The sequence below is a fragment of the Manihot esculenta genome, chromosome 14 (assembly GCF_001659605.2).
Source record: "Manihot esculenta cultivar AM560-2 chromosome 14, M.esculenta_v8, whole genome shotgun sequence".
NCBI classification, from domain to species: Eukaryota; Viridiplantae; Streptophyta; class Magnoliopsida; order Malpighiales; family Euphorbiaceae; genus Manihot; species Manihot esculenta.
In genome coordinates this window covers 10794029-10938207 of record NC_035174.2, presented here as the reverse complement: position 1 = coordinate 10938207, position 144179 = coordinate 10794029, and the positions used below count along the sequence as shown (strand labels likewise).

The window sequence follows — 144179 nt, the reverse complement described above, 5'->3', positions numbered from 1 at the left end:
TTAAATTAATTATTTATAATTTCTCATATTCATAATATAAAATGAATTATTATGAGATTTATATGTCTTAATACAATTAGAATTTCTTTTGTTATTTATATTTATTAAAAAAATCAGGTAATATAAAATTTTTAGTCAATTTTTTTGCTTAATTAATTGATTTAAATAGAAAACTTTTTTTAAAACATAATAACTAGAAATTGGCTAGAAAAATAGAAAAAAATAGTATTTTAAATCTGATTATTATGGTTAATAAAGAGATGAACAATCGAAAAAAAGAGAGGATGGTGACAGGTTGGGTGGTTGGGTTGACACTTAAATTAGCTGGCAATCACTAATTTAGCCCATCTTTTCACTAAGTAAAGCTTCTTTATAAATTGATTTGATTTGATTTAACACTATAATAATCCCTTCAATTTTTCCTATTATTTTATTTTCTTAATTATTTTTTATATTGAAAAAGAACTAATGTGGGATGCATGGAATCTTTCTGTTGCCTAAGACAGGTAATTTTTGTGACCACAGGGGATGTTCCTAACGATAAATGTTTAAATATAAGCAATTAGTTCACTAATTTTAGAAAAAAAATTCTCAATCTTTTATTTAAACAATTCATTAATTTTTTAATCTATTTTATGATTGTTTTGAATTTTATGAAAAAAGGCCATATATATTTAGAATTTCATTAATTTTTAACAAAGTAGTCTGTTTTTTATTTGTTGCAAGTATAATTATTTTAATAGTATTTGATTTAAGTTGAAAAAATTAATTAAATTAAATTAATTTAAAATTTTAGTTTATTTTTTTAAGTTTAATTTAATTTTTTATTTCAAAAAATTTTAATTAATTTAATTTTAATAAGAAAATATATAAAATTAAATCGAATTGATTAATGAGTTATAATATATTATTTTTAAAAATATAAAGAGATTAAATTATAATTAAAATTAAAATATTATAATTAAATTTTATAACATTAAAATTAAAATGTAAAAAATAAAAAAATATATTAAAAATTAATTAATTAAATCGAATTAAATTAAATTAATTTAAATAAATTTTTATTTAAATTAATTTGATTTTTATAAAAATTAATATTTTAATTTTTAATTAATTTATTTTATTTTATTTTAAATTAAATTAACTAAATTGTCAGTTTTAATTATTTTATAAAAAATATGTATTTATCAAAAGTGTGATTTATAATTAATTTCAATATATAAATATTAAAAAGAGCCCAATTACTTATAATTCCAAGGGCAAAGTTTGGAATGGAATGGAATGGAATGGAACCATGATAAGAGGGTGGGTCAGAAAAGTGTTGTGCACGTGTAAGAAGTTGGCGACAGTTGCATGGAAATGCATGCACTCAATTTTGTCAGTATATCGCTGACACTTTTCTCTTACACATGCCCGACACAATTGAAAAGAGGTTTTGTCCATTTGATTTAACCCACGACTTTGTCTTTTCTCCTTTCCCAATTTCTGGCCTTCATACTTTGCTCTCTTTTTTATTTATTTATTTATTTATTTATTTATGTTATCTCTATTTTTTTTTCTTTTTTAAATTATTACTTAATTTTATAGTATAAAAAAAACTTACCGTTTTATCTCAATTTTAAAAATATATTAATTTTTTTTAATAATTTAAAAATTTATTAATTACTAAAAATAATAATTTAATTAATTCAATTTAAAATTAAATAATTAATTTTAATAGCAATTAAATTAAATTAAATTGATTTTAATTCGTTTTAATTTGATTGGTTGAGTTTTTAATAATTTTTTATTTTTTATATTTTATTTTTTATATTTTAAAATTTAATTAAAATTATATTATAAAAAATAATACATTATCGATTTTGTTTATTTTTTTAATTTTTTATTAAAATTAAATTAAAATAATTAAAAAATTAAAAATTAAAAATTAAATTAAAATTAAGAAAAATAAATTAAAATTTTAAATCAAATCGAACAAAAAAATTAACTAATAAATTTTTATATAAAATAATTTTTTTTCTTTTTTAAAACAATAATTTTTTTCTTTAAAAATTGTTTTCATAATTACGCTAAATTGTTTTAATATTATTTTTTAAGATTATTGGGCCCAAAATAAATTAAATTTACTTTATTATGAAATAAATAAAATTTTATAGAAATAGTAAAATTTTATAGAAATCGTAAAATTTTTTATTTTAAATTTATATAAAATGATTATTCTTTTTGTAAAGTGATGATTTCACGGAAATATATATCAAATTAATGAAAATTAATATTTAAATATATACAATATTTTATATAAATTAATGTAATAAATATTATATTAAATTAATAACAACATTATTAATTAAAAATAACATTTTACTCCATTATGAAAAATATGAAGTTATAATATTGTGAAATTAAATTGTTTTAATAAAAATATAAAATTGTTCAAAAACTATTTATGATATTAGATTTTTTCACATTATTATTAGAATTTAATTTTTCCCATAAAACACATGAATTGAAATATAACCTGCAAAATTATTAAAATTACTATTAATATATTTTAAGTTATAAGAATATTAAAATATTTTCATAGAATTTTTTATATTTTCTAAAATTTGAAAGATCTAGAAAATTAATAAAAGAAAAATATTTGTATGGTAAAAACAATTAAGTTACTTTAAAGAAAATTATTTTTTTTAAAAAAAGAAAATTAATTTTTTTAAATTGAAGTTATTTTTTATATTTTGAGAATTTTATTAAAATTACTATATATAAATTTATTAATTGTTTTATTTTAAAATTAAAATTAAATAATAGAGAATAATTTATTTTATTAGAAAATATTTTTTAAATATAAATTATTTTATGTAAATAAGCAGAGTTTAAATACTAATAATTTTTTAAAAAACAATCAGTGAAAGATTTTTTAAAAATCTAATTTTAGTTAAAATTAGATTTTTTTTAAAATTTACATTTATTACTGGTTTGTGTTTTTATTAAATCAATTGAATTAAATGATTAATTGAACGATTTATCATAAATTTAAAGTGTTAGTAGAAGCGCAATGTAATTTTTTATAATAAAACTCATGGTTTGAAATAATATAAATAGAAATTCTACTTCACCAACAATCCTCTTTTCAGTATTTATTAGGATTGAGCGCTTATTACAATACTAAAAATTTAAGTTATGAGTAAAGATGCGAGGTTAAATACATTGAAACTATTGCATAAATAAATTTAATTCAAATTTTTTTATTAATTAAATTCTTATATTTTTATTAAAAATTAAATAAATTCTGACCTAATATAACATTATTTTTTAATGATAAAATATTATTTTTACTGGACAAATATTTTCATAATAAATTTTTATTTTTATAATTTTAAAAATTCATAGAAATGGCTAATTTTAAAGAAATTTTGTGAGGGTTTTTTATCGATAGTTCCCTCTAAATTTTGTTTGTTTACTTTATATTTTTTAAGTAAGTTTTAGTCGATAATATTATCATTCTTGATATGTGTATATTTTTTTTCATATTTCTTGCGAATTTTTTTCTATTTAATGGAATCTTTCGAAACGCTAACAATCCACGATGAGGAGAAGGAGACGGTGCTGCTTGTTGATAGCTCAACAATTGCTCCTTAAGTTGCATTGAATGAATTCTCTTTGTTTGGTTGTTTTCTTATAAGTAGGCAAATTAATTTTGGCGCAATGAGGAATTTGATAGCCCAATTGTGGAGACCTAGATGACAAGATTCTTTTCCAATTCTTTCATGAGCTCGATGTGCAACAGGTGATCGACGGTGGTCCTTAGAACTTTAATAACAGTCTTCTTATGCCTTAGAATTTTAATAACAGTCTTCTTATGCTTCATTCGTTTATCGTCAGGAGATGATCCACTTCAGATTCCGCTGCATACAATGGATTTTTGAGTCTAGTTACACAATATACCTACAGGTTTTGCTAGTCCTGTGGTTGCCAAACAGTTGAGAGATTTTCTTGGTTCTTTCCTTTCTAATGATGAAACTGTTATTGCTGGAAGGTGGAGACCTTACATGCGAATTAGAGTGGCTATGAAGCCTCTTAAGCGTTCAAAAAAAAAATCCTAACTCAATCTGGTTCAATGTTTATTGTTCAATTTCGCTATGAGTGGCTACCAGTCTTCTATTTTCTTTATGGGCATCTTAGAAATTAGGATAAATTTTGTCTTAGCAGATTTGATCTTTCTGTGCAGAATGTTGACCGAGGTTGGGGGTGTGGTTGCGTGCAAACACCCGACAATCAACCGGCAACTAGAATCCGTATCTGCGAGATAAAGATGTATCGATAATGCATGGTATTATTGCCTTTGCTCTTACAAGTGGCTCACCAAATGCTTATCTTCATCGGCCTGTCTTGGGTAGTTGTGTGGGAGGCCATGTGTACACAAAAATGGATATTGAGGATATACATCGGGTAGAAACTGAAGGCCTTATACTCCCTGGGGATTCTACACATAAAAGGCCACGTACTACTCAAGTAGGCAATGATGGATGAACAGGACTCCTCAACCAAGCTATTTCATCTTATTTATAGTTTTATAGCAAATTCTAATATAGCGGCGGGTCTGCAAGGGTAGGCCTACTGAGAGCTATAATATGCCTAAGTTAGAACTATCGAAATCTGGGCAATTCTCGAACAGTTCATGCTTTGAAGGATATTGTAATTGCCAAAAAACTAAATATTATTGTAACGACCCGAAAATCAGACCGCTACCGGCGTTAGGATCCAGATCGGCTTAAGGCCGCCGGGACCCGTAGCAAGCCAAACATTCATCCTGTGAACCTGTTTAATCCCATGCATGATCAACAACATACATAAAAATTTTGAACTTTTCTTTCCATTCAATCACCAAACTCAACCTGTGCATGCACTATTCATAAACATAAACATTAACCCCACCTTGGAGTCCTCATCAATGCTCCAAGGGGGTGACATAACATAAATTAAGTTTGGTTTACAATAGTCATCATTAAATAATAAGATCATGTACTAGAAAGGGATTAACAACATACTATGGTCAAGCACAAATCTAAACTTTCATAGGCATTATTACATTACATTTCTATATCATACTTTTACATTACATCATATCCATGTCCACATCTAGCTATTACATAAAACAAAACTCTACTCCTGCTGACCTCCTGGTCTACCCTGTACCTGCAATCCTGGGGGTTAAGGGAGAGGGGTGAGCTACTAGAGCCCAGAGAGCAGAATAATAAAATATTGTATTTAAAACATATGATATCATGGAATGCGTCACAGCACAAACAAATCACATCAAGGATGAACTTGTCGCCAATGGCCCTCATCATAATCCAATCATGCCAGGGGCGTAGTGCAGGCCACACCTGGTCTTTCCCTTAAACATAACATATCATACATATCCAATAATGCCGGGGGCGTAGTGCAGGCCACACCCGGACTTTCCCTTACATAGTGTCAGGGACGTAGTGCAGGCCACACCTGGACTTCCATATCATATCATATCTCATCATACTGAGAACCAATGTGTCATCCAACATCCATCCACATTAACATTAAGATATGCAATGCAACATATTCGTGAATTCTAATGCAAACAACCTAAAATATCACATGGCATTCGTGATGCATGAATCATGTTGAAACTTGTATCAATTTAAAATATAAAGTTTATTCTACTCACCTCTGGCTAGCTCTGACAAGACTCCGAAGCAGCTGACTCACTGCTGAGGTCCTCGGTTCCTCGGGTCCGAACCTACACAGGTGGACTCAAATGAGGGACCAAACATCTATGATCATGACTCCAAAATACTCCCCAAAAACCCCCAAAAACACCTTAAAACATCCATAGAAAACATGCAAAGGAAGGCTAAACAGGGTACTTTCGGCGGCAGGTTCGGCGGCCGAAAGCCCCTCCAGAGCCGAAAGTCATGCAGGTTCGGCGGCCGAAAGTGCCCTCCAGAGACGAAAGTCCATTTTCGGGGGCAGGTTCGGCAGCCGAAAGGCTTGCCTCACAGACAGGTTCGGCGGCTGAAAGTCCCTTCGGCTGCCGAACCTGGTTTCTCCCAAAGGGCAGAAACTCGGATCAACAAGCTCCCAAAGCCTCCCAAACTTCCAATCATGCATCCAACTCAACCAAAACATGCATACACACATACATCAACACTTAGGGCTCTCAAACTATCCTAAACCCCAACTACAACACATCAAACATGCATATCCAACACACATTGTCCATATAGTCACATAAAACCTAACAAAGCTCAACTAACCTAAACATGCATTTTTACTCCATGAATCAACTTAAAACTTGTTTAAAACATACTATAAGTTCAAGATCGGCTCTTACCTCTTGAAGATCGAGAGAGAGACGACCTAAACTTGGAGAACTAAGGAAAAGAGCTCCTGAGTCTTCCAAGCCTCAAAACTTGCTTTAATGCTCAAAAGTCTTCAAAACAAAGTGAAAACTCATGGAAATCATGAAAGATTTGTAGGAAGAGACTCAAAATCGGCGAGGGACGGCGGAGAACTCACCTTGGCCGAAAATGGAGAGAAAAGCTCGCCCATTCGGACAAGGGGACCCTTTTATAGGTGGCTGGCCAGGCCACTTTCGGGGGCCTAACGTGCCTCCGCATGCATGCCATGTTCGGCGGCCGAACCTGGACTTCCCTCACTTATGCCTTCGGGGGCCTAAAGCACTCCCGAAGTGCATGCATGTTCGGCGGCCGAACCTGAGTCTTCCTCTCAAGACTATTTTCATTCAAAACTTAATTTCTTTCTTGTTTAAACCCATGAAATACATTAAAACATTTTATAAAAACATGATTTTACCCTTCTAGAGGTTTCCGACATCCGAGATTCTACCGGACGGTAGGAATTCCAATGCCGGAGTCTAGCCGGGTATTACAATTATTTTTGTCTGCGAAACTCTCGTTCATTATATTAAAATGATCAAAGAAATAAAACATTTACTTGCATATGATAGTTGTTTTTGTGGGGACCATTTGGGTCGTGACGTTAGCCTTACTATTCTTTGGAAAAATGTTGCTCAATTTGACATTATGTTTTTTTCTCCTAACTTTATTGATGTACATTTGATGGTTGGCTCTTCGACTTAGTGATTTATAGGTTTATGGGTGCCCGGAGCATAACAGACAATATGAGTCTTGGGGCATGCTTAAAAGTTTAGCTGGTATGTCGTCTCCTCCCTGGGTTTGTATGGGGGATTTTAATGGCATGTTGAGTGTCTAGGACAAGCAAGGAGTGCGTTCGCATCTAGAGCATTTGTTGAATGGATTTTGTGAGACAATAACTAAATGTCAACTAATTGATTTGCCACTAAAAGGTTATTAGTTTACATCGGAGCGAGGGGGAAGGAAAGATAGATGGGTTAAAGAACGGCTTGATCGAGCTTTTGTGTCGCAATCCTGGTTGGACTTATTCCCTGATTGTATGTGAGTATTCCCACTCCGGTGTCGAGCTGAAGGGAACTCGACGAGGTCCAACTGTGCAGAGATTTAGACTTGAAAATTTCTAGCTTTCCTATCCTGACATTTTTTATGTTGTTAGACATTTGTGGGATGGTTCTAGGGATCGACCTCTGTTAGCTAGAATTAGACTCTGCGGCTCGGATTTATAATATTGGAGTAAGTCTCTCATAATCAATTTTAAAAAGGAAATTGAAAAGATTTGCAGGGATTTAGCTTTGTTGCAAGATAAATATGAAGAGGAGACTTATTGGAAACAACATGCCAAGTTGTTCTGGCTTAAGGAAGGAGATTCTAACTCTTGATTTTATCATGCTCAGGCTTCTGCACGGAAATGGTCAAATTTTATAGTTGCTCTTCAAAATTCAGATGGAGAATTGGTAAGTGATACAGATCGGTTGGGCTTCATGTGTATTGATTATTTCACAGATTTATTTTCTTTGTCCAGTGGTTCTTATGATCCAGTTATTAATCTGATTCAAGCCAGAATTTCCCCCTCAGATAATGAAAAGTTGTTGGCACCTATTAGTGCAGATTAGGTTCGACGAGAAGTATTTCAAATGCATTCGGACAAAGCTCCAGGACCTGATGGAATGAATATGACTTTTTGTCAAAAATTTTGGGGTACCATTGGAAAGTCAATAGTGGCTAATTTCAATAGTGATTCCAAAACAGCGTCTTCCCTACCAATCTTAATGATACTACCATTATTCTCATTCCCAAGAATGATAAGTCTTTAACTTTCCGAAATCTTTGACCTATATCTCTTTGTAATGTGATTTATAAAATCATGGCAAAGGTTATTGCTAATCGGCTTAAACCCTTGCTAAATTCTATTATTTCACCTACTCAATTAGCTTTTTTTTTCTGGGTTGTCTCATCACTGATAATGTCATTATGGCTTTCGAGATTATTCATCATCTAAAATGAAAAACTTATAGTAAAAAAGATGAAGTTGATATGAAAATTAATATCAGTGAAACTTATGATCGTGTGGATTGGACCTTTTTGCATCTTCTTTTGTTAAAAATGAGCTTCGCTGATAAATTTACAGATATCATCATGATGTGTTTACTACTGTTCAATACTCTATTTCTTTGAATGGAGCAATTTTTGGTCCCATTATGCTTAGTAGTGGCCTAAGCAGGGTGATCCGCTTTCACTTTATTTATTTATCTTATGTGCTGAAGGACTTTCGGCTCTTTTTTGACAGGCTGAGTGGAGAGGTGATGTGCATGGAGCAAAATTTTATAGGCAAGCTCCGAGTGTTTCTCACTTACTCCTTGTCGATGGTAGTTTTTTCTTTTCAAAGCTGATCTTACGGAGAGTAGGGCTATCAAAAGTATTTTGCATGTTTATGAGAATGCATTCGATCAAGCCATTAATTTCCATAAACCTGGAATCTTCTTTATGTAACAGCCCGGAAACCGAACTGCTACCGGCACTAGGATCCAGATCGACTTAAGGTCGCCGGGACCCGTAGTAAGCCTGCTATCCTGTCTGTATACCTGTGCAATCCCATACATGATCATACATTTGCTGTAAAAACATAAAACTTTTCTTCATTTCAAGGCTTAACCTGTGCATGCAATCTTTCTATTCTCTCCTAATCCCTACTAGAGCTCCTCATGGCCCTAGGCGGATCAAACTCATCATGTTAAGCTTGGTTTTGCTCATAAACATACAACAATAAAGAAACATACATAAACTGATCATGTGACTCCACAATGGGATTACAAGGCTTATAAATCAAGCACCATGCTATACACTATACATAGACACTATCTCTATACATTTACATGTCCATGTCCACACTAGCTAGTACACCACTCTGTAATCTTCCTGTACCCTGCTGAGTTCTCTCTGACCTCTGAACCTGCACAACTGGAGTTAGGGGAGAGGGATGAGCTATGATAGCCCAGTGAGTAGAATAGTAACATAACATAACAGGTGATAACACATGCTCTCATGGAATGCAACACATAAACACATCACCTCGGCCGGACGGATCAAAACTCCCTCTATCTCATCTGGGGTACTGAAGTACCATGTGCCTGGTCCCCGTAGGGCTGTTCCAGGTCTTCCTCTGAGGGCTAATGAATCCTCACGAAGTCCGTGCCGTCTCACATAAGCAATGTACAAGGAGCAATGCCAAGTACAAGGATAAATGCAATGCATCATCTTTATGTACACTAGTGCACTCACCCTATAGCATAGTCATGATGCATGAAGCATGAGAAAATAGCCGTTATCATATTAAAACATTAAGTTAAATTCCACTCACCTCTGGTTATCTTTGCACTGACACGGCAGGTTCTGACACTGGACTCACTGCTGATTTCCCTGATTCCTCTGGTCCGTACCTACACAGGTGGACTCAAATGAGGGACCAAACTCACTCAAGAACATCTCTAAGAAACTCCCCAAAAACCCCTCTAAACAAACCTCAAACCTCACAAAAACCATGCAAAAGAAAGCTGGACAGGGCACTTTCGGCGGCAGGTTCGGCGGCCGAAACCCCACTCCAGAGACGAATCTCATGCATGTTCGGCGGCACCTTCGGCGGCCGAAGGTCTCGTCCAGAGACGAAACTCACACACTTTCGGCGGCCGAACTCCCTCTTTCGGCGGCCGAAAGGCTCTTTCTAAACCGAAAGCCTAGCTTTCGGGGGCAACCTTTGGCAGCCGAAACTGCCTCCACAAGGGGTTCGGCGGCCGAACCTTCCTTCGGCGGCCGAACCTGGTTTTGCCCGAAGGACAGAACCCTGCTCTGTTTCATGCAAACTTTGCCCAAAAACCTACAAACATGCAGAGCAACTACTCCCAATTAGCATATATGCACAAAGGGGTCTAAAACTACCCTAAAACCCCAAACAAACATAGCACATAACACTTAAACATGCCGGAACACCACAAAGCACCAAAACCTCACCTAAACCTAAACATGCATACTACCCATACAAACTACATAAACTCTTTCAAAAGCATCAAAGAAGCTCAGGATCTTCACTTACCTCTTAACGAACTTGAGGATGAAGGATCCTATCGTGGAGATATGAAGAAAAGCTCTTCCAAAGCTCCAAGTTTCAAACCTTGGTTCTTTTGAAAATCATGGAAAATATGAAAGTCAACGTGGAGAGGCTGAAACTCACCTCTGGCTGCAAGTGGAGGAGAAATACCCTCCTTCCACCGACCCTTGGCCCTTTTATAGGTGGCTGGCCAGACCACCTTCGGCAGCCGAACGTGAAGCCGCAACCATGCAATGTTCGGCGGCCGAAAGTGACCTTCGGCGGCCGAACCTTTACATTTCTCCCTTGTTGCTTTTCTTTCAACACTCAATGCTTTTCACACTTCAAAACATGAAAACAATTGCAAATACCTTGGAAAACATATGCATTACCCTTCTCGAGGGTTCCGACACCCAAGATTCCACCGGACTACAGGAATTCCGATGCCGGACTCGAGCCGGGTATTACATTCTCCCCCCCTTAAGAACATTCGTCCCCGAATGTCCCTAACACAACATAAACACATAGAAAAGGGGAAAAACTAACCTTAAAACAGATATGGGTATTGCTGGAGCATGGACTCCCGAGTTTCCCAAGTGCACTCTTCTAGGTTGTGGTGGTTCCACAGAACGTTCACCATTGGTATCTCCTTGTTTCTCAGCTTTCTGATCTGGGTGTCAAGGATCCGCACTGGCTGCTCTACATAGGTGAGATCACTTAAGATTTCCACCTCAGGTTCACTAAGAACTTTCTCTGGATCTGACACAAATTTTCTCAACATAGAAACATGGAATACCGGGTGAATTCTTTCCATAGAAGCCGGTAAATCTAGCTTATATGATACAGGCCCGATCTTCTGCAAGATCTCAAAGGGACCAATGTACCGTGGGGCTAGCTTACCCTTCCTTCCAAAGCGAACCACTCCCTTCATCGGAGACACCTTAAGCAATACCATATCCCCCTCCTGGAACTCTATCTGCTTCCTACGGATGTCTGCATAGCTTTTCTGTCTGCTTACAGCTGTTCTGATCCTCTCTCTGATGATAGGCACTAACTTGCTGGTTATCTCAACTAACTCTGGCCCTGCAAGCGTTTTCTCTCCTACTTCTTCCCAGCAAACAGGTGTTCGGCACTTCCTCCCATACAAAGCTTCATAAGGAGCCATCCCTATGCTAGCATGATGGCTGTTGTTGTAGGCAAACTCCACCAGAGGTAGATGCTGCCTCCAAGAACCGCCAAAGTCTAACACACACATTCTCAACATATCTTCAATGGTCTGGATGGTCCTCTCTGACTGACCGTCTGTCTGTGGATGGAAAGCAGTGCTGAAATTCAACCTTGTGCCCATTTCGTTCTGTAGACTCTGCCAAAACCTGGAGGTGAACTGAGGTCCTCGATCTGATACTATTGACACTGGAACTCCATGCAATCTTACTATCTCGTCGACATACACCTGCGCTAACTTGTCTACAGAGTAGTGACTCCTGACGGGAATGAAGTGAGCAGATTTAGTGAGTCTATCCACAATCACCCATATGGAGTCTAGTCTGTTCGACGTCGCCGGTAACCCCACTACAAAATCCATAGCTATGTTCTCCCATTTCCATTCTGGAATCGGCAGTGGGTTCAGCATTCCAGCCGGCTTCTGGTGCTCTAGCTTCACCCTTTGACATGTCTCGCAGGCTGACACAAACTGTGCCACTTCTCTCTTCATTGCTGGCCACCAATACACCCTTCTCAAATCTTGATACATCTTGGTGGCTCCCGGGTGAATACTATACCGCGTATTATGAGCTTCCCTCATAATGTCGGCCTTCAAACTGCTATCATCTGGTACACATAACCTCTTACCGTGCCGAAGAATCCCCTCTCTGTCAAATCTAAACTCTGCACTGTTGCCCGACTGAACAGTCCTGGCAATCTTTACTAACTCGGGGTCTTCGTGCTGTTTCAGAGCCACTTGCTCTAGAAACACTGGTGTCACTCTCATCTGTGCGATCAACGCCCCTGTACCAGATAACTGCAACTGTAACCCTTCTTCCACGAGCTTGTAGAAATCCTTCACCACCGGTCTTCTCTCTACTGCAATGTGGGATAAACTGCCAAGTGACTTTCGGCTTAAGGCATCAGCTACAACATTAGCCTTGCCCGGATGATACTGGATCTTACAATCGTAATCACTGAGCAATTCGACCCACCGCCTCTGCCTCAAGTTTAACTCTCTCTGACTTAAGATGTGCTGCAGGCTCTTATGATCCGTATAGATCTCACATTTTACCCCATAGAGGTAATGCCTCCACATCTTAAGTGCAAAGATAACAGCTGCCATCTCAAGATCGTGTGTCGGGTAATTCAGCTCGTGCTTCTTCAGCTGTCTAGAAGCATAAGCTATTACTCTGTCCCTCTGCATCAACACACAACCTAATCCCACTCGGGATGCATCACAGAACACTGTGAAATCTTCATCACTGATCGGCAGCGCTAATACTGGTGCTGAAGTTAACCGTCTCTTCAACTCTGCAAAACTCTCATCACAGTCCGCTGACCACACAAATTTCTGATTCTTTCTGGTCAGTCTGGTCATAGGAGCAGCTATCTTCGAGAAGTCCTGAACGAACCTCCGATAGTAGCCTGCCAAACCCAGAAAACTCTTGATCTCTGTCACTGTAATGGGTGTAGGCCAGTTGGCTACTGCCTCTACCTTTTTGGGATCTACTGATATACCGTCCTCTGATACAACATGTCCCAAAAAGGAAATGCTCCTTAGCCAGAACTCGCACTTGGAGAACTTGGCATACAAGCCATGCTCTCTCAAGGTTTGCAGCACTATCCGCAGATGCTGGGCATGGTCCTCTGCATTCCTGGAGTACACCAAGATATCATCAATAAAGACGATCACAAAACGATCCAAGTACTCCCTGAAAACCCTGTTCATGAGATCCATGAAAGCTGCAGGGGCGTTAGTCAACCCGAACGGCATCACAAGGAACTCATAATGCCCATATCTGGTTCTGAACGCAGTCTTGGATATATCTCCTTCCCTGATCTTCAACTGATGGTATCCAGATCTCAGATCTATTTTTGAAAAACAACCTGCTCCTGCCAGCTGGTCGAAGAGATCATCGATCCTGGGTAAAGGATACTTATTTTTGATAGTGACTTTGTTCAACTGTCTATAGTCGACACAAAGTCTCAGAGGTCCATCCTTCTTTCTAACAAATAATACTGGAGCACCCCAGGGTGAGGTACTCGGGCGGATGAAACCCTTAGCTACCAAATCCTGTAACTGCTCTTTCAACTCTCGCAACTCTGCTGGTGCCATCCTGTAGGGAGGAATAGAGATCGGTCTGGCATTGGGCATCAACTCAATCTCGAACTCTATTTCCCTATCCGGTGGTAGTCCTGGAAGCTCTTCAGGAAACAAATCTGGGAAGTCTCTAACAACTGGTACTGAGGATGGTTCCCTAACCTGACTGTCTAGCTCTCTCACATAAGCTAGGAACCCCTGACACCCCTTCCTTAACATCCTACGAGCCTGGAGGGCTGATATCAAACCCCTAGGTGTCCCTCTCCTGTCTCCTCTGAAGACACACTCTGACCCATCCTGGTCTCTGACACTGACTACCTTGTCTCTACAGTTCAGGGTAGCATCATACGTAGATAACCAGTCCATCCCTAGAATGACATCAAAATCTGTCAACTCTAGAACCACCAGGTCAGCTGGAAGGTATCTACCCTCTATGCACACTGGACTGAACCGACAAACTGACTCTGCCAAAGATGGATCACATTTGGGTCCACTGACCCAAAGAGGACACTCTAACTCAGACACTATCAGACCCAACCTCTCTGCAGCTCTAGAAGAAATGAAAGAGTGAGAAGCACCGGGGTCCATTAAAGCATACACCACAGAACACCCAATGATGAGATTACCTGACACCACCGTGTTCGACGTGTCTGCCTCCTGCTGAGTCAGGGTGAAAATCCGTGCTGGGGCTGACGGACCTGCACCTCGGGAACCCATCCCTGATGAAGAGGCTGCCCCTCTTCCTCTTCCTCTACCACTGCTTGGTGGTATGGCTGAAGCTACTGGCTGTACTACACTGCCCGTACTCATCTGCTGGGATGGTGCAACCAAAGTTGCCTGAGGACATTCTCGTGCATAATGTCCCTCCTGCCCACATCTATAGCAGGCGGTGGATCCCAACTGACAAGCTCCTCGATGCTGTTTGCCACACCTCTTACACACTGGAAAATCTGCGCCAGAACTGGAGCCACTACTCATTCCCAGACCCGACTTAAGCCTGTTCCAGAACTTGCCTCTCTTTCCTCTGAATTTCTCCCATCTCTTCTTACTTGCACTTGCTGTACTCTGTGAGGAGGAACCTGGTTTAACACCAGAAGACTGTGCCTTGACTACACCTTGACTTATGGCACTAGCCTCCATCTTTCTCGCAGCATCCACAATAGAGTGGAAACTTTCCTTCTCCGCATGAAGAATCAAAGAGAAATACCTGGGATGAAGCCTTATGGCATATCTCTTTGCCTTCTTCTGATCTGTATCATATGCCTGACCGACATATGGCAACAATTCCAGGAACTTATCTGTATATGCATCAACGCTCATCTCCTCCGTCTGTCGCAACTGCTCAAACTCCACAACCTTTAGTTCCCTGGAACTGTCAGGAAAAGCCCATCCAGCAAATTCGTTGGCGAACTCTTCCCATGTCATACTCTCAAGTCTCGGGTCCACATAGTTCTTAAACCATTCTCTCGCTTTCTTACACTTTAACGTGAACCCTGCCATCTCAATGGCTCTACCATCATCTGCTCCCAACTCACTTGTTATCATTCTAACTGCACTGAGATACTCAAAGGGATCATCTCCTGTATTGAATTTAGGAGCATCCAACTTTAAGTACTCGGTCATCTTCACCTTACTTCCCCCTGAAGACCTGGGTTGCTGTGCTTCCACAACAGTGGCTACTGGTTCCGGAGGTGGTGGTGGAGGAACTGGTTCCCTCACTTCCGGCTGTACTGGACTTGGATGAACAGGTGGGGGTGGATACATGTGATATGGTGGATAAAAGGAAGGATAGGGCATATATGGCATGTAGGGTGGATATGGAGCAAAGCTGGAGTACTCCGACGTACCTCCCATCGGATACTCTGGGCCCTGTGGAAAGGGTGGATAGCCAAACCCCGAGGCCTGCATGCCTCCCTGGGATTCCCCCATACCTTCTTCTGACCTTCCTACACCCATGCTTACATCTCTACTCTGACCCTCTTCCATCACACCTCTTTCTTCTACTGACCTTCCCCCTCTGTTTACTCCTCTCCTGCTCTCGTCAGAAGACCTTCTAGGGTCTCGTGACGTTCCTTCCCTGCTTGACCTGTGAGATCTTGCCCTTGGCAAGGCAGGTGGACGAGCAGCTGTACCCTCACTTACAGGTGGGACTCCAGTCAATCTCGCGGATCGACGAGTTCCTCGCATCTTCACTCTCTGGAAACAACAAATCACATAACACATCAGCAACACAGCAAAAACAGGCACATGCATAACTCAGGGCATGACACATCAGCATATAACAACAGGACTGACATCCTATCCTAGTGGACATGTTTTTTCCTATGGTGCTTGACCTATGAAACCTCTCTATGAGCCCAACTCTCTCTCATAGGTCCGACCATGTGAACCTAGGGCTCTGATACCAATCTGTAACAGCCCGGAAACCGAACTGCTACCGGCACTAGGATCCAGATCGACTTAAGGTCGCCGGGACCCGTAGTAAGCCTGCTATCCTGTCTGTATACCTGTGCAATCCCATACATGATCATACATTTGCTGTAAAAACATAAAACTTTTCTTCATTTCAAGGCTTAACCTGTGCATGCAATCTTTCTATTCTCTCCTAATCCCTACTAGAGCTCCTCATGGCCCTAGGCGGATCAAACTCATCATGTTAAGCTTGGTTTTGCTCATAAACATACAACAATAAAGAAACATACATAAACTGATCATGTGACTCCACAATGGGATTACAAGGCTTATAAATCAAGCACCATGCTATACACTATACATAGACACTATCTCTATACATTTACATGTCCATGTCCACACTAGCTAGTACACCACTCTGTAATCTTCCTGTACCCTGCTGAGTTCTCTCTGACCTCTGAACCTGCACAACTGGAGTTAGGGGAGAGGGATGAGCTATGATAGCCCAGTGAGTAGAATAGTAACATAACATAACAGGTGATAACACATGCTCTCATGGAATGCAACACATAAACACATCACCTCGGCCGGACGGATCAAAACTCCCTCTATCTCATCTGGGGTACTGAAGTACCATGTGCCTGGTCCCCGTAGGGCTGTTCCAGGTCTTCCTCTGAGGGCTAATGAATCCTCACGAAGTCCGTGCCGTCTCACATAAGCAATGTACAAGGAGCAATGCCAAGTACAAGGATAAATGCAATGCATCATCTTTATGTACACTAGTGCACTCACCCTATAGCATAGTCATGATGCATGAAGCATGAGAAAATAGCCGTTATCATATTAAAATATTAAGTTAAATTCCACTCACCTCTGGTTATCTTTGCACTGACACGGCAGGTTCTGACACTGGACTCACTGCTGATTTCCCTGATTCCTCTGGTCCGTACCTACACAGGTGGACTCAAATGAGGGACCAAACTCACTCAAGAACATCTCTAAGAAACTCCCCAAAAACCCCTCTAAACAAACCTCAAACCTCACAAAAACCATGCAAAAGAAAGCTGGACAGGGCACTTTCGGCGGCAGGTTCGGCGGCCGAAACCCCACTCCAGAGACGAATCTCATGCATGTTCGGCGGCACCTTCGGCGGCCGAAGGTCTCGTCCAGAGACGAAACTCACACACTTTCGGCGGCCGAACTCCCTCTTTCGGCGGCTGAAAGGCTCTTTCTAAACCGAAAGCCTAGCTTTCGGGGGCAACCTTTGGCAGCCGAAACTGCCTCCACAAGGGGTTCGGCGGCCGAACCTTCCTTCGGCGGCCGAACCTGGTTTTGCCCGAAGGACAGAACCCTGCTCTGTTTCATGCAAACTTTGCCCAAAAACCTACAAACATGCAGAGCAACTACTCCCAATTAGCATATATGCACAAAGGGGTCTAAAACTACCCTAAAACCCCAAACAAACATAGCACATAACACTTAAACATGCCGGAACACCACAAAGCACCAAAACCTCACCTAAACCTAAACATGCATACTACCCATACAAACTACATAAACTCTTTCAAAAGCATCAAAGAAGCTCAGGATCTTCACTTACCTCTTAACGAACTTGAGGATGAAGGATCCTATCGTGGAGATATGAAGAAAAGCTCTTCCAAAGCTCCAAGTTTCAAACCTTGGTTCTTTTGCTCAAAACCTTCATAAGTCACCAAAACTCTTAAAACTCTTGAAAAATTTGATGAAAATCATGGAAAATATGAAAATCAACGTGGAGAGGCTGAAACTCACCTCTGGCTGCAAGTGGAGGAGAAATACCCTCCTTCCACCGACCCTTGGCCCTTTTATAGGTGGCTGGCCAGACCACCTTCGGCAGCCGAACGTGAAGCCGCAACCATGCAATGTTCGGCGGCCGAAAGTGACCTTCGGCGGCCGAACCTTTACATTTCTCCCTTGTTGCTTTTCTTTCAACACTCAATGCTTTTCACACTTCAAAACATGAAAACAATTGCAAATACCTTGGAAAACATATGCATTACCCTTCTCGAGGGTTCCGACACCCAAGATTCCACCGGACTACAGGAATTCCGATGCCGGACTCGAGCCGGGTATTACACTTTATCCCTAATGTCACTAGCAAAGTCAAAGTTGTGGTTCAAGATGAGTTAGGGGTCACCTTCCTTTCGATCATAGTAGATACCTAGGGCTTCCATCTCTTATTCGACAGAATAAAAAGAAAGTTTTTTTCTTTTCTCAAGGAAAGGCTTTGGGGACGATTAAATAATTGGCAAGGTAGATTTCTCTCTAATGCATGTAAAGAAATTCTTTTAAAATCAATAGCACAGACTATTCCTTCATACTACATAAGTGTGTTTGCCATCCCTATTTCAATGTGTGACGAGCTTCAAATAACGATGAATTCCTTTTGGTAGGAGACAAAGGGGGCTAGTAAAAGGCGCATACATTGGTTATCATGGGAATCTATGGGTCTTGGCAAAGAATACGGAGTGATGAGTTTTTGAAACCTTCACCACTTTAATCTTGCATTACTTGGCCGGTAGGGTTGGAGACTTATCTCCGATCCACATACTTTTCTTAGTATAATTTTCAAAAAGGGGGAATTTTCTGAATGCAGAAGAAAGGACTATATAATCCTAGTTTTGTTTGGAAAAGCTTATTGCAGGCCCATTATTTGCTTAGTAAAGGGTTAAGATGGAGAGTAGGGAACGGTCAGGACATAAGAGTTTGGAAAGACCCATGGTTAATTAACGATAGACACTTCTATTTAAAAACTCCATGTATTAAAGGCGTAAAGGATCTCACGGTGTCTGGTTTGATTATGGAGGATGGGAGGAAATGAAATTTTGACCTTATAAAAGAACTTTTTGTCCCTAGTGATGTGGACCAAATTGGTAAGATTCTGTAAGTGTCTTTACTCATCATGATAGATTAATTTGACACTTTACAAGTTCTGAAAAATATAGTGTTAAGTCTGGTTATCATGTTGTTGTACATTCTAATAACTCAATATCTTGCCATGGCATACTTGGGGATTGGAGTAAGTTCTGAAAGTTAGACATACCTCCAAAATTTAAAAATTTCATGTGGAGACTCCTTAGAGATATCCTACTCACAAAGCTCAATTGCAACAAAAATTTGTCGATATCTCTACCTCTTGACTTTACTATTTAGAAAATACGAGTTCAGCACATATTTTCCTTTATTGCCTTCATGCACATAAATGTTGGGATATTTTGGAGGTACCAATTAGTCCGAGTAGGTATGATAATGTGAAGGCTTATTTACACTATCTTTAGAAATATGTTAATCAGAACCTTATGGAAAAAATTTGTGATGTTTTTTGGAGTATTTGATCTCGACGGAATTGGTTACTATGGCATAATAAGACATCTAGTGCATATAAAGTTGTATTATCGGGCCTTCGAATTTTAAGTGATTGGAAGAATGTGCACTCTCAGGAAGCAGTAGCGCATGCTGATAGGGGTACCATCAATAAAAACTGGGACCCTCATATGCAAAACAAACTAAAATGTAATGTTGATGCTAGTATTAATAATCATAGTGGTTATTCAACTTATTTTGCAGTTATTAGGGATACTAGAGATTTTTTTTCTTTGGGTCTATTCTTCCCATTAAACTTGCAAAAACTATAGCTCTTAGAAAGTCTCTTTTTTGGATCCATAACAATCATCTCACAAATGTGTATGTGGAATCTATTGTGGATGCTATTCTTTTGACTCGTGAGGATTGGTTAAAATTTGGATAAATTATAAATGATTGTAAATTTTTATTAACTCAAGAGTCTTTTCGATCTTTATCTTAGATTAGACAACAAGCTAATCTAGTTGCTCACTGCTCACTGTCTTAACAGGATAGTTATGTTACAAACTAGTCCCACTACTTGGCATATGTCTCCTAGTATTTTATATAATGTTTTAGACTCTTATGTTTCTTCAAGATTTTTACCTAATACTTAGGTTTTAGGATGGGTATTTTGAGGAAGCATGACATCTCGATTTAGTATGGATCTGATTTGGTTAAACTTTTTTCTAGATATAATTTGATTAATAAAAGAATGTTAGTTTAAAATAAAATTCATAGAAATAGTAAAAAATTTTAAATAATAAACTTTCACTTATATTTTTTAAATTTTTATTTAGCATTTTAATAATAATTGAAAAATAATTTTAAACTAAAAATAAAATTTGATTTTTTTTAATGTAATTAAAGGCTAGATTTGGTTTTTTAAGCTTTAAGGTCACATTGAATGAGATTAACTAAAAGAGTCGCCTACATGTACATGTGTGAAAGTAACTCATAAATTTATAATTTTTTATAGAATAAATTATATTTTAATCCTTAAATTTTAACATAATCAATAAATCAGTTCCTGTACTTTTAAAAACGAATATTTAAAGCACTCTGAGGCTTAAGATATTAAAATGAAATGAAATGGAGAAAGAAAAGGAGACAGAAATAGATTAAAAAAAAATTAATAGTAGGATTATAAGATTTGAGAAAATGAAATGGAGAAAGAAAAGGAGAGTTCAATTAAGGGTGTTTATAAAATTTAAATTATTTCTCTTCTTTTTAACATATTTTAGAACGGAAAGATTTCTAATTTAAATAGAATAAAAATATAAAAGTTTAAATATTTCGTTCTTGATGACCGTTGGATCTCGGACACCCAATCTATGGTCGAAACCTATTAAAACCCACTGTATGAATTGACCCACCAATACACTGTTGCGATTAAGGCAGGTTTAGCTGACCAAAGGCTCAGAGTCGCTAAAAAGGAGCCTAGCTCGTTTGACGTAATAGAGAGTAGGAGAGTAGGCTCAGTTATGTCGCGACCCTATTAGTACGAGTGCCGGAAGGGAATTAAATGGCCGCTTGACGATGATGGACAGATATACCCATACGTACGATTCTGCGTGACAGAAATATGTGGTACTATAGTAGAGCAGTTATGCATCAGAAAATAAAAAAAAAAGAAATAAGAGGGAGAAACGCGACCCATTCAGATTAAACTTTTCCATACACACGAAAACCCTATTTCTCTCTAAATCGCAGATCATCATTTTTAAAAATAAAGAAATTGATTCGTTAATTATGCTAAAATCTAAAGACTAAAATGTAATTTATTTTTTTTTATATTTAAAATTCCTAAATATAAAATTTAAATTAAAACACACACTTAAATTTTTAAAATTTAAATTTCTAAGTAATCCTTTTGGTAATTATTTTTCCTTGCAACTATTTTTTATTATCATTAAATAATCAAGAAATTCCAAATCATAGACTTAGAAAATTGGAAATCCATTGAGGCAATAACACACACATATATAATATAACCTCCAATTTTATAATTTTGTAAAAAAATAATTATAGTATTTAATTGTTCCTTTATGACCATATGTTGATTGTCTACAACACGTGTATGAAACATGATCATTTAATTGGATCATTAATTTTGAAAATTATACATTTTATTAACTTTTATATGTTTTTTAAGATTTTTAGATATATTCGATTCAATAACATATAAAAGTAATTTTTATATAACTTTTTTTATAAAAAAAAATATTTATATATATTTTAGGTTGATAATCAACGAGATCAAAATAAAATTTTCTCTGAAATCTAAAGGAGTCGGCAGAAAGAAATCAATAAGCAAGATTTGCACCTGATTGAGAAGGGTTGGTGGGGTATGTTGATAGTGCTACTTGCTTAAAACATCCAGCCCAAAATAATCCATATTATACAGCCAAACCTAACCTGTTGCACAACCCGACCAACCCAAAAACAACTAAAACATCAGCAGCCCAATAGCATGACTGTATATATGTTCCAGCAACAGCATTGTTCATGCATTTTAGCGCACCATCGCCTCTGCGTTCTAGCACTACTCACCATATTAGCAAATTCAACATAATTATTTATAGAAAAAAGAGTAATTACAAAAAATAAGTATGTGATTTAGTGTTTTTTCCAAATAGAGTCTTCTCATTTAATTTGGGATAAAAAAATAATATAATTTCACTCCGTCAGTAAAGTAAAACTTTTTTATTAAAATTTTTTATCTAACCTCATTAATAAATGGTCATGTGACACTTAAAAATTAATTAAAAATAATTTTCAATTGAAATAAATTACATTTTAATTTTTAAAATTTTATAAAAAGTATAATTTAATTAAAATATTTATAAATTTAAATATAAAATTTTATTTTATAATAAAATAGTCCTTTAGTTATATACATTCTATATTTTTATAATTTTATCCCTAAATATTATAATTATTTATAAATAAGTATTTATAATTTTTTTCAAATTAATTTCACATGTTTATTAAATTTATATATTATATTTGAAATAAATTAATAAAAATAAAATTAAATCAAGAAATAATATACATCTAAATTCTTTTCATTCTTAATAATTATTTTTATTAATTAGCAAAAAAAAGTGTTAGATTTTTTATTTTATTATTTTTTTATATAAAAAATAATTTTTTTATTTCTTTTCTTTCTCCTAATTTACCTAGACAGGGTGTTATTGTATAAAATACAATCTATACAATTTTTTTTTCCATTTATTCTTTTCCAAGACATAAAAAAAAAAAATCTATTTTCCTTTCCACCCCTCCATTATTTTTCACTAAACAAACTAACTATAAGGGGAGAAAATAAATGAGAAAAAAATAAAACTAATCTTTTCTTTATTTTTGTTGGGTTCCTGTGTTATATAAGCGTTGTTTAGTTTTACTTGAGTTAATTTTTCATTTTATTAACGAAAAGAGATTAATATAAGAAATATTTTTTTATTTATGTTTAATTTTGTTACCCTTTCTTTGAATTATTTATTTTGTTATAAAAAATTAAAATGAATTCTTATAAACTATGTATGATTTTAATTTATTTTAAAATAAAATTTTATAAATTAAAAAATTGAAATTTTTTATTTTAAATAAAAGAGTTAATAGAAAAAAAAATCAATCTGATTAAATGTTTATGAAATTCTGAAATCTATATACAGTTATATTATTATTATTAGAGTTATACATTATTATTATATGTACTGATGAAATGCCTGTTTGATTAAATGAGTATCTCATGAAAAAAAAAAAAAAAAAAAACTTGTGACAACTCGTTGGCCCATGTTTTTTTGCCTACCTCTTCATGTGCTTCCCACATTTTTTCCATTTCCCCCCTTTGTCCCAAGGCCATTGCCCCATGCAACAATGCCTACTTTGTCCATCTATACACTCAATTAATGTATTTTATTTTCCAATATTTTTACTTAAAAATCAAATAAGTTTCATTCAATTTTTTATTAATTAAATTTTTTATATTTTTACTAATTACTAAATAAATCTTAACTTAATATAATATTTTTTTATAATAAAATATATATTTTTAAATTTAAAATATAAAAAATTTAACATTTTAATTAGCATACAAATTTTATTATAAATTATTTTATTATTAAATAATAATATTTTATTATTAAAAAGTAATATTAAATTATATTAGAATTTAACAAAAGTACGAGAGCTTAATTAGTAAAAGAAAAATTGAATTACATTTATTTGACTCTGAAAGAAAAGTATATGTACTTAGATTATTTTCATTTTCTTTTCTTTTCACACAAGCATTCTCTTTATGCCCTCCGAATTGTCTAAGCATGGACAATTTCAAAATATTTGGACACATCTCATTGGGCTAAGAGAACAACATCCAATGTGGGCCCCTACCCAAAACAAAGAAGTCCATTTATTTTCAGTGGGCTACCTACTAAAAAGAAATGCTCTTCGCACGTGCTAGGATGACGCATTAAAGGAAAGGGCACGTTTGTGTGAAGTGCGTGGGCTTTGTGGTCCAATTTTTTTTCAAAAAAATTAAAAACGATAAAAAGAATGGACCTGAGAGTCCAAAAATCACATGCCTTCTGAGATCTCGTTGCTTTGAAAAATTTATCCGTCCGCAAAAACCACCCCGGTCCCTTTTCCCTTAACCAAACAAGTCCTATCAACTTTCCCTTGTTAGGTCCAATTAGCTTCTCGGGTTGGTTCGAAATCGAAGCCCAAATCTCTCCTCTCCCTCGTCGGTCCTCCTTTCCTGCAAAACCTAGATCTTCCTCAGGTCATCGGAACTCGGTCTCCGAGCTTCTTATTCGCGCGGAGATCGCGTCTTCGCTGCAGGTAAAAACCCTAGTATTGACTATTTCTTTTATTCTCTATTGATTTGATTATTTCGTTTTATTTTTTCGAAGTTTAATCTGTTCTAAGCTTTTCTACATAATTTTGGTTTTTTTGCAACTTTTTTTTGGTTGATTAAGGATTTATAGGTCTGTTGTAGAGGTTTTGGCTTGGGGGGAATGATTACTGGGATAAATTACATGTCAAGTTTTATTCCTGCATTTGCCCTAATGAATTACTTTTGATCTGGGCTTGCTTTGCTCTTTTTATCCCTCCTCAATTTCTCTTCGTAATTTCATGTTTAGTTCACCAGTATGCTGATTTTGATCTTTGGGTGTTGTCATCGATCTGGGCTTTTTGTTTATAATTTTTTTTTATTTTTTACTTTTTTTTTTGTTGAATTATGAAGCCCAAGTTGTAATAGGATAAAACCATAGATCTGCTCTCCTCGTTGACCCGTTTCAGCCCTTCTATTGGAGTGGAATACCCATTTTAACCCTGACCCGTTTGTGGTGTGGGTCCTTAAAACAACCGTTTGTTTGATAAATACCTATAGGGCCCATACTTAGATCGGTTAAGCGGTGCACATATGAAGTCTGAACGAGTTGAGTTTGGGTCGGTGGTACTGGGCCAACCGGTCTTATACCTGCAAACTTGCAGGTGCCTCAAAACTCCTGGATTTGCGCTCATTTGCTGATGGTGTCTAGCTTGTTAGGCTTGCCTAGAAACCAAGGTTTGTTAGGTAGAGGGCTTGTCGTAAATGTGAGAAGCTCTTACTGCCTGACTCATCCGGGCTTCTGTACGGTAAATTTTGGACTTAAGTCAGTTTGTTTAGCTTGTGCAACATTTATTGCATTGGTTTAAATTCGTGGGTGGTTTTTAGATGCCCATGCAAATTGTGTAATTATGTATTAGTTTGTGAACTTGTGTCAAGGATAAAGCTTCATGATGTGTATCTTAAAGTATTACGCTGCATAATACACATGCATTTTTTTTTCTTTTCAAATGAAAATGAACATGATTATGCGTGTCAATTGTCATTCAATCTTATGAGAAGCCAGTGTAGTGCAGGTTTGAGATGAAGTTGGGAATATATTAGAAAATAAGATTGGATTTTTTAAAAAGAAAAACTTTCACACCCTGTTATTGCTAAAGTTTCACTTAGCTTCCTAAATCTTAATTCATAATCATAATGGATTTTGTAAACTAATACAAAGTAAATGTAAATTTTGCGTTATATAATTTGTTTTTAGTACCATGGGGAAATGTCTTGAAGCATGGCGCTCAGATGGTCATGAAATGAATCTGATTGGTTATAGGCTTTGGCTGGACCTAAAACAAGAGTGGGGTACATAGGTCACGGTTATGCTAGAATACTATTCTCAGCTTGGCTGCTAGCTGCTAGTCTAATTGTTCACAAATAACTGAAGTGGTGGTGATAATTAGCAGAGAGAAGAGAGAGAGAGAGAGAGAGAGATGTATGATGGTGCAAATAAAATCAGGTGATGATGCAAGTATTGGTATCCGTTTTTAATCATAGTTTTTCTTTTTATTCACAATTTGTTTTGTTTTCTAATTGCTGCAAGTGCCAAATTTGTCCTCACCAGTTCTCTTTCACTATGCTTTTCACTTTGCTGCTTGGGATCTAATGTCGCATCAATTTGTTTTCTTGTTGTATGATATATTCAAAAGGTTAAAGTTAAATTAGTTAGTTAAAAGACCTAAAAGTCTAGTCTTTAGGAGTTGAAGGGTGTAAATATCCAAGATTTGTTTCAGATACAGTTTAAAACTATAAATAGAATATGATCCTCTTTCATTTCTTTAGTTTCTTTCATATTCTATTTTTTCGTTCCTTCCTATGTTATGTGACTTTATGTAGCTGTGTGACTTTATATACTTATGTGATTTTATATAGCTATGTGACTTTATATGCCCCATTTAAGTAAGGAATGTGTGTTGTAGAAAGTTCATGATATATTATATGTTTAGTTCATCCTATTAGTTAGCTTGGCTCTTCCAAAATCAATATCTTCAAAATTTGAGAATTCAGTGAATTCCTAATTGTATTATTATTATTATGATTATTTCATTGAAGGATGGTTCCTTATATTTTAAACTTTAAGCCAATGTGAGTATCCTTTAGCATCAAAGCTATTTAGCTTATCCATTACATTCAATTTACCTTTTTATGCTTTGGTATAACGATGTTCTGATATTGCTGTGAATTTTTTTTTTTTTGACTGGATGATGTAGATATTCACTTGTTGAGCCGAGATGGCAACACCTGAAGATAACAATGCTCTGGTTACTCCAGAGGCACAACCTAACAAGCGGAGAAAAAAGAAGTCCATAGTCTGGGAACACTTCACTATAGAAACTGTAAGTGCTGGATGTAGAAGAGCATACTGTAAGCAATGCAAGCAAAGTTTTGCATATAGCACGGGTTCGAAAGTAGCTGGTACCAGTCATCTCAAGCGTCACATTGCCAAAGGAACCTGCCCAGCACTGCTGCGCAATCAAGGGAATCAATTGATGCCATATACCCCTGGCAGTGGAAATGGCACTGCATCTGATGCACCGAAACGTCGCTACAGGTCTCCTAGCTCGCCCTACATTTCATTTGATGCAGACCGTTGCCGTCATGAAATTGCTAAGATGATCATCATGCATGACTACCCACTTCACATGGTTGAACATAGTGGGTTTGTAACTTTTGTTCAAAATCTTCAGCCCCGGTTTGGCATGGTGAGCTTCAATACTGTCCAAGGGGATTGTGTTGCAACATACCTGAGGGAAAAGCAGAATTTAATGAAGTTTATTGAGGGAATGCCTGGACGTGTTTGTCTTACATTGGACATGTGGACTTCAAGTCAAAGTTTAGGGTATGTTTTTGTAACTGGACACTTCATTGATAGCGATTGGAAACCACATAGGCGGATTCTCAATGTTGTGATGGAACCAAATCCTGATTCAGATACTGCTCTCAGCCATGCTGTTGCTTGTTGCCTTTCTGATTGGAGTCTGGAGGGCAAACTATTTTCTGTTACATACAATCATCCAGTGGGTGAACCTGGCCTTGAAAATCTTAGATCACTACTTTGCATAAAAAATCCCCTTATTCTCAATGGTCAATTGTTGATTGGGAACTGCATCGCACATACTATAAGCAGCATTGCAAAGGATGTATTGTGGGCTGGGCGGGATATTGTTAAGAAAATCCGAGACAGTGTTAAGTATGTGAAGACTTCAGAATCTCACGAGGAAAAGTTTGTTGAGCTCAAGGAACAACTTCAAGTGCCCAGTGAAAGAAGTCTATCTCTGGATGATCAATCACAATGGAACACAACATATCTGATGCTGGTAGCTGCATCTGAGCTAAAAGAAGTATTTTCTTGCTTGGATACTTCTGATCCTGATTACAAAGAGGCCCCATCCATGGAACACTGGAGGCAGGTTGAGACTATGTGTGCTCTTTTGAGACCTCTTCATGACGCAGCAAACATCCTTACCTCCACAAATAGTCCAACTGCGATTACATTCTTTCAGGAAGTATGGAAGATCCAGAGTGATCTAGCTCGTGCAGTTGCCAGTGAGGATCCTTTTGTCAGCAGTATTACCAAAGCAATGCAAGAAAAGATCAGCAAATATTGGAAGGATTGCAGCTTGGTTTTGGCAATTGCTGTAGTAATGGATCCTCGCTTCAAAATGAAGCTTGTGGAATTCAGTTTTTCAAAACTTTATGGTGAAGATGCGCCTGCATTTATCAAGATTGTTGATGATGGGATCCATGAGCTCTTTCTTGAATATGTGGCCCTTCCTTTGCCCCTAACTCCAACTTATGCAGAAGAAGGAAATACGGAAAACAACATGAGGTCAGATGACCACCAGGGAACTCTCCTGTCAGACAATGGACTCACAGATTTTGATGTCTACATCATGGAGACTACTAGCCAGCAGATGAAGTCAGAGTTGGATCAGTACTTGGAAGAATCATTATTGCCCCGTATGCATGATTTTGATGTGTTAAGTTGGTGGAAACTAAACAAGCTGAAATTCCCAACTCTTTCGAAGATGGCTCGAGATATTTTAACCATTCCAGTATCTGCAGCTGCTCCAGACTCTGTATTTGATACTGTGAACAAGGAGCTGGATCAGTACCGGACTTCCTTGCGACCGGAGACAGTAGAAGCGCTGGTGTGTGCCAAGGACTGGCTTCAGTATGTATCTGCTGAAGCTTCAAATGCACTTGTGAAAATGGAGTTTTAGATGTAGGATTTATTTGTGTTAGGATGATGTGTAGAATTGTAGGTTTAGTTCTATAATTGAGCATTAGTTTATGTGGTGTACCATTGAAAAGAATTGTTTGGGTGATTGGACATTGGAATTCTAGTTTGCAGACTGCCTTCGTCATCGCAATGATAAATCAGCTGTTACTTTTGTGCGTGGGCTCTGCTCGCAAAAGATGACATTGCTGAGCTAACTTACTGGTTCTGCAGAATTGCTAGTTGGAAAGGCGATGTGCGGTTATGCGAGTATGGTTATTTCCTTTTGGATTTCGGAGCTTCAATTATCCCACCATGTTGCTTAGTTATTAGCAATTTGGACGAGGCCTGGCTTATAAAATCTGTAGGTTAACGGGACCGTTTAATTCCACCCCCCCCCCCCCCCCCCCATACTTTTTAGCCTATTAACTCAAATAATATAAAAGTTTTCGTCTATCTTAACTTTTGAACAATTAAATGAAAACTTCAAAATCTGTCATAATTTTAAATGAGTTGAAATTAATTTTAACCAAAATTTGATATTTACCGTTTTTTTTTTTTTTGTGATCTATCGGATAAAGTAATTGAAAACTTTTTATAAATTTATGTTGATATCATTGAGTAAAATAATTTAAATCTTTTCAGAAATTCAATTTTATATCACAATTTTTTAATATTTAATAGTTAAAAATATAATTATTAAAAGACATTTAGAAAATTATCCGTCACACCGTTGGCTATAAAGAATATCTTTGACTATAATGAAGAGAATGAAATTTAAACGAATTGCAATAAAAAAATTAAATGAAAAATTTTAAATAAATTACAATAAAAAAAATAAATAAGGAAGTGTAATTTGGAAAAAAAAAATAGTTAGTAAAACTATAATGAAGAAGATGAAATCTAAACCAATTACAATAAAAAAATATAGATAAGGAAGTGTAATTTAGAGAAAAAAATAAATAAAAAAATCTAAATAAATTGCAATAAAAAAATAAATAAGGAAGTGTAGTTTGGAAAAAAAAAAAGTTAGTAAAACTATAATGAAGAAGATGAAATCTAAACCAATTACAATAAAAAAAATATAGATAAGGAAGTGTAATTTAGAGAAAAAAAAAGTTAGTAAGAGATAAATAATTATTTTCTTTTCTAAATTAATCTATTTTTTTATTGTTAATTTTATTTAGTTTATATTATTTTCATTACAGTCAAAGCTATAAAGAAATTTATCGATTAATTTTAACTTTTTCTTTTATGTGTCAGTATCTTAGCTAAAAATGCAATAATTGATTTTTTGATTTTCTTGATAATTGTATTTTTACTCTTCAATATTAGAAGATCGATTTGCAAAACGTTTATATTATTTTATTTAATATATTAAAAAAATTAGAATATAAATATAAATTTATAAAAAAAAATTTAATTATTTTATTTAATAAAGATAAATTAAATTAAAAAATAAAAAATTACATGAATGATAGTTTAATTATTCAAAATTAAAAATTTAAGATATTAATGTAAATCAATGAAAATGTTTAAATTATTTAAGTTAATGTATTTACTTTTTACTATAATTTGATCATCGATTATTGAAAAAATCTATAATTTAGTCCATACTTTAAAATTAAAGTTAATTTTCATGAAAAAAACTAAAATACCCTCGATCCTTATCATTAGAATTAAAAGAAACTAGAGAAATTAAACTACTAAATGTTCAATTTATTGAACATTACAGAGTTTGATTTACATGAATGGTGAACATCATTATTGTGATCTAACTAATGACCAATCTTGATCAAGCCGGACGGTGGACCACATCGACACACAGCGGTTGACAGTTTGGTCTAGTCAGATATCGGCAAACACCAAAATCCGAGCCGTATGTGATCATTCCACCATTTTTATCAATAAAAATTAGAAAAAGATTAATTTCTCTTAATTTTTCTACTGTCATAATATAAAAATTAAAATAAATATTTTATTAAATTAAATTGCAGTTCACCCTAAATTTAATTTAATTTAGCTCAATGGAAGCAACAAGTGAAAAAAAAAGAGTTGTGGGTATGTAATCATCAGATCTAGATAGATAGTAATCCAATAGAAGAGACAAAGAGACAACCACAAAACATTGAAGTGAAGACTTCTATATATATATATATAAACTAATTGAACCAAATGAAAAATATATATTCTTTAAATATAATCCAAAAAGAATCAAATTATCAAAAAATAAAACTAAATAATCCAATTAAATCTGTTTGAATCCATTTTTTTTAAAATCTAGTCAATGAGACATATGGTTTTCATTCGAATTCAAGAATACGTATAAATTAATTATGAAAATAATTTTAATTAAATTTTAATATTTTTATTCGAAAACCAAATAAATTTAATTTATTTTTTTATCAATTAAATTTTATATTTATATTAAGAATAAAATAAGTTATAATATAATATAATATTATTTTTTAATAATAAAATATTATTTTGTATATTTTGAAATATAAAAAAATTAGTATTTCAATTAACATATAAATTTAAAAAATTGCATAAAAATAGTAAATAATTCTTTAAATCACAATATAAAATTTTATTATGTAAAAAATATTTTTATTATTAAAAATAATATTTTATAATTTTAATATAAAATTATATTAAATAAAAATTTATTTGGTTATTATTAAAAGTATAGAGATTTAATTAATAAAAAAATTGAATTAAATTTATTTGATTCTCGTGAAAAATACATGAATTTAATTAAATTTTTATTCAATTAATTACTAATCAAAATTTCAATGACTTTTTTTTTTAAATATAGTTTAGTTTAGTACTCAATTCTTTATTTCTCTCTTTGTGTATATAATTGATCTAATTTAATATCAATTCAATAAAATTTTAAAAAATATTATTATAATAGCAAATTAAACTTTATGAAATTTTATTTTATTTTAAAATTTCGTAAAAAGAGCTATCCAGTTTTTATATATCAATAATATTATAAAATAAATATATCATATTAACGAAAAATATAATCAAATAATATAAACATAATTGATCTAATTTTTGTTTTTAATATTAAAGCGATTATTTTATGAAAAAATATTAAATTATAAAAATAGTCATATTTTTAAAAAGCAATACTTTAAAAATATAGAGATGATAGTATATTTTTGTAAATAATATAATAAAATCATTTTTAATTATGAAATATTTGTAAGGATGATAAATTTTTTTATGTAATATTTTAAAAATAGAGATTTTTATGTAGCAATAATATGATAATAAAGATGGAAGTATAGCAATTTTAAAAGTTTAAGATATAAATTCTTATATATTTATAAATTTGAATAGATATAGACTGGATTTAGATAAAACAAATTGTAGTAAATTCTGAGTAAAAATTATAAATATCATATATTTATGGATTAGATGAATGATTAGAAGAAAAATAAATAAATAAATAAAACGCCGAGATAAAAATTATATCCGATCAGACCCTGAAACTGCCTATATCATAGCATTTTAGCAGGCAATCCATTTACGCGGGGCCCTCCATTTCTTGGCTCCGTACAAATCCCAACCCCTTCCCTCCTTTCTTCTTCCTTAAGCAAAATCACTCGTCTGTAGTCTCCCTCTCTTTTCTGCAAGCAGCAAAATTCACAGCCATGCAAGAAGCTGAGCTCCACGATTTGTCTGACGACGCAGATTACGCTGCTTCTATCCAGCAAGTAAGCTTTCAATCAATCAGATCGATCAATCGATTACACAGGACCACCTGATCATCTTCAAATCTGAATTATTACATTTTATTCGCGCAAATGTGCTACTCGATATTTCGAAATTTGATCTCGTGAATTTGAGGTTACGATCTTCTTACTCTGAACGCTTTTGGTAGGGATCAGCGAGTTTCATGATGAGTAGCGATAGCAGCAAGCAAAGCTCGTCCAGCGAACCAGAAGATGCCGAAGTTGTGTATGCTAAGGATAACGTGACGATTCATCCGTCTCAGTTCGCTTCTGAGAGAATTAGTGGAAGATTGAAGCTTATTAAGCAAGGCGCCTCTCTATTTATGGTAATCCCTCGAATTTTAGGTTTATACTTTCTTTTTCGTATACACATTTGATTTTGGAGCTCGTTTTTCTTTATTCCTTTCTTTCTTTAAAAAATGGCGATGGTAGACATGGATTCCATACAAAGGTCAAGTCTCGAATGCAAGATTGTCTGAGAAAGGTTGATAGCTCTGAACTTCTGTTTTGTTAACTAATTTATGCCACTGAGTTGGTCGCTAATTTGATTATTTTGTGGTTTTGTTCTTTAGATAGGAGTCTTTACACCATAAGAGCGGTGCCTCTTACTGACGTGCGTTCCATTCGTCGACACACTCCAACTCTTGGGTGGCAGTACGTAATTGTTGTTTTGTCATCAGGTATAACGTGCTAATTCTTTTATAATTTCATTAAGATCATTTTAGTAATTCTTTTAATAATTTCATTGGCTATGATTGCGCTACTTCCTTATATCTAGGCTTTGAATGATTCTCAGTTGGGCGATCAATTAACTGTTTACTTGTTTGGTTGATATGACTAAAGAAGACAGCAGCAATTGCTGTGATAGCTGAAATGTGTCTAATAAGGGAAAGATCATTCTGATATTTCTGTTTTTGCTGATTTTCTTACTTAATGTTGGTTTATCTCAAGAATGAAATTACTGAAAATTATGAACCTCCTTGCAAATAGTGCCTTTATTTGGAATAAAACATGCAAGAAAAGAAATAAATTGAATTCTCACATAATCAAACTATGTTTGATTTGATATCTATTTCTTTCAAAATGAGTTTTTTTTTTTTTTTTTTAAAAAAAAAAAAGTTAAAAGAATTGAATTGTTTCACTTATCATGTTTTCAAACATAAGAGCTGACAAGAAAGAAAAAAAAATCAATTGAATTAATTTCTTGCAAATTTTCCAATTTCCAAACAGTGTGGTAAGGGACATGAAAATTATGAAATCTCTTAGTTTTGTTGTATGATCCTGGGGTCAACACCCAACAAGAGCTCTTATTTAATTACTTGTTTTTGCTAATTTTTTTCAGCAATTTTATCACAACCTATTAGTCTATAACTATGAATAGCTGGATGCTAATAATGGTGGCTGGGCAACAAATGTTAGAGATTTGATATATGCACCTCCATCTCTCTCTCTCTCTCTCTCTCTCTGCTTTTTTTTTTTTCCTTTTCTTCCAGGAGGATTGAATGACTGTCTTGTTTGTTCATCCAAAATGATATTTATTAGTGCCAATTTTGTATTTCTTCCATGCATTTTTTAAGTAGTGATGCAACTTTTGGATATCAATTTTTATCTCCAGTATCTCAATTTTATTTGATTTTTCTATTTCGATATTTTAGGGTTTAATAGCTAATTTATTTATTATTATATACTCTAAATTTTAAGAAAGGAAGCATTTTGCAGGACTTGCATTTCCTCCTCTTTACTTCTACAATGGAGGAGTTAAAGAGTTCCTTGCTACAATAAAGCAGCATGTTTTTATTGTGAGGTTGGTTATCATTTTAGCGGCATTTTTTTTTTCTTGTATTAACTCTCTCTCTCTCTCTCTCTCTCTTCCTCAGAATAGATAGATGGAAAATAGTCAAATATTTATATATTGAAAAGAGTATATCTAGCATACTGGACTTCCACTTAACATATGCTATGCAAGGAATCTTTTTTCCTCATTGAAGAGAAGCTTGATTTTTATATTGATTATCTTTGTCGGCCTTCTTGATTTTTCCATGGTTAGGGAGTAGAGACTAACTGTTCTAGGGTTATGTGTGAAATTTCTTATGAGGACAAAATTAATGCATTGCTTGTGAAGTATGTGGAGTCAAGGAGAAAACCATGGTCTTGCTTAGCCAATGGAAAGCCTTTTCTTGTTTGACCTTTGGGCTTTAACCTATTTATGTAGGTTGGCTTTTGGCCATCTTTTCATGCTTGGCTGTCTAAACTGAGCATATTTGGACAAAAGGAAAAAAAAATTGAATATCAGTTAGTAATTAAACTTTGGAGAAAAGCCAACATGATACTTCAACATGGTATCTGCATGTTAGCTCAAGGGTGCAGAACTTTCTATAGAGGATGAAGCTACTGTTTTTGCACTTACCTTTCTTCTGGATGGTTCGCTCAATTCCTTTTCTTCTCTTTCTTTCTCCTTTGGCATGTTTATACTCCTAACCTTATAACCCAAATTCATTTAATTCCTATTTGTGTCTTTGACTGTTTCCGTCCTTTAATGTAAACATGAAGAATTGGGTTTCGCATGGGTGATACATCATATTAATGTTACTTATCATAATGTATATATGGACCATGATGCTAAATCATGCTTCCTGCCTTTTTCATTTTCTATACTTCATTGAATTATCAACCATGTATTTGGAAATATTTTTCTTATACAAGTTTCAGTAAGATTCTTAAATTTGTTTAGTTTAGTTTTTCTTTTTAACATCCAGCTTATGCTTATTTATCATTTATGGATGACATTCTTATAATTGTTTATTAATTTGCAGGTCATTGGAAGATGCAAATGTGTTTCTTGTCAATGATTTCCAAAATCCTCTACAGGTGTGTGGAAATGATTGATTTTGTTTGTTTTCTTTGGATGACTAATAACCATGCCAATCATTCCATTGTATTGATTTGAGATAGTATTCAATTGCAAAATTTTGTTTTTGAACTAGGTTTTCATTAGATATTGGTTTTATATAAATTTTTTATGTGTGTGTGCACTTTTTTTTTTCTTTCTTTTTTTTTTTTTGGGGGGGGGGGTGTTGTAGAGCTAATCTCTCCAATTGGCCTTGATATTAAGGATATAACTTACCTGTTTAGTTAACAACTTGGGTTTTGTTTAACCTTTCTTGTTTTGGTTCTTATGTTCATGCTTTAAATGCTTTCTGTAGAGAACTTTGTCCTCTTTGGAGCTTCCTAGGATCATTCCTACTGCAAGTGGGGCATCTGCATTTTCTTCAGCTGGTGATTCTTCATCTTATGAAAACCATGAGAGGGATGATGGGGATTCCCACAATGAAACTTATGACACTTCACATAATGTTAGGAGGCAGAAGAGTAATGATCCTGCTCGAGATCTCTCAATCCAAGTGTTGGAAAAATTCTCTCTTGTAACAAAATTTGCTCGAGAAACGACTTCACAACTATTCAGCGAAAACCAAAGCAATGGATTTGGTGAGTTTGGGAGGAAAAACTATAGTCATCCTTCCCTTGATATTCCTCAGACGACACCGAAGGACCCAGAGGAAGTTCCTTTTAGAAGTCCTGTACCCTCAGATCCCATAGAGGTAAGCTTTTGCATCTTTGAGAAATTATGCACTTAACTAGTATTTTAGGGAATTATCTTGGTAATTAGCTAAATTTTTTCTTGGTGCATCTTACTTTAAAAGTGAATGTACTCTTATTTAGAATGCACGGCTACATGATACAGATATAAATATTTTTCAATTAATTCATACATCTTGATGTGCTGATGATTGATATTTGCATGAAATTCATATTATCTTTATGTGCCGATGACTGAGATTTGCATGTGTATATTAGGGCTGTGCATGTTCCTGACTCTCCGGAGCCTAAAAGAACTGAAATGAAAGAGAACTGACCATGTAGGAACTTTATCATACAGAATTGAACTTATTCACTTTAGTATATTTCTAGTTCTTTACCAATAATCTCACCGAGAATATATTGAACCCATTCTGAACTCAAGGGTTGAAATCAAAAGCAATTTTATACAAATATCTTTTGGATATGTTTTACGATTTTAATATAATTAATTATAAATATTTGTGTGCAATCGGACATATACACACACACGCACACTCTTATATTTATATATAATAAATTTATTTTATTTATTATACCATTTCTTATGCTCTTTAATTATGGACTCACTCTGTAACATTTTTATATAGGGTCTCACTTATAAACATGTGAGCTGATCCAGTTTTAATATTTTAGTTGGAAAATTTTATATATATGAAATAAAGAATTAATTTAAACCGTGTTTCCTCAATGCTTGCATACTTTTTGTAACTTCTCTCTATTTGTTGATAAATAAACGCATGTGTTCCTTGTTTTGGATGTGGAATTGATTCTTCCCCTCAATCTCTTGGCAGTTTGACAAACTGACACTGGTGTGGGGAAAGCCACGGCAGCCACCCCTGGGTTCTGAAGAGGTAAATGGCTCTTTCCTAAAGATGAAATCTTTATCTACTAACTATTGCTATGTCTTGCATTTATCAATGCTTTATCAGTACTTTTACTGTCGGTTCTATTGAAAGAATATTATTTCTGGCACTTCATTGTCATTCTGCTTTCAAATTCTTAGTTTATTTCAGTCTCCTGGAATTTATTCCCAGCTCTAGTTTATTTGGTTTTTATGCTGATGGATTTTGTTCTGGTTCTGAGATTATGTTTGCCACTTTCATATTGATTTCAATTTGTTGAGTCTCAGGGTGGGTAGCTATCATATGCACTTTTGTTCCTTATGCTTGTAGCATGTTCTTTTCACTACTTTTCTTCAACACCAGGATATACAAATTTACGTGCTAGTGGATTTCATTAGGATGTATTGTGCTAAAAATTGTTCTTTGATGAATCACTATTTTCTTTTGAGGAAGATGTGATATAGTAATGGTAATCTTGGTCTGTGATAATCATTTCTTTGATTTGACAACAAAAATCCTCAATCACCCATTGATGATATATGCTTTGACCTCACAGACATTGTAATATTGTCTTATGACTTTCTGTGGTTGCCTTTTACTCTGTTTTAATAAGTTATTGTCACTATTGATTCTTCTTTTTAGGATCATAGGCCATAATCTGGTGAGTGCATGGGGTGCAGAACTCACCCTGAGAAACTGCTCATATATCCCCATTCCATGATAGATTTTGTTCAATTTACTAAGAATAGGAATTTTTCTTTTTAGTAATGGATCATAACTCTGCTTTTTCAGGGGTTCATATGATTTCCTCATTTTTCTAATCTTCTGCAGTGGGCCACTTTCTTGGATCCTGAAGGACGGGTTATGGATTCTAAAGCTTTAAGAAAGAGAATTTTCTATGGAGGAGTTGAGCACACATTAAGGAGAGAGGTTAGTTCTTGGTGGTGTATTAAGAAAAGAGATCCTATTTTTCGCTTAATATCGTTCTCATTCTTCTAACTCTGATACGATTGTAGATCTGGCCCCTTCTGTTGGGATACCATACATACGATTCAACATATGCTGAAAGGGAATTCCTTCAGCACAGCAAAAAGTTCGAGTATGAAACCACAAAAAGACAATGGCAGGTTTGGTATAATTATTGGTTTTTTAATTAAAGATATCTGCACTTACTGCCCTAATATGTCTACCAAGACTTGAATGATTGCTTTTATTGTTTTCCTTGCTGGGATGGTGCAATTTCAAACTCCATCTCATGTGTTTAAATTCGCCTCTGCTATGAATGTGCTTTTATTCACTATGATCACTCTACAAACATAAATATAAATGAACTGTATACCAAGAGCCTTAGATTTTATTAAACATTACTGGTCCTGGATAGTTGGAACCCTGTGCAAATATGTGGGTGTGAAATTTCCCACTATTACTAATCAAGTTTCCATTTTCACACCCACATATTTGCAAAGTAACTAGTGGTTGAATTGAATGTTTTTGGTGTATGATGCACTTCTCAACTAAATTGCTTCTAAGTTCTAACAGGCAAATTGACATTTTATATTCAATATTCTATCCATCTTTTGTTTGTTAGGTTGATTACTATTTACTATATTGATATAATCTGATAAATGCATCACTATAAAGTGCATATGGGTACCATCATCCTCTTCAGATATGACAGATGGGTTTTGGTATGACATTCCATTTCAGGGCAGCACGTGTTCTTACTTTTCTTCATATATGGTCATGACATTCTGTTTCTCTAAGGAAGAAGCTTATTCTACTTTTTTGCCCATTTGTAGAGTATCTCTCCTGAACAGGCAAAGAGATTTACAAAGTTTAGGGAAAGGAAAGGCCTTATAGACAAAGATGTGGTATGCAAAAAACTAGGATGGTTAACTTGGAAACTCCAATATTTATTCCAGTTGATTTTACACAGAGAATGCAAGTTTGATTTAATTTTGTTGATTTTCTTATCTATGTCAAGGTGAGGACTGATAGATCACTTCCCTTCTATGATGGGGATGACAATCCAAATGTGAATGTCTTACGTGATATTCTATTGACATACTCCTTCTATAACTTCGATCTTGGCTACTGTCAGGTAATTTATTATCTCATATATTGTGTTTTGGAGATACTGTTTGTTTTAGTTTTTACAATTTCGAAGCTCATCATTTTGGCTTTGTTGGTTGTTTTTTAGATGTTCATGCATTTAAACTTCCAAGTTCCAAGTATCATATGATGTACTTGTTGCTCATCAATGTGAATAATTACTTAACAGTCAAGAGAGATCATATGGCCCATATCTTAATGCAATTAAAAAAATTTTCGTCAATGGTAACTGCTAGAGCTTCCTTTCCCCTCGGTACCTTTTGTCTTCTTATCAATGTGAATAATTACTTAACAGTCAAGAGAGATCATATGGCCCATATCTTAATGCAATTAAAAAAATTTTCGTCCAATGGTAACTGCTAGAGCTTCCTTTCCCCTCGGTACCTTTTGTCTTCTTGTATCCCGTTTGTTGAAGTTAATTTGGCCTTAGTTGCAAGTTATCTTAATGCCGTCCCATATTCTCTCTGAAGGTAGTACACAGTTTTAGCATTTTAAGTATTGTTAGATTATGTGCTGCATGCCTGTGCATGTTTTTTATTCCCCTCCTGTATGGAAACAGTCTGGTTGTTCTATTCCTTTGCTTGCTTACATGTTCTTGGTCTTCTCTCACAGGGTATGAGTGATTTATTGTCTCCAATTTTGTTTGTGATGGAGGACGAATCAGAATCATTTTGGTGCTTTGTGGCATTGATGGAACGTCTTGGACCCAACTTCAATCGTGACCAAAGTGGCATGCACTCTCAACTTTTTGCATTATCTAAGGTAGTCTTTCTTTTTGCTTGCATGTTTTAATTTTATAGATGCCATATTATGAATCTTTAATCTCTTAATAAATGTCCACCTTGATAAGTTGATATTTAAATTCTACTTCTTTTCCCTCAAAAAGTTAGGACTTGTGGTGATTTAGTGACCAAATAAACCATAACACTTTCACAAACTATCAATTTTAGCCAGACATTTTATGAACTAGACCTAAATTTTTAGCAATCAATTTTAAATTGACCAAAGGAAAAAAATATCATCCTCTTCTCCCTTGCGCTCTTTTACTTCTTCCTTATAGCCTCCTCTCCTTTAAATTCTCTTAGGGACCAACCATCACCCTCACCATCTGCCACATTCTGGAGGACAACAATGGCATCCAAGCCATGCTGGTTCACATTGAGGGTAGGCAAAGGCTTTAGATTTGGGGTGGCTACGAGATTGAAAATCTAAAATTTTTTAAGTGACTATTCATGTGATGGTTTCTTGTGTTTCCTGAGACTACCGAGTATAAAAGGAGTAACAAGCTTTGACTGCGGCATAATTGATTTTTCTCCTATAAGAAGGAATTTCAGCAAACCCCAATGTCTTTTCTCACTCTTGTTCATTTTGATGGTAGGTCAAGACATGCCTCCTGCTTGTTCCAGCAAACCATGCCCTGGTCATTGGATGTGTGCAATCAGTTGGTTTAATTTTGAATCGAAACCGAACTGAAAAAACCGAAAAATCACTATTATTTTTCTGAACCAAATCTAACTGTTGTTAGAAGGGAACCACCAAACCAATATATTTTGGTTTGGTTTAATCAGTTTGAGCCATAAACTGGCAAGCACCTAACCAAAACCAGAGTCAACAAACCGATAAAAATAACTAAACCACAGTCCACATATGATTCATCTCAAGCAGAAATGAAAATCTAGTCTACAAGCAGAAAAGAACATCTAATGCTTATAAACCACAGTCCACAAACCCACAACCACAACCACTAGCCTAAAAGAAATCCAAAGCAAATAGCAATCTAATTAATCATGCAGAAAACATATTGCAAGATACCCACAACCAAATTCTCAAAATAGGAACCCATGACCATAAAAAGAGTAGAAGAGACATTGGAAATGGAACAAAAGCAACCTACAAAGGGAACTTCTTGAATAGCAGCAATCTGTGTTGTGTGATAACTGAGATGTCGATCTCGGATTGAACTAAGCCTAGAGTGAGTGGGCATGAAAAGGCATCCGCAAGCGGGAAGGAAGCAGCGCAACACAGATGCAGGGGAGAAAGAGATGGGAAAACAAGTGTGTAAAGTGAAATGATAGGGTTGGGGATTCGAGGGGAAGAAGATGTTTCTTGAAGCCTTCTGGACTAGGCTCGTCAGATGGGTTATGTGAAAAGGGAGGCATGGGTTATGAGAAAGGAATGGCCCAATCTTTGGTCGGGTCAATTTTTAATTGATTTTAGGTTAAAAAACTGAATCAAATTGAGAATTGAAGTTTCTTAAAATTCTAAAACTGAACTGAACCAAATTGCCCGAATAATCGAATCATAACAACGATCGGTTTGGTTATTTGGTTTAAACTGTTGTATGCTCTCCCCAGTAGGTCGTGTTCCAACAGAGGCGACAGAGTCATACAGAGAAGAACATGCCTTAGGTGTTCCAGGGGCCCCAAACACGCCCTTTGCCCCAGCAAGTGAAGTCTTCCTTTTTCAGTCCAAATTCATCTCCAGGCAGTCCCAATGTACTATAGTTCTTGGTGGAAAAGACAGCTTTAGAATTAGTTTTTAGTTGTTTCCTATTTCAAATTAGGATTTTATTTTCGGTTTCCTATTTCATCTAGGGGTTAGCCAGTTCGGTAGGTTTGCTGAGAAGGAGAGAGAGGAGTTGTTATAATTGGCCCAAGGCCGAGCAAGAATTATCCAGTATATTATTGATTGATCTGCAAGCAGGAATGGAAGCATTGCATTCTGTTAACTACTTTTAGCATACCTATATAGAACCTAGGCTTCAGGATTGCCCTGAAGCAAGTAACTGAACGTTGGGTAAGGGAAGTGTGGAATTGAGACATCTTCCCCGGGGGGAAGGAAAGGAAATTGTACAGGATCAAGCCCTGGCCTTGGAAGCCATCCATTCAAGCCTTATGGGGCGAGATCTTGTAGGTAATTTCTATATAAGGATTATCTTCCTTCTGTCTTTCTTCAAATGCCTCATCTAGTTGGTCAAGAAACTGTAGGCCAAAAGAGCTTAGCCATAAAGTCAATTCAATTCAGAGTATTTAATTTTTGTATTCTAATAGGACTTAGATTTCTTCCTATTTTGCTTACATTTCCTACTTTAGTTATTACTTCCTAGTTTATTTAGGATTTTAGTTCTTTTCTGTTTTTATTTAGGATTCCTATTTTGTTTAGGTTTATATTCTCATTGTTAGGGGTCTTAATTCTATATAAACCAGCTCATGTAATTACGTTCAGTTCTCAATCAATAAAATCCCGCCAGATAATTCTCTCAAGCACATATGTTTTGTAGTTTGATCTTCATGTGACGTCACATTTGCAGTATTAGTTATGTGCTCTTTTTACGTAAAGCTTCCATTCTGGAATTGGGGAATTGCATTCTGTTGGTAAATAGTATATTGGGTTTGATTTTTAAGGGGATTAGTTTGTTGTTTCACCTATTGTGAATTATTTATAAGCTTACAAATACCAACTGAGAGTTGATTTTCACTTTTGGGTTTTGCTAACAAGTGTTTTTTTTTCCCTAAAAAAAAGGAATAAAAAGTTTGGAAAGGGAGGGGGATGAATGGAGAGAAAGGGGAACGAAGTGTCAATTTCACCATTATTTTTTAATTTGAGTAGTTCTCTATTTTTTTGGATCATTTTGTGTGCTATTAAATTTGGAAAAAAGTGTTGAGCATATTACACAAATTCGGTTTTAATACAAGCATATATAAGTGATTGAGCTGTTTATGCATCAAAATGACTAACCAACTCAACTTGTAACTCAAGCATTTATTTTCTGTCTTCCGTGGTGTAATTTTCAATGTGGGACTTCTTAGCCCAATTCATTTCCCAACACTTCCACCTCAAGTGCAATTACATGGTTATCACTTGACAATTAGTACTCAGTATTGACCCTATAGAGATTTAATTATACAGCCCTATGAACTGCTGAAACCTACAATCCAATACTGGCTTTAATGCTATGTTAAATTTGGAAAAAGTGTTGAGCATATTGCACACTAATTTATCTTTAGTACAGGCTTATATATGTGATTGAGCTACGTATACATCAAATGTAATAAGTAAATTGAGAGCTACAATTCAATCATTTATACTGTGCCTTTTCATAATACATGTTTTCAATCTGGGACTTAGTAGCTCAATTCATTTCCTAACATGTGCAATTGCTAAAATTGTTACCAACATGAAGGTTTAGGGTAAAATTAACAAGATAAAAAAGATTGGCAAAAAATTGAGATGTGTCATTTTCTTTTTTAATCATTTGGCTGGTTTTTTGGCTTAATCGGCTATGAATTTGAGTTTACACATGCAACTGTAAATTGTATAAAAAAAAAGTGATGTAGGCTTGTGACTGATCATTTCTATCTAGTCATTATGCCTGTAAGAGGTTGAGTGTTTCAAGCATTATGTTGATTAAGTGTGTGTGTGTATGTATATATATATATATATATATTATTGACAATGGTGAGTCTGAGTCACTGAATCATAATTTTCACTATTATTGTGGCAGCTGGTGGAGTTGCTAGACAGTCCATTGCACAATTATTTCAAGCAGAATGATTGCTTGAATTACTTCTTCTGTTTCCGCTGGATTCTAATACAATTTAAAAGGTCAGATTGCTGTTTATTCATATTACTTTCCTGGTCTTTGTTGATGTTTCTGAAGTTCCTTTCTGTTATACTCCCCATCCAGTTAAAATATGTTATGCTGCATATGAAACGTTAGTTGATATTTGAACTACTGAGGCTATCATCACCAGAAGTTTAATTAGCTTAATCTTAGGCAATTGTATAAGATGCAGAAGATCATATTGTTGTTTGCTGAATGAGGAACCTTGCATGCTTTCTCTATTTTAGCAGAATTAAAATGGTGCGGTTGAGCGCCTGAGTATTAAGTGGTGAATGGTAAGATAAGGTTGCCCATTTGCAACACAAATTGAATGTATTTTTCTAATCATGAAGGGAATAATTATAATCCACATCTGAGATGTCTCATCTGCTAATGATCTTAATACTTGAGAACAAATTGGGCAAGAACTGGTGCGAACCGGTATAAACCGGCCAAGCAATTTGCGAACCATAAATCTGGCCAGTTTGGATCTGGGATTCCAATTCGAACCGGTGGTCTGTAACAAAAAAGGAAATAACTACTGCTAGCAGTAGGATTTGATACAGGAAATTTTATAAGTTTTAACTGACAGACTACTTGCACCACATGTTAAACTCTTCTAATTTTTTATATGATCACAAAAAAGTCTGAAAAAGCATCATTTTAATGATGGAAATAAGTCCAATAAAGCCCTTGTACTTCTACTCAAGAGCCAAAAGAGCCCAATTTAATTTTTTTTGTCAATTAAGCTTTTGTATTTTTGTTCAGACCAAATAAGTTTTGGCTTAATATAATATTATTTTCTAGATAACAAATATTATTTTTTTAATTTGAAATATAAAAACTTTAGTATTTTAATTAACCTAAAAACTTAAAAAAATACATAGAAATAATAAAAAATAATATTATATTAAATCATGACTTATCTGGCACTTAAACAAAAGTACTCTTAATTGGCAAAAAAAAAATGAATTGGGCTCATTTGACCCTTGGGCAAAAGTATAGGGGTTTAATTGGATATATATCCTTTTAATAATTAATAGTATTAATAATATATTTTGTTAGTTAAATTAAATCATTACATTTTTTATTTTATTATCTTTTGTAAAATAAAAGACACTTAATCTTTTGTATTTATTTTGTTATATAGTTTAATATATTAATTTTTATTTTATATTATAAAATTTTAAATGTAGTATTTTCAATTATATATAACTGAATATTGTTATTTAATTTTTTTTTATTAATTATTGAAATGATATATAAAGTGTTAATTATAATAAAAATATTATTATTAATATTATAATATTGTTTAATAATATACCGGTTAAACCCCAGTTCAACCCCGATTGAACCTTAAACCTCTGTTCAATCCTCTATTTTCTTCGATTTAATGACCATGCCAGGTTTGAAAACATTGTGGTACACTTTTAATCTCTGGTCTATAGTTTTGTTGTATATCTGAGATGCATGCACTTAATAGAATGAAATAACTGCACATCTTCTGGGGTTATTATTACTATTGACACAGGAATCGGTATTGCAGTACTTGCAGGGAAAGGTTCTAAAGGGGGTAACTAGTAAAAGCAATGAAGTCACTTTGTCAAATGTAGGGATGTAATCGGGTAGGGTACCCGCAAAATTGAGAGTACCCAAACTTGAACCCGATTATATATACAATTTCAGAACCCGTCCCAAACCCGTTTAATATTTTAATTTTACTATTTGAATCCGTCCCAAATCCTGTTTAACAATACCCGCATAAAACCCAAACCCGATTTTTTTAATTCAATTCAATGACAAAAACTACCAAATAAACTACCTAACAGTTGCACAACCCAGCAAACCAGCAGTAGGAGGAGAAATGTTCAATGACAAGAACTAGCAACTCAGCAATCCAGCAAATAATGATTTATAATTAGATAATCAGATTAATTGTCCATAAATTCTAAAATTCAACAGTATTACATTAATCAAATAGCAAATAGTTAGATTTGTTAACAATATCCAAATAATCAGATAAATAGTCCATAAATTCTAAAAATCTTTAATAGCAACTAAAAATTCTTTAAGAACATGCACATAAAAAATCTTGATTATCAAAAACTTTGATTTCCAACCTGAAGAGAGTTCCAGTCAAAGGAGATGTCGCCGACGCTGATTGAGGAGAGGCAAGGGTTGTCTCTAGCGTCAGTGAAGTAGTGGGGGAGAGAAGCGTCAATTGAAAAGAGTAGATGTCACCGACTGGGGAGAGAGAAGTAGATATCGCCGATGCCGACCGGGGAGAGGGAAGAGTTGTCTCCAACTGGGAAGTCGGAGATGTCGCCGCTGGAGAGAGAGAAGGAGATATCGCTGACCGGGGAGTGAGAAGATTTATCGTCGACCAGGGAGAGAAAGGAGACGTCGCCGGTGCCGACTGGGCTGCCGGCAGTCGTCAGTGAAGTGGGGGAAAGGCGTCAACCGAGAACTATGGGAAGGGAAGCGAGGGAGAGAGTTGCCAACGGAGAGAGGAACGCAGAGTAAAATGAAAAAAGGAATTAGAGATTATGGTTAGTTTTGTTAGTATAGCTAATTTACACTCACCAAACATGCTCTAAGAATCTTGAATTTACTTCGTAGAAGCACAGTGATGTAGAACCACAAAGGACACTACTATGAAGAAGCAGAGAAATATTTTTCAATTTTCTTTTAGTTTTTAAAAGTCAATTATCAATAAAGAAAAGATCTACTAAATTACCGAGAGGACATATGTATTTATAGTGTAACGTTTAGTATATTAAAAATCTTGCATTTACTTGGTAGAAGCACGGTGTACAGTAGAACTGTTGAATCCATGAGCACTAGGATTAGGAAGCCTAAGACAATAAACAAAGACAAATTAGTAATGCTAAACCAACTGCAAATTAGATTCTACTTCCTAAATTTGCTCCTAAAACAAGTAGTCCTAGAATCACTAGTTGATGATCTTGCATTACAATCATATAGAAATCCTTATTCCCGTTGCTTCTCCATTTCATTTTAACATGGAGAAGAAAGTTATGACTAATTTATTTTATTATGTCATATTTAGGTAAAATATTCAAAAGTCATTTTGACCCCAAAATTGCCATTTAATATATTCTTTACTTCTCAATTTGTTGATTCTGATATGTTGTACCTACATTGCTCATCATAATATTCTAAATTTTATTTTGTTTCTTTTCTATTGAATTTATAGATCTCTCATTTTATGTGAACAGAAAAGCTAAAAAAATGACCATGTTCCTGTAGTTTTTTTTTTTTTGATACTTTAAATTTTATCATGTTTTCCAGGGAGTTCGAATACGGGAAAACACTCTGTTTGTGGGAGGTTTTATGGACACACTATTTGTCTGAACACCTGCACCTGTATGCATGTGTTGCAATCTTGAAGCGATATCGCAACAAGATAATGGGCGAGCAGATGGATTTTGACACGCTATTGAAATTCATCAATGAGCTGAGTGGCCATATTGACCTTGATGCAGTCCTCAGGGATGCGGAGGCTTTGTGTATATGTGCTGGTGAGAATGGTGCTGCAGCTATCCCTCCTGGAACTCCACCATCATTGCCTCTTGAGAATCAGAATGTTTTGTTATATTCTCAACATGATGAAGTATTGTAAATGAAATGCCATCTATTGGCAAGATTTACACATTTATTTTCTAAATTTTCCATGGATACATTCAAGCTTTGTATAATTATTGATCTTTCAGTACAATATTGGTAATCATATTCGTTAATTGGCACATGTTACCATGTCTTGCCATTAAATGGAATCTGTATATGTTCACTGGATGTGCGGGGTTCCCTTAGCTGCAGTAATTGAATGGGCTTCTGTTACGTATCAGAAGTATCTATTCAAATTGGGAGTCACTTTCAACTTCAATCTGCATGGTTTTGTTGCTCATTATGCATTCTAATTCTTTTTGTGAAGAGAGACGGGGAGAAGCGTTAGGCTAGCTATTTCACATCTATTCCTGTTCAGTACACCCAGCAATAGTAGTTTTATCGTAATACAATCTTCGCACTAGTAGTTTTATCAGAATACAATCCTCAAACAGTGCAGACTTGACAACATTTTTTGTACAGAAGTGTTGGAAACTCACTCTGACTACAGGACATGGAGGAAGGTAATGGGGGACAATATCAGATACTATGGCATGAATGTTGGCAGGTCCACCTGTGAATGCATCTCACCATTAGAGCCCGAATGATTCAAACAAAACAAAGGAATCCCAGTAAGCAATGAAAGGCTCGTCGTTGAGAACAAATGCATCATTGCATACTGGCATCACTGGGGATTCAATGTAATAGTTCATGCTCTGTGCATCCTGTATCCAGGTATTGGTAACAGTGCTCTCTTCTTTCTCTTTTTTCTTTCCATCCGATTCTTCTGGGTTGCTTTTTGGACTAGTGCTGCTAGTGGTCTGAGAGTTGCATTGCTTTTTGCTCTTGTACTTGTCGTTGCCATTCTGGTGGTTGCTGGGATCAGTGGGTTTTCTTTTGCCAGTGCGGCATCTCTTGTTCAAATGGGTATTCCAATAGTTTTTCACTTCATTGTCCGTGCGACCGGGAAGTCGACCAGCAATAAGTGACCATCTACACGTAAGAACAATAATGGATGTACAGTGTGATAGTAGTTGAAAATACTGCAGTCTATGTTAATACGTAGGAAAAACGGAATCACTTACCGGTTGCCGAGAAGCTTATGCATCCTAATGATAAGGTCTTCTTCCTCTTGGGACATTTCACCTCGTTTGATATTGGGTCTTAAGTAATTCTTCCATCGCAATCTGCAACTCTTGCCACCCCTCATCAAACCTGCAATAACCAGTAGAAATACAAGCATGTGTACCTTCTTTAAGCTAGAAGTTGGAAATAGAAATCCTTTTTAGTGCAATCATAAAATGAGACCTATACAGGCAATCATTAGAATCAATAGAAGTCCTTTTAGTGCAATCCTACAATGAGACCTATACAGGTAATGTAATCATGAAGATTCTAATAAGAGTCTTCTAAGCTAAAGTTAGCCAATACCTGACTTTTCAGACACAGTAGCCCAGTTACCTTCTCCATGAGTCTCTACGTAAGTCTTGAGGATCAAGTCCTCCTCTGGTTTCCATAAACCCTTTTTGATCGGTGGCTTCACTTGTTTATTTTCCATCTCTTTCCGTCTCTCTCTTTTTCTGTGTATAATCTTTCAAAAGGATGATGGGGATGACATGGAATTGTTAATTTGAAAGGTTTATATAGAAAGAGAGTTTCCAAGTGTGGGCATCGTTCCATGGGTGGATAATGCAGATATCTCTGTAAATGGCAATACCTCGTGCATGGGAGCCACAGTTGTGCCATTATAATCCCAAAAGTTGTTGAAAAGAGGGCCCTCGTCTGCCTTCACTTTAGCTTTTCATGGCATTACCTCGCTGTAAAAAAAAAAGGAAAAGCGAAGGAAATCTCAGTTTCTTCTTTCATTATTCTTGGCCCCTTGGCTTGGTTGGATTCATGATAGGGATAGACCAGTAAGGACTTGGGAGTTAGAGGGACCCATCCAAACAATGAGTCACGTGTACGTTCCAGTTACTCAGCCTCATCTCACCTCAACCCACCACAGCAACAAACAGCTCTATGATTTTTTTTAACCTGTTTGACCGTTTGCTATGCCATTTCTACTTATTTGAATAATGGTTTTGATTGTTAAGTTTTAGAAAGATCTGATCATCTTCCTCTTTAGAATACATGATTGATCTGTAAAATTATTCAATTAGCAAAATTTCTATCTTAAGGATCTCATTGTCTTTTCTTTATTCCTATTATAGTTACACTACTGGTCGTATTCACTACTTAAAAGTCATAAAATTTGTTTGATTTATGATGAATTGGAACGATGAAAAAAAAAGAGAGAAAAGAAAAAAAAGGTGATAAATTTTCTTTTATTTATCAAAGTTAAATACTTTGATCTGATTTTGTAAAAAAAGTTGAAACCCAATGGAAATATTTATAAATTTTGAAAATCAAACTTTTCTCAGTTATTCTTAAAAGAACATTAAATATATTTTAATTTTATATGCTTTAGTTTTTATTCGTTTAACTATCTATATTGTTTAGTTAATAAAAAACATGATATTTTATTTAATATAAATCTAATAGAATAATTAAAAAAGATTGATTTTATAAAGTACATTGATGTTTTAATTAGAATTTTTGAACAAAAAATAAGAACTAATTTGTTTTTTGACAAAATATATGGGTTTGATAATATATCGGAGGAAAATTTTCATATGAATATCTTAGTCCATGTTTGGTTGGAGAGAAAAAAAAGTTTTGGGAGAAAATAACTTTGTTTTTCATTCAATTTATTTTCCTCTCATTCATTTAATAATCAATTTTTTGTTTGGAATCCATAGAAATTTAATTTCATTGATTTAAAAAAAATATTTTAAAAATAATTAAAATTTAATATAATTTTATAAGAATTTATTTAATTTTTTTAAAAGAAATGAATTATATCATTAGAGATAGTAAATGTTAGTGAATTTAGTGGAACCCAGAGAATTGGTAGGTTGTGGTAGCATAAAAATATGGGAGCATGAAAACGTGAACACTTAGAAAATAGAGTACAAGTATGATGAAATGACTTATTAGACAGCACTATCTCAAAACATGCAGCTTTGTTGGAAGCACATATCTAATGCAGTATCTATCATTCACTTCAATTATATTTTGGCCGTACCAATCAAACATCTGGTTGGAAGCGGACACACACACACACACAGAGAGAGAGAAAGAGTTGATGCAAAGCATGAAGCCAAAATCTAACCATTCATATTAGGCATAAAAGTCATGTCACCCCATCTCATTAATGCGTATTTGCTCCTCCTCATTTTCTTTTAAACCTTCCTTTCCTGTCCCTTGGGCCAAACCCAATCATGTTAGCATCATTATTTCTCCCAAAAGCTTCTTGTTGTTGCCTCGCATTATTAGTAAGTTGCACTTTAATTTTCAATGCATTCTATAAAGAGCATAAACGACATAGTTTAAAGTGTATATATATATAATAAAACAAAAGTTATATATGTGTAAAGTTTGTCTTCAATTAGCAACCCATAGCCTAGCAATTGAGATTCTTTTGCTCTCCAAAATTCTTCTTTTTATAATTACGTATTTAGGATTTAAAGTTGAAAATTACTATAAACTATATTTAATTTCAAAAAAAAATTATTGTCTTATATAGCTTGTCACAGTATAATCTTAAAATTGACTAATTAATCAATAGATAATTGAAATAATATTATAAATTATAATTTTATTTAGTTTGAAATTAACGAAATAAAGTAACAGCGTCATTAAATTGTCCATCTAATTTCAACAGACTTAATGAGGGTTTCTCTAAACTCTTTAAAGGCATTTTAGTTCGTAACTATTTTAATTTGAATTAATTCCAGTTTAATATGAATTTTAATTTTTAAAATTATAATTATATTAACATTTTATATACTAAATTACATAAATTTGTGAAATTTAAATTTCTAATACATCATTTATTTATGTATAGTAATTTGAAAGACAACTAAATCGATTTAAATAAATTTTTCAAAAAAAAAAAAAAAAAACTAAGTCCATTTGTCTTTGAGAAAAATAATTAAAAAAATTAATTAAATTAAATTGGTACGTAACACTTTATTCGAAATAAGGGGAATTTATAATTTTATTTAGTTTAATCGATGAGGTTTTAAGAGAAGCCACTGACTACTTCAAAATTAGTATATGTAATAAAACCTCTCTCTCTCTTTTATACAAATAAATCTATTGATTGAACCACCTAAATTTTTTGCATTTTTTGTAACTATATTCTTAAATTTTCTAACTTCATCTTACAAATTTAAACCCAAAACTTATTTTAATTAAAAAATTTTTATATGGCAAGAATTTGCCAAGTCCTTTATTATCAATTTAGTAATAAATAGGGAGTAAATTAAGGTGAGATGAATTTGAACTTCCAAATGAAAAAGATTTGGCAGAAACACTTGTGCAGTAAATATTCTGTGGTGTACAAAATGGGTTGCTTTTGGCAGCCATTATCAACATGTAAAGTTGTACAACATCTGTATGCACATACGTCCTTGTGTTTCCTTTGCAAAATGACAAAAATTTGGTGGACTACAATCCATCCTTTGTCCTTAATTCCTCTTCAGTTTTAGTGGGTTTTTTGCTTTTATGGATATACTATCCATTAAGGCTGCTCCTAAATCTCTTCCTCTTTCTCTTTCTCTTTCTCTTTCTGTCCACTCAAATCAGCCTCTCTATATAAATAATCTTATTTCTATGTGCCTTATTTTTGTATCCAATTTGTATATAATGACGCCTTTTTTCAATTAATTATATAAAATGCACACATAACCAAGAGCCAAGCACGTACGTTACTTTTAAGTTGGCTAATTGTTGTTTGTTTCTCTTTATGCAAAATTTATTCAGTTCTTTTAAAATAAACGATTCTTACGAAAAATAAAATTATTTTTTTAACATATCAAATTGATGGGTTCGAGGTTAGTATAAATATTTTTTTTAATGGTTCAAATTTCAATAATTTTTACTCTAATAGCATTGAAAATCACCATTTATTTATAATAAATAAACTCTTCTAGACTTTTACTGGTCACCGTACCTAATCTAACATGAACCTATTAATGGCGTAACATATATATTGGTTAGACCTACTAATTTTTTGACAGATCAGATGAAATAGACTGTTTTACCTTCTACTTGTATTTTATTTCTATTGAAATTTAATAGTACTTAATAAAACTTATTTATATTTACTTTTAAAACAAAATTTCATATAAATTAAAAAAAAAAAAATTTTAAATAGATTCCAACTATTAAATTTCTAAAACGGCTCGCGCTTATAATATTAAATTATAAAATTAATTTTAGTTTAAATATAGAATTGTCAAATTTATATTTTTCATTCGTTTAAATCTTAAATATTACCGGCAAACAATCAAATTTTAATTCTTTCAAATTATTTCAAAACAAATATTGATTTGCAAAAATTTCTCAAATTTGTTATCTACTTTTTAGTTGTTGCAATCTGTTATTATTTAATATTTAGTTGTTGCATATTTAAGCTGCTGGAGATTTCATTTTTAAATTTATTTATACTAACAATCTCTAATAATTATTTTTGTGTGGAGATCAGATAGTCTTTTTCTATATTAACGGTAACAATTTAATCTAAATTAATTTAAATAATTTTTAAGTTCATTATTTACTTGACCTAAATTAGTTAGTACTTCGTAGCTAGAATATTATATATTTCTCTTCACGTTGTTAATTAACCAATATGGGATTTAAATTCCACATTCATTGTGGGTCCCGCATGTAGGCTCCCTTTTGCATATTATATTGTTCCTTATGCTAAACCTCCCGTGGACATCTTCAAAATCGAGGTCTCCTCGTGTCAGAATTAAGAGATAATAAGAAAGATTTTTTTTATTTTAATTCTTGACATGCATAGCGTAGCTTCAGCCTGCATAGAATCAACTTTTGCTACTAATCTAAAATTGTATGAAATTTGAATCTACTCTATTAAGATATGTAAACACATAATTATTAGTATATTATTTAATAATTTATTTGATAATTACTATTTTTATAAAAAAATTTAAAAAATATAAAATTCATTGAATCTTAAATACACCGTTGAGAATGTTGAAAAATAAAATTTTATCATTAGTAATTCTTATAAGTAAAAACTGACTAATGAAAAATATATCAAAATACAAATAAATAAATACTATAAACTTTTTGAGAATCTGAAAGTTGAAAATATTATTCAGCAAGATGAATTTATTATTGAATTGTTAATAGAAAAATTATCAAACTTTTGGAGCGATTATAAATAACAACCGAAATACAAGTATAAGTAATTGATATTTTTAAATCTCATACCCACGTCATCAAAGAAGATGCAAATAGAAAAAATTTTAAAATTGCAAACGGAAAGAAACTAAAGAAAAAATCGATTATAAGAGTAAATTTAGTATAAGAAAAAGCGTCCAAATTAAATAAAAGGTATGATAATGAAAAATCTTATTATATATTTAAACATAAAAATTTCACTTTTAAAAAGAAAGAAAAAATTATTTTATATATGATAAATTGAATCATTACGCATCTCAATGCATACAAAAAAGTGAGACATAACAATCTTTTAAAAACTAAAAGCAAATTTGGTTGAAGGAGATATATTATTACTACAATTATTTCTTATTTTTCTCGTGATTAATATGTAAGAATGGTTAATAAAATCCGGTATTATTAAACATATTTCTACAAATATAAATTTATTTATCTCCTACTCTATCGTGGGAAACGAGAAAAATATATGTATCTTTACAATTCTAAAACTGTAAGTGCTATTAGTAAAACGAAAATTATTCTCTAACTCACATTTGATAAGATCTTGGCTCGTAATGTTATTTTTCACATACTTAATTTAAGAGCAAATTTAATTTTTATGATTGTACTAAAAGATTTTGAGGTTGAAGTATATTTTCAGTTAGATAAAATTGTACTTTTGTGGGTAAAAGTTAATATAATTAAAAACTCTTTATTCTTAATATTTTTGAAATAATGAATGAACTTTTGCTTAGTTGATTGAGTATATTAATTTATGAGAATATTAAATTAAGACATGTTTGTGTTTGTTATATTAAAAACTATAATATTTTTATATAATATTTTATATTAGTGATGCATGTTTAACTAAATATAAAATTTATGTGTAATTTAATTTATCTAAGAAATCATGTTTAACTATATAAATAGTAATTGAATTGGTTAGTTTAATATATACAAAACTTTAAATATGTAAAACAAAGAAAAAATATTTTAAAGTGAGGTAGAAAATCTATTAAATAGAAAAATAAAAAAGATTATATATAAAAATTATAAAAAAATATAAAAATAAATCATGAATAATACAATGATTATACATAACATACAATAGACAAAAATAAAACAGATGTGTGTTTTTAATCTACAAAAAATTATTGAATAATTTATTATTTAGTTTATGTAATTTATTAAAAAAATTTATTAATCAATCTATTATTAATTTTATACATTAAATATTTTACTATTTATATTTTATAATATGAAAATTTTATAAAAATATAAATTAATTAGTCTCTTAATTTGATGAGATTTTTTTAATCATTAATAATTAAAATTAATAGAAAAATTAATTATTAAATATATTTTAAAATATTTTTTTAAATTAAAAGATTAATTAATAAATTTTTTATACCATAAAGATTAAATAGTAATTTTTCTACATATATTAGAGAGGGCTGAACCGGTCCTGGACTGCCCTATCAATGTTGAAGCCTAACTAAAGTGTTACGGGCCGGGCGAGTACTAAGCCCGTGATTATGCCTACAGCAGTAGGCTTGAGTAGAATGGAAGAATAAATGATTTCATATGGATTTTGGTTTGCTATTAAATAATTTTAAATGAATAAAATTTATATCAATGTTTTAAAATTTTAGATATGTGTTTGAAAGCATTTATGTTTTTTAAATTAAGATTTTTAAACTTTTTAAGAATATTCAATTATTCTATTTAAAATCTTTAAATACTTCAATTAAGTTTTAAATAATAAATTTTAAAAAATTATAAATATTATAAAAAATATACATTAAAAAAATTTATACAAAAAATTTATACATTAATTTAAAAAATGGTAAAATTTATTAACTGCGAATTCGTGATTGGGCAAAAGTCGCTGGTCACAGGCAACTTTCCATTACGATTTAATTCCAGAATGTTCTCACCGACCAGAAAGGTCCAGCAACAGCAACTCAGTCGCCGAGTGGCCTGTGCACGTTGGAGATCTTTGTTGGCAGCCAAGCGACCTTACGTAATCACATATTTAAGTGTTTCGTTTGATTTATCTTAATTTATTATCAGGATTCTAAAGTTTTAGAAAATTTTCGCTAATTAGTCTAGATTTTAAAATATTCTATTTAAATGTTTTTATATATATTTTATAAATTAAATTTATTTAATTATTCTATTAAAAAATATTAATCATTTTAAGTATTTTTAATATTTAACATTCAATTTAATTAATTTATTTTCATCATTTTAAATATTCATATTATTTAATCTTCATATCAAATACTAAAATAAATTAATTAATAATTTTTCAATAAAAAATTAATAATTTAATTTTATTAAATAAAATGTTATTTTAATTAGAAAAATTTTAAAGAAAAATAAATTAGTAAATTTTTTAAAAAAAAATTAGAGACCTGATAATATTTTCAAAAAAAATTAATCATATACTTATGTATTTAGATTTATTTATAAAAATATATTAAAACATTAGGTTTTAATATGGAAACAATAGCCCAATTAGATATTTTGTTAAATAACATTAAACTCGGTTGAAAAACGATGATCGCTGAATTTTTTATATCCGGAGAGAGATTAATCTTTGAAGAAAAATATAATCCAAAATTCATCAGAACTTTTAAAGCAGACCGATTCAGTACTGTGTACTTCAGTCCGAAATCAAAGAAGGCAGAACTAGCCCACGCGCAGATCCATCCAGAGATGGCCTAGTCCAATGATGTAATAGAAGGTAGGAGAATAGATCCAGTCACCTTACAGCCCTATCAACATGAATGCCGAGAGAATTAAATTATCGTCTAATAGAGAAAGGTATATTGACATATCTGTATGTATAGATTTGAACAACACAAACAAATAATATTATAGCAGGATGATTATATATCACTAGACGATAAAAAAAAAAAGAAAGAAGTGATATTTTTTAGCTAAGTTCACTTATACATTATAAATTCTATTTTTTAAATTTTTAAATATCAAAAAATATTTTATAAATAATAATTATGTATTACAGTAATGTATATAAATTTTATTTTTTGAATTTTAAAATATAAAAAATATTTTACAAATAACAATTATGTTTTACAGTAATTAGATTTTGAATACCATTAAAGAAGAAATTTAATTAAATTAATATGAAAAAGTGTCCTTAAACTCGATTGAAATCGAAATTTAGTTTATAGAATAATAAAATATTTTCGAATATATGTGAATATAAGTAATGGAATTTAAAATTTATATAGCTTTAATTAAAATTAAAATTTAAAGATCACATAATTTTCAAAATAATTTTACTGAGGTAAAATTTATCCAGAATTAATGATGCAATTTTTTTTTTAAATGTTTATTATTCTAAGATATCAAAATAGCATGTCGGCAGTCGGACTTTTAAAAATATCTTTTGTACTATCTGTTTTTTTTTTCTCTAATATTAAAATTTATTCGTACGTTAGAATTAATATATTATACGTTTATTTTAATATATCCACACATAAATTCTCCCAAAAATATTCAAACATAATGTAAGATATTTTAGGTTGATTTGATTTTTTTTCCCAAAGAGATAGGTTGATTGGGGGAGACAGAATCTGAATTTTGAAATCCACCAAAATTTTCTGCTGGGGAATAAAGATGAACCCTAATTTCTGAAAATGAAAAAGAGAGAGAGACAAAGACTTTGAATAGCCTATAGAGTAGAGCTTCCCCTTGCTATAATTATTAGACCCATTGAAAAGAACATAGCACAAAGAGAATAGCCACTCAATCTAATGAGTGGTTTATATGATTCTTTACCATTAATATTCAAACATCAATTTCACCCTTATCTATGTACTATCAATTCCCTAATTTAATTACGACAACTCAAATTAGAATGTTTCTTAGTCTTCTCTTTCTTTTTTCCTTAGCATGCTTCATAAATCAATTAGTTAAGTGGTTGGACCATTTTACACTTGGTCTCAACCCATTACACTTCCACAATTTTCCTTATCTTTTCATCCTAGGCTATTTTTTGAAAATATTTTCTGAAACAATATTTTTTATACATAATTTTTATCCATTCTGAATAAATTAATATAATTTTATTATATAAATAAATTAATGGAGGACAAAGCAAGCCTTATTGTTGGAATGTGGGTGGCCAAGAAGGAAAAAGGGATCACGTGAAGTTGGGGTAGTTGCAACTCAAGGTTGTGTTTGGTCGGTGTGACAAAAGGAGTGTAGTCGCGAAGGCTGTTGTTTCGGAGTTTAAGGAAGACAAGACAACTTGGCTTTGACATCTTTTATTTAAACTCTGGTTTTTAGCTTTTCTATTGACAACCAAACAAGCCATAGGGGAAATGGATTTGTTTATTTATTTTATATGATTTGTTTCTCTCCTTTTGAGCAAAGATGAAGTCATTTAGCAACATTATTTTATTGGATTATAACTAAAATGAACACAAAAAGAACCAATTTGTGAATATTATTTGTTGTTGAAAGTTGTATCGTCACCTTTTGGAACAATTGTTCTTTTGTGGAAATTGTGGATTTCTAAGCCTGTCTATCATTAATAATACCCATAAGACATGGACCCATCCATATTTAATTGGATTTTTTTAAAAAAATATATTTAATTGGCTTATTATCAAACATAAAAAATATTTTTAATAATTTAATAACTGTCTATTTTTAGTTTATTTTAATAGTTTTTTATATAAAATAATAGAAGAAACACAACTTATTCAAAGTTTTGACTTTTACAATGAGCTTTTATTTATTGTTAAAATGTTAACATTAAATTAGTATTTAAAATAATAATTTACTATCTAGTTATTATCTTCTCATTATTAACATTTTCATCTACTTATTAAAATAAAAAGACTATATAAGACATGTAAAATTTAATTTTAGTCTAATAAATAAAAATATTTATATTTATAAAAAAAATTAATTACAAAATACATGGAAATATCAATCTGGTTGACAAAAAGTAAATCCTACATAATTTATTTTTCAAATATAATAATTATAAAATTTAAAAATTAAATAGTCAATAATTGTTTAGAAAAAATCAGTCCACGGGACAACTAGTGACGTAATTTTTTTAAGTTGTTAAATATATTATATATTTTCAAACATATTATTACGGAATATATAATTTAATATTATTTTCTTCTTTTAATATTTTTAATTTAAGTATATTAAATTACTTTTTTAATTCTTAATTATAATCTATTAATATATTATGTAATATGTTTAAAAAATAATACAGTTGAAAATACTTTTTGAAAGAAAGAAACTACACTCAGACCTGACAGTCAGATTACGAAACGTGTGGATGTTACGGAAGAGTGAGAAACATACGTGTCCAGCATTACTATGGCATTTAGTGACATGGACCCCACCTCCTCCTTCTTTTATTCAATTTTCTCTGTCTTGAATCTTGTGGGTCCCCATGGACCACTTAGTTCTCAAGCTTTCCACTCTCCCTTTACCAACCGTGTCCAGCAAGTGAAGACAAAACTTAATGCCCAAGTCTGTGCCCAAGTGGAGAAGTCGTGTGCAGAAATTTTATAACGAAGCAGGTTTATATATATATATATATATATATAAGCTGTATTATAATTATTATTTATAGTGAATTTTATATAAATTTATTATAATTAATATAAATAATTGTATAGTATAATTTTTCGTGACTTATTATTCTTTTGTTTCCTATAAAATTATCAAATTTGCAGTTTTAACCTTTTATATTATAAATCAGATATTCAATCATTAAATTAGCATTCAGCATTTTTTTCCCATATGTTGTAATTGAACTGCAGTTTCAATCATTATCCTATTTCAAATTTAAATTAAAAAATTTATTAAATTGAAGAACACTTATTTAAAAATGTTTTGCATTTTAGTTAAATATATGTGGGTAAGATTGTTCCAAACGGTTTTAGGTGATCATTTCACAATAACTCAAATGTTTTTCTACTAAATCAGTGTCATTAACTTATTTGTATGTGAAATAAAGTTCGATTCAAATGAAACAGTATACATTTATTACTGATAGAGGGATGGTGAATGTGTATGATTTTCAAAAGAAAATATCTAAATAAATAAAATAATGATATAAAATGTACTTAAAAAGGAAAAGAAATCAGAAGACACGTGTGTTGCGTGCGCGTGGTGTGACAATTAGAACAGTGTGCGGGTACCGAAAACAACGAGAGAAAAAAGAGAAGGAACAAAGGAGGGGCAACTGGGTCGGCTAAAATTGTAGCATTGATGTAGACACCTTAGCTACTGTCTCCTCTCTCTCCCGCCCCTCGCTTCCCTTCTCCCTCCTCCTGTCTCGGACTTTTTTTTAATCTCTTTCTATTAAATCCCTTCCTTCCACATCAAAAGCCTCGCTCTTCCAAATCCCCGTTTCTTGTTCTTGTTCTTGTTCTTGTTGTTTTCTGTTTATTTTATTTGTTTTCTTCTTGTTGGATCATGGAGCTTCAACTGGGTCTCGCTCTTCCCACCCATACTATCAGGGGCTTGGACCTAAATACCTATACTTTCGAGCCTAGCAAAGATGCGGGTGGCTCGAGCCAACTGATGATCAATCAGGCTAGCCTTCAACTCGGTGGTCCATGGCAAAGAGCATGTTCTGACGATGATGATAATGATGATGATGATTTTAGTAGCAACCAGCAGCAAAAACGTAGTTTTAGTGATGCTTTCGAGGAGATCACAGACGTGCCTCGAACGTTGCCTCTTTTGCTTTGGAATAAACAGCCTAACGATGATGATGACGACGACGACCTTAAAGATCATCAGAAGAGCTTCCACTTTGCCTTTAACAAGTACTTTCTTTTTCTCTCTCTCTGTGTCTGCTTGTCTTTTTCTGTCTAGTGCACTCTGACGTGCAACTGAGAGTTAATTCTGCAGCTCTCGATCTCTCTCAACTGTTATATTGCACTCGTTCTTTCTTTTTTTTCATAACTGAATCAGTTAGTTTCTTTGGTGCAATCTTGAAGATTGAGAGGTTGATATCATATATTTTGTATTTTGTTTGAGCAGCGTTGATGGAGATAGTGATGGAATCGTGGGGTGGCCACCGATTAAGTTCCGGAGGAAGAAGATTAGCCCCCGGAGTAAAAGAAATGGAGACCAGAACAATCAGTCGGTGGATAATGGGTGTCCAGATTGTCATGGCAAGCCGTCAAATTCCATGTACGTTAAGGTGAAGGTGGAAGGAGACGCCATAGGAAGGAAAATAGACCTAAGCCTCTATGATTCTTTTCAAGACCTTAAACAAACCTTGCTTGGCATGTTTGGAATCTGTAAGTATATAAAACTAATATATAATTAATTAGTTAATTAAATAAAAGGGTCTTTCTTCAATTTTTGCTCCTGTTCTTGAACAGCTCAAGAGAATTCCACCAGCTATAAACTGACATTTCAAGACAGGGATGGTGACTGGCTGCTTGCTGATGATGTATCGTGGAGGTTAGTGTATGAAAATTTTCAATCTGGAGTGCAATTTTCTAAATTTGCAGAGGTTTTAATTTATGGGGTTTGGAGAATTTATAATAATTTAATAAAAGTTTTCTGATTTTGTAGAAGCTTCATTTGGTCAGTCCAACGCCTGAAATTGATGAGGAGCAGGTGTGGAAGTGAGCAGGATTGATGAAATGGGACTGGTAGCAACTTTAATTAATAGGACCCCAGATAGGAAGGGTCCCCGGCTATTGCTTGCTACTTTGAATTTTGATTAATGCCTGTGTGTAATATGTAGTCAATGGATAAGACGCTAGTTAAACGAATACCTTCCACGTCTAACAAAAATTGATTGATGTTTTTTTGAAGTTATGCGTTTTTTTGAAAAATATAACTATTAATTAAAAAAATAAAAAAAATTTACCGACAAACCAATTAATAATCATTTACAGACTGTTTGTACCGTTTATTAATGGAAATTTATATTTTTATTTTTATTTGATATATAAATAAATAAAATTTATTAATTTAATAATAATTTGACATTGAAACAATTTCCTATCAACTACTAATTTCTCAAAAATTTATTTTAATTAACTTTTTTATTAATTTTATTGGTTGCAGTGGAAGAAATTAATTATTTTTAATTTTAAAATATAAAAATTTACTTATTATTTTGTATAAAATTTTAATAATTAAAAAAATATTATATAGCCGTGATATAAAAAAATTATTAATTAATTTTTTAATTTTAAAAAATATATTAAAATATTTTTAATATTTTAAAAAATTTATTAATTAAATTTTTTATCAGTTTTAGTTGTAAAATATAATATTAATTTTTTTTTTAAATTAAAAAATTAACTAGTGAATTTCTTATATTATTTGGATTAGATAATAATTTTTTCATAATTAAAATGTAATTTACCAGTTGAAGTGTATTAGTTCCCTTGCTTCTCGTCTGTGTGTATTCCTCACTCTCTTAATTTGTAGTAATATCAATTTAAATTGTTAAATTGCTCAAAGACTTCAATTTATATTTAATTGACCCTTGTTGTTAATTTGGATGTGTAATATCCTAAAATTGCAAGGGCTAATGAGTAATATATAAGAATTTTAACTCATTGTTTAACACAAATGATTTTACAATAAAAAAATAAATAAATTAACTTTTATAAAATCATTTATAGTTTTATTTCCATATATAACAAAAATTTTCAAGTTAATAAATTTTAAATTATTTTATTTTAAATAAAAATTTTAAAAAAATTTATTTAAATTGAAATCTTATAAAATTAATAATTTCAATCGAAAGATAAGTGAATTAAAAATGGTGTCTTAAAATAAAGAAAACAGAGTAAAAGGGGAGGTAGAGTAAGCAACTTTTCATAGATATTTAAAATTTTCTAACAAACTAGCTTATACGGCAAAGACTAAAAAGTAAAAGTTAAGTAGGTTAATTTATAATTAAAGAAATAAAAAATCATTCGATTAAACTATTAAATAATTATGAAAAGTAGGTAAAAATATAAATATTTAAAATTTTAAAGTTGAAATTTTATTAATATAATCATATATTTGCTTTTAAAAAAAAAATAGAACTAATCCCATCCATCGAATTAAAGATGTCAAAACAATCATAGCCTTACATATGTTAAGAAAGGAATTAAAATGGGTGGAAAGGAAAAAAGGAAATATATTATCTGCCTTAGCTCTCAACCATGACCGAAAGTTCTTCCATAGAAAGTTAGGTTTAGCTTTCACCATTTCTTTCATCTTTCACCAATTTCTTCCAGAAAATCAAAAGATCTTTCCATTCAAATAGCATTCTAAATTAAAGATTTAATAAAGGAACTTTAAAATGAAAAGATCCTTAATTCATTCATCAACCCCTTTCTTTTTCCTCTCTCATCAATTTCTTTTTTTTTTTCTAGCAATAATATATTGTGTGATTATTAATTTAAATTTCAATACATTATTAACACATATGTTTAAAATTTTAAATCAAAAAAGTTTAAATTTATTATTAAAAATTAAAAATTTTTAATATAAAAATAATTAATACAAACGATTTGAATTTTTTGATTCCATAGGTCTATAGATAATGAATTATACTATATCAACTAAAATATGAAATAATTAAACCTCATATATATGTCTCATAGTCATATGGACATATGAATATGAAGCTCACCAAGTAGTTGATGAAATAGCAAAGAGAGATAGTGGGCCTTTGCTTGGATTGCAGAGTCGCTCTATGCTAGAGAGATAGTCTTCCTTAGATGTTAAAGTGTTTTGGGATTTAGTTACACAAAATGAAAAAAAAATTGAAGAAATTGATATCGATAAAAGAGAAGAAGAAGAAAAGAAATGAACAAATAAGAAAAGCAGAAGAAGAAACAAGAAGAAGAACAAGAAGGAAATAAAGAAAGCAATGACATAGTATGCGACGAATGGATTAAGGGATTCATTTAAGATGTAGATTTAGAGATTTTTTTTTTAAAAAGCAACGTACATTTATAGATTTTAAATTTTCATATTTAAACCGGATTGAATTTAGGATTCATTCTAAATAGAAAGTTTAGATTTTAAATTTGGGATTATAATAATAGTAGTTAATGTTTTAAAATATATATTTAATGAGAGTTAAGAAATTATTTATGTGATTTTAATAAATATTTAAAAAAGTAAATACATAATAGAAATATGATATTTTTATCGATTTAAAATTAATTAACATAACTTTAAATTTCGATTATAAAATTCATTACAAACATTAAAGTTTTAGCTTTTATATTCCTTTCTCTCACTTTTGTCTTAAAGAGAGATTTTTTCTTAAAAGTTTTTTCGGAGTTTCAGAAGTTCTCCTAAAATAGATTTATTTTTTCTGCTCAAGGTAGATTGTAAATATCTTTTATTTTTATTTTTTATTTGTAAATTGGTGGAGTGATATTAGGGAGATTTAGTTTCTAAATATGCTTTTATTAGATTTGTGTGATTATTACATGCACGGACTCTTGGTGGTTTAGAAATTGAAAATTGTCGAACATGCAGATTCGATAGAAAAGAGCTATGGTCATCTCGAAAACATTAATGATGTTGGATCTGGCTTGTTCTGATTCTTAAGACTTCTAGTGAAAATAAGAGCTCTACTTGCTCTTTTCTTATTGGTCTTGGAGAAAATAGACATATCATTTTTTCTTTGTTCAAGTTTGATAGAAGATGAAGTCAAGCCATGTTTGCTATTGATACTTTTGCAGGAGTCTCGAAGGTCCATGAGCTGTGAGCGAGATGTCTGAGAGTTCTACCACCTCCATCTTTCTATAACATTTTAAAAGATTTATGATTTCTCGTTATAATTTTTATTTTTTTAGACTCTAAATCAACTCTGATTCTTTTTAACTCTAATTATTGTGTTTATTTATTTTATGTACATTGTATATAAATACAAAATTTTACTATCACCTATTTTTTATTTTTTATATGGTTAACGGTGCCGTTAAATTCTAAATTCCTATTTATCTAATAAATGTTATTTTTAATAAAATTTTTTTATATATGATTAGATAAATTAATTTAAAAATTAATTATAATTGAAATAAATTTAAAATGTGAAACTTTAATGTAAAAAAAAGAAATTAAAGTTTTACCTATAATGTTCATTGAAGTTAAAATTTTAAATTTTTATCTCCAATAAAATATAAATTGTAATCCGTTATTTATATTTTAATATTTAACTTTTTTTTATCACGGAATAAAAAGTGCAGTTTCAAAACACAAAAGGACAAAATAAACCGGAAAGTACACGGGAAAATTTACCAAAGACAAAAAAAATTAAAAAAAAACAAAACAAGCAAACCAAGCTCAATTATACTAAATCAAATCAAATAAAAGCTAACCCAATAAAATCGAACCCAAATCCAAACCAACTAACCCGACGAACTATCAATCCTGCTGCACTAGCATCCACCCAGACACCAAACCAATCCACTACTGGAATCGCCGACTCAAGCATCGAATCAGTTCGATTCACCACTGGAGTCGTTGATAGCAAGACGCCTACAGCATCAAAGTCATCGCCAGAACTTGCCATGTAGTCATCTGTTTCGAAGTCATCGCTTGGAGTTTATGGTCATTTGGCTTTGACTTACCTCTCAAACGCCGTACTTTAATCTTCAATAGTCACGTCCTTAATTTCATCGGCTCGCCAGTGTTACTCCTCTAGAGCAAAACCAAAAGATCTAATATCCAATCCGGTAACACTTTCTCCACGTAAACGTTCACTGTTTTAGAGCTTTAACTATTAGTGGTCTTGACCATAGACCATAGAAGATAATTCCTCCCCCCCCCCCCCCCCCCTCCCCCAACACACACACACACAATATCTCCTTGGTCTTCCCTTCGTCAACCCATTACGTGTCTTTCTTTTGTTACCCTTTTCTCTCCATATAACGTTCTCACTTACCTCTCTGGCTCTGAGGCAAATGGCTTCAACTTTTAACTATTTTTTCAAGAATTGGAAATGGCGGAAGGGATTAAATTGTAATTTTACATGAGCTGGCGGGAATTTCTTAAGAGGGGTTTTAGTAATATCGCCATCCGCGAACTTTCATTAAGGTATTTTATTTCTATTTTCGTTATTATTTCCTTTAAAAAGCATTCAGTTTCTTCTTCCCCTTTCTATGATTTTTTTTCGTAAAAAATTTATTTTCTCGAATTTGAATTGAATTTCGATTTCTAAATTATACTCTTTTTTTTTTTTTTCACTCGATAACAGTTAGGGTTTCATTGTTGTGATTAAGGTTTTTGTTGATTTTGATTTTTTTTAGATTAATTTCTTCTTTTTAAGGCAAATATTTGGGTATTGAACTTGCATACGGAATTTCAGCTGTAGAATGAGAAAAGAAAGAAAATGGGATTCAAATATTATTTATTTGAATTGAATTGGAGTGATAAAGTTTTCTTCTTTTGCATTTTGTTGAAAAGTAGACTTATGGGTATTGTAGTCTTCAAACATTGACATCTTATTCTCCCCTCACTTTGAATTTTTTAATGGTAGATTTGAGCTATCAACAGTTTCTTTGCCCAGGAAGATATCAATCTCTTTCATACCTAATTGCTTGTTATGTATACCAACCTACGGTTATGTCATCTCAAATTCTGAATAATAGATTTCACGTTAAATAGATTCCAACATTGATTCTTTGTTAGCATTGTGAAGCTCTAATTAATGAATTTTTTATTTGAAGTGCTGATTAATGTACTAGCTGTATAGTCAACTCTGTATTATTTTTATTTCATACCTATTCAAAGAAATTTTGTGTTACCGTAGACACTAGGATCCATTATGAAATAGGCTTTTTTATTTGAAAATGTTTATTTATTCAACAAATATTTTTATCAGTAGTTTATTTCTTGCCTTACATTTATTGCCACCCATTTCAAGCGTGTCCCCAGTTTTACTTTCTTCTACTATCTTTGTGAGTGGTCTAATAAGATTCTCTTTCTTATCAGGAATTATTTTCTATTCCTTGGATCATTCCCTGGATTATGAGAAGAGAAATAGTTTTATTTAGTAGTCATAAATTAAATTAGATTCAGGTTGTTTGACCTGGATAGCTGTTAACACTTCATGTGTAAATTTCTGCTATATATTTACACTTCCAAAGGAATAGCTGGGAGAACAGGAACGAATCCATGGGTCTATCAGCAGTTGGTGACACAATCAGCTCTCCTCTCAGATTTCTGTACATAGATTATCTATTACAAGAATAACCTTCTTTTGCCACCAGCTTTGAGCTGTTCTTTTGTGACCAGGTTTATTTCAGTAACAAATTCCCTGTTCCTGATTTATACATTTGTTTTTAGTAGCTGAGTTCATTGCATGTTGTCTTTGATAGGATAATTCACATAAGTTACTTAAGGGTGCATATTGACTACTGATTGATTTTAGCATTAATAGCATTAATGACATTATGACAATGCACATGTGTCATGCATATCATGTATACTTAGCAGCTGCTTGGTTGCTTAGCCTAATGCTTGAAAAACCAAGAAAGTTGCCCCTTGCATAGTCAATTGTGATGGTTTTATCACCAAAATGCTCTGTGGATATTCCACTCTAGCATGGAATGCAGTATTTCACATTCTCATTTTACGTGTGGTGTATAAGCTATCCTTATAGATTTAATAGTTTAATCTATGTGTTTTTTCTTCAGTTGGAAGTGACGTTGACTTTGAGATGTGTATAATAGTGTCTACTTAAGCACCAAATTAATTGTGGAAAAGCACTTGCATGAATGTGAAGTATTTATAATTTGAATTGACTCAGTGATAATCTCCTTCTTGCTATCACAGAGATATGTGATTGATTTCTATCATATGAGAAAGTGGGTGTGCTTGAAATTGTCTAATGATGAGCCATTTGTTTTCTGAACTCTCAGAAGTTTCAGCACTTCCTTCCACTTTGTTGTTATTTGCTCACTTGTTAGTCCTTGCATCAGCCATGTGTTTCTTCCATGCCTTCTGATTTTATTTTGTGGACCATTTCTTTGGCTTTGTATTTGTTTTCCTAAGCACTGCTCTGTAAAAATCAAAGAATTTCCAATGCTGTGGTGTTTGTTTTTCTCAGTGCCATACATGTGAGACCTTTTGTTTGATATCCAAGGGGTGAATTATTTTTGTGGATTATTTTAATTGAAAATTTGATATGAGTTATGCCCATCCATGTTGAAGAAGGATCCTCATGTGTGTTTTGTTTATCCTATGTTTCTAATTTCTACACAACTTGGCAATTCAACACATCATTTTGGTCTCAACCAGGAATTTATGTTGTGCTTCTGTGCTTGCCTTAAATTTTAGTTTGTGATTTTGTTTAGCTAGGCAGTTACCATGGTAGTGCACCATTCCTGGCCTGGCTTGTCATTCAACTGTCTCGTTCCTTCTGAACTTTGGAACTATGGAGTTTGAAAATTTTTCTCTCTTAACTTTTGATCCATTTGAACTTATATTTTGTTTGATTCATCGATAGGATTTACTTAGCACTGTATTCTGAAGCTCTTGTATTCAACTTTTATGTTTTTCATAAAAAACAAAAAAATTTATAATCATTCTTATTAAACAATTTATTGAACTACATGTTACTGTTATTCTAGTCGTTTTTAACTCCTGAATGTTGTGCAGGTGATTACTACGAGTATAGCCATGATTCTCAGGGTAATTGTATTGGGACTAATATGTCAGTAATTCTACCTCAGGATCCTTCCACTTCAAAGCATGGCCCCTCGACCTCTCCGCTTAAGCTCCAAAACAGCACCTTGGAGGCTTCTTTTTATTATACTTCTGGTTATTGTGCCAATTTGTGTTATTGGAATCTTCACATATGCCCAGAAACTATCCTATTTTTTTCGTCCACTTTGGGATAATCGCCCTCCTCCTTTCAAGCGCCTACCTCACTTTTATGCGGAGAATGTCTCAATGGAACGTCTTTGCAGTCTTCATGGCTGGTCCCTACTCACTGAACCTCGTCGTGTCTTTGATGGCATCATCTTCAGCAATGAACTAGACATTCTTGAGATCAGATGGCGTGAGCTTCATCCCTACATCACTAAATTTGTGCTCCTGGAGTCCAATACCACTTTCACAGGCATTCCTAAACCACTCATCTTTGCCTCAAACCAGGAGCAATTTGCCTTTGCTAAGGACAAGATCATCCATGGTGTATTTTCAGGTCGTACTGCTGGCCGCAGGTCACATGAAGATCCTTTTGTACTCGAGTCAGAGCAGCGGGCAGCTATGAATAGTTTGCTTCTTCAAGCAGGGATATCAAATGGTGACTTACTTATTATGTCAGACACTGATGAAATTCCAAGCCCTCACACTGTGAAACTGCTACAATGGTGCGATGGAATACCACCAGTCTTGCATCTAGAGTTGAAGCATTACATGTACTCATTTGAATTCCCAGTAGACTACAGTAGCTGGCGTGCCACGATCCATACTTATGGCCCTTGGACCCGATACCGGCATTCACGTCAAACCGACCTTATATTTTCTGATGCTGGATGGCATTGTAGCTTTTGTTTTCGACGACTTCAGGAAATTGTGTTCAAGATGACTGCTTATAGTCATGCAGATAGAGTGAGGAGAAAAGATTATCTAAATTACTCTAGGATTCAGAAACTCATTTGCAGTGGAGATGATCTGTTTGATATGCTTCCAGAGGAGTACACTTTTCAGGAGTTGATTAAGAAGATGGGTTCAATACCTCATTCAGCTTCTGCTGTTCATCTTCCTGCATATCTGATACAGAATGCTGATAAGTTTAGGTTTCTTCTTCCTGGGGGCTGTTTACGATCGCCGGAATGAAGGTTTCTGATGCGCCCTAAACAATAAGCCGAAAAAAAAAAAAGATTAGTGCAATACTAGCTTTGTCTTGCTTTATTTTCCATTTTAGTCTTAGAAGTGCATAATTTATAGGGGATACAAAGGCTGTATCACCCACATATCATGTATTAGAAGTTACAAGATTATTCAGTTTACGTGTAATACACGTCTTCCATTAATATTGAGTTGGAGCAGTTGTTGAGCGACGTAACTTTTTCACTCATCAAACTAAATTTTAGCCTATTTGGCATTGTGGTTTAGAGTCAAAAAGTGCTTTTGAAAAAAAATTAACGTGGTTGGAAATGCCAATTTTAAAAAAGTCTTGTTATTTGGTATTCTTGCAACTGAAACTTATCAAATTTAATTTTAAATTAGTTTTTAATATATTTAGGAAAAATGATTTTTCTCTCTAATTACAATGGTAAATATCTCCTAGTTAAACAATATGTCTCTAGTATATGTTGATTGGAAGAGACAAGTGGAATAAGCTTTAGAAAGAAAGAAAGAATCTCCCCTTAAAGCTAGAGAGAGAAAAAGCCTTATTAAGTGCAGAAAGTGCTTTTTTGCACCGTCCATGGCTTCCAAGTCAAGTGCTTCGAAATTTCCTAAATCTTGTTTTTTATTATTATTTTTTTTCCTTCAATTTCTTACTCATTTTCATTTTGTTATTCTTTGCAAATTCAACCGTTAGTATTTCTTGGACCATTTCAATCAGTCCAATTATTTTATATACTAAAAATGCAATTGTTAGACGGAACCCTTTTTTTTAAATTGTCCATTTTAACCTATTAATTTATAAAATTGTAACTTAATTTTCCTTTTATTGTTTTTTTACTTTTCTATAAGTGAAAAATAAAAAATATATATTTTTATTTTCCTTTATTTGAGAAAAGACAGAGGTGGAAAGAAAATGATTACATGTTTATAAATTTATCATTTTTTTATTTTTTAATTCTTTTGTTGTTTATGTTGAGATATATATGTAAATTTTAAATCAAAATATACATAATTTTTTTACTTTATTTCTAGATTGAAAAGAAAATAATTTTAAAAAGTAAATATTATTTTCCTTTCCTTATTTATTTTCTTCTCTTTTAAGTGAAATTTCTTATTATTTTCTTTGGTTATTTCCTTTTCCTCTAATTTCCCATATGATCTTATAAATTAATTTGAAACAATGACCTTATTTAATATATTTTTTTAAAATACAAAATTAATTAATAATTTTTTTATATTATAAAAATGAAATAGTTAATTTTTTAATAAAATTAAGAAAAAAGTTGACTGAATTTGTGGGGACGGGATACATTGACGACTTCAAAGGAAAGCGACGTTTGTTGTTATTACTGAAGTCTTTTTGGGGAATAGGCTTTTTTTTTCTTTCTTGCTTTCTTTTTAATACAAATTTCAATATATGAAAACGTAAAATTAATTAGTTTAAACCCTCCCATGCATGTTAAAAAATAATAGAAAAATTAAAAAATTTAAATTGTAATCATGATTTTTCTTTTTTATTTTGGAAATCTATTTTCAAAACATTAATAAAATTTAGTGATAATTTTATGTAAAAGATTTAAAAATAAACATCAATACAATATAAAATGTAAATATTTAAATATAACAATATGATGGAAAAACCTAAGGATCACTTACTAATCCTCCTCATTGATTTTTAATCGGTAAAAAATCAAATTTAATTTTAAATTATATAGTAAAATTAGAAATATTAATTTTTTTTTATTTAAATTTATTATTATACTATCATTAAAGTTCATTTAAAATTAAATATAATTTAATATTTTTAATTTTACTATATAATTTAAAGATAAATTTGACTTTTTATTACTTTCAATTATCATAAATTAGTTGACTGAGTGAAAATAATGATGATGAAGAAGAGGATGAAGATGTAGTTGAAGTGGAAATTCTGTTGCTTTATAAGATGTAGCTTTTTGAGATTTGAGTTGCTCTTTCACTATCACTTCCAAACTTCAACAACTCCAACGGTAAAAATATAGGAATATTTTGGTCATTTTAAAAAAATTTCTTATTTATTAACTACTTAATACTTGTATTTTAGTGAAATTAATTTTTTAATTTTAAAAATATATCGAATAATTTCAAACTGTTAACTGTATAATTTATATTTTTAAAAAATTTTAATTATATAATATTTTTATTTATTTATTATTAACTGAAATTATTAAAATACCTTATTTTTAATTAATCTTTTTTTTTTTAAAATAGGGGTTGGAGGAGTCGAACCTTAGACCTCTCAAGACTACAAAGATGCACTTTCCACTAGATTAAGTCTCGGAGTGCTTTTAATTAATCTTTATAATCTCAAAATATAAATATGCAATCTCTGAAATTTCAAAATTATGAATTTTTATTCCATGTAAGTTATAAGTAGTTAATCCCTTCAAGTTTAAAATAAAAGAAGTCAATTGCCCCCTTTTGATAATTTTCAATAGAAAATTCATTTTTAAATTTAATATTTCTAAATAGAAATTAGAAGTCAATTGCCCCCGTTTGATAAGGAAAGAATGGTCTAAAATCCTAAGGCAATAAAACAATTGAGAAAATTCCCTCGCCAAAAATTAGAGGGAGAGAAAACAGTTGAGGCGTGGTCGGTCAAAGAGCATGTGATGTGACTACAGATCATAGAAAGGAGACTCATATGGGCCGCACCGTAGGTAAAAGAGAGCGTCCACATGTGAGCACAACTCCTCTCTCTTTCTTTTCTAGATAAATACAAATCCATCTGATTAGAACCGTCTAACTTGTCTTGCGTCACACCGAAATGACGTGTGGTTCTATTCTATACTTGCAGACGATAAAATGTTTTTTATTTTATCGAAAAGCTACGATAATTTCAAAAGTACGATAAATTTAAACTATTTCAAATTATCAGTAGCAACACAGTTCTCTATAAAAAATAAAATAAATTGATAGACGCCTCTCACATCACATGCCTTTATTTTAATAGTATAATATAATATCAGCAAGACTTTTTCCAATGCTTTAAAAAGTTTTTTAAAATTAAAATATTAACTAATAAATTTTATTAAATTCAAAAGATTAAATAATAATTTTTTTATAATATAAAGTACTGTGTTAAATTCAAATGAAATGACATTATTATTTTTTTTAATTTATAATTTTATATTAGTATCTATTATCCAATATTCATCTCCAATATATAATTATCTCTAAATAAAAAAAATAATCATTAGATTTTGACCAATTAAAAAATATTAATTATGGCCATATCCCTTTTTTGTCTTGCAAATTTCACATGGTAAGCACTCAAGAATTAATCATTACAAATCTGTATGATTCAAAATACAGAAATATAATTAATTACATACAAATGAAAATATTATTTTAATTAATTAATTTTCTTCATAGCCATTGAGATCCATACCTTTGCTATCCATGACTTTTAATTTCAACACAGATATTTAATATAAAAAACTACAACCTAAATAAAGTTTAATTGTTTTTTTTTTAAGTATTAGATTCAAATGAAATCTAATAAATAGTTTTATTTGAAGTAAATTAATCTTTCATATTATTCTACATGTTGTTATTATTATTTAAATAAATTACTATTTAGTTCATACAATATAAAAAAATTTACTAATCAATTCTTTAATTTTTAAAAATATATTAAAATATTATTAATATTTTAAAAAGTCTATTAATTAATTAATTTATTAATTTTAATAATTAAATATTATAAAAAATTTAAAATATCTCTTATATGAAAGAATTAAAATTAATAATTACATATTTTATGTATATAAAAAAATGTTAAATTATATATTTTAAAGCAATTTATTGAAAAAGCGTTTGCTTCGCTTGATTGCCGCAGCGCCACCGCACCTACCGCCCAAATAATTGTGTGAAGATTAATTAGGGAAATTATTCTACGGATTGAGTGAATAAAATCGTCTAATAAACTCAGAACATGTAATTTAAAATTTAAAAATATTTAAAATATAATAAAAATTCAAATATTAATTTAAAATTTAATTTTTTATTAATGAAGTATACAACTTAATTTATACCTCAGACTTATATAAAAATTTTCCGATTAATTTTCATTGTGGATAATAATTAATTATTTTCATTTATTTTCCCATCCCAAATTAAGAAATGATTGTTTAAATTATAGTCGGAAATTGAAGTATAAATAACATGACTAATCAGCGGGATTTCTCTTTTATTTTTATGCAACACGTGGACAAATATTAATAGTAATTAATTAAAAGTGAAAACTTAAATACATTGCTTTAACAGTAATTGCACGGTAAAAAAAATATTTATTTTTTAATTCGATTGCTTTTGCAGGCCATTTTTCAATTAATTTTATTATGGGAAACAAACTCGCCTTCATAATATTTTTTTTTATAAAAAAATGGAGAAAAGGGCATAGCTTTACCTATCATTCAACTGTATGAGTTCAAATTTATGATTTTGAATTTTTTAGGCAGAAATCTTTATTTTAATAATTATTTAAAATTTTAATTTTAAAAATAAAAAATTAATTTACATTCACATATTTAATTTAATAATGAGTAAATCTGAATAATTCGAAAAAATTTTAGATTCTATTTTTCGATATCTAACCTCTATTTTGAAAATTTTTATTTAAAAAAATGAAAAATTAATTTAGGAAATAAATTTATTGCAGTGATAATGAGGTTTGAGCATAATAATAAACCAAAATAAATATGAGGGATTTAAATTATGAGTATCCATATGAAGCAAAGAATAATTGTCCACATAGACGTGAAGAAGCAATTCCATTTATGGTGGCGCGTAAGATGCCAATTCAAAAAGTAGGTCAATGTGCGATTCAGAGCCACGACAGAGTCACATGCGATCCACGTGACACTAATCTCAACAAAAAAAAAAAAGGAAATTATTACACCTAATCTCCAACACCATCAAAGTGCTAAAAGAATTTTTAATTACTATGTTTCCCTTTTTGCCCTCTAACATTTCTATTTTCAAATTGTTTTTTTATTCATTACTTAATATACTTTTTTTTTATCTCTCAAAAATAATTTTAATTTTTTTTATCCATTCGAATTCTATATTATTTTTTAGAAAATAATTTCTTGATTAGTGTATTAATAAATCTCTATTTAATTAACATAAAAATAAAACTAAATATAATTTTATGGAATAAATAGAGATTATTATTATTATCATAATATTTTCAATAGCATAAATGTAATCATTTAGTAGTACTTAATAAATACAACAAAATATAATATATTTTACTCAAAATATAAATTTTTAGATAAAGATAAAAATACAAAAATATTATAATTTTTTAAAATGCATATAAAATAATTTTTAAAACTTGACTGATAAAATTGAAAGAGAAAGTATAATAATATATTAAAAAATTTGCAATATCAAGTAAAAAGCACAATTATATTTAGTAATTTCTCGTATTATTAATATAAGATAATAATAAAAACTGTATTTAATCTTAATAAATATTACCGATTAATTCATACTGCGTAAGAATTTTTTGTCGTATAAAAAAAGGAAATTTCCTAGTAAAATTAGAAGACTCGGAAAACCCGCAAATCCAGCTGGAAATAATTCGTATTAGTGACGTCTATAACCTCTCATGCATATCACTTCACACAAACTCACCTATCAAACTTATAAGCACACGTACTTATCGAGAGTCTGTAAACTTATCACATCTATCTATCTCATATCGTCTCGCTCACGGTATTAAATTTGTCTGATACCCTATCTCTCTCTCTTCCAAATCCCTAGCCATTTTTTCTCTGTATAAATACTCACCAGAACTGCTGAAGGAGAGAGAGGAAAAAAAAACTGGAGAGAGAAAGTAGAAGAACAAGTATAGAGATAGAGGAGGAGGAGGGATAATAGAGAAAGCGCACTAACAACGACCTCTCGTTCTGCTCGCTTTCTCCAAAAATTCTCCGATCTGTGCATAGGTACCGTATCATTCTCTTCTCATTCTCTGTGTGATTTTTTTTTCCTGGGTTTGTTTTGACTATTTTGTCGCTGCTTAAATTTTTTTTGAAATTTTTTTTTTTTAATTTCTAATTGTAGTTTTCTTCTGTTGGTGATGTGTTTTTGGGGTGTGATTTTACGGGTTTAGTCGGTTAATAAAGTGTTGATCTATGCGGGTTTCTGGATCTCCGAATTGGTTGTCGTTTGAATTTTGTGCAGGCATAATAAAGCAAAGGAAGGTAATAAATCATGTCTTCGCTTAGCAGAGAGCTTGTATTTCTCATACTTCAGTTTCTTGATGAAGAGAAATTTAAGGAGACTGTTCACAAGTAAGCTTCTAATTCTGTGCGCTATTTTTTTTTCCATATAATACCAGTTATTATTTATTTTATTGGAATTTAGTGAAATTGCCTGCGCTAAGGATTATTGTTTTGCTATAATTGTGGTTGTTGAGATTGGAGCAAGAGTCAGGGTTTTTCTTCAACATGAGGTATTTTGAAGATATGGTGACTAATGGGGAGTGGGATGAGGTAGAGAAGTACCTGTCAGGGTTCACAAAGGTTGATGATAACCGATATTCCATGAAGATATTCTTTGAGATTCGAAAGCAGAAGTACCTTGAAGCTTTGGACAAGTGGGTGCTTTTAAAGTTCATTCAAATTGAATTTTTATGCATTTTTGGTATCTTTGATATTGATGTGGATTCGGAATGGAACCTGCATATGAAAATTTCTCATTTTACTTAAAAGTGAAAAATAAATTATAGGAGGGATCGAGCAAAAGCAGTGGATATTTTAGTGAAGGATTTGAAAGTGTTTGCTGCCTTCAATGAGGAACTTTTTAAAGAAATTACACAACTATTGACTTTGGAAAACTTTAGGTAAGGATATTTTTGTGTTTGTTTTTCTCGGTTGATCCTTACTATTTTATGTTGATGATATTTGCAATATACATATGGTATATTGTGTGGCAGTGGGACCTTATGGTTTTACTTTAATCGCAGAGATAATGAACAGCTGTCTAAATATGGAGAAACCAAGTCTGCTAGAGGTATAATGCTTGCTGAACTAAAAAAATTGATAGAGGCTAATCCACTTTTCCGTGATAAGCTTCAGTTTCCTACATTGAAGAATTCAAGACTGCGGACACTTATTAACCAAAGGTCCTTCATAGAATTTTCTATTTCTGTATTGCTAAATACTATCTTGTTCTATCCCTTTACTCACTTTTGTTGTCACTAAATTGCAGTTTAAATTGGCAGCATCAGCTTTGTAAGAATCCAAGGCCTAACCCTGATATAAAGACCCTATTTGTGGATCACAGTTGTGGACAACCGAATGGGGCACGTGCCCCATCTCCTGTAACTAATCCTTTAATGGGTGCTGTGCCTAAGGCAGGGGGTTTTCCATCATTGAGCGTTCATGGTGTAAGAGAATTATAAAGGAGTTGGTCTGTTTTCTTTGCAATTATACCATTTTGCAGTCTGACAGTTGCATAACTTTGGTCACATGTGTGCACGTTTACAGCCATTTCAGCCTGCACCGGCTGCTCTTCCAACATCTCTTGCTGGATGGATGGCAAATCCAACTCCTGTCCCTCACCCATCTGCTTCTGCTGGTCCAATTGGTTTATCTGCTCCTAACAATGCAGGTAGATGATATGAGTCCTTTGGAATCAGCTTTTTCATTGAGTTATAGATGAACTAGATATGCAAATCCATTGGTTAGATAAACATTCAGTGAATAAAACCAATAATGATGCGGAGAAGGGGAGATAAAAAAAGGAAAGAAAGACAGGAATTAAAATTTAAAGAAGAGAATAGGGGGCCAAAAGTCAATGCTTGTCTTCTTGGCTAACCCCAGTCACCAATATCTGTGTGTGCATAATCATGGGAAGAGAATATCTCCCATGAGTTCAAGAACTTAGAGAAGTATGGAGATATATATATATACACACACAAAAAAAAAAACACACAGAGACACACACACACATATATGTCTACATATATATGTATCATAGTAATGGGAAGAGAATATCCTATGATCTCCCATGACTGCAAGAACTTAGAGAAGTATGGATATTTTTGTAGTATGGTATTGCTCAAATAGTCATTACTCATTCATAATTTCTGGGGTGTAATTTATGATTTTTCTCCTCTCTCATGAATACTATTGCATTCCTTTTTTTGATCCCATTGATTTCTGAATTTTCTCATGAGCTGAGTTGTGATTTCTCCCCATAACATCTTATTCATAGCAGCAATCGTAAAACGTCCTCGGACTCCTACTGCTAATCAAGCTATAGATTATCAAACAGCAGACTCTGACCATGTATTGAAGAGAACAAGAGCATTTGGATTGTCAGATGAGGTAACTCATTATTTCCTTAACTTACCATTTAGTGTGGTTAAATTATTTGTTATAGTAATATGTTCTGGTTCTTTGGCCAATTGAATTTTATTCTAGCATGATTTTGAGATGCCAAGATTGAGACATGCATGGGTCGATGGCTTAGGCTGATCTAGATTTGCTTGTTTGGATCAAGGAAGGGTAACTTATTAAGTTCCGTTCTATGTGATTGAGGTGTAAAACCTAACGTTTTGTTTTGTTTCATATGATTTAGGAGTCGGGCTTATGTGACTATGTTGACTTTGTAGGTTTTTTTGACATTCTAATGAAGGATTGATTTTCCCATTTCAAAGCAAAAAATTTATTGACATCTAATTTCAAATGGCAAGTTCTCCTAATTCCTTGTGTCTCCCCCTAATCAGGTCAATAATCTACCAGTTAATATTCTGCCTGTGACATACGCTAGTCAGACCCATGGACAGAGTTCTTACTCTTCTGATGACTTGCCGAAAACCCTTGTTATGGCTTTAAACCAAGGTTCAGCAGTCAAGAGCATGGATTTCCATCCTTTGCAACAAATTCTACTTCTTGGTGAGTCCTGTGCATAAGGACAAAATTTGTACTTTCCCTCTTAGTTTTATGAATATATGCAAGTCTGGGTTGTTTTAGGATGCCTTATTTTTCCTGGTTTTATTATTCCAGTTGGAACAAACATGGGTGATGTCATGGTATGGGATTTGGGTGGCAAGGAGAGGATTGCCAGCAGGAATTTTAAAGTTTGGGAACCTAGTGCACTCTCAGTGGGTCTACAGGTTTGGGCTTTATTTTAAGCAAGTTTATTTAACTCGAAGTATCTCGAGGATATAGGCTAAACCTAACTTTCTTATAATTTTATAGGCATCTCTCACAAATGACTATACAGTCTCAGTTAACCGTGTTGCGTGGAGTCCTGATGGATCTCTATTTGGTATTGTTCATATGCTATCAACATATACGACTTTGTTGTTCTGCTTAAGTAAAATTTTATGAGATTTTTGTATATGTTACTTTTTCCTTCCTATTTCAGGTGTTGCATACTCAAAGCACCTAGTTCACCTATATTCCTACCATGGCAGTGATGATGTAAAAAACTACCGTGAGGTTTGTTTGGCCACTTGATCCTGTTCTATTTCACTTTCATATTGTGCTAATGTCATCGATATATAATTTATGGAGTTCTCCTATAGAAAAATGTGGATCTTATGTTTATTTGTACGTCTTGTAAATAATGAATCATTTTCCATAAAAAATTTTATTAATTTTCTTTAGATTGAAGCTCATGTTGGGAGTGTTACCGATCTTGCCTTCTCTTATCCAAATGCCCGACTAAGCGTTGTCACTTGTGGAGAGGACAGGGTTATTAAGGTACAGTTTTTCGGGCTAATTTGATGAGTTTGTGTGAGGGATGTCGCTGCTTATAAGAGTTCTCAATTTCATAGGTTTGGGATCCGGTCACAGGAAATCCAAAATTTACTTTTGAGGGTCATGAAGCGCCTGTGTATTCTGTCTGCCCACATCACAAGGAAAATATTCAGGTAATTGAATATTTTGATGTCAATTAAATGTTTTCTTGTACTATCTCCTTTAGATTCTTTTTCTTTATGATGAAATGATACATAAAATTGGCAATTTAAAAATGAATTGGCATTTTTTAAATTAGTTTTTCTACTTAGTCATATCATGAGTGAAGTATCAATGTGAATCATTAACCATTGATACTTGTAATAAATTTAAGTGTTTCCATATTATGCTTTATCAACTACTACTGCAGTAAATGAATGACTGAAACTGGAGTAGGATCCTCCTATGCGTTTATACAAGCTAATATAGTTTTGAAGTGAAAGTGAGAACTCATATTTACAGTTTAAGAAGGTGAATCAGATTCAGGAAACATGCAACTAGATTACCAAAATATCTCTCTTTTATTATTATTATTATTATTTTGATAGTTAGCTCTTATATTTATGAGTTACAACTGATATAGTTGAGCTTCAATCTTGAACTAACCGAGATTTGCTGCATGATTTTAATTTTCTTTTAAGCTTGTAGTTCTTGATCGCTTTTTTAACTGAATTCTTTAATAATGAGAAAGCTTCAGTTTTATTCTTTAAATTTTCCCAATAAATTAGTCTTTTATTTATACTATTTTGATTGCAAATGTAACAAAGCATAAACTAATCAGTTCTTTTTTTGTTTGCTTTATAATTTGTAATTTATGGTGTATTCTTACTTTCAAGGTTATCAACATTGCCAAAAACTTGCAATCTTTGGCAGAACATAATTTCCCTATCTGTGTCGGAATGCTTTACCAAATTTCTTATAATAGGAAATGCATATGTTTCTTTTTTCTTCTCATCTTTTGCTTGCTGATCTTTGTTGTCCCAACTTTATCTGATTACTTAACAACCCTGTTTCAAGAGTTCCTTATTCACTTTTCTCTCCTCTTTCCTCCTCCTCCCCCCGCTTAGTTTATCTTTTCAACAGCTACTGATGGAAAGATAAAGGCGTGGTTGTATGATAACATTGGCTCTAGAGTTGATTATGATGCGCCAGGCCATGCATCTACCACAATGGCATACAGTGCTGATGGAACAAGGTTCGTTTGTGAATCATACTTTCCAATTCTGATATTATCATTTTTTGGTGCCAACAAAAATGTGTTTCATGGCTGTGACCCCTCTTGAAGATTGTTCTCATGTGGGACAAACAAAGAAGGAGAATCACACTTGGTGGAGTGGAATGAAAGTGAAGGAACTGTTAAGCGTGGTTATATTGGACTCGGGAAACGATCTGTTGGTGTTGTGCAATTTGACACCACTAAGAATCGGTTCTTGGCTGCTGGTGATGAGTTTATGGTCAAATTCTGGGACATGGAAAATGTCAACCTGTTGACGAGCATTGATGCAGAGGGGGGGTTGCCGGTAATTTTTAATTACCTTGTTTCTTTTTATGTCTATCTGATTTAGCCTTCTCTGTGGCTAACTATTTGATTCTCATAAATCTGCAGGCTGCTCCTTGTATTAGATTCAACAAAGAAGGAGCTTTGTTAGCTGTCTCAACAAATGACAATAGCATTAAAATTCTAGCGAACTCTGATGGTATTAGGCTGCTACGGACAGTGGAGAATCGTACATTTGATGCTTCTAGAGCTGCTTCTGCAGCTGTTGTGAAGGTAAATTTGAATAGTTAAATTTCTTGAACATGGAAAATCTTATGCGAGTCTGTTTCTTAATATATGTTCCATGCATAGGCACCAGGAATTGGCAATTTTGCTTCCATTAATTCTACTGTTGGAACCAGCATTGGAGATAGAGCTGCTTCTGTGGCACCCGTCATTGGAATAGTGAATGTTGATATCTCTACCTGTCTAATATCTTGGAGCTTATGATCATCTTTATTTTATTAACATAATTCTTGCATTTTTGTTTTGAGTTTTTGCAGAACAGTGATAATCGAAGTTTGGTTGATGTGAAACCTAGAATTGTTGATGAACCGGTTGAAGCCTCTAGGACCTGGAAATTGACGGAAATCAATGAGCCCTCTCAGTGCCGCTCTTTAAGACTCCCTGATAATTTGACTGCTATGAGGGTATGGTCCATTGTCTGCAATTATATTAGAATGAAGTCAGCTTCGATCCAGCTAGGATGTTATTGCTTGAGCTTTTTCAAAGCCAGCTGTGCTCTAGGATGCAAATTTTTACTCGGGGCTAAATTTAAATTACATCACTAACTTAATTTGGTGGCTTAATTTGTAGATTTTTTCCTTTTGTTATTGTCTTGCATTTGGGGTCATTGAATTAATAACTTAATATCTTTGTTCTTTGTTGGGTGATATTTTTTTCTTAGGTTTCTAGATTGATTTATACAAATTCAGGACTTGCTATATTGGCATTAGCATCAAATGCAGTGCATAAACTCTGGAAATGGCAGAGAAATGATCGAAATCTAAATCCGAAGGTATTTAGGCGGCTTGCAAAGGCACTTAAATTTTTATGCAATAGAAGACTGGCATTTGTCGTCTTCCTGAGCTTGTCAATAATTATTTTTCTTGTGTAGGCTACTGCTAGTGTCGTACCACAATTATGGCAGCCCTCTAGTGGAATATTGATGACTAATGATATAAGTGACACAAATCCTGAAGATGCTGTTCCCTGTTTTGCACTTTCTAAGAACGATTCTTATGTCATGTCAGCTTCTGGGGGAAAAATCTCTCTTTTTAATATGATGACATTTAAGGTAAATGACTTTTGCCCCTTCTCTCTCAATTCATTTTGCATTTGCAGCTGATCAATTTTTTCTGGAACTACTGCAAAGTCTTTGCATGGGGAACTTTAACAGTGGAGATGGTCTAGCAAACTCGGCATTATTTTCAGCCTTGTTGGCCTAAATATCTGCCCTTAACACTTTTGAATACCTTATTGCCATGACATCTATTGGGAAATCCAAAATGTATGCCCATTTTTGAACTAGTTTGAAGCAACCTTATCATGATGGGGCATGTAAAAGGAGTTTTTTTTTCTTTAAATAATTTTTTACTGACTAAATATTTTTGGAAGAGAAGACGAGAAATATTCAGGGGAAAGTACTAGTTTTGGATTATTTTCTGGCTGCTAACAGCATATCTCTTACTCCTCTCTTCTTTACTTGCAGACTATGACTACATTCATGCCCCCACCACCAGCTGCCACATTTCTGGCATTTCATCCTCAGGACAATAATATCATTGCTATTGGAATGGAGGACTCCTCAATTCAAATTTATAATGTTCGCGTTGATGAGGTGTCAAATAATACTACCAAATATATAATCTTTGTTCGTGGAAGAGCAAAATCATTTATAATCTGCAAGCTTCTTTTTTCAGGTTAAAACGAAGTTAAAAGGTCATCAGAAAAGAATTACAGGCCTCGCATTCTCTCATTCACTAAATGTGCTCGTCTCTTCTGGAGCTGACGCCCAGGTAGAATTACTAGAATGTTATTATCATCAGTATTATGTACAAAAAAATTAAAGCAGCTCATTGCCAAAAGTTCTGGAGGACTGATATAGCATGTGACAGTTCTTGTTTATCAAGACTAATTTCCTTTGGATTTTGTTGACAGCCAACAAAATTTTAACCTCCCACACCCATATTGAGATGATTTGATTTGGGAGTGAAATTACACCTTTATCTGGATAATGATTTTATAACATGAATTTTAGGAAGTATTTACTTCTACTTGGCTTGCTTATGACATCCTCAATAATATTGTTATGTAACAGTCTTACTGGATGATGTTATGTGTTGCATATTTATATTACTCAGTTCCGCATATATTCTTCTCTATCCAGTTATGCGTTTGGAGCACAGATGGGTGGGAGAAGCAGGCTAGTAAATTCTTGCAAGTTCCACCTGGACGGGGTTCAGCTTCTCTTGCAGATACAAAGGTTCAATTTCACCTTGACCAGACGCATCTGCTGGTAGTTCATGAATCTCAAATAGCTGTATACGAGGCGCCGAAATTTGAATCCCTTAAACAGGTTTGTGAAAAGAATATAAAGTTTGAGGAATTTTAGTTTTTTCACATTTTCGTTGGTTGGTTATATATTACGCTGTGACTTGGGAAGTAAATCATATGGACTTCAATAATTGGACATAATTAATTTTATGTAAATGGTAAGATGACATGCCATTGTTGTTTTGAGGATCATCTTTGTTTCTGTAGACCCGTTATGGGCCAATCTTGAGTCCCAACTTCTTTGGCTTTCAGGCTAGGGCCCTTTAAGGTTTGACAAAACCTTAAAAACCAAACCCTGGCCGTAATGAGGTCTAGTTTTCCTGTTTTAACCACAGAGTCTTTGTACTAGTTTTTCAGTTGAGGCTGCTGACATTCTTATTATGGAACTGTTTCTCTAACAGTGGTTTCCTCGGGAAGGAACTGCTCCAATCACACATGCCACGTATTCCTGTGATAGCCAGTCAATATATGTGAGCTTCGAAGATGGCAGTGTGGGTGTTTTCACTGCTTCAACACTAAGAATGAGATGCAGAATAAATGCTACTGCATACTTGCCTCCCAATCCCAGGTAAGCTTGCTCCTTTTTTATGAAAAACTAATCCCCGATATATTTTAGTCTGAAGTATGTGACAAGGTATTTTTTTGCAGCTCGAGAGTATTTCCTCTTGTCATTGCTGCACATCCATCTGAGCCCAATCAGTTTGCATTAGGACTAACGGATGGAGGAGTACATGTGGTTGAACCCTTGGAGATGGAAGGAAAATGGGGTACCTCCCCCCCAGTTGAAAATGGTGCTGGTCCTAGCACCACTTCCGCAGCAGCTGGTTCAGAACAAGCCCAAAGGTGACTACTACCATGTGCATGACTTTCACCCAGGACCTCGAGTGTATGTATCCCGCTCCCTGGGCCCACCACAATTGTGATTTTCGAGGGGAAGCTGCGGAAATTAGGAGCTATAGGTTTAGCATAGTTGAGCTATGGCTTCAGCTCGACCTGACAGATGGTTGTCATAATTATAGTTCTCTTGGTTGAGAATAGAATGATCAGAGAAGAATGTTAGAGGTGTAAATTTAGAAAGTTGAATGCGTCAAAAACAAAAATTGAGTTGTGAAGTTAAATGAATTGGTTGGGGTAGAGGAGCAGTGGTTGTGTCATATGTTCATTTTTATATTAGTAATCTAATTTATTAGTTGTGAGCACACAGCGTGGTGGATTTTTATCACCATCCTCTCAGTTATCTTCCCAAATCATCACGCATGTACAATTGTCATCATTTTTTTTTATCAAATTGTTCAGTGACATCCAGTATGGTCTATAATATGAATTTGATTATCGCAAGTCGTGAATAAATGGCTACTCGGACCTTATTCACTCTACTACCAAATGCATCTTAAAATCTTATAGGGCTCAGATGACATTTAAAGTAGTTCTGCTTTTTAATATTTTACAATGGAAAATTTGCCATTTAGTCTTTAAATTTTATAATTTATTACTTATAAGCAAACTATCAAAATTAAATGTAGTTTGCTCATATCTTGAAAACTCCATGGCCCAACCCAATTCCTGCCTCCCAGCGCGGCTCTTGATCAATTAGCGTCATTTGGTTGAACAATAATAATGGAGAATTGGGATGTCAGCTTAGTTGAGGAAGTTGGGAGCGGTTTGCATGAAATGGATATTAGGTTGGTGTAACCATCTCAAGATACATGAGGAAAGGGGAATAATAGAGGTTGAATACAAGGGGTTACTGGGAATGCTAAGTATGCGAATGCTAAGTATGGTTATTAGGAATGCTTGGCTTTGTATAAATTTCTCTCGACGAGTAAAATTAAGAGTGTAATAAAAGATGATTTTGTCAAAGCATGAGCTAGGGATTACAAAGGGAAATAGGAAGGAGATTTTTAAAAGCTTTCATTAAAAAGATTTGGATGCGAGGCCCAAGAGCAAATTACATAATTAGCATAATGTTAAACAGAATCATAACTCTAGGAAGCCGGGTGGTAAGGCTCGATCTCAAACCCGATGGATTTAACAACAGAACCATTAAATTAAGCATCATCACCTCCCCCCCTGGTTGATCCTATCACTAGTAGAGCACCAAGGCTAATTAATAGTAAAAGGGACAGGGGAGATCCCTACAGTAGAAACCGCGCACAGCTGAGAAAAACTGACTAAAAAACAGAGGAGTCACTTTTAAGTGGTCAAACCAAAGGAGCACAAGCCGAACCAGAGAACAAAGCTGGAGTTTAATTTGAAATTTTAAAAATACTACCAAGTTTGATGTTAAAATTGACACGCCTTAAGACTTCAATGAGAATTCAGGACATATAATTCCTATGAGAACGGCACATGACTATGCTATGCTAAATACAGGCAACATTCCAGGATAACGAAGAAGTTTTACAATATACAGAATATAAAAGGTGACGAGTATCGATGATTATCTATGTTCGCCTTCGACCTGGTTTTGTGTGCCTTTTATTGTTAGCTGGGGATGACCCTTTTGATGGAACAGGCAAAAGTGTCCCTCCTTGAATATCACTTGTATCTGTCATGTTATTAAGCGTTTTCTGGGCTTCAATGTAGACTGTAAGATCTCGAATCTGTGACCATTACATGTAATATCATGAGATCAGTAATTTCAATCAGTAGACCAAAAACAATTTTGATAATTACTGCACCTGTTCTTCAAGATCGATTATCCTCTCATCCCTTGAGCGAAGGGCTGCAGTTTCCCTACAAACAACCAAGCAAACTTTCATTCACTAAAGTGAAAATGGAATGCTTATGAACTACTGCAAGGTGATTATTCATATCAATTACATGTCTGCAAAGGCAGCAAGACTACTACAATGCAGGCAAGTTAATTTCCCAGTTTATAACTTTGTCCTAAAGCCAAAGTACTGCATTCTTATGTTAACTAGACTGATTAATTGACACTGATGACAGCAGATGAGTCGCTTCCAATTCAATCTAGCGAAAAATGCTCCACTAAGAAAGCGAGAGAGCTCATTAAAATGAGAAAACAATCACATTTAAGAATCCAGGGGAAAGGTTGAGTTTACCTCTCCTCAACTTCCTTAACCTTTTTACGCCAAATTTCTTGATTCTTGATGAGACTTCGGTTGATCTGAGAACAGTGGAATCATATCAATGAAAAGTCAACCTAAAAAGGTCGCTATTCAAAACCATTGCATATCCAAATACCCTAAGTTTGTCCAGAAGTAATTACAGTATTTACCTCTGCGACAGCATCCTTTTCTTGTTCACACTTTTCTAATTTAGTTTGGATGTCCTGCATTGTGGAAGTGACAGCCTTGTCCACAACTTCATTTATGGAACTTTCCCGTTTACTTCTTAAGTCTGCAATTAGAGATTCGTAATTCTGAAAACAAACATGAGAGGATCATCAAAAAACTTCTCTCTAATACAAGTAAAAGAGATAGAAAGTACCAACCAAAACACAAGCATTAAATTGACCGTATTCATCTTCCAAGAAAGTAGTATGCATGTAAAGATCAGCAACCCTTTTGAAATTTATTCTCATGCAAAAGCAATGACATAAAAAGTTTAAGAAACCCAAGCAATCCCATAACTGATTATGCCAAATATACAGATACCAAAGGTTAACATTGTTACAAATCTAACCAGATCATGGGCTAAAGATCCCATAATAATTCAATCTTCAGACACTTATACCATCCTCCGCCCCCATCTATAAATATTGGAATAAACAACTGAAAAAAATATAGTAATAAAAGGTCTCCCAGACATACAAGTTTAGAACATCAATTAACCAGGTAGCAGGAAAGAAGGTTTGGAGAGGGGTTCGAGTGGAATGCTGTATATGGGGTACTTACTTGTCTTTGAGCTTCCAGCTGATTTGCAAGAAGACGGTTGTACTCATCTACAATCTGTTATCAAGTACAACAAGAATAAGAAAATGTATATGGGAAGACTAAGAGGGTATTATGTTTGGTTTAAAATTTTATCGAACCCACTTATAAGTAAAAAGTCACAAGTCACTTAGTTTTTGGTTTGGCTTATAAATTAAAGAAACTACTTGAAATAAGTGAGAATTCATAAATAAGGTGTACCTTATGACTTATTTTAAAACTACTATTTGACCAAATAAAAAACTGTATTATCCTGTGTTTTTAAAAAACATCAAAATTATCCTCATCTTAATAATCACATCGCTTAATTATATATCATTTTTGGTCATTTTAATACATTAAGTTACTTTAAGAAGATTATAACTAAACAATTTGTTGAATCCCACATCGGTTGTGGAAAGACACACGTCGGTTGCGAAAAGGGGTATGCCGTCGGTTGCGAAAAGCAATTGACAGGCACATGTCGTTTGCAGAAAGGGGTATGCTGTCGGTTTGCGGAAAGAGGTAATGTACCATTTATATAGGTCATATGCACTCCTCCCTCTTGAGCTAATTTTTAAGGTGAATTAGATCTAACCCAAATTTAACATGGTATTAGAGCCTCCCATCCGATATTAGACTTCCCATAAAAAATGTCACGCACGGCGTGAAGGGATGTGTTGAATCCCACATCGGTTGTGAAAAGGGTAATGTGCCTCTTATATGAGCTATAGACGCTCCTCCCTTGAGCTAGCTTTTGGAGTGAATTAGAGCTGCCCCAAATTTAATACAGTTAAGCTATCTAGATATTAATTTTAAGTGGTTTCACTAAACAATAAACTTATTTTAAAATTGATTTGCAATTAATTAGTGCTAAACATGACTGCAATAAAATAAGCAATGAAAACTCTCATATCCAAAAGTTTATCCAACTCTGTCCAACAGGGTGTACCAGCTATGTAAAGTGCAAATAAATTTTCAGAAAGAAGATTAGATATCTGCAAAGTTCAGCAATAATTTTTTGTAGCAACATACTGTTTCAACTTTGCTGCTAAAGAGAGCTCCACTAATTCCAGAATCCTCACTACATCCACAAGTGCCATAATCTCCTTCTAGTGACATACAGCGAGTGTTCATATCTACCAATTTGCCATCAGCTTTTGACTGATTCAGTCGATGAACATAGTTGTCACCAACATAATCCCAAATTTGTTGTGTCCTCAAATCAAGAGAATAACAATGTTGCGTATCTTGCCAATGCCTTATAGCATGTTGTTCCTTATATCTGCATTCAAAAAAGGGTTTGATGACCATATCAAGAGTAAACCATGGTCCTATTGTTTACCATATCAAATCAGTAACATAAGTTTCACAATAGTTCAAAATCTATAATAAAACGCTCGAAGGTGATGCATTACCTTCCACATCCCACAAAACCACATATTAGACAAACCCACAAATTCTCTGATGTTCCACAAACAGAACAAGATGGTATCTCATCCTGCTGCTGACAAAGTCGACAGACCTGATGAAATATTTCCTCGAGTCAGTAGAGCAGATTAACAATAATATCTTTTTTTTTAAGTGCAACCTATATATGGCATGCCCCATATATAATCATAAAATATGGAATATAACATATTAGAATATAATAAGACAAACTCTCCAAATATCATAATTTCCATATGACATTGATGCTGGTTTTCTCTAAAGCAGAAGTTGAAGAACTAATTTGTAGAAGTGGGTATTTTTATCTAGATTCACATCGATATGCTTTAAATCTCTCGTCCATCTGCTTCTTTACATGAAAAAAGTATCCAATAAAAACCTACATTCTTGATGTACGAGGAAATATATGCCACAGAGCTCACCGTTTCTGAGTTCCATCAATACCCTATTCTCGGGATGGTATGATCTACTGACACCAAAAACAGCTAATCATAATGCATTTCTTAAGTCATGATCAAACACTCATTTAGAAATTGCACAATAATAACTTCATACTTAATGCCAAAAGCATTCTGTAAAAATTCATTAAATTTACATTGAGCAGCACAAGATTACATGACATCATTGGGTGGCTCATGCAGCATTCCAGTCAGAAGCAGTAACACATTGAACTCACCATTGCTCCCCTTACACCCCCATAACCCCCCTCCCCCCCCCCCCCCACCCAAAAATAAAATAAAATAAAATAAAATAAAAAATAAATAAATTAAGCCTGAAAATTGATCATCACAAAGGTCAGATGATGTGATGGTGACTTAGGCGGCAAATCCATTGGGCTCACTATCCCCCAGCTTCATTCCCTAATCTAAAACCTAAAATGAACAAATTTAAGGAGAGGAAAACTATTTAACCTGGCAAGACAAATAGGTCCACTTTGAAGTGCACGAACATTGAAATGAATGATCACAAAGTGTACTGAGTATTCCACTAGTGTCAGGGTCCAGTCTCTCTGACAACAGAACATTATATCAGCATAATATAATACAAAAAAAAAAAACTCAAAAAAAAAAAATCCTGATTCCACACATAAAAAGTAGAGATTCGTTTAATGCCAAAAAATCACTAGATATAAGCACAGGAATGACCGAGGCATATTGGACAAGTAGGCAACTGAGTGAATCCTGATGGAGGGGTGCTAGCTATCTCAGCAGCCTCAGTGTAATCCACATTAAGGACAAATAGAATATGGCATATTTCAGCCTACATCATCATAGAAGGCAAGAATTATCTTCAGTAATTCGACAAAACAAAAATGTTTGTATAAATGAAATACCACAAGTAAAGATCACAGACCTCTGCTGGGGAAAATCGCTTCCCATTGAAGTTGCCATAAAATCCATCAGCAGTCAACTGATCATTTAACTTGATTAAGACACTGTAACGATCTTCCATTCCATCATTCCTTCAGAATAATTGATAGATGCTAACTTAGACAGTGCTCAGTTTTTAATAACATATACACGCCCACACACGCCAAGAAGTTAACAAAACTTGGAATCCTTGACCTTCAATTAATTTCATTCATTCTTCCATTCCCATCATCCACCCGTCCTCCACCCCCCAGATATATATAAAATGACTTAGAAGCGAACAATTCATACATTCATTCCATTAAAACAAACACCAAAGAACTTGGGAAAAAAAAGGAGAAAAACCCCACTCATCAACTCATCCAGAAACCAATTTTGGTCGAATTTGAGGCGATTCCTTTTCACATTTCAAACGAAGATACATAAAATAAACACCTTATTTTCTTTCTTTCCTTTAGTAGCTAACAAGAGTTTACGACCCGAATTAATTCAACACTGATAAAGTATTTCCTGTTTGTTTATTCCATAATTATTAACAGATATTGATTGTTGTTTAAAGTTATCTTTCGATTTTTTTCTGTTGATCCAAATTCTATTTTACTTTCAGTCTCCTCTATTTATCAATCAACTATACTACTGTTAGAATGCATAATTGCATACTTATCATCGGAAAAAACAAACACTTTCTTTTCTTTATCTTTTTTTAAAACAACATAAAGCCCGCAATTCACGATTTTACATTTCAAGTTCACCTACCCAAAATTTTCAATGTTCGACGAAGCCGGGGAAAAATTCAGAAAAAAAAGGGAAAAAAATAACTTAAAAAATAAAGGAAATAAATGTTCTGTTGAAACCTGATGAAGAGGAGCTCATGGACATTGTCAATGTGGGACTCGCAGAAACGAATGAAATCGTCAGCGGAGAGATAGTTGGGGACAGCTACGATGAAGAGAGAAGTGGATCGAGAGCTAGGGTTTGGCAATGAGCTCTGCGATGCGTTTCGATATAGATGCACTACACCTCTTCTTTCACTGTATTTAGGGTTATGGATAGGGTTTGATTGGGTTGTGGTAGTTGACACGGTGGAGAAGGTGGCCTCCTCGAAAGCAAGAGGGTGGTCGACGTCCACTGAATGAACTCGGAGGATAAACATCGTAGGCCTTTGAATGAGATGAATCGGTGGGCGAAGACGGGGTGAAGAAGAAAATGTATATTCGCGGGAAACTGGCGAGTCGGGGGCTTACTAACGGCGTTAGATGAGATGAGCAGGCTAATGCATTTTTATCTTTTTTTTTTAAAAAAAAAAAGTTTTATGATTATAACAAACCCATTTTTAATAATATTATGAATTTATTAAACCATCTTAACTATTTTAATAATTTTTAGTTTTTAATATTATTAAAGATATATATCTTTTCTAGATAAGTACGTGTTTAAATTTCTAACATTTCAATCTCTTTTTCTCTCCTATTGAAATTAGAAATTTTGCTAAAATTTAATTTAATTGATTTTTTAAATATTTTTTATTTTAAAAAAATAAAATTTTAATAATTTTATAAAAATTAATTTAATTTTTGTTCTTTTAAAATAAAGGATTTATAAAAAAAATAAATGAAAATCTCTTTTATAAAAGAAAAAATGACTCCATTTAAAAATTCATTAAATAAAAAGCGAACATACTATTAGGTACATATGATACTTTTTTAAAAATTACTAATATATTTTAAATTAATAATACCATTAAATTTTAAATTTCATTAAAATTAAAATAAAAAAATATGAGTAGAACAATAATAAGAGTATATAATTATGAAATTCAAAATAATTTTTAAACTTTGTTTCAAAAAATAATTTTTAAATTTAACATACCAAATAGGAAACAGCATAGACGAATGCATTGTATCCTGACAATTTCCACATTTTTTGTCACAATTAAGATTAGAACTATGCATTTTTATTTTCAATTTTTTTTAATCATTTCAAATTAGGGCACATTTGATTCCACATATTTTTATTATTTTGATCTGTGTTATTTTGTGAAACTACCAATTATGTTACACGAGTTCTTATACTGATAGTTACATGTGTGTATATAAAATTTGGTACAATTGTAGTAATTCATTTTATAACGATATTCATTTTATTTTCTCAAAGGATAATCTCCTTGCCATCACTGGTATACTTAGTGGGTTTTAACTCATTGTTTCAAGAGTGAAGGTGTAAACGAGTCCAACCGAGTTCAATTTTAAAGGTTTAAATTTAGTTCATTAAAATTTTTTTGAGTTTAAACCGAATTTAAAATTTATTCATTTCGAACTCGAATCTAATATTAAGAAATTTAAGTTTAACTCGATTAGCAAACGAGTTTGAATGAGTCGAATTTTTATCGAATCGAAACTCGAATAGCTCGCGAACGATCTGATTTATTTACACCCTTATTCAAGAGTCACCATAAGAGGATTTTTTTAAAAAAAAAAAATTTACTTATAATATTTAATCACGTTTTTACTCATGTGTTTCAACAATTTAGCAAATATAGCTTAAATACATACAAAAAAATTAATTACTGAAAAAAAATAATGTAACAATAATGACTTTAACTATATTTTTATGATATGAATTAATATTTTAATTTTTAGAATATAAAGACTAAAATCCACCGCTTTGCATATATAATGTTTATTTACTTTTTTTGAAATAATATTTAATTTAGTTTAGTGATATTATGTTATTAAATTTTAATTTGATAATATTATAATTTTCAAATACAAGATATCAATTCAGATTTTGTGGAAATTAAATTAAATTAAATTAATATATATATATATATATATATTTATTATGATTATGCTAAATTTGAAATTAATGAGATTACGGTTAAAATCCACATGGAAAGAAGGATAAGGTAGATAAAGGCTGATGATATTATTAGATATATTGATAATTATATGAAAGGTTGGTGAGATCACCTTTCGAATCCAAATAATAATAATAATAATTAATGAAAATAACCCTTCTTCAGCTCAAATAAAAAAGAGACAATACGATATCGTTTAAAGCGCCTTTATTATCTCGCAAAATCAGACTTCCCGTGCATTAGAAGCCTGCGCTGCCCGCTCTTATCGTTATTTAACACGCACACACCACGCCGAGGCACCTCATTTACATGACTACAGTACTCTCTCCTCCTCTGTATTCTCCGGATCCTCTTCTCCGGTCAATATATCTCCCTATTTCCGCCGGCGGATCCCTCACAGCTGCAACCGTAGAGCAGGTAATTCTCATTTTTGTTATCTTGTCAATTCACTTTTGTATTTGATATGAAGGATCAACTTCGTTTCTATTTGAATTCCAGTATCAAGCACTTTGATCACACGAGCAAAACCAATGGCACCTAGCACGATCCGCAAAGCGATCGGCGCCGTAAAAGATCAAACAAGTATAAGCATAGCCAAAGTGGCTGGTAACATAGCGCCTGACCTTGAAGTTTTGGTTGTTAAAGTTACCAGTCATGTTGAAGAACCTGCTGATGAGAAGTATTTTAGAGAGATCATAAACCTTATTTCTTGTTCTAGGGGTTATGTTAGTGCTTGTGTGGCTACTGTATCTAGACGCCTGAGCAAAACGCATGATTGGATTGTGGCGATCAAGGCTTTGATGCTTGTCCATAGGCTTCTGGTTGATGGACACCCTTCATTTGAGGAGGAGATTGTGTATGCCACAAGGAGAGGGATGCGTGTTTTGAATATGTCGGATTTTAGAGATGAGGCACATTCCCATTCCTGGGATCATGCCGCGTTTGTGAGGTTTTATGCAATGTATCTTGATGAAAAAGTTGAGTTTGTAGTTTCTGAGCGGAAATTAAAAGCTAGTGAAAGGAAATTTGATGAGGGTGATGATGGTTTTGGACCAAGTGAATATAGGGATGATTTTGATTATGAGATGCATAGGAGATCAAGATCTTATGGCGATTTGAATGATGATTCAGTTGGAAAAGAACAGAGGAGAGAGGCAACTCCAATTAGACAAATGACGCCAGAGAGGGTTTTAGGCAAATTGAATCAGTTGTTGAGGATGGTTGATAGGGTTTTGGCTTGTAGGCCTACAGGGATGGCTAAGAATAGCAGGTTGGTGCTTGTATCACTTTACAGGGTGGTGAAGGAGAGTTTTGGGCTTTATGTTGATATATGTGAGGCACTGGGGTTGTTGTTGGATAGATTTACGGAGATGGAGTATACAGATTGTGTTAAGGGATTTGAAATGTATGTTGGTGCGGCAAAGATGATAGATGAACTTGTTGGGTTTTATGGTTGGTGTAAGGATATTGGGATTGCAAGATCATCTGAGTTCCCTGCTGTGAAGAGAATTACAGATCAGCTGTTGGGGACACTTGAAGGATTTTTGAAAGAAATGACTAACAAGACATCGAAGAGTCCTGAGAGAAGTAAGGAGGACAAGGTTCCAATTAAGCAGGAACGAGAACCAGAACCAGAAATGAATGAGGTCAAGGCTCTTCCTCCACGGGAAAATTATATCCCTCCACCACCTCCTGAGCCTCAGCCAAAGCCACAACCGCAGCAGATAACGGAGGATTTGGTGAATTTGAAGGACGATGCAGTTTCATCTGATGAGCAGGGCAACAAATTTGCTTTAGCTTTGTTCAATGGACCACCAACTACCAATGCAAATGGTTCATGGGAAGCATTCCCATCAAATAGAAGTTCCGAAGTGACTTCAGCATGGCAAACACCAGCTGCTGAGAGTGGTAAAGCAGATTGGGAACTGGCATTGGTGGAATCAACTAGTAATCTATCAAAACAGAAAGCTACTTTAGGGGGTGGTTTGGATCCACTGCTGTTGAATGGAATGTATGATCATGGGGCCGTGAGGCAACATGTGAACACTACTCAATTCAATGGTGGGAGTGCAAGTAGCGTGGCATTGCCTGGCCCAGGGAAGACTGCAACACCAGGTCTGGCATTGCCTGCACCTGATGGAATGGTCAAGCCAGTAGGGAACCAGGATCCATTTGCTGCTTCCCTTGCAGTTCCACCCCCTTCATATGTGCAGATAGCGGACATGGAGAGGAAGCAGCACTTGCTGGTACAGGAACAGCAGATTTGGCAACACTACGGAAGAGAAGGGATGCAAGGCCAAGTGGGTTTGGCCACTATTAGCGGAGCCTCTGGTTACTATGGCCCTAGTCCTCAATCAATGACGATGCCTTATGGGATCCCACAGGTCAGTGGTATGGGGCAACCAGGAGGGTACTACTACACATAGTATTGAAGTTAATGCTGTTTCTTTCTATGATGCGTCTTACTATGATATGCATTAGTATGATATGCTTATTTACAACCTTTTTGCGAAGAGTTTATATAAGCATAAACATAAGATTAAATACCCTTCCCATTGTTTCTCTGCGTGTAACTATTTGTATGTCAAAAGGGAGTGAGAGACAAGCGAGATTTCAAAATTGGGTGCTGCAATATTTGATGGGCATTTCCTTTTGCACTCGCCCTTGATCCTTCATACACCATTTTTTTTTCCTTAAAGAAAAATACCTTTTAAGTTTTTTCGTTTCAAAATATTTTAAGTTGTTTGTTCGTCTTTCTGGTTATTCATAACCCACGAGGTAAATCATAAACCCTTGGAGTTGGCTTCAGTTTTGAAAACTCTCATGGATGCAAGTTAAATTTCACCTGGCATGAAGAGACAAGAGAGGCATTTGAGCTGGGATAAACTTTGTTCATGTTGATTTTTCTCATTGTTTCTTAATTTTGATTTTTTCTATTTGAAGTTTTTAAACATGACCGACTGATAAAAATATGCACATTTCCAACGTCCAACTTGAATTGCCAATTCAACGACTTTAGTTCTCTCCACCTTATTCTCCCATGGTTTCCACCATTATATTTTTGCAATAAAATGCATATTTATGCCTTATACTATTTAGGTATTGAAATACTATGTGAAGAAATAATACATAAACTTTCCCTCTCTCAACTTTCATTTTTGTAAAAAATCCAAAATTTCCTTCAATCTTCCTCTCTCCCTCTCCCTTTCGACACTTTCTCCTCACTCCTCAATCATTCTTTTGTTGCTCACGCTACAGCCTTCGACATCACCATCGTCATCGACCGTGAATAAGGCTAAATCATCATTCTCCTTTTCTCCTTGAATTTTCAGTGTTACGACATATGCAGATTTTGTTTATAATCACAATTCCATTGCTATAATCAATTTTCTTTTGCATTTTAGTTTGTTTAGGAAAGCAAATTTCCTTGATCTCATTATATTAAAATTTTCAAATAATTAAATACGATAATTCTACACCCTAAATATTAATTTTTAATAAAAGATTAAGTTTTTGGCAATCCCAAGACACAGAACTTTTTTTCATGTGTTATAATTGTTCTATCTCGGAAAAGATGACATTAGAAAGTATTAGGGATGCATGTGATTATTGAATTTTTTTTTTTTTGGGTAAAAAAAAGAGGAATGAAACAAACATACTAACTCATGGAACTACACTGAGAATAATCCAGCCCATCCCCATTTGCACAACAAGAAAGCTATCACAAACAATACACAACTTATTAATGCCCAACGTCGTGGCAACTTCCCAAAGAGTCCACAACTTTAGCATTAGGAGCTGAACATCGCCCCCAGCAAGCCACAAAGCCATGAACCCAACTCTCATTCGAATCACATATAAGTAATAAGTTACTATTGGTTTTTAAAGTAATAAGTTTGTTTTGTAGGTGGCTTACTAATTTTTGGGAAGGAGGCCTTTTACTTGAGGTAAAGTTTTTAAAATTTTTGCTTTTCAATCCCTTAAATTGACCATCTTATTTTTTATTATATTCCATTCATCCTATAATTTTTCTCATTTTCTTTTTATTTTTTATATTATAATAATATATAAATTAAATATTATAATTCTATTGAATTTTATTTTTTAATAAATTTTTTAAAAAATCTTTTAATATTTAATAAAATTTAATATTTTTAAGTTGAGCACGTATAAAAAAAAATAAAATGGAAAAAAACAGCTAAAAAAATAAAAATGATGGGATTGTAGATCATGTGCTGAAGGAGTCAACAATTGTCAGATGCTTGCTGTAGAACTTGCTCCCCCTTTGGCCGGCGTTGCGTCCGTTTCTACTACAAATCCCCACAGGGACATCTAGAACCACTTATTTACCTCTCTTCTCCACATCACTCCTTCTGGTCCTTCTCTTGACCGAACCTCTCTCCCCTCTACTATATATCAACCAACTCGTCTTCGAGGACTTCAGTTTCAACTTTCAAGTCCCTCTTCATTATCGACTCGTCCAAGCTGGCTCATCTATCCAAAGAGCAGTGCTGTTGGTGGAGGATTGTGGGTTCTGGTTCACTCATGCAGCTTCTATTTTCAGGACGTCACGGTCAATTTTGGTGTGAGGAGGATTGATTTGGGTGGTAAAGCACTAACGGAGTACTTGAAGGCGTTGGTTTCTCATCACTCGGTGCGCGAGCTGGACGATGGCTTTCTAATGGTTGACGTGAAACAAAAACTGTGCTTCTTTTCTCTTTACATTGCTTGCAATTTGCAGGTTGCAAGGTAATGAATAGGAACGCATCATGTTACTAGTTAATGGGATCTTGTATATTGGCTCAAAAAGGACGAAAATGTGCTAGTTAATGGTTTCCTTGGGCGAATTAACGTCAAGACGAGAATTGAACACAATAACTTTTTTTTTTTTTATAAATTAATTTTACTTTTATATTTGCTAAACACAATAACTATTTTACGATTCTCTAAATTTATCTTGTTATCTCCATTTCTTTTAAAATTATCATACTTTTTTTTGTAGTATATAAATAAAAGAAGTATTATTAAGATTTAAATGATTAGATAAACATAAAAAATAATTTGAAGGGTATTTAGTTTAATTATTTGGATATAGTTGAGAACCGATTAATATATAGTTAACTGTTTTTTGTTTAAAAAAAAAAACTGTTTTGTAAATTTCAAAAAAACTAAAATATAAATTGCATTTGAACCAGCTAGAGTCGTTTCCAATCAGACGTTAAACGTTTTTTTTTTTTTTTTTTTTATTTTAAATTTAGACTATATAGCATCTTAAAATTTATTAATGATTATTTCTTACAATTAAAATTCATTAATAAATTATTTAAAATTATAATACATACTAAATTAAAAAATATTATAATAATAACTACATTTGTTATAATATTCATTATTATATAATAAAAATTATTCATGTCAATAAAAATAATTATATTTTAATTATTATATATGATATATAATAAATTAATATTTTTATATTTATTTCATTAACACAAATATATAAATATATATAATTATTAGTTATTTTATATCTTATCAATAATTGTTCAATTATACATAATGAATTGTATCAAACAGTTAACCAACTAGACCCTTAATTAATTTAAAAAATACATTATTATGATATAAATAATTTAATAAAAATTTTAAACATAGAAAATTTTAAACTATCATATACAAGAAAACGGTGAAAGTGATCAGTTATATTTGATGGCCAAACCAAACAAACTTTCAATAATTTAATGAAAATTTGTAATATCTTGTACAAGGAAACGAGGAAAATTTTAAACATAGGAGAGAACGGTAAGAATGATAAAATTAAAAGACCTTCACTTGTATACCAACAGAAAAATATCATTTTATGCTTAATACATAAGCATGTAGAAAGAGTCCCAAAATCATTTATACCGCATTTAACTTCTCAATTAAAACTCATTAATTTGAATTAATTATCACGAAATGCGATTAGCCACACTACACTTGCACTTCTTTCTATAGTTTACAGAAGAAAAAAGAAATAGTTGAAACACCTTTGTCACAGAAAACGTAGTCAAATTGGAACGAGAAAGGATCAATAAACAATTAGAGCACTGTATACAAAATAATTCTGTAAAAAAATGCCACAGAATTTTGCTTGAAAAGCAAGAACATCCGTAATTTTTGTTTTCTCATATACAAAACAACAGTTTCTTATGAAAAAAATTAAATAAAAAAATGAGTTGATGGTGTCCTTATGTAACACTTCAAAAATCTTACCCTTTTTTTTATAATTTTTTTTCCGAGTTGGAGCAAATGGATTGACATGTTTACAACATTATCAACCTTGGACCGAACAGTAGCTACAACAAGAAGTCAACAACTTTGTCACAAGACATTCTGTGATGAGAACTGAGCAGAACAATGCTTTCATATCTCTCTCTAGTTGTCCCTCACCAAACTTCAACCTGGATACGGAGCCAACTTTGACAATTGAATCTGGCGTTTGGTGTTATAATCTCAACCCAGTCAGTTGACTGGCTATGCTCTTCCTTCTGTTGAAATATTCATCACTAAACGATTCAAGAAACGAAACTGCCAAAAGTTTCCCAACATGCTTGGTCGATTAATCAGAAAATGGCTGTGAGTCCATGCACAGATGCACCAGTTTTCTTTGGTACTGCCCAAAACATTCACCAACTGCAATGACATCTTCATTCTCTGGGTCCAACCCAGGTAAGTTAGTTAGATTATTGACTGAAGAACCTGGGTCATCGTCTGAATTGCTTAAATTAGTAATAATTTCTTCATGAATTTCACGGCAAGCAAGTATAAACATGGCAGCACTATCAGGTTGTTGTGCTTCACGCAACGCCGCAAGGGCCTCTTGCAATGCACCAGCCGCAACAAACAAAATTAGAGCCCTGCATTGGTCCATTTTAGATTAGGGAAAAGAACATTTGAGCATCACGTATATAATGCTTAAATCGAAATAGAAGTACCTCCAGATGTTGCATTCAGCACGAAGAACATGGTCAGCCCATCTTTGCAAGACCCTGCAGAACCACAAATTGTGAATAAGCCGAGAGTACTTCAACTTTTCTTGGCAGTAATGATACATTATTAAACTAACATATTTGGTTAAAGGTAAAGTAGAGAAGGGTAATCAAGATGTATAAAGGTAGAAAAAAAAAGTAATGAATTTAATGCCGAGCATGTCTTTGTTGAAATCAAAATAGAACAAACTCTGATACCACAGCTGGATTTAGAATGAAAAAGTAGAATAATAAAATTAGAACACAAGATTCTAAAGACTGGATTTTTACTTTAATAAACACAACTCAAAACATAAAATTGACTAACAAAAGAAGAGAAGATGGAGAGGAAACAACTTAAATTTCATATACAAAAGTGAGAAAAAATACATCTTTTTCCTTTTCCCTTTTTTTTTTCAACTCTCACTTTTCTGCACTATCTGTCTTCACTCGTTTACAGCAGCAAACCACTTCTCTTTATAGAGAAAGATCTTTTCTTTTCGTACAAATATCTTTTCTTTTATCTAACCTTTACCAAGAAAATTCAAATCAAGGAGATTTTTTTTTGCACAAATCTTATCAACTCCAACACAACTTGATGAAGCAAGTTTCTTTTGTTAAAAGTTTATGAACAAGTCAATTCCTTCAACAAGTTTTCTCTCAGCAGTTTAAGGACATGGTGCCTGGTGGTCCATTCAACAATTTTTTTTTTTCCAGCAGTATAGAGACATATTGGTAACAAATTTTTTTTTCAGCAGTTCAGAGACATTTTGGTTTGAAACATCAGTTTAAAGACATGATTGTCTCTTTCAACAAGTGTTTTACAGTTTATAGACATATTGGTCCCTTCACAAATTTCAGAAATCCCCCCAAATAAAGAAATAAAAACCCAACATTTCATAACTTTTCAAGTTAGTAAGTAAATGAAATGGAGGAAAAAGATCAGGTTTTGTAAAAAACACGTTTCACTTCAAAAAACGCCACAAAAGCTTTGAAATAGGGACCTCAAATATTATTGGGCTCTGGTACCAACAGAACAGAAAGCTATGGAAACCCTGATAACACAGCTGGATTTAGAATGGAAAAGTAGAATTCTAATTAAAAAACAAAATTCTAAAAATGGAACAAAACTAAGATCAACATTCTTAATAGCAAAACAAAGAAAGAGAGAGGCTGAATTCTTGACTTTAATAAACACATCTCAAAACATGAGATTAATGTGAGAAAAGAAGAGAAGATGGAGAGGAAACAAGTAAAAAACTTAAATTTCATTTATAAAACAGTGAGAAACACAAATACACAAATACACAAATACATTTGTTTCTTTTCTTTCCAGGTCTCACGTTTCCAGCACTCTGTTCACTCTATCTGCACTCTTTCTTTTAACTCATTCACATCAACAAACCACTTCTCTTTTATAGAGAAAGATGACCTTTTAGTCAACACGTGCTGATGCTTAGGCATGTTCTCATTTTTATACAAATATCTTTTTATTTTATCTAATCTTCACTAAACACATCATACCAACAGGATTTTTTTGCTGCATAAATCTCATCAACTCCAACAGGCTTTCCAACAGAATTAAATGGCAAACTATTATTAGAAAAAAAAGTTAAACCAGAGCAAAAACCACCCAACAATCCACAGTCAAGGACTCAGAGGAGTTTTGATGCGATAATAACTGAAATCACACATATAGAAGCCGGCACATAGAGAAATGGCAACACCAAATGAAGCTGATGAAAATGATCAGAATCTTCTGAGATGCATCAGCATTTTTTTTTTGTGAGGAAAGATGCATCAGCAGTTTTAGGGCTACCTTCAAGGAATTTTATACAATAAAAATAAAAAATAAAAAATATCAGAACCTTGCATAATCAGATCCCCTCAAGTGTGTAGCAGCTAAAGTTGCAGCATCTGTCCAGCATCCAGCATCTTGCAGCTGCAGAAGTGATTGTGTTATGAGCCGATGAAAAATTAGTGTTATGTAGCAATTCTGAGCTTGATAGAATACTGGAAAAAGAATTTCCCATTGCCCTACTCAAGGCACATTCAGCAAGATCATGTGGACAAAGGAGACATGAATAAACCTTTAGAGGCCACTTGACATTCACATTCTCTATTAGTGTGCACCACCCCCCCCCCCCCCAGCCGCGGCGGGGAAAGACCAATATTTTGGCATATACAGAGTACAGGAAGACTATCTTCTGATGTATTACATTTTCATAGCCATGATACTAATGGCCATCTAATTTTTGCCTTGTCAATAACTTGGAATATTTGTAACTAACTTATTGGGACTTTCAATGAATTACAAGTCCAACCACAAACTTTGGAGAATCTGTTATTGATACAGCAAAAAGGACAAAAACCCAAAAAAAGCAACCAAATGGAGCTCAGTGTGATGGAGATCTAACCTGCAATTTTTAACAATGATATGCACTAATCACAGAAGTTCATGATTGTATTCTGCAAGAAGTTGTGAGTCATTCTCTTTCCTATGGGTGAATAAACTTGGTATGGAGCAGGATAAGGCTTTGGGTATGAAGCAAATAAAAAATAACACGCAACAGAGAAGTGGACAAGTATTACATGTATAATATAGTGTTTGGTTCAATTCTACTCTATAAAATTATGCAGAATTCAATTGAATTGAATTCTGAATAGAATTCATTTGAAATGAATTCTATTGTCTGGTATGACACAAATTAAAATGTAGAGTTCGCATTCTGCAAAACTCTTGTTTGGTATAATTTCATACGTGAAAATCATTGGCTTTTATTTCCTAAATCACCGTCAGGAGTAAAATAAAAAATTTAATTTCTACTCTATCAAAAACTTTATATTTACATGTCTTGAAGATTTATGTAACAAAACAATGTGTTATTACTAAAGAGTATAATGAGCCTAGATACCACAAAGGGGAAAAAATATTCTATATAGTTGTCTAAACATATTAATAGTAATAAATAGAAAACTAATGGATGATTGAGAGAAAATTGTTTGATGAGAGCACTTTAGTCCAAAAACTTTGTTATGCAAGTTTTGTGGAATTCATTTCAAATTCCATCAAATTTGAAAGGAATTGATATTAATTATAACCAATTTTAGGAATTGAATTTTAATTCATATTCAAACCAAACACACAAAACATAAAATTTCAATTGATTTCCACAAAATTTTAAGAATTGGGATTGAACCACAGTGGTACTGAATGCTGAACACTAAAATGCATCTGAATTTGAACAGACTGCAATTTTATAACTACACCCTGAGATATTGAATACACAAATAAAAAGAATTGGTACAGAACCTAACCTGAGAACAGGCTTCTTGATGCCTTCCAACAGCACAAAGAAGATGAGTGCCAGACAATGATCTGTCAGTCCTGACCATGTTAGCTGCAACAACCTTGACGATCACATGATAGTCAATAATCAGGAGAAGCATAAATATTGTATTTCGATCACAATTTACATCTGATGTTGAAAATAAGCAGTTTCTTAATCCCCACCTTAACTGCAAGCTCATGAAGAGATCTTGACACAGCAGAAGAAAGAGCAACTGCACGTAGAGCATTTGAATAGAAATAAGAACTATCTGGAGAGGTGGAAAGCAACAAACTAACTGCTGCTTCCAAATTCCCAACTGTTACAAGCCTGTTTATTCATGAAAATAACATATGATTATATAAGTTAATGCCAAAAAGAGAAATATGGTGAGGGCACGCAAATTACAGAAGTGTAATTACATAGCAGGCAGAAAAAATGATATGAAATGGCATTAAAATAATTTTGTGAACGGTATAGGACCAGAACTCCATGCCACATGTCTGAAATATCAACCTAATATTTTTCAAAGACAATAGCAAACCTTGCCATTTTATTCCTTCCTAAGCATAGCTGTGATTGACTTTTCCTTCAACAACTGATGAACACAGAGCAGTTACATCTCCTTAAGACGTTACTGTATATAAAATGGACCGAGCCAAATCTACCCTAAAAGGCACTTAGCGGGAGAAGGATAATCCAAGTATACATGAGGCATTTTTCCCAATATCAAGCTCATGTTATGTGAGACTTAACAGTTATGTTCAATATCACACTTATGTAAAAATTGCGCACATGAAATTTCCATGAGAAAAACTTAAATTCATAGATTTAAAATCAAATAACTATTGCCAGAGAACTATTATCATAGTTTATGCTTGCACATATCATGAATTCCTCATATTACACGTACCAGTTTTTATCAACTATTACAGCAGTGTGCTTCCAAGCATTTTTCAATTGCAAAAACAACATGAAAGGAAGAACCAGAAAGCAATAGTGCATTCACAACAAGGTTAAAGGTACACCTGACACCCGCTGAAAAAGTCAAGCATATTAAAGTTGCAGGTGAAAGACAATGTGGAATACTCCTAGAATGGTGAGGACAAAGTAATGAGAAAGTTTTTGGCAGCTATAGGTGCAACTCTAAACGGAGTAGAAGAAAAAAGATACAGATAGCTGACTGCAACTAGATCGCGATTGAAAAATAGTTGAGTTGAAAAGAAACATATGCATGGAAGCAATTTATTAGAAACTATTTAAAGATCCCTTGATGCCTACTGAACAAAGTTATCCCCCCTACTTAAGGACAACATAAGATATTAACTTTGTATGAAGATAGTCCCATAGAAAATATTAAATTATTTGTATTTTTTATTATTTCAAATAATTAAACATAAGAACAACACATGGCTTAAGACTAGAGGTTTACATAATCACAAAGTACGCTATTTATGATGCTCAAGCACACCCTATTGGACATGATAAGATTTTCCAAAGGTAACCAATATTGAAATCATGATTTTTTCTCCTGATAAGACAGCATCATCTACAACCAGTAAATTTATGACTAGTAACCAATACCTCAATGATAATCAGGAATACAACAAAATAATAATCAATTTACAAACTTCTCAAGGCTCAGGCCTCAGATAGAACAAATTGCTCCCAACTTATGCATTCAAATGGTAGTAATTGACTAGCACAAAACAACAACCAATGCATGCAAAAAGTTAAATAAAAGACTCACTCATGCACATGGTTTTGAATAGCCACTTCTCCCTCTAGTTTCTCATGCCAAGGAATTCGCTCACTAGCACTCTCCCATAACTCTTCTTGCTGGAATGCCATGAATCTAAGTTGACCATTGCTCTGTTACACAAATATCTCAGACTACAAATAAGACATATTTACACATCTTACCCACGAGGGAATAAGGAGAGGCAAGAAAAACAAGAGGTAAGAGGAACAAAGAGGATTAAGAATGTAATTGAAAGATAAATAATATGTAAGGTGACTTACCAATAAATCCCTCTTCTCAGTACCATTTACTAATTTCCCCTTTGATGCAATTCTGTTCAGCATAGCCGTGTCATCAATCTCTGGCATTGAAGCTGAGACAGGTACTTTCTGTGGAGACTTATTTACCAACTTATTCATCAAATGTTTTAGAGCATGAGGCAACTGCAACCAGAAAAGTGCTTCTGAGGTTTCACCAAAAACAGCAGCTGCAAAGGCAAACCTCACAGCACAACCTTTGTTGACTATGGTAGCATATAATCTTGCTCTCTCATCATCAAGCATGCAGCCTTGAAGAATAGGAAACTCTCAGAACACGTAATACAAGACCTTAATCAAATAAACACATGGAAGAGCCTTTCTGCAATGCCACATAATAGAAACCCACCTTCTTTTCGATAGGGCTCTAATACTTTAAGGAGCATTTCTGGGACTACAGAGTCACCAATGGGAGGTAAATCAATCATGAAACTACGTAGATCTGCTGCAGGTGAAGCAGTTCCAGGAATGGAATGAGGCCTCTTATCAATAGCTGTTCCACAAGTGTTAAACCAAGAGGGCTTGACACCCAATTGCAATATCATCCGCAAAGCCTGTAGCAAAGGAACAGCAGCAATATGTTATCAGGAAAGGAATCCCTTCTATATGGAAACTTTACTTTAATATTTTAGAAAGTAGATATGCCCATTTCTTAGACACTATGTCACCATCATCACCTCAAAAACAACAGAGTAGAAGAAACTCCAGAGTAGATATGCCTTAAATAGATTTTCTCTACTCTTTCAATTGAGAAGGGAGAATCAAACCCCCTTTTGTCAATTTCCAGAAAGAAAATCCCTCCCTATTATGTTAATACATTTCGCATAGTCAAACCAGCATTTTCCCAGAAGACATAAAAAAAAATGCTGATAAAATGTGAGGTGAGCCAACTTGCACAGGAATCGGTAGCATGTTGGACAAGTATTCTGAATCAAAAAATAATAAAAGAGCAGGATAAAGTTACCAGGGCATGTGGTGTAGGGAAAAGTATCGGAGAGCATATTGGCATTGGCCTGAATCTTTCTTTAATAGCACGGGGTTGCAATCCATAGCCAGACCTTTTGTCATTTCTGCATGAACAGAATAGCATGGCCATTAAAACACCAAAGATAACATTCAACATTCTGCCACTCATCAACCCATGATTTACCAAGACATACCAGTAAGCTAATTTAGCATTCTTATGATGGTACATATGAAAAAATCTTTAGGTGGATTTTACACTCCCATCTAATGGTGTGAAATATTTGCATTAAGAAACAAATTGTACAGTCAAAGAAAATACAAAAATGTTCTATAATGTGCATAATTCTACCACTCCCACTTAGCAAATTCTGACCACATCATTAAATTAAAATGGACCAAATACAGATTCAATACTAAATTTCTGTCTGTGATGTGTGATACCGATAAGAGAAATTTTCTGTTATGTTGAACTGATATTGTCAACCTAGGTTTGCACAATTTCCAAAAAGAGAAACCACAATATGAAAATGGAGTTGAAGTATGAACTTTGTTGATGAATAAATTGATTTCTACTTATCAGCTTCAGTTTCTATATCTTTATTTGTGGCCAAAAACATATTATTAAAATTCTAGGAAACTAAAAAAAGAATAATGTTTTTCAACAACTGAAAACTATTCCATTCATTTGATATTTTTCTATCAAATGCAAAAGCCACACTACAGCACCACTAAGGCACTTATCATTCTCCCATATAAGGGCAATAATATCATAAAAGGAAGGATCCACACATCTAAAGTGACACATGCCTGAATGAAATTACTCAAGCTGCTATCAGTTCCAACACTATAATGGCATCCAATACCACCACCATATCAGAGATGCTTGGATAAAATTATTCATAATACCCCCTTACATTCTCCTCTAAACAGCAGTAAAGAACAGCATAAATAGAATATACCATCTATCCAAAGTGATACTTACATGTTAACCTCCACAAGGCGGAAGCTGCTATCAGCTCCAGCAATGCATAATACCGGAGGGTCATTTTTGTCAGTCCGCAAAGGCAACCAATCAAGTTCCAATACAAGGGTTCCAGGAAATTGAGGTTGCAAAACAGAATTGGCTAATGGATCCTGTGAATCCTGCAATTTGAAAACATACAAGACTCTCAAGATTAAGTAAGGAACTCACCTAAAAGGTGCAAATGCACCCGACTGTTTAGTAGATAATAACAGCACACATTATTCAAGCGAATGTATATAGCAAATGCTAGCCGGATTTTAACAAAGTGCAAAGTGCCTCATGGATCCTCCACTATTTCTCAAAATCTCCCATCAATTCCACCCTGTCCTACTGTCAGAATAAAGAAAGAAATGGACGGAGAGATAGGGGAACCTCAAATTCTGAGTAGGTCACCAACTATCAAATATTAGCGTGAAATTCATTCATATAATACGTAGCATAAAAATATTAGCATTCACAATGCATAAAGCAGCAAGATTGCTGAATGCCATTTTTCATACTTACGAGATCAAATACAGAAAAAGTATTATCATAAAAAAGCACTGCAATACGTCCTCGGCTACGGTCTCCTGGGACTATGGGTGAGAATTTGATTCTCCGGATTCCTTCCCTATGAGTATTAAATGATGAAGAATACCCAGTTGTCACATCCCACCATCGTATGTTCCCTGACCTGTCTCCCATAACCTGAAAAGTAGTAAAGTCACTGCCTACAATGATAGAATTTTGGATAATCAAATCTCTGATCCAGATGACCAATAAAATGAAATTATTAAGATAACAGAAACATACAACATGAGGCAAGCGGTAGGCCATGGCTGTGATCAATCCATCAGATGAAACAAATGAAGAAGAGGGCCATTTTGGTCTATAGAAGTACAAAGAAGAGAGGAAAATGTTATATGAGATGAAGGGAGCAAGATATCAGTATAAATTCAAGTAGCACATATGATAGAGATGAGAACACATTTGAGATAATGATTGTGGACAAGAAAAGAGTTACTTCCAGTTTAGAAACCTTTAAGTATATGGGAAGACCAAAGAGAATAAGAGATTCAAGTTCCAAAGGCAAAAAAATTGAAGCTTTAGTAGAAAGAACAACCTTAATCCATCTGAAAAATACTTCATCGGTCTAAGTTTTATCTATTTTACTTTTTCACATAGATTAAGAAATTATAGTTATTGTAGTTAAATGACAAATTTTTTTTATTAATTTTCTAATTATACCCATATTTAATATAAAATGAGGATATTAAGTTCTATAGAAACAATAAAATCTTTATTAATAACCTATAGTTTGAATTAAATGCTAAAGATAGTTTGGGTTCTCATTTGGAACAAGTAAACAATTAATGATGGATTATGTTGAAAAAAATATAAAATTAAATAGGTTTATAATAGTCCATTTATATATGTTAATCATAACGTTAAAAAAGAAAGTGGACAATATTTTGAGACAACTAAAATTAGAAAGATGGATAAAAATTATGGGATGGAAGGAGTAGGTCATAATCATATTTCAGGGTTTGGTCATGGATAAACTGAAATAATTAAGTTTTTACATAGCCATAAACTGAAATTTGAAATTTTCACACTTTGCTCCTATTTTTCTGAATATTTAATTGGCCTCTGGTTTTATAAAAAGGTTTAAAAGATTCCAAACTTAGCTGAAATTTGCAATTATAACCAATTCTCTTAATTTTTTTCAGTTGACAATTAATACACAAACAAGGGCATGTGCCTTGCCTCCTAAATTGTTGCAATAGCATATATTCTGTTCATAAAAAATGTCATATAAGCATATTTAAGGATAATGAGGGATGTGTACCGGGAGACAATGCAATGAAAATTTCTATTTTCTTTTTTACTTTTAAAATACTTTTAAGTCTTAATCATTGTCTTAACAGGCCCACTCAAATATACAGCATCAAATACTAACGTAAGAAGTTTTTTTTAATGAAATAAAAATGAAGTTAGCAATTTGACAGTTCTAGCATTATCATTTCAAATATGGCTATTTTTCAAATTGTATGATAAACCAATTTAGCACGATGGAGCACAATTGCAAACTTGACTAAAACTTAGAATTTTCTTTTTGTCATTAAACCTTGTTAAATTTCAATTTTAGCATTTTACAACATAAAATGACATGTTTTAGAAACCTACATCAGTTTGAACTCACAACAAGCTCAATTTTAGCATTGAAGAACACAAGTGTTTACTTCTATAAAGCACGAGGGCCAACAGTTTTGATGGGCCAAATCTAATGGTCTTCTTGTAAATTTTTGCTTTGGAAGTTATTTGAAAGCTCGTTAAATTTCTTGAATTAACGTTAATTACTTAAAAGCAATTAACCAACATTATGTAGTGAAACATGTTATACGTTTGAGTTATTATAACCAGAAGGATATCATATATTAACTATAATAACAACAAAAATGAGTAAAAAGAGAGGTAATCTCAATTATATGTGCACAACACATTTTTTTTCTTTGATTTATTAATGAACAATTTTATGAAGATAACTCTCAGTATTTTGAAATTATCTTTGTCAATTCATAAAGCATGCACTTCCACATCTATATTTATTCTTAGTGTAGAATTCTTGCTCAAGTTTTTATCAAGTAGCCCTCTTTTTACTTATTACAATTTTTTTGTTGATATATGAATAGTATATCTCCCTTAACATAATTGATGTTACACAATAATCGCCTAAAGTAGGCAGTGAGTTGTCACCATTAGACAGGACCACATTAGACAGAACCACGTAGCAATGATCTGATAAACCAATTGTGATCCCACCTGTTGAAAGAAAGGCCCGAACGACTACGATGCCCGGGAATCGAAACCCGGACACTTCAGGTCAGTTCAGTTCGTCGGGACTCGCCCTCTCAATTACAGGACAAGGTTCTATAAAAAAGTTACCGTTGCAGAGCTACAATCCAACACAATCCAACAGGTCCCCTCCACGCCAGCAATCACGGGATCCCCGACCAATTAGCTGGTGAGATAAACGATTTGGCCACATCATTGCCGGATTTTCAATAATGCTATAATTAACCCCCACCTTCTTATAGTATAAAAGATAAGAATCACAGAAACAAAGGGAGGCAATTCTCTTGCAAAACTACTCTCAAATTCTATATTCGCGCTATTCTCCAGTTAAATGACTTAAAGAGTTAAAGTGGCCAAATCTCTCACTTCTCTCTCAAAATGGCCAGTCATTCATAAGCGGCTGCTAAGATTGCTACCAACGAAGGGGCTATTTTATTTCTTCCACCCTTGAAAGTGGACAAAACACGCCCCAATGATTAACGAAGCAGATCCCAACAATCTGAGTATTGAGCAAATACTCTAATACGTCAAAGGGTTATAGATTATTTTTGAACAATATAAAGCTCAAAAAGAGGCATAATTTAGGGAAAAAGTATATGTATATACCTCAAGGACTGAGATAGAGGCAATCTAGATGCAGTCCAGGAGCCATCAGACAATGTTCTAAAAGACACTGGCCGAAAATTGGTACGAGCTATTTGAAGGTGCTGGAACGGACGAGAAGAGGATAAAAGGACGAGCAAAAAGCATGGCCAAAAGCAAGAGAGAGACTGCAAAAGTTACTCAGTCTCCCGAGGAAAGAATGACAGAGGTAAGTATAAGAATATTATACCCTATTGAATGACTCACGGACACATATTTTGGTGTGGATCAGGAAAAATAACAAGGAAGTTAAATGTCCTCCTAATCTCAATCCTAGGAAAGCAAGAAGGTGAGATAAGATCAAGTACTATCGTTTTCATGAATACCACGGACATATAATGTAGGCACTCAGTGTCCACAGCTGAAAGATAAAGATCGAGAGGTTAATAAGAAACGACACACTTTGGAAGTTCATAAAAAAAAGCAGAAAACATAGAAGGCCCGAGCTCGAGGTAATAATTCCCGAACCCACCCCTAATAGTGAACCTGTGGGGTTATTCATGAAATTATAGGAGGACTGAGTAGAGGTGGCAATAAGAAGAGTATCACAGATGTTCGACTCCTGAATCAAATTCCGAGTGTTGAAATTGGTTTTTTCCTTAAAAGAAATGTGTGATTTATAGAAATGTTATAAAACTAGGATGCCTTTTTCAAATTTCTTTTTTTATAGGAAAATCAGAAATATTGGATGGATGAAAGCGTGGAGACAAGAAAAAAACCACAAGGCGAGTTCCACCAGGCCATCCGGATGTTAGCCCCACTAAAAGGCTACAAGACCATCCGAACGTTGGTCTCGCATAACAAGACATCTTATACCAGGCCAAAAGGCAACTTCAGTCAAGCCATAATCTGGGCATTGGACCATGGAAGCATAAACAAATTCATAAAAGGTCATCTGAGCTCATAAAAGGCCATAAGGCAATCGTCCGGCCATTCGAGGTTTGGACCCGCTAAACAAAAGTTTCAAGGCGAAAACCCGCTAGAAGACTAAGTGTTAGTCCCACTAAACTAAGGCCATAAGTCAAAAATCCGTCAGACCAAAAGAACGGGTGTTAGTCCCACTAAAATAAAGCCATAATTCGGGAATCCGTTAGGCCAAAAGACCAGGCGTTGGATCCACTAATCAAGGCATCTCATGCCAGGCCATAAGACATGTTACACCAGACTGACCGATCGGATGTTAGCTCCGCTTCACAAGATGTTTCTAAGGCATTTCATGCTCAAGCGGGAATACACCAGGTCGACCAAAAGCCCGTCTGAGCTGAAAAAGGTCAAGGAGCTCACACGGGCTAGAGAATGCTCAGAAGCTTGTCAGGACTGAAAAAGACCAAAGAGCTCACAAGGGCTAGAGAATGCTCAGAAGCTCGCCAAGGCTGAAAAATACTTGGAAGCCTGTTAGAGTTGAAAAATACCAAGAAACTAGCAAGGGCTAGAAAATGCTCGAAAGGTCCCCAGGTCTGGTTGGGGCTAGAGAAAGCTCAAAAATTCGTCAAGGCATTACTGTATCAATCAGATCACTTTTTGCCAGATAAGATATTGGATTTGGCTATCTGGCTAGTCAGCAGGGTAAGTAAGAAGAAAGCAAAGACATCGTGTGTTCAGCTCGAATAGAGGTTGACTTGGTTCGACAGATTAAACTAAGGTTGCACGATTAGTATGTTTTATACTCTAGGACCATAGCACATTTCGCGAACAGACCACTAGAGAAGGCAAAGCGATGCGAGTATAAAAAGCTAACATAAACAAGCCACGTGCCCCAGATCATGAAGACAACTGTCATCTTCGAATCTAAAGAATCGAAGAACAAGGGAAACTCTGAAATTACACAACAATCGCCCAAAGTAGACAATGTGCTGTCATAAAATGGGATCACATGGCAAGGATCTGATAAACCAATACGCGGTCCCACCAATAAAAAGAAAGGTCCGAGACTCGAGCACTTCAAATTGGCCTCAGGTCAGTTCAGTTCGTCAGGACTCGCCCTCTCAGCTACAAGACAAAGCTCCATAAGGAAGTTACCGTTAAACAACTACAATCCATCAAGTCTCCTTTACACTTGCAATCACGGGATCCCTGACCAATTAGCCAGTCCTTTATGCTTGCAATCACGTGATCCCCGACCAATTAGCCGGCAAAATCCCTTACTAACAATCCGGCCACATCATTGTCGGATTTTCAAGAAATGCTATAATTAACCCCAATATAAAAGCTAAGGATCACAAAGATAGAGAGGCAATTCTCTTGCACAGCTACTCTAAAATTCTATATGCATCATATTCTCCAATTTACTGACTTGAGCGTCGGAGGTAGCTATCGCGGGCACCCATCACCTCTCACATTCTCTTTCTTGTTCTTGCAGGTTTAGTTAATCACATTACAACTTTACTTTCGACCGCATCAATAATAAATATGAGAAACAAACTATTTACAAAATAAAAATGTAAAGTACCAATTTTATTTTTTAAATAAATAAAAAAAAGAGTTCACCAATAAGGAGAAACTAGTTGAAAATTTTGGGTTACAGTTTTGTTTTCAGTGATCCAAACCCAAATCTCTAGCTAAAAGCCATCCAACTGGACGCCATTGAAAGCTTTAGATATTAAACTTCATATAAGAGAAAAATCAATAACACAATCACTTCCATCAATGGCCATTTTCTGTAGCTCTTTTTCATTCTTCAAATAGTTGATGCGATGTATATAATAAAGATACCCGACAATTATATGGCTTCAATCACATATCTAGAACCCTCATAAAAGTTGGGTGTGAAGTGTGAAAACACATAAGATGAATCATGTGATGGTTACAATAAAAAAACAAAAACACAAACTAGGTAAAGCTCTACTAGATTTGACCATATTGTACACACTCCATGAACGAAGTACTCCTTTTATCTTTTACAGCTTATTTTCTTCTTTAATTTTGAAGGCAACAACAGGACAGAATTTTGATCCCTGGAATGCAAAAGGTCTGTTCATGAAATAGTTATCATAAGCAATTGCAAAAAAATCACCTATTTAGATAATCTATCCTTGCAATCCTAAAGAATTCTTGGTCCACAACTTGTTCATTCCACAAAAAGCAAATGTAAATGGACAGCTTAGATTCAGAAGCAACAGTCAAAGTATACGACTCATGAATGCAAAGGAGCCCTAGTACACCAAAAGAGCACAAAGTTAAAGCAGTTTTTAGACAATCTGACTTTTTTATAACTTGGCATAACGGGGACTGATCCCATCATCTTTAGGAATCATACCTGAAGTCTCGAATCCTCCGCCCATGAACCTCAAACACACCAAGTGCACCATTTACTAATGCAAATGCAAAGCTTTCTGCAGTGTCATCCTGAGATGCATCTGAGCTTGCTGCTGCTGCACATAAAAGCTACTCCCACGTTCAAAATAAAATTCAAATAATAAAGAAGCAATCACTAACATCATAGCACTTCAACAGACCAAAGTAAGAATGCTCACTAGATTCTGATGAAGCAGCTTTTGGAGCAGATGCAGAATCTGGATCTACTGGTTGCTGATCTTTGGATGACCATGAAAATTGCCTAGAAGGACCATTTTGAACTGGCCGTGGAACTGTTGGAAGAGTCCATTCCAATACCGTGAATGGAAGAGCTAATGATCTAAGCTACATGGAGATATAAAGCATAATAATTATCTAAAAGAAGCATAACAGTTCAAATCCAAAAAGAGAGAGAGAGAAGTGTAGTTCCAAAAAATCAAAGGGGAAACATGTTCTAAAGATTTAATGTAGAGAATTGCTTCCCTTTATTTTTTATGCCTACTTCAGGGAACGGGAAGGGGATTTGTAAACACTTGAACCCTAGACCCCCTGCACACCGATGTAGGCACTCAACAGATGGGCTACTAGCCCATTGGCTAATGTAGAAAATACTTCAGTCTGGTTAGCAATCTATAAACCTCTCAAGGAAATTAACTATTCTATTTACTTCTCTATAGAAGTCTATTGAGAATTTCTCTCACAGCTTTTACAAAATACAAGCTAAAAAAAAAATAAAAATTGAGAGAGAGAGAGAGAGAGAAAGAGAGAGAAAGATAAAGTCAAATTTCCAATTACACCAATAATTTTAGCACCTATTTGTGGACTTCATCAAACAAAATAATTCTTCAGTGGACTTCATTTATAGCTTCAAAGAAACCAATCTCCTAAGAAACATCATTCAAAGATATGGTAAACATAATCAAATGTCACATTAATTCTAAAAGACCTAAATTTGAATTAGCAAATCCCATTACAAATAAGGAATGAATCCATTTTATTTCATTCACTAAAGTAAAATATACATTTGTGCCATGACAAAGCAAAACTTTTGATTTTCTTTTTGCCCCCTTAAATAAATACATTAGATATATTACTTCCAAAAGGCACATTAAAAATTACAATATAGACACGTTTTGGACAGCAAATCTCTGCTATACATGCCACTAAAATTATATAAACAGAAGGAAAGATTAATTCAAAGCAAGCTCTTGGTTTAGCATCAATTTTTTCCATGCTTGGCCATGTTATTTTCCATCACAGTATGTAAGGTCGATCACCAGTAAATATCACAATCCAAAAAATTGCACATTGTGCAAGTCTAGTTCAATTTTTATAATAATATATACACAGTAATCCCTCCATCCCATAAAGATAGGGTTACTTCTATTTCACATGGATTAAGAGAGTGTAGTTAATAGAACTAAAAAGCAATAAATTTTGTTTAGTCTTTCCCTAATATATCCTCCCAGTCAAATTGCTCCATTAGAAATTAAATAATTCATGTTACTAAATTTATTAAAATAAGATAAATTTTACTTTCTCAACACATTATATAGGGATATCTTAGGAAGCCACTAAAACTACTATTTCAAAAAAAGGGAAGAGGCCTATAATGTGGGACAGATGAAAAAGTAAAGTAGGCACATATTTCCAGGATATGTGGAGTACTAGAAAAGTAGACTACGCCACAATCCAGTTGGAACCAGAAACCAAAACCGGATTGGTCCAAGCCAAGACCAAAAATGGCGTTGAACTGGATTGGAACCAAATAGTGTATTTGTGTGCTAAAACCAAAATTTTAAATAAAATGAAAAAAAAAAATTTGAAAAAAAAAACAGAACTGCATACAACTGAATCAAAACCAATAACAATACTGTTGGGAATACTATGGTCTAGTTCCAATCCCCTTGAATCAGAACTGCAGGTTTCAACCAGTGGCCACCCAAATAGAAGGGATAATATTTTTTAATATACAAATATAAATCATTAATCATTGAATTTTCATTTAAAATTTACAATTCAAATTAACATACACAAAATGTTCTAACTATATTAAAATTTACATCAACAATAATTTTATATTAGTCCAATTTAATTTTCTTTTGCTGTCTTTTTTGTTTTATAGTTTATACAAAATTTTGCATTCGAATCCAAACAATATCTCATTAGATTCATTAACATAAAGTCCTTTTAACAAATAATGCACATCACAGCTTTTTTTTGCAATAAATTATACATTTATTACAAATTTAAATATATTTTAAAAATTCATAAATTTAAAAAAAATAAACAAATAATTCCTCCAACTCTTGTCCCTCCTTTCTCCTTTCTCTCTCTCTCTCCATGGTAGAAAGCAATCAAATATGTAAAAACTGATAATTAAATGGTTCCACACCCACATGACAGCATTAGGTGGCAGTTTCTTTTGGGCCACATCTCTGCCTTTGTTTTTTCCTCTCCTTCCTTTCTCCCTCTCTCTGTGGTAGAAAGCAATCAAATATGTAAAAAACTGATAATTACATGGTTCCACACCCAAATGGCAGTATTAAAGTGGCAATTGCTTTTATTGCCATTTTGCCACATCTTTGTCTTTGTTCTTCTCCAACATTTTCAACCTTGTATCGTAAGAGAATATGTTTTATAAATGATAAATTTGTTCAACACAATAAGCTAATATATTTATATACGCCAAGGAAAAATGTCTCAAGTAATAATAAAGCAGAAAAGGTTTCAGCCAACACACCATAATGGGACTTTTTGTCATTGCCCAAACCTCCACAGGTGCATCACGAAACAAAATAAGAAGATACCTGGAAATTTTGGGACACAAGTGTCAGCTAACAATGTAGTATATACTATGATGCATCAAACAATATTAGTTTAATACAGATGCAAAGATGAAATACAGAAAGAAACATTGAGAAGATCAATTAGAAGGTCAAGTCTTGCATTTCTATATGAAGCAGCAAAGCTTATATGCATTAATAGAAATAGGTTTCAAGACAACCTTCCAGATGAAGAAGTCCTCAAAGCTCTGATGGGTGCACGTTCTGGCTTTTGTAAAACCCGAAATGGTCTGTTAAGGCCACTTCTAAGACAGGTCACAACAAGCCTATTAATGTAGCCTCCAGTTTTTTCATTCACCTGAGTCATAAAGGAACAGTAGGAATGGAAAAAGAAAAAAGAGACCAAAAAAAATAATGAAATTTACACAAACAATAACTTTTATTCTGATGTCTATACCTGATTGTAAGAAAATGAAACAAGTCTAGAATTTCCAAGCCAACGTAATCCTCTAACTGTACCATTATGAACAGAGAAACTTGCAGCGACAGCATTGGCAGAAACATCAACAATGTCAATTGTTCCACTCTGAGTTCCCAAAGCAACCAGGGGAACAGCTACAGCAGGATAATTTCCTCCACCTTCAGGATATAAAATCTCAATAATCAAAGACTTCAAAATATCTTAAAATCTGATGCAAACTTTTAAGTATTTAAAGAAAATAGAGATTGAACAGACAAATAAATATCAGGATAAAACTAACGTGCCAAAGTAGCTGTCATAGAAGGAGAGGGTACAGCCAGCATAGTTACTGTTGAAGAAAGAAGCTGCAGCTGTCCAACTAAGCTGATCTGCATCAGTAACTTAGCACATCAGAATGTGGGGAGGACAAAAAATACTGCTATTCACTAAGATAGTTGCTGCTTTGCAGAAAGGATGGAGAATACTGCAGCCCACTATGATAGTCATTGATCATTGAACACAAACAAAAGAAAAAAAGAAGAAGCCAAGTGCTAAGTTTCACAAAGATGCAACTTTGGAAAGAACCATAACCTGACAAATTATAGCTAGTTCAATTAATATTTTTAAACTCTTCATCCAACAGATTATAAAACTAAATTAAATTAATATCAAAGAAGAAATCTTTCCGTACAGACCTTGCAGGATATGCTTCCCCGGCTGAGAACAGATGAGGCACGGGTTCTATTGCCACCCACATTCTCTTGTTGCTTGCTTGTTTCACAAGAAACTCCATCACCAGAAGCTAAGCCATTGGTATTGGCCCACAAAACTGGCACTTTACGGGAATTATTAACTATACCCAAATCTGTAACATTCTTTTGGTTGTCACCAAGCCCTTCAGCAGTCAAAAGCCAGTTCCATATTTTTCCATCATCAGAAATGGATATCACATGTGTCTTCGAAAGAAGAAGAGTATCATCGTGGAAATCGAAGGGATTATCAAAATCAATCTTAGCAAAAGGAGTATTAGGTGCATCTGAATATAACTTGGCAACATTTTTGAGAGTGGACTCTGATTGGCAGATGGTGACAGCTAGAACTGAAGGAGAAGGGACAGATGAGCCAATTGAGGGCATCATCTCCTCCATCGTACACATTACATGCACCTGCTCTCCTCTGTGATCATAAGTAAATAAGTACATCCTCTTAGGAGGGGATTAAGGGGAAAATGCAATATGATTATCATCACAGCCAAACATCAGAAAAAGCGGAATAAAATAAAATGAATGAAGTAAAGGTAGTTGATATATATCAAATGATATCATAAAGCTTCTGCTTATTTTTTTAATAGGTTATGCGCATAGAAAACCACTGGAAATAAGATACTTTCAGTACTAATTACAGGTTCCAGCAATTAATATAAAACCTGTATTCATTATTATATTGTTCATGTGCGTGCTGATAAACCTGGGGACGGAAAACTATCCCAAGCTCAGTTAATATGTTATTACTATGACAAAACAATAAATATGAAGTTCAGAATGTTATTAATGACAGTAGTCTGTGGACATGAGATGAACAACATTGTCAGCTCTGAAAAGTCAAACTTCTTAAGCTTATGTAATATATTTAAAAAGTTGTGCTAAATTTCAACCATGATCATTGAATGTTACTTCTACAAGACAACTAAATTTCAATTTTTATTAACAAAATCACTTTAATTTTGGTTTCAATGAAGTCATTATTTTCTATATTTTGAATATATTTCAGCCATATGCTTAAAATAATAACCAAGAAATTTATTTCAGCATGCTACTTTAGGGTGCCATACTTAAAAGTTGTTTGACTTGGTTTATGAAAATTAGCTTATAAGCACTTAGTACTTATAAGCTATTTCCCGCTTATAAACATTTTAAATTTTAAGTATTTACATGTTTAATTAAAATAATTATATGGCTAATAAACAAATTGACATATTTTGTAACAAGTAGCTTTTAAACACATTTACTATAAAAATTAGTAAAAAGGATATTAAATAACATATGTGTGAAATTTTAAAATTAAATGAGGGTTGTATAATAACTTACTTGGTCAAACTAGTTTATAAATTCAGTGCTTATAAGCACTAAAATGAAAGTTGGTCCTCCCCCTCCCCAGCTTTTTTTTAGCCTATAAACTGAAGTTATAGGTCCAAAAAATGTTATAAACAAATAAGTCAACTTATTTTTAAAAACTTATAAGCCGGTTTGACCAGATTATAAGTTAAGACAAACACCCTCTAAGTTATCATATTAAAAGACTTAGTACTAGTGATCTTATTGCAGAAAATAAATAACTTACCATGTATATATGTATATATATATCCCCAAGTGAGTATTATCACACATTGAAATTCACTGGTCAGACTGAAATTCAGTGTTAACTTCAATAACTGTGTAAAAAATTAACTCAAAAGGTGGACTTGAACTGACATAAGTTTCCACAAATCTGATAGCCCTTCTATGCATGAAACTTAGCACCAGTAGTTAGCATAAAAGTATATTTAAGAGCCATTCAGACAACATGTATTTAGTCTCTATTCCCTTGGCCACATGTCGGCCTTGCAATGAATCAACTTAAAGCCTTACAGGCGGCCTTCCCCAGGAATCAGCTCTTTCAAAATTACCGTGGAGCTTAATTGTGATCCTGAATTAGTTTGTCCTCCTTTTCTATAGCTGCCAGACTAAAATGGCTCCCTCCAGCATCCCTAAAATGAACCTCAAACCTCAGGTATCTAGAATTTTTTCTATACAAATCAATTGCACAAGGGGAAAAGTACCAAGAAAATATGTGATACATTCCCCAATTGCAAACTACTATCCCTTCCTCTTCCAATAATATTTGTCTCACTTGATCTTAGTGTATTCAAATACTAATCCCAAGCTGCTGCAATGCCGTATATGCATTATTGACACAACAAATGACTTTCAATTCAAATGGCCATTGCTTACCCAGATGTAGTTATAGCCTCAACTAATATTTTGGTTAACGAGGTAGTCAAATGATAATTGCTTATGGACTTCCTTTTTCACATGATTACAACACTTGTCTACGAAATAACTTTCAAATGCACATTTTGTTATCTCAAACTTTCAACTAAAGGATGTGTAAAACTAAAATACAATTATACAAATTATAAAAGTAAAGGAGCAAGCTCAATTTCAGGTGCTGATAACACTTACTCTTTACGCCGCCAGATGCTGAGCCTTCCATCAAGGTGAGCACAATACAGCAGCTCATTATTTGGATCCGGCAACACATCCAGAAACTTACCGCATCCTCTTGGCAAGGCCGTGCTAAAAAGGGACGTCTCGTACTGCAAATCGAACACCACCAACTCTCTGGGGAAAGTCACAAAGATAATGTGCCTCCACTGCGGCGAAAACGCGAACTTCACGCTGTAGAGAGGGTACACTGCCGACGCTGGCGCAGAGGATCCACCTGCTGCATCCCTCTCCAGCCGCGCCAATTCAACGCAATCCGTTGGAATGTGAAGCTCCTTCTTGGAAATATCATCCTCTGTTTCTCCAAGTACCTTAATAGATAACAGAAAGCCTTTCAGACCAAGCACACAAAAATGGCGGGAATCGAACGGATCGCGACGGATACATGAGAGAAACTCCGGCGATGCCTCGTATTTGAAGAAACATCGAACAGGAGAAGTGATGCTGTAGAGGGAGAGAGAGGATGGACCAGAGATGGAGGCAAGAACGTATGAATCGGGACGGGAGAGGATCCAGCAAAGGTCCTGGACGCCACATTTCGGGTGAGGATCCTGGTCCAGCCACAGGATAACAGACTTGAGACGAAAATCAAGGAGCGCAATGCGGCCATGGCGGTCAGCGGCGGCGAGGAGGAGGTGAGATGAGGAGGGCTCGGTGGAGAGGAGGTCACGATGGAGGGGGAGAGGAGTCCAGCGGATGGAAGTAATGAAAGGGGACAAGGAAGAGGAGGAATTAGAAGAAGGAGATGGAGGAGGGAGAGGAATCGTGGAAATAAGCTGGAGAGAACGGGAATCGACGACTGAAATGGAGGATCCAGATGGAAAAGCGAGGAGACCAGAGGAGGAAAGGTCGGTGGAACCAAAATTGTTGCGTGATGGTGGGCCAGGGAGCATGCAGTCCCAGGTGGACTCCGTCGCGTGTGGCGGAGTTCTGGGAAGAGACATAGTGTTATAGAGAGAGAAATGAGTGTCTGTGTGGGCTTTTGATCTGTGTTCAGGAGCCTATGTGGTCGTTGGAGGAGAGGGTGGAGAGAGGTTACGGTTTGGCATTGCGAGGATCTGTATTTGCTGACTTCTCTTCTCTGCTTATGTTTCCAGACAAGTGAGGTCCTCTTCCTCTTTGCGCTGGGAATTTAGGCGTTTGAAGTAGGTGGATTTAACCCCTTTTGTTTTTCTTTTCTTTATAATAGTAATAATTATTGGGCATACATGCTTGGTCTTTTTTATGACTATTAATCTCTTTTTTTTTTCATAATAACTGTCTTTTACGACGATTATGTTTGAGAATTATTACCTTTTTTGTGTTTCGGTTTTTTTTTTTTAATTACTTTTAACCATTGTATATTGCATTCGTTAAACTAAGATACAAGTACAAAAGTCTAAGCCCAAAAAAGGTAAGTTATAACTAAATCTCTAATAAGTCCACGAAGAGGCCTCAAATCTAACCCAACCAGCATGAGCCCTAAGTGGATCTCGGAGCATTATTGGTTCTCTTCATTATCATTTTCCAGTAGAGGAAAGAGCTGAGCACATTGTGAACCACCAAGGCACAGATATCCCAACAACTAAAAAAGGAAATAGAAGCAACAAACTCATGAGGAAAGCCCATGCTAGACAGGTCCAGACATGCACGATAACATCAATCGACAATATTAACTCTAAAAGAGAAGAGGCCTCAAAACTATCCATCAAACTGCCAACTAGACTATAAGCATATCATCATCATCATCACAAGGGAGAAACAGATTTCCAATAGCAACATCATCAAAACTCCAAGCATATCAATAGACTCAAAATACCTTCATAGGGATACTATTAAAATAAATTAATATCAGAACTAAATATTAAAGAGGAAAGGATGGGAAAAGAAAGGGGGAATAGGTTGGCAAGAGGCCAACCTTTCCCACTAGTACTAAAACAAAAAGTTTTTCTTTCAAGAGAATGGCAGGAGAATTTTAGAGATAAAAGGGGGAGAGAATGCATTATCGTTTAAGAAGTATATTTCAAAAAACTATACATTATTTTTCATTTTAAGAAATATATTTTTACTTTTATTTTTCATCTATTTTAAATTATAAATCACTTTTTTATAAAATAATAATTTTAATTATTAATTTATAGCTTAGTATATATATCGATTACTTCTTAATAAGTCACATCTTTTTTTCTATCACGCAATAAATTTATATTAAAAGTCTAAACGGGCAATTGGATATATATATGAACCAACCAAATCATTTAGTCCAGAGCTAAAAATCGTCCATAACCTAAAAGTCTAGCCCAAATCAAAACGCGCTCAAAAGTTTATTAGAAATTTTCAAAAGCAATCTAATGTTCCAATAAGCCAACAACGTCGACTAGCAACAAGACAATAACAAAAATGAGTTTCACCAACATAAAACTTACTGGAGACGAAATACTGGGGAGGAACAAATAAAATCAAATTTATAGATTCCAACGGTTCTATCACCATCAATTGAAATAAAAAACAAAATAAAAAAAAGTCATAGCATTTTCAGTCTATTATAGTCATGAAGCATGCTTAAGAAAGCATCTTGCACTTCAACATCAAATTCTCCATCATTTTTTATTGCCTCTAACCTCAAGTGAGCAAAGAAAAATAAAGAAATACTTGTGCAAAATAAAATAGAACATTGTCACCAAACCATGAAATTCCAAAGGACAAAACCAACAAATTACTTCTGTGAATACTCAAAACCAAACAAACTAAACAAAACCACACCAAAAGGTTTTTGTTATCATCCGAAAGGATGCAATGAGGTAGAGGAGATCCACCTTGCACAACCAAACTCGCTCATTGTTTTTTTTTTTCTCTCTTTTGTGTTCTCTTTGCTAAATGAATTACCTTAAAATAATTTAACTGAATTAAAATAGGTATGTTTCAAATTTTTATAAATTAATAAAGTTAAACAAATATAAATGATGGTCTGAGATCCAGAAAATAGGGTTTTACAAGGGTTCTGTAAAACTGAAAAAAGCTTAGACCTAGAGGAGAGTATTTCTCCTTTTATATGTTTTCTTTTGACGTGTAACAGAATGTATGTCATTGGGCCACCTGTCCCTGTCACGTTGATATGGACGTACGAAGAAATCAGATTGCTGCCCCATGCGTAACGGCTCCTGATTCTCCCCGGGCACGCATGCGGATGGTCCCACAAGGCGAATGGGCTGAATTCCTTTCTGGTTCCGAGCTGGGCCGGAAGATAAGGTTAAGACTAGGCCCAAAGGGAATCTGTTCATTGGGTCGGAAGAGCTGGGCCGGCCTGATTGAAGAAACTGACTGGAGCCCGGTCTTTGAGCTGAGTGAGCTGGACCTGGTTCTTGGAGGAGGCTTAGAAGCCTTCAGATTATGGGCTGCCCTAATGGGCATGGCCTTAGACCGGGGTGAAGAAACCCAGCGGTCATCAATTGCCCCTTTACCCTCTCATCAGTTATTGTCCGGCTGATGAGGGGGTAAATACCTAGAGTAATAATGACCGTGCAGCTTAAAGGACAAGTCTACTCAGAACATCTCTTCGTCTCATCACTGTTTCCAATTTCAAATTCTCTCTGTCTTCTCGAAACCTTTGCTCTCTTTTATCTTCTGCGGTTTGCCTATATCGTCCTTCTGCCCCAGCCACTTTCAAGGTACGCTCTCCTCTTTGTCCTTCCATGGATAGCCCAAAACTTCCCGACGTTCTTAGAGTAGAGTCTAATGTCACTCCGTCTGTTCTAAAAAATTTCTTTTCTAGGGAGTATTTAGATACCCCTCTCTTTTGTATTCGGGCCCCCTACCCGAACGAGAGGATCGTTCTTCCTGATCCTCCTCCCTCCGACGTAATTGATCCCCAAAAGGATCTTAGCCTGGTCTTTTTCGCTAAATAGAGGGAGTTTGGCCTAACCTTCCCCTTTTCTCCTTTCTTTACCGAGGTCTTCCGGTACTTCAGGATAACTCCTCGGATGCTAGTTCCCAATTTCATTCTGTTTATGTCCTCCTTTGAATCTGTATGTCTGAGCTGGGGGTTCACACCCACGGTGCATTTGTTTGTTTCTTTCTTCCGATTAGTCAGAGCAAACCAGGGTTTTTATTATTTTTCCCCTCGAGGGGCTTTCAATCTTTTCGGGTCATAAAGACTCAATAAAGGGCTAGATGGAGGGCTTTGCAGTAGTGGAGCTCAAGAAGGAGTCCGGGCTCATCTGGGACCTAGAACTCTCCTGGGAGGATGTTTCACTGAACTGCAATGACCTGCCCCAGCTGAGCCTTACAGAGCAGGTCGGGTATATTCGACTAACTTCTGTTGAAAAGAAGTATGATGTCGAGAAGTGTATGTTTGTGTCTAATCTTCGTGATATTAGAGACGCGGGTACTTTACTCGACTTAGCTATGTCATTTTGCCTTTGTAATCTGTGTGGCTTGTTATCTTACTTTGTATTGATTTTGGACTTTTGCAGCTTCCGACGTGAAGATGGACCAGATCAAGCCCCCGAAGAACCTTATACTGTCCCAGGAGAGCATGGACGCTGCTCTGGATGCTCTCTTGGCTGGGCAATCTGTGAAGGAGGCTACTCAAAAAGTAGCCGAGGCCATTTCTTCCAAGACGGTTACTCGACCTCCTCCTCCCCCAGCATCTTCTCAGGCTCCCAGACCGAGTTCCCAACGTAGCAAGTCGTCTCGGCCCTCTAGCCGCAGCAGATCGAGCTCGGCTCACTAGTCTTCTCAAGCCCTCGGGCCTCGACGCTCTTCTACTGAGAGGACGAAAGAGGCTCCAGGAGTTATTTCTGAAGTGGCTGAGGAAATCGGGCTGGCGAGGACGGACCCTATCCTTCCTCCTATGGATGCTTCTGCTGTGGGACTTGAGGTCTCCATTATTGAAAAGGAAGCTCCAGGAAAAAGGAAAGAGGTTATTCTTGTAGACGAAGATGTTCAGGAGGCCCCTACCGGAGATGTCCCTGCTCCTGATGAGGTTGGATCCGGCCTTGCTAGTGATGGAGGTGTCACAGAGAAGGCTGGGGACAAGCGTCCTGCCCTCTCCGAAGTGCCGGTCCCAGCTCCTGCTCAGAAGAAATCCAGGGCTTCCAAGGGATCAGCTCCAGCTCTCCCTCCTCTTGAGAAGAAGAAGGATGTTCCTATGATACCCTTGTTGCCTGCTCCTGACAACGACATTTTGAACGCAGAGGACATCGCCCACCAGTCTCCCGCAAGTATTATCGCTGAAATTATCAAGGAGCGAATGTTTGGTGGCATCACAAAGGCTTCAGACCCACGCTTGCTTGCTCTCACTGGTCTTCTAGCTAGTTCTACCAAGGAGCAGGCAGCGTTCCGGTCTCGACCTCGGGGGGAGCTGGGAGATACGATCAGGGAGATGCTCCTGATGGTAAGTCGTTCGTTCTGGTTTCTGCTCGTATTCTAATTTTCTTTGTTTCTTTGTTATGACAACTTTTTCTTTTTGCGCTAGGTGATGGGCCTCTTCATGGAGGTGGACGCTCGTGACCACTCTCTCCGGGAGTCTGTGGATCGCCGGGTTGAGGAGGCCCGTTTAGAGGAAAATCTGTCTGCCACCAGTGACGCCCAAGGTAATCTGGCCGCAGCCCATGAGCATGCCAAGTCCCTAGAGGCAGAGTTATCTCATGCCCGGAGGGTTCTTAGAGAGTCTGACGAGAGGGCAGCTGCAGCAGAGGTCCATTGTGAAGAAGTTCTGAAGCAGCTGTCCTCCGCAGTGGATGCTCTGCGTGAGAGGGATGAGGCTGTGAGCCAAAAGGAGGAGGTCCAGCGCCAGCATGAGCAGTTGAAGGTAAAATTCGATGCCGTGCTGGCTCAAAAGAGTGAAGTCGTAGCTCGGGTTGTGGTCCTGAAGTAGGAGCTGAGCAAGCAAGCTGATAGTGTTAAGGGCTTGACTTTGGCGGCAGAGGAGTCCAAACTTCAGAATCAACAACTCTGCCAATAAGTCAAATCCCTGGAGACGAGGTGCTCAGCTCTGCTTGAAAATGTCAAATTGGCTGAGGACAGGGTCCAGCTAGAGGTCGAGAAGTGTCTAAGGGAGTATAAGGAGTCTCCCGAGCTGAAAAAAGAGATCGAGCAGGCCTGTGAAGCTTGCCTCCAGAATTACAAGAGTTCTTCTGAACTTAAAGCCAAGATAGCCGAGGCCTGTGAGAAGCGACTTGAGGAGTTCCAAGGCTCTGATGAAATGAAAACTGCCATATGGAATAAGGGCTTCCGCATGTTCGTCTTTGGGTATAATAGAGGTCTGAGGACAGCTAGATACAATCCCTCCACTCCTTTGGCCAAACTCCAAGGTGCTGAAGAGGACTCTGATGGAGAGGAGGTACTTTATGGGGAAGATGACAGACCTCTACCCAAAAGAGCTTCTCGCACTGCAGCTGGGCCTTCTGAGGTAAAACCCGAGTTGGGGAACGACGATGCTGGGCCTCAAGTGTAATACCCGGCTAGACTCCGGTATCGGAATTCCTACCGTCCGGTGGAATCTCGGATGTCGAAAACCTCTAGAAGGGTAAAAACATATTTTTATAAAATGTTTTCATGTATTTTATGGTTATGAGTTGTGCATGCACAGGTTAAGCTTAGTGAATGAAAGAAAAAGTTTAAAATTTTTATGTAAATGATTGATCATGTATGGGATTAAACAGGTATACAGGATGTATGTTAGGCTTGCTATGGGTCTCGGCGACCTTAAGTCGATCTGGATCCTAGCGCCGATAGCGGTCCGATTTCCGGGTCATTACAGATTGGTATCAGAGCCCTAGGTTCATATGGTCGGACCTATAGTGTGTCGGACTCATAGAGGTTATAGAAGGGCAAGCACAATAGGAAAATCATGTCCACTAGGATAGGATGTAGAGTCCTGTCTTGAATGATGATGTGAAATGCCATGATTTTATGCATGTGCATTGATGATATGTGATGTATGTGATGCAGGTTCATGTGTTTCCACATGAACCATCTGATGCTAATGTTTTATGTGATGTGTGCTATTTTTCAGTAAGCAAGATGAGAGGAACTCGTCGATCTGCACGATTGACTGGAGTACCACCTTAGGACGAGGGCACGGATGCCCATCCTCCTGCATTGCCTAGGGCAATGTCCTGCAGGTCTAATAGAGAGAGAACGTCGAGGGACCCTAGAAGGTCTTTTGATGTGAGCAGAAGAGGAACAGTTCAAGGTGGAGTGTCAGAAGCTGTGGGGGATGATATGATGTGGATCAGCGGAGGGATGACAGTCTTGGTGTGAGCATATCTGAAGAGGGCATGGGAGAGTCTCAAGGAGGCACTCAGGCCTCGGGGTTTGTTCAGCCACCCCAATACCCACCCTTTTCTCAGAATCCCGGGTATTCGATGGGAGGTACATCGGATTACCCCAATTTTAACCCTTATCACTCTCACATGCCATACCCGCCTTTCTACCCACCATACCCACAGTACCCTATGTACCCACCCCCATCTTTCTACCCAGGTACAGCAAACCCTAACCCAGGGGATGTTGACCTCCTCCACCATCAGCAGAACCTATGGTCCTAGAAACCCAAGTACCTAAACCTAGCTCATCTGGAGGGAGCAAGGTCAAGATGACTGACTACTTGAAGTTGGATGCTCCTAAGTATGAAATAGGTGATGACCCGTTTGAGTACCTCAGGACAGTCAAAATGATTACAAATGAGTTAGGAGCTGATGATAGTAGAGCCATTCAGATGGCTGGGTTCACACTGAAGTGCAAGAAGGCCCGAGAGTGGTTTAAAAACTATGTGAACCCGAGGTTGGATAGTCTATCATAGGAGGATTTTGCTAATGAGTTTGCTGGATGGGCTTTCCCTGATAGTTCAAGGGAGTTAAAGATGATCGAGTTTGAGCAGTTAAGACAGACGGAGGAAATGAGTGTAGAAGAGTTCACAGATAGGTTCTTGGAGCTGTTACCGTTTGCAGGGCAAACTTTTGATACAGATCAAAAGAAGGCAAGGAGGTATATAATGAAGCTTCATTCCAGGTATTCCTCCTTGATCCAATCAGCAGAAAGGGAGAGCTTCCACGCCATAGTAGATATGGCCGGAAAATGGAGGCTAGTGCCATCATTCAGGGGGCAGTTAAGCAGTCAGTGGCACAACCTTCTGGTTCCAAGACCCCAGGTGGGGGAAGGTTAGACCCTTCTTCTCTGAGTGCAGCAGCTTCAGGCGCTAAAAAGTGGGGTAAAGCTAAGTCCAAGAAGAACAAGTTCTGGAACAAGATAAAGTCAGGTCTGGGATTAGGAGGTGGCTCGAGCTCAGGTGCAAACAATGCAGTTTGTATGAAGTGTGGGAAGCCGCACAAGGGAGTATGTCGGTTTGGGTCGACAACCTGCTTCAGATGTGGGCAGGAGGGACACATGGCACAAGAGTGTCCTAGAGCAGCTTAGTGGCACAGCCCCAGCAGACAGCTTCTGGTAGTGTGGCTTAGCCAGTAGCTCCAGCCGCGACTCAGGCCAGTGGCAGAGGCAGAGGGAGAGGGGCAGCCTCTTCTTCAGCGGGTTTCAGGGGTGAAGGTCCATCAGCTCCAGCACGGATCTTCACCATGACACAGTAGGAGGCAAATGCTTCAAACACTGTGGTGTCAGGTAATCTCATCATTAGTTGTTCAGATGTTTATGCCTTAATGGACCCTGGTGCATCTCATTCTTTTATTGCTCCGAGAGCCGTTGAGAGGTTGGGTTTGATGGTCTCTAGGTTAAAGTGTCCCCTATGGGTCAGTGGACCCAAGTGTGACCCGTCAGTGGCAGAGTCAGTCTGCCAGTGTAGTCCAGTTTTTATTGAAGGGAGATGCCTTTCAGCCGACCTTGTGGTTCTAGATTTGACAGATTTTGACGTCATTCTAGGGATGGATTGGCTATCTACCCATGGTGCTACATTGGATTGTAGAGACAAGGTAGTCAGGTTCAGAGGTCAGGATGGGTCAGAGGTTGTCTTCAGAGGAGACAGGAGGGGTACACCTAGAGGTTTGATATCAGCCCTACAGGCTCGTAGGTTGCTCAGGAGGGGTTGTCAGGGTTTTCTAGCTCATGTGAGAGAGCTGGATAGTCATGTTAGAGAGCCCGCCTCAATGCCCGTGGTCAAAGAGTTTTTAGATGTCTTCCCAGACGAGCTGCCAGGTTTACCACCTGCTAGGGAGATATAGTTTGAAATAGAGTTAATGCCCGGAACCAAACCAATCTCTATCCCTCCCTACAGGATGGCACCAGCTGAGTTGAAAGAATTGAAAGAACAATTGCAAGAGCTGGTAGATAAGGGCTTCATCCGACCGAGTACCTCACCTTGGGGTGTACCAGTTTTGTTTGTGAAAAAGAAGGATGGATCCCTTAGACTTTGTATCGACTACAGGCAGTTGAACAAAGTCACTACCAAGAACAAGTACCCGTTGCCAAGGATTGACGATCTATTTAACCAGCTAGCAGGAGTAGATTGTTTCTCCAAAATAGATCTGAGATCCGGGTACCATCAATTGAGAATAAGAGAAGAAGATATGCCAAAGACAGCGTTTAGGACCAGATATGGGCACTATGAGTTCCTTGTAATGCCGTTCGGGTTAACCAATGCCCCTGCAGCATTCATGGACCTCATGAACAGAGTTTTCAGTCAGTATCTGGATCACTTTGTTATTGTCTTCATAGATGATATCTTAGTGTATTCCAGGAATGCAGAGGAGCATGCCCATCATCTGAGGTTAGTCTTGCAGACCTTGAGAGAACACAGCTTGTATGCAAAGTTCTCCAAGTGTGAGTTCTAGTTGAGGAGCATTTCATTCTTGGGGCAAAATGGAATCGAAGTGGACCCCAAGAAGGTGGAAGCTGTAGCTAACTGGCCTAGACCCACTACAGTGACAGAGATCAAGAGCTTCTTGGGTTTGGCAGGTTACTACAGGAGGTTCGTTCAGGACTTCTCTAAGATTACAGCTCCTATGACCAGATTGACTAAGAAGAACCAGAGGTTTGTGTGGACTGACCAGTGTAAAGAGAGCTTTGAAGAGCTGAAGAAGAGGTTGACGTCGGCACCAGTATTAGCTCTGTTAACTAGTAATGAAGACTTCACAGTGTTTTGTGATGCGTCCCGTGTGGGACTGGGTTGTGTGTTGATGCAGAATGAAAGGGTGATTGCTTATGCTTCTAGGCAACTGAAGAAGCATGAGTTGAATTATCCTACACATGACCTAGAGATGGCAGCTGTAATTTTGCACTCAAGATGTGGAGGCATTACCTTTATGGGGTTAAATGTGAGATCTTCACAGATCATAAAAGCCTGCAGTACATCCTGAGTCAGAGAGAGTTGAACCTGAGACAGAGAAGATGGGTAGAGCTGCTTAGTGACTATGATTGCAAGATTCAGTATCATCCGGGTAAGGTGAATGTTGTGGCAGACGCCTTAAGCCGGAAATCACTTGGCAGTCTATCCCATATCATGGCAGAGAGAAGACCAGTGGTGAGGGAGTTCTTCGAGCTCATTAATGAAGGTCTACAATTAGAGTTGTCTGGTACAGGTGCTTTGATAGCCCAGATGAGAGTGGCACCTGTGTTTCTGGAGCAGGTGGCTCAAAAACAGCATGAGGACCCAGAGTTAGTGAAGATTGCCAGGACTGTTCAGTTAGGCAAGAACGAAGAGTTCAGATTTGACAGCAAAGGGATCCTCCGTTATGGAAACAGATTGTGTGTACCAGATGACGTGGGTCTGAAGGGAGACATTATGAGAGAGGCTCATAATGCTAAATACAGTGTTCACCCTGGAGCCACTAAAATGTATCAAGATCTGAAGAGAGTTTATTGGTGGCCAGCTATGAAGAGAGAAGTGGCACAGTTCGTGTCCGCCTGCGAAGTATGTCAGAGGGTGAAGCTGGAACATCAGAAGCCGGCTGAAATGCTTAACCCACTACCGATTCCAGAGTGGAAATGGGAGAATATCGCTATGGACTTCGTGGTGGGGTTACCGGCAACGTCCAACATATTGGACTCCATATGGGTGATTGTGGACAGACTGACCAAATCTGCTCACTTCATCCCTGTTAGGAGTGCCTACTCTGTGGATAAATTAGCGCAGGTGTTTGTTGATGAAGTGGTTAGGTTGCATGGGGCTCCTGTTTCAATAATGTCTGATAGAGGACCCCAGTTCACCTCCAGGTTTTGGCGGAGTCTGCAGAGTGCTATGGGTACCAGGCTAGACTTCAGCACTGCTTTCCATCCTCAGACGGACGGACAATCAGAAAGGACCATCCAGACGATAGAAGATATGCTCAGAATGTGTGTGCTAGATTTTGGCGGTTCTTGGAGGCAACATCTATCTTTGGTGGAGTTTGCCTACAATAACAGCTATCATGCTAGCATAGGGATGGCTCCATATGAAGCTTTGTATGGAAGGAAGTGCAGGTCACCTATCTGCTGGGAGGAAGTTGGAGAAAGGGCCTTGGCAGGGCCTGAGCTAGTAGAGATCACCAGCAGAGTAGTGCCCATAATCAGAGAAAGGATCAGAACGGCTGTGAGCAGGCAAAAGAGTTATGCAGATATCAGCAGAAGGCAAGTAGAGTTTCAGGAGGGGGATTTGGTATTGCTCAAGGTGTCTCCTATGAAAGGGGTGGTTCGTTTTTGGAAGAAGGGTAAGTTAGATCCGCGGTACATCGGACCCTTTGAAATCTTGCAAAAGATTGGGAATGTATCGTAAAAGCTGGACTTACCTGCTTCAATGGAGAGAATCCATCCGGTTTTCCATGTTTCCATGTTACGGAAGTTCGTGTCGGATCTGGGCAAGGTTCTTAGTGAGCCTGATGTGGAAATCCTTGAAGATCTCACCTATGTTGAGCAGCCAGTACGGATCCTAGACACCCAGATCAGAAAGCTAAGGAATAAGGAAATCCCGATGGTGAAAGTCCTTTGGAATCACCACAACATGGAAGAGTGTACCTGGGATACACGGGAGTCCATGCTCCAGCAATAGCCTTATCTTTTCTAAGGTGAGTGTTATGTGTTTTGTATGTATGTTTATGTTTTATGCTATGTTATGCTTGTTTGGTGAACATTCGGGGACAAATGTTCTTAAGGGGGGGATAATGTAATACCCGGCTAGACTCCGGTATCAAAATTCCTACCGTCCGGTGGAATCTCGGATGTCGGAAACCTCTAGAAGGGTAAAAACATGTTTTTATAAAATGTTTTCATGTATTTTATGGTTATGAGTTGTGCATGCACAGGTTAAGCTTGGTGAATGAAAGAAAAAGTTTAAAATTTTTATGTAAATGATTGATCATGTATGGGATTAAATAGGTATACAAGATGTATGTTAGGCTTGCTATGGTTTCCGGCGATCTTAAGTCGATCTGGATCCTAGCGCCGGTAGCGGTCCGATTTCTGGGTCGTTACATCAAGGGCAGGAGATTGTGCCTTTTGCGGGCACCGGGGGGTCTGAGCAGGAGGATGCTGGGCCTCCCATGGACAGCAATGCAAACAATGTAAATATAGACAGTACAGGGGATAATGTAGATGATAATACCCTTAGACATGTAAGTCCTTTAAGGACTGTTTTTCCTTCAGTAGAGTAGACTGTAAAGTAGGTTGTAATTACTTTTCCTTTTAATGAAATTTAATTTTTATGTTTGGTATTTTGAGTTATTTTGTTATTTATTTCTCTGGCTTTATTCATATTTGAGCTGTTCTTACCTCCTCACCGGGCTACTTATTCTGTCTAATCAGTCTAATTTGTTTGATTTTAAAGATTGGCGAATAAAACATTTAGGAGGTGTTTAATAAATCTTGTAAGGAATTGACTACATCGTCTTTCATTTCTTGCCCCTCAGTTATTCAGGGCTGAAAGCTTAGCAAGAGACTTAGTCTCTGACTTATAAGCTTATCTATTTTACTAAGGCATTCTGTAAGCTCTTTCCGAGCTGGACTAGCCGTACCTATGAGCTCTGTTTTTAACAGTGGGTTGAATTCTCAACCTACGAATTTTTATGATTCTTGTAAGGACATCCCCATTTTTTTCTTATTACTTCGTTACTATGAGCTCGGGCATACAACCTTTGTTTAATAATAATAAGTCAGATCATGTACCTTTAAAGGTGATGAGCAGGGCTGGCCTTCTTGCTTTTAGTTCTGATTTGATAAGAGCTGAAGCTGGGGTCTCATCTGCTTACGCCCTTGGATTTCTCCTCGAGTTGCTCCCTTTACCTCCTCAGCATTTATTACATGAGTGGTGAGGGGGTAAATCCCTAGACTTTATTTGTAACTGTGCGGCTTCATGTCAAACGATTTTACCTCTCTATCTGGTTATGAGCTCGGATATCTAGTTTCTCTTGAAGTGACCCTGTTTAGTCGGGGCGGTCTGGGCTGTATGCTCCACTGGGATGGGGAGGTCAGCTCTTTTTTTTTTTTTATGTCAGGGTCGCTTTTGCTAAGTGTTTGTTTACTGTGAGCTGATCCGAGCTGTGGGCAGGGTCTCTTGCTTTTGTCGTGAGTCCGTCTATTAAGGAGCTCGAATTTTTGTTCTTTGCTTAGACTTTTGCGTTATCTTTGTGACGGGCTCAAGAGTTCAGAATTTCGCCTTCCTCACTGTGAAGTCAATACTTAATTTCTTATTTTCTTGACGAGCCTTATACGGGCTGTGTTTTTGCTCCAGGAGATCTTTCGGGATCCTGGCCATTTTTTGCTCCGGGGAGATCTTGGAGATCCCGCCGGCCATTTTTGCTCCGGGGAGATTTGACGAGATCCTAGCCGTTTTTGCTCCGGGGAGATCTGATGAGATCCTAGCCGTTTTTGCTCCAGGAGATCTGACGAGATCCTGGCCATTTTTGCTCCATGAGATCTGACGAGATCCTGGCCGTTTTTGCTCCAGGAGATCTGACGGGATCCTGGCCGTTTTTGCTCCGGGGAGATCTTGGTGATCCCGCCGGCCGTTTTTGCTCCAGGAGATCTTACGTGATCCTGGTCTTCTACCTCCAAGAGGTCTCTATGTCTCAAGGAGGTTTTCTGACATCTGTTCTTTTCTTTTCCTGAGAGGGTTAGTACTCACAATAATAGGGATAATCCTTGCATTATTATAAAATGGTGTTATTTCACGTTTTCATAGTACAAGAATTTCTTTTCACAAATGCTCTAAGGAAAGTACCTCTCCAGCTTGTTCAACCTTTTGTTCCTCCAACGATCATTTTGATGGTTCCACTGGACCCATCATTCACTGGCCCTACTCCCATTCTCCTGAGTGTCTGCCCTGCTGGGTTCGGCTGAGACCTTTGTTCTTTCGGTTTCTTCATAAAGTTCTTGAGGTGTCCCCTCTTTATCAGTCTCTCGATCTCAGCAATCAACTGGAAGCAGTTATTGGTATCGTGGCCGTGCGTGCGATGGTACTGACAATATTTATCAGGGTCTCACTGGTTTGCTTCCGTTTTCATAGGCCTAGGCCATTGGAGGAACTCCTTATACTGGATGGCCATGAGCACTTCGGCTTTAGAAAGCATTGAGAGGGGTCGGTTTCTCTGGAACCCACGGAGGGAGTGACCTCTGTTCTGAGATCCGAGGAGGGAGAGGTCTTTGATTCCTTCGCTCCCAGGGTTGTCTGGAAGGCTCAGGCCTCTTGCCATGCTTTTTCTCATGCTTCTCCGACCTCCCTTCTTCCGGTGCTTTCCCCTTATCTGTCGCTCCCCTGGTGAACCTGCTCGTCACCAAGGCATCATCCTACCTTATGTATTTTTCAGCCCGCTTCATCAACTCGGCCAGTGAGGTCGGAGGCTTCCTGCTTAATGAGCCAAAGAACTCGGCCGAGGTCATCCCTTTCTGCATGGCTTCTACAGCCCTTCCCTCATTGAGCTCGAAAATTTGCAGGGCTTCCGTATTGAAACGAGCGACGTATTCCCTGAGCGGTTCGTCTCTCCTCTGCCTGACCGTCTCCAGGTAACTCGTCTTCCTATCTGCGGGCACTCCGGCGATAAACCGGCTGATGAAGTGAGTGGCCAGATCTCCAAAGCTGCTAATACTTCCGGCCTCAAGGTTGTTGAACCACGCCCGCGCTGGCCCCGAAAGCGTTGTAGGGAATACCTTGCACATCAAGGCATCTGACAAAGTCTGCAACTCCATGAAGGTCTTGTAGTTCAAGACGTGCTCCTGGGGGTTCCCAGCTCCGTCGTACACGGCCATAGGTGGCATCATAAATTTCTTCGGGACGATCTCTTGCTGTACCCATGTGGAGAAGGGTGAAGAGGTAGGCAGAAGAGTTTGGCTGGGGTCCTTCGCCCCTAACTCAGCCAAAAGTTGTTCTCTCATCTTCTGTAGCTTTCGGTCTACGCTTTCTTCCTCCTGCCTGGGCCTCTTCTCTGCGCGACCTTCCTCCTCCCATGTCTTGCTCCCCGCTCTTCCGGTGGTTCCGGCAGAGTAGCTATCGACTTCATCATTCTCTATCAACTCCCTCACCCTCCTTCTATGAACTCGAGCTTCCGGCTCTTCCTCTTCTCCGGCTCTTCTCCTCCCGTCTCCGGTTTCTTGGCTGACAGTTCGGGGGTGGTTGAAGGTAGGCTGAGATTCGTTGGTCTGGGGCTCTTCTACCACTGGTGATACGTTTGCTGGGCTGCTAAGGCCCCGTTGCTGCATTATCTGCCCCAGCCAATGGGCGGTGTTTTGTAGTTGGAGGGCGATGGTTTGGAGGTCCTGGTTGGACAAGGTAGCGGCGGAAGCATTCCCTGCCAAGTTTGGCGAGGGGTTGAAAGGGATAGGTGGTTGATTGTTTGGGGTTGTAGGACTGGAGAAGGAGAACTGCTGCCCCTCTTGAGCAGAGCTCAGGTCGTTGGGAATTACGTTATTTTCGTTGTGGTTAGCCATCGTGGATCTCAGTGGGTTTGTTTAGAGTGGAACTTCGGTGATGAAAAGATCTCCTTCGTTCCCACAGACGGCGCCAATTGATGATCTGAGATCCAGAAAATAGGATTTTACAAGGGTTCTGTAAAACTGGAAAAAATTTAGACCTAGAGGAGAGTATTTCTCCTTTTATATGTTTTCTTTTGACGTGTAACAGAATGTATGTCATTGGGCCACCTGTCCCTGTCACGTTGATGTGGACGTACGAAGAAATCAGATTGTTGCCCCATGCGTAACGACTCCTGATTCTCCTCGGGCACGCATGCGGATGGTCCCACAAGGCGAATGGGCTGAATTCCTTTTTGGTTCTGAGCTGGGCCGGAAGATAAGGTTAAGACTAGGCTCAGAGGGAATCTGTTCATTGGGCCGGAAGAGCTGGGCCGGCCTGATTGAAGAAACTTACTGGAGCCTGGTCTTTGAGCTGAGTGGGCTGGACCTGGTTCTTGGAGGAGGCTTAGAAGCCTTTAGATTATGGGCTGCTCTAATGGGCCTGGCCTTAGACCGGGGCGAAAAAACCTAGCGGTCATCAATAAAAAAATTAAATGAATTAAAATAATTGAATTAATTGATAATTTATATAAAAAAGTTATTAATTATATTATAAATTTTATTAATTATATTTTAAATTTTTATAAATTAACAAAGTTAGACGAGTATAATTTTATTATTTTATAATAATTTAAAGTTTAATCAGCTTTTGAGTATAATTAGCAATAAATCAAATTATTTTTTAATTTATTTTTATAAATTATTAATGATATTGTTAACTTATATTTAATTGTTATAATTTTTTTTAATTATTTAATAGGTCAAAATTTTATTTCAGTCTGTTTAATGTATTAGTATAAAATAGTATATGTGTATAAGTATATATTTGACTTTTCTATAATTCTAAATTTAAATCATATTTATGTCAAGATTTGAAGAAGTGTATTGTTATGTGTTATTGTGGTATTACCGTGGATTTTGTTGTATATTGTATTTATTGGAGGTTGAGCGAAATTAGGGGGAATGACATATACAAATTGGATTATTTTATATTTTATGTTATTACTCGTGAATGATTAAGTTAGATTACATTCCGAAAATAATTATGTAGAAATATTTTGAATGGTACCTTCGAAGTGCGATTAAATATGGATATGTAAAAGAATTATATCAAAAGTATATCATTTCACATACCGCAGTTACATATGGATATATGTTGTGTTTATATAGGTACAGATTAATAAATAAAAATGACATAACAAATAAAACAAAGACTAAAATCATTATCTATTATTTATAATTACCTTGATTATGTTAATGAAGATCATGTCCAAAAAATTACACTTTGTTAAAGTAAATAGTCACAATAATTAAAATTTCATATGACTGTAGTCTTCAAAATATGTACATAGCATACCATGTAAATCAACAATTATTGAGCAAAATAGAGTTCTTAGAATTTCAGCATATGTTCCAAATGGAACTTCAATGCTCACACAAAATACCAAAAAATTAGACCAAAACTCACAAAAGCACAAAAGTATATTGTTCATTAAAAAAAAATTCAATGCAACAGTAGCTTTAATCCAAGCTTGTCTTCCCCTTTTTTTTCAATTTTCCAATTCGATGCTCCCTTTATTCTTCAAGTTGTCTTTTTGTAAGACTTGAATTACCTCCCCACTTAAGTCTAGCTGCTTTAAAGCTCAAATCAAAAGGAGGAAGTCCAACTGAAGCTTCATTAAACAAATTGATTTTTCTACCATATAAAGATTGCCTACATTCAATATTGTGGTTTGCATTCCAAGTTTGTATAGTGATTTTTGTAGAATCATCAACGATGGACTATGAGAAAAAAAAGGGTAAATTTAACACCATAATTTAAAACAGAAAATAATTGAATCGACAATTTTAACAAACTTGCCTTGTATGACATAGAACCTGTGTTTTCATCAATGAAAACACCAATTCCTCTTGATGCCATGTCCCTAGGTTTTCTAAAGCATTTTTTCACCATAGTTTTGCGCAGTTTTTTCATTCACAGATTTCAATAAACACGGATGAAGTATTGCATTACCAATCATATTTTCAAAATTTAATATCTACTAATAAAATATGTAAAAAAATAGATAACTAATGAACACCTTTTTTTTTTTGTTATTGTATTTGGTTGTGACATGCTAGTTGATTTTATTGTAGTTACTCTTTGTGACTGTGATATGGTGATAGGCTGAGCATAAGCTTGTTGTTTTCCTACACTAGCTTTCCTCCTTATTGGTAACTTACCCAGTCTTGTTTATGTGTAATTATCTTCATTTAGATGAACACTTTGATTTTCATCCATTGGTGGCATATTCATATCATAAATTGCATCTTGCTCTTCAACACTTGTCTATGGAATACATCTCCTTTTTGTATGTCTTTTTTGGCTCATCCTTGTTCTTCATTCTCTTTTTTTTTTTTGCCTTTCTGGCAGTCTCTTATGCTCAGGAGGTTCAACAGTTTGATATTTATCTTGCTTCCAAAAATTTTTCTCCCTAACTGGCTGAATTGATTGCTGATAACTCTTCAAATAGGTGTCTTTATGGTACCAATTAGAAATATGACTTAAAGGGTCTTGTTTATCATGATAGAAAGCACAAATGGCATGAGAACATGGGATACCTATTAAATCCCATGTCCAGCGAGTACAAACCTGCTTGTCTCCTTAACTAATTTCATATCCATATCTCCATTAAACGCCATAGTACATTGACTATTCTTCTTCAAGTGTTCTTGATACTTCTTCATGCTCTCTAGACTCCAACAGTTAATCCATTTCTTTACACCTTTTTTATTCTCAGCAATTCTATTCATTACTTATATCCTAATTTGCTCTAGTATAGAGATCATAGGCTTGTCTCTTGCATCTCTTATCCAAGAATTGAATGTCTCAGAAACATTATTATCCACCATATCACTTTTATACCTACTGCTAAAGTAGGCTTTAACCCAACACTGTGGTAGATAATATAACAAGTCTTCAACAATATGCTTCCCATGTTGAGACAATCTCTTGAGATTATCTTTAAACTCCTATTTATAAGTGCTCCAAGCACATGCAAATAATTTTTCTTTTAACTCCCCTCTTCGATATTTCTTACTTCAATTAGCATAGATATGCTTTGCACAGTATCTATGCTCTGCTTGAGAGATAACCTCCTGAGTAGTTGGAATAAGACCCTGAAATAAAGCCATTAGTTAATTTAATAAACATTTATAAAGACTAATTCTTAGTAATGAATAAGAATTAAGCATCAACCTTTTGCATGTTAGATGTAACAGTAAGTCCACTCCCATCCTTTAGATCCAGTAGCAATACCAGCCATTGCAGAAACCACCTCCAAGTGACTTTGTCCTCAGATATATAGACAGCCCAAGCTATTAGATACATATGATTGGTAGCATCCTTACCCACAACAACTAGAAATTGGCTTTTGCAAATTCCCTTTAAGAAGCAACCATCCATATCTATTATAAGCCTACATCCATTCAACCAACCCCTTTTACGAGCATCCAAACAAATAAACATTCTCTCAAATACATGCTTCCCCTCCCTCAGCTTATCTTGATTCAATTATACTCCATACACAAAAGCAGCATTAGACCTTTCAATTTCGGTAGCATAAGCAAGAATAGCAACATACTCTACTTTAAAACCCTCATTCATTTCCTTTATCAATAGTTTTCTAGCTCTTTTACATTTAGACATTGTAACATGAATCCTTAACTCTTCCTTGGCATAGTGTTTAAACTCTCTAATCTTAATGTCAGGCTTTTGATACATCCTCTTCTTGAAATAATTGACTAAGAAAGCTGAATTAACCCTGAGATTCTTGAAAACTCTATAACATCTATGAGCAGGTTTCAATGTCTTAACAACTAATGGTTAAGCTCTTGTTCTTCTAGTAGCAAAACTTCAAATGGACACTTCTCTTGGTATTTAACTCTAACCTTATTGGGTTCATCTTTTACAAACTGAATTTTCACTCCTCTTGCTATGGAATATTTAACTATAGCCTCTCTAAACTCTATAGCATCCCCAAATTTCATTCCAAGACTAAAATTTAGGGTCTTAGTATCCATATCAAACCTTGCTCTTTTATTTTTCCTCCTCACAACCTCTTGTTCCTCATCTCCGCTTGAGTCATTAAATGACTCATGTAAGTTAGAGTCATCACTTGATAAATACTCACTAACTGTAACGACCCGAAAATCCGGACCGCTACCGGCGCTAGGATCCAGATCGGCTTAAGGCCGCCGGGACCCGTAGCAAGCCTAACATGCATCCTGTACATCTGGTATAATCCCATACATGGTCAAACATAAACATAAAAACTGTAAACTTTTTCTTTCTTTCATACACCAAGCTAAACCTGTGCATGCACAAACTCATAATCATAAACCCCAACACTAGAGTTCTCATCAACAACTCTAATGGGGCAACATAAAATAAGCTTAGTTTTTCCTGTCTCATTAAAGACATACATAAGGACCACATACAAGGGATTAACCACACAACTTGGACAAAGCACAACTCTACCTATTACATTACATTTGTAACAGCCCGGAAACCGGTACCCCTCTGTAACGGCCCGAACCGCCACCGGCGCTAGGATCCAGATCGGCTTAAGGCCGCCGGGACCCGTAGCAAGCCAACATACATACTATTACCTGGTAAAAATCCCATACATGATTAAAACTGGAATCTGAACATACACCAAGCTTGATCCGTATGCTACAACATAACTGTGAACATAAACTTTCCCATGCTAGAGCCCTCATCAAATGCTCTAGCTGGGTCAACATTACATACATCAAGCCTGGTTCTCATCTCAACATACAAACATTACATAACCATGCATCAACAGGGATTAACCAATCTATAGGGCCAAGCACACTCTAATCCATAAACATTAACTCTACTATCAGTTACATACATAATCTCAATTTACATGAATTTATAATACATGTCCACTCTAACATACTAAACATAAACATAATCTAAGCTATTACAACATACATATCTGAACCTTGACTTTACCCTGCAGCCTCTGGACTCTGACTTAAACCTGCAACACTGGGGTTAGGGGAGAGGGGTGAGCTAAAAAGCCCAGTGAGTAGAAACAGGAGAAACCATTCATTAATTACATGCTTTCATGAAATGCGTCATAACACAAGTAAATCACATAACTTTCTCTGGTCCGTCTCGGGGTTCATGCAGATATCTATTCCCCACGGAGTGTTTTTAGAGAGTACTCTGGAATTGCTAGCATCTTTACTCTCAAGGATCGGACATGACCCCAAAAATCCCTCTGTCGGTGCCCGGCTCCCCAAAGAAGCTCACAGGACTAACATAGACATAACATGGTGTCTGGTCCACAGAGAGCTCACATGGACTTTCCTACAGGTACTCGTCCGGCTCTCAAAGGACATAGACAAGACTCAATGACAGATATGGGCTATTGGAGTCGCCTTGGTCCAAACCTACCTCAGCATCAACATGAAATAATGCAATGCAACATATTCGTGAACTAGTGCAATCAACCTACTATACATAATCATGATGCATGCTCATGCTTTAGGCATTAGAATTTCTTAAAATAAAACATTAAGTTTAGTTCTACTCACCTGAAGCCACTGCTCAACAAACTCAGGGTCAACTAGCACTGAAGCTAGACACCTCTCCTCAGGTCCACTCCTACACAGATGGACTCACATGAGGTACTAAACACATTCTAACAACTCATAAGCATACCCCCTAAAACCCCTCTAAACATCACTTAAACATGCATGGAAAACACCCAAGAAACGGCTGGACAGGGCACTTTCGGCGGCACCTTCGGCGGCCGAAAGTCCCTTCCAGAGACGAAACTCGGGCAGGTTCGGCGGCAGGTTCGGCGGCCGAAACCCTTGGACAGATCCGAAAGTCCCTCCTTCGGGGGCACATTCGGCAGCCTAAAGACTGCCTCCCATGCAGGTTCGGCAGCCGAAACTCCTTTCGGCGGCCGAACCTGGTCCCCTCTGGACGACAGGTCCGATTCTGCCAAGCCAAAAACCAAACTCAAAACACCCCAAATTTTCACATACTCTCTCCCAAGCATGCATACTCACTTGTAATACCCGGCTAAATCCGACAACGGAATTCCTACCGTCCGGTGGAATTCAGGGGTGTCAGAGGTTCTAGAAGGGTATTGGAAAGATTTTCTAAAGTGTGTTGAAGTATTTAAAGTGTTTTGACTAGAATAGGAAAGAGTTTTAAAGAGAAAAGGCTTTGGAGACAAAGGCCAGGTTCGGCCCCCGAATGTAAGTTCGGCCGCCGAAAGTGCTCAATGTTCGGCCTCCGAAGGTTATGTTCGGCCCCCGAATGTTGCATGGTTTTGCATGCGATTCGGCAGCCGAAGCTGAGTTGCTCGGCCAGCTATTGAGCATCCCTTAGTCAGCATTTTGGACAGGTGTGATCACCAGAGCATGTCCAGAAGTTAGCCACGTCTCCCTTGACTCATCTGCAGGCTTTAATTAGCTTATGCAGGGGGTTTAGTCCTTGGCAAGGTTTTGAACGTTTTTGAGAGAAAAGAAAAGTTGTGAAGGTTTGAAGCTTAGGAGGAGGAGTTGCTGTGTTGGCTGTTCCTCTTCTGTTTTTCAAGAGGTAAGGGAAGTCTTTAAACTTGTTTTAATGATTTCTACCAGCTTTTCAAAGGGTTAAGGGTAGAGTTGCATGGTTAGGTTTGAAAGCTTAGTTTTGATGCTTTAATGGTGTAAGCTTGTATATATGTTATAGTTGCTGTTTTGTTGGGGTTAATAGGTAGTTTTGGACCCCTTGGAGCATATACCAGAGTATATGCAAGTTGAGGAGTTGTGTATGCATGTTGGAGTGGTGTTGGTGCTTGGCAGGAGATGGTTGTGCACGAAGCTGGGTTCTGGATGAACTCAGGTTCGGCCGCCGAAGGGAGGATTCGGCCGCCGAACCCCTTGTGAAGGTAGTTTCGGCTGCCTAAGGTTGCCTCCGAAAGAATGGACTTTCGGATCTGTCCTGCACATTCGGCCGCCGAAGGTGCCGCCGAAGGTGTCCTGCCTAGCTTTTCCTTTGCATGTTTTCAGTGATTGTTTTATGAGTTTTTAGAGGGGTTTTGGGAAGATGTTTAAGAGTTTATAAGAGTATGTTTGACACCTCAATCGAGTCCTTTTGTGTAGGTTTGGACCCGACAGTTCAGGGAGGTTGTCAGGATTAGCAGTTTCAGAGTCAGTACAGGTTCTGCTTGAGGAGCAGAGGTGAGTAGAACTAAACTTAATCTTTTATTAACGAAACAGAATGCTTTAGCATAGTTCATGCATCATGAATGCTATGAGTTATATTAGGATGATTGCATTAGAATCACGAAGTTGTTGCATTGCATATTATTGTTGATTATGTGATCAGAGGTTAGGTGGACCCAGGCGACTCCAATAGCCTAAGCTTCGGCTCCTGTCATTGTGTCAGGTCAGTTGGGCAAGTACATGTTGGTATGCCCTGTGTAGCTCCTTTGGGGGGGCCAGTATTGACAGAGGGTATTTTTGGGGTCATGTCTACCTTAGTGGAGATTGGACCAAGGCGACTTCAGTAGCCCGTCGAGGGAGTTCTGGGGTCATGTCTAATCCATGATATATTGAGATGTTTGTTTGGTGATGCATTTTCATATATAGTGCGTATGAATGACCTGTTTTCAGTGTTTCTACTCACTGGGCTTTAGAAGCTCATCCCTTTCC

At 34.9% G+C, this 144179-nt stretch overlaps 9 protein-coding genes across 17 annotated transcripts; 6 read left to right on the top strand and 3 right to left on the bottom strand.

Annotated features, from left to right (window-relative positions):
* Nucleotides 1-24190: 24190 nt before the first annotated feature.
* Nucleotides 24191-29019, top strand: LOC110599767 (zinc finger BED domain-containing protein DAYSLEEPER). 2 transcript variants are annotated; one of them, XM_021736335.2, is made up of 2 exons: nucleotides 24191-24457; nucleotides 26708-29019. In XM_021736335.2, exon 2 carries the CDS (start codon nucleotides 26729-26731, stop codon nucleotides 28718-28720), a length of 1992 nt encoding a protein of 663 aa, XP_021592027.1. In that variant the 5' UTR covers nucleotides 24191-24457; nucleotides 26708-26728; the 3' UTR covers nucleotides 28721-29019. The 2 variants fall into 2 exon arrangements, with proteins under 2 accessions (XP_021592027.1, XP_021592028.1); XM_021736336.2 differs by lacking the exon at nucleotides 24191-24457 and adding an exon at nucleotides 24535-25258.
* A 3223-nt stretch (nucleotides 29020-32242) lies between these two features.
* LOC110631407 (TBC1 domain family member 15) lies at nucleotides 32243-47427 on the top strand. Its single transcript, XM_021779228.2, has 15 exons — nucleotides 32243-32444; nucleotides 32612-32788; nucleotides 32895-32946; nucleotides 33035-33142; nucleotides 34182-34266; nucleotides 35276-35330; nucleotides 35666-36061; nucleotides 36893-36952; nucleotides 37775-37873; nucleotides 37960-38070; nucleotides 38743-38814; nucleotides 38928-39044; nucleotides 39668-39817; nucleotides 43560-43660; nucleotides 46971-47427. The coding sequence occupies exons 1-15, from the start codon at nucleotides 32382-32384 to the stop codon at nucleotides 47299-47301; spliced, it is 1977 nt and encodes a 658-aa protein (XP_021634920.1). The 5' UTR covers nucleotides 32243-32381; the 3' UTR covers nucleotides 47302-47427.
* A 192-nt stretch (nucleotides 47428-47619) lies between these two features.
* Nucleotides 47620-48941, bottom strand: LOC110631408 (transcription factor MYB82). 2 transcript variants are annotated; one of them, XM_021779231.2, is made up of 3 exons: nucleotides 48747-48941; nucleotides 48371-48500; nucleotides 47620-48278 (listed from the first exon to the last, which is right to left on the bottom strand). In XM_021779231.2, the coding sequence occupies exons 1-3, from the start codon at nucleotides 48841-48843 to the stop codon at nucleotides 47879-47881; spliced, it is 627 nt and encodes a 208-aa protein (XP_021634923.1). In that variant the 5' UTR covers nucleotides 48844-48941; the 3' UTR covers nucleotides 47620-47878. The 2 variants fall into 2 exon arrangements, with proteins under 2 accessions (XP_021634923.1, XP_021634922.1); XM_021779230.2 differs by having other exon boundaries at nucleotides 48717-48940.
* A 10898-nt stretch (nucleotides 48942-59839) lies between these two features.
* LOC110599929 (auxin-responsive protein IAA9) lies at nucleotides 59840-61420 on the top strand. The gene is made up of 4 exons (XM_021736556.2): nucleotides 59840-60415; nucleotides 60633-60895; nucleotides 60980-61061; nucleotides 61176-61420. Exons 1-4 carry the CDS (start codon nucleotides 60060-60062, stop codon nucleotides 61240-61242), a joined length of 768 nt encoding a protein of 255 aa, XP_021592248.1. The 5' UTR covers nucleotides 59840-60059; the 3' UTR covers nucleotides 61243-61420.
* Nucleotides 61421-64974: 3554 nt separating this feature from the next.
* LOC110599928 (beta-1,4-mannosyl-glycoprotein 4-beta-N-acetylglucosaminyltransferase) lies at nucleotides 64975-69643 on the top strand. 2 transcript variants are annotated; one of them, XM_043950481.1, is made up of 3 exons: nucleotides 64975-65669; nucleotides 66567-66869; nucleotides 68235-69643. In XM_043950481.1, exon 3 carries the CDS (start codon nucleotides 68328-68330, stop codon nucleotides 69417-69419), a length of 1092 nt encoding a protein of 363 aa, XP_043806416.1. In that variant the 5' UTR covers nucleotides 64975-65669; nucleotides 66567-66869; nucleotides 68235-68327; the 3' UTR covers nucleotides 69420-69643. The 2 variants fall into 2 exon arrangements, with proteins under 2 accessions (XP_043806416.1, XP_043806415.1); XM_043950480.1 differs by lacking the exon at nucleotides 66567-66869 and having other exon boundaries at nucleotides 64976-65669.
* Nucleotides 69644-75246: 5603 nt separating this feature from the next.
* On the top strand, nucleotides 75247-84529 carry LOC110599628 (topless-related protein 4). 4 transcript variants are annotated; one of them, XM_021736102.2, is made up of 26 exons: nucleotides 75247-75430; nucleotides 75669-75778; nucleotides 75904-76083; nucleotides 76216-76329; nucleotides 76453-76611; nucleotides 76698-76875; nucleotides 76976-77099; nucleotides 77709-77818; nucleotides 78220-78388; nucleotides 78500-78609; nucleotides 78695-78764; nucleotides 78864-78937; nucleotides 79106-79201; nucleotides 79276-79371; nucleotides 80305-80432; nucleotides 80523-80757; nucleotides 80844-81008; nucleotides 81087-81179; nucleotides 81278-81424; nucleotides 81682-81792; nucleotides 81892-82071; nucleotides 82486-82614; nucleotides 82697-82792; nucleotides 83164-83352; nucleotides 83732-83898; nucleotides 83979-84529. In XM_021736102.2, the coding sequence occupies exons 2-26, from the start codon at nucleotides 75699-75701 to the stop codon at nucleotides 84175-84177; spliced, it is 3399 nt and encodes a 1132-aa protein (XP_021591794.1). In that variant the 5' UTR covers nucleotides 75247-75430; nucleotides 75669-75698; the 3' UTR covers nucleotides 84178-84529. The 4 variants fall into 4 exon arrangements, with proteins under 4 accessions (XP_021591794.1, XP_021591793.1, XP_021591792.1 ...); XM_021736101.2 differs by having other exon boundaries at nucleotides 77706-77818; XM_021736100.2 differs by having other exon boundaries at nucleotides 75248-75430; nucleotides 81087-81185.
* Nucleotides 84530-85561: 1032 nt separating this feature from the next.
* LOC110600488 (BRAP2 RING ZnF UBP domain-containing protein 1) lies at nucleotides 85562-91290 on the bottom strand. The gene is made up of 11 exons (XM_043950142.1): nucleotides 90879-91290; nucleotides 90008-90116; nucleotides 89800-89914; nucleotides 89566-89663; nucleotides 88624-88730; nucleotides 88241-88490; nucleotides 87191-87244; nucleotides 86572-86715; nucleotides 86396-86460; nucleotides 86012-86066; nucleotides 85562-85933 (listed from the first exon to the last, which is right to left on the bottom strand). The coding sequence occupies exons 1-11, from the start codon at nucleotides 91175-91177 to the stop codon at nucleotides 85775-85777; spliced, it is 1455 nt and encodes a 484-aa protein (XP_043806077.1). The 5' UTR covers nucleotides 91178-91290; the 3' UTR covers nucleotides 85562-85774.
* A 1827-nt stretch (nucleotides 91291-93117) lies between these two features.
* On the top strand, nucleotides 93118-95441 carry LOC110630797 (putative clathrin assembly protein At2g25430). Its single transcript, XM_021778382.2, has 2 exons — nucleotides 93118-93298; nucleotides 93380-95441. The coding sequence occupies exon 2, from the start codon at nucleotides 93412-93414 to the stop codon at nucleotides 95305-95307; it is 1896 nt and encodes a 631-aa protein (XP_021634074.1). The 5' UTR covers nucleotides 93118-93298; nucleotides 93380-93411; the 3' UTR covers nucleotides 95308-95441.
* Nucleotides 95442-98953: 3512 nt separating this feature from the next.
* LOC110630751 (WD repeat-containing protein 11) lies at nucleotides 98954-121710 on the bottom strand. 3 transcript variants are annotated; one of them, XM_021778316.2, is made up of 20 exons: nucleotides 120507-121709; nucleotides 117981-118461; nucleotides 117587-117674; nucleotides 117283-117464; nucleotides 117047-117183; nucleotides 116783-116849; nucleotides 114219-114384; nucleotides 114002-114113; nucleotides 108061-108136; nucleotides 107773-107955; nucleotides 107227-107387; nucleotides 106243-106348; nucleotides 105628-105832; nucleotides 105243-105529; nucleotides 104971-105092; nucleotides 103406-103550; nucleotides 103210-103302; nucleotides 101760-101833; nucleotides 99859-99912; nucleotides 98954-99780 (listed from the first exon to the last, which is right to left on the bottom strand). In XM_021778316.2, exons 1-20 carry the CDS (start codon nucleotides 121490-121492, stop codon nucleotides 99483-99485), a joined length of 4023 nt encoding a protein of 1340 aa, XP_021634008.1. In that variant the 5' UTR covers nucleotides 121493-121709; the 3' UTR covers nucleotides 98954-99482. The 3 variants fall into 3 exon arrangements, with proteins under 3 accessions (XP_021634008.1, XP_021634007.1, XP_021634010.1); XM_021778315.2 differs by having other exon boundaries at nucleotides 114002-114116; nucleotides 120507-121708; XM_021778318.2 differs by lacking the exons at nucleotides 98954-99780; nucleotides 99859-99912; nucleotides 101760-101833; nucleotides 103210-103302; nucleotides 103406-103550 and having other exon boundaries at nucleotides 104979-105113; nucleotides 114002-114116; nucleotides 120507-121710.
* Between the last annotated feature and the right edge of the window lie 22469 nt (nucleotides 121711-144179).

Coding starts and splice junctions, on each gene's coding strand:
- LOC110599929 (XM_021736556.2), top strand. CDS start 60,060: ATGGAGCTTCAACTGGGTCTCGCTCTTCCCACCCATACTATCAGGGGC. Junction 60,896..60,979: donor GCTTGGCATGTTTGGAATCT/GTAAGTATATAA, acceptor GTTCTTGAACAG/CTCAAGAGAATTCCACCAGC. Junction 61,062..61,175: donor GCTGATGATGTATCGTGGAG/GTTAGTGTATGA, acceptor CTGATTTTGTAG/AAGCTTCATTTGGTCAGTCC.
- LOC110600488 (XM_043950142.1), bottom strand. CDS start 91,177: ATGTTTATCCTCCGAGTTCATTCAGTGGACGTCGACCACCCTCTTGCT. Junction 89,664..89,799: donor TACTTGTCCAATATGCCTCG/GTCATTCCTGTG, acceptor TTCTGTTGTCAG/AGAGACTGGACCCTGACACT. Junction 86,461..86,571: donor AAAAGGATGCTGTCGCAGAG/GTAAATACTGTA, acceptor CACTGTTCTCAG/ATCAACCGAAGTCTCATCAA.
- LOC110631408 (XM_021779230.2), bottom strand. CDS start 48,843: ATGGAAAATAAACAAGTGAAGCCACCGATCAAAAAGGGTTTATGGAAA. Junction 48,501..48,716: donor TACTGTGTCTGAAAAGTCAG/GTATTGGCTAAC, acceptor TGGTTATTGCAG/GTTTGATGAGGGGTGGCAAG. Junction 48,279..48,370: donor CATAAGCTTCTCGGCAACCG/GTAAGTGATTCC, acceptor TCTTACGTGTAG/ATGGTCACTTATTGCTGGTC.
- LOC110630797 (XM_021778382.2), top strand. CDS start 93,412: ATGGCACCTAGCACGATCCGCAAAGCGATCGGCGCCGTAAAAGATCAA.
- LOC110630751 (XM_021778315.2), bottom strand. CDS start 121,492: ATGTCTCTTCCCAGAACTCCGCCACACGCGACGGAGTCCACCTGGGAC. Junction 118,462..120,506: donor AGCATCTGGCGGCGTAAAGA/GTAAGTGTTATC, acceptor TTATGATCACAG/AGGAGAGCAGGTGCATGTAA. Junction 117,675..117,980: donor GGGGAAGCATATCCTGCAAG/GTCTGTACGGAA, acceptor TTACTGATGCAG/ATCAGCTTAGTTGGACAGCT.
- LOC110599628 (XM_021736099.2), top strand. CDS start 75,699: ATGTCTTCGCTTAGCAGAGAGCTTGTATTTCTCATACTTCAGTTTCTT. Junction 76,612..76,697: donor CGGACACTTATTAACCAAAG/GTCCTTCATAGA, acceptor ACTAAATTGCAG/TTTAAATTGGCAGCATCAGC. Junction 77,819..78,219: donor CATTTGGATTGTCAGATGAG/GTAACTCATTAT, acceptor CCCCCTAATCAG/GTCAATAATCTACCAGTTAA.
- LOC110631407 (XM_021779228.2), top strand. CDS start 32,382: ATGCAAGAAGCTGAGCTCCACGATTTGTCTGACGACGCAGATTACGCT. Junction 32,789..32,894: donor AAGGCGCCTCTCTATTTATG/GTAATCCCTCGA, acceptor TGGCGATGGTAG/ACATGGATTCCATACAAAGG. Junction 35,331..35,665: donor ATTTCCAAAATCCTCTACAG/GTGTGTGGAAAT, acceptor TGCTTTCTGTAG/AGAACTTTGTCCTCTTTGGA.
- LOC110599767 (XM_021736335.2), top strand. CDS start 26,729: ATGGCAACACCTGAAGATAACAATGCTCTGGTTACTCCAGAGGCACAA.
- LOC110599928 (XM_043950481.1), top strand. CDS start 68,328: ATGGCCCCTCGACCTCTCCGCTTAAGCTCCAAAACAGCACCTTGGAGG.